The 144,179-nt window shown below is 35.3% G+C and overlaps 1 long non-coding RNA gene, 2 other non-coding genes and 2 pseudogenes across 3 annotated transcripts in view; 4 read left to right on the forward strand and 1 right to left on the reverse strand.

Annotated features, from left to right (window-relative positions):
* The first annotated feature begins 28,506 nt into the window (after positions 1-28,506).
* On the forward strand, positions 28,507-28,610 carry LOC141503761 (U6 spliceosomal RNA). Its single transcript, XR_012473078.1, has one exon. It is a non-coding gene; the product is annotated as a U6 spliceosomal RNA (small nuclear RNA).
* An 11,866-nt stretch (positions 28,611-40,476) lies between these two features.
* On the forward strand, positions 40,477-43,508 carry LOC141498807 (palmitoyltransferase ZDHHC3-like; annotated as a pseudogene).
* An 8,675-nt stretch (positions 43,509-52,183) lies between these two features.
* On the forward strand, positions 52,184-64,089 carry LOC141498808 (heat shock protein HSP 90-alpha pseudogene; annotated as a pseudogene).
* LOC141503611 (U6 spliceosomal RNA) lies at positions 63,268-63,374 on the forward strand. Its single transcript, XR_012472957.1, has one exon. It is a non-coding gene; the product is annotated as a U6 spliceosomal RNA (small nuclear RNA).
* Positions 64,090-135,198: 71,109 nt separating the features above from the next.
* Positions 135,199-144,179, reverse strand: part of LOC141497626 (uncharacterized) — a 13,166-nt gene continuing 4,185 nt past the window's right edge. Inside the window, exons 2-3 of the long non-coding RNA XR_012471388.1 lie at positions 136,280-136,464; positions 135,199-135,440 (exon numbers count right to left, since the gene is read on the reverse strand). This is a non-coding gene — a long non-coding RNA (uncharacterized LOC141497626). The remainder of the gene's footprint in view (positions 135,441-136,279; positions 136,465-144,179) is intronic.

A 144,179-nucleotide genomic window follows, 5' to 3' on the forward strand; every position in this document is an offset into this window, starting at 1 on the left:
AGAGGTATAGTCATATGATACTTAAGTTGTGATTATCCCTTTAGGTAATTGAGATAAAATGAGGCAATGAGAAGGTTGATTAACTGGGAAGCCAGGGTAGTAGAAGAGCCAATTAAGTAAATATTATCGTCTCTGAGGATAGAAGAACAGGTCAAGGCAGAATGGAAAATCATGAGCCAGATGCTACAGACTTCTGAGCTTGGAAGGAGGAAAAACCTCGATATTTGGACATGATATAAAGAGGTATATAGGATATAGAGAGATAAAGTAACCACATGGTGTGGAGTTTAAATGAGAAGTTGCATTAAAAAAAGTAGCAGAAGAGGCGGCTAGGTGGCATAGTGGATAAATCACCAGCCTTGGAGTCAGGAGTACCTGGGTTCAAATCCAGGCTCAGACGCTTAATAATTACCTAGCTGTGTGGCCTTGGGCAAGCCACTTAACCCCGTTTGCCTTGCAAAAGAAAAACTAAAAAAAAAATAGCAGAGAGTCTGAAAGTAGCAATGGGGAAATTCCCCACTGTTGGAGGCATGGTCTGTCATCTGGAAAAAGCTATATTTCAGAAGATGGAAGAAACCGGAAGAAAAGGGTCAAGAATGAAAGAGCAGAAGATTATGAACAATGAAATGAGTATTCCATTGGGCATAATGAACAATGCAGAAAGAAGATAAGGAGGAGTAGAGCAGAGATGGGTAAGTCTGAGAGTTCGAACTTAGGTCTTGTTTCATAGGCATTGTAATAGAGCAAAAAGCAGGCAGCATAAAGGATAAAGAACATCAAGCAGTGAGAAGTTTGAAAACTAAATCAGCCCCAAGGTACTAATTAGTGATGGAAGACAATGCTTCCACCAATGATTTCTCTTAGGAAGATACCTGCCCTTTGGGAGTGAGAGAAGGTCAAGGTTTATAGTAGCAAAGAAGGTACTAGATTAACCCTCTCCCTAAAAAATTGGAATTATCTTCAATCTTTTTCCTTACTTCTTACCAAAAATAGTCTCTCCCATCCTTAAGAAAAAAAAAAATCTCACTCGATCCTACTATCCATGATAGTTAACATTTTATATTTATCTTCCTCTTTGTGTCTAATATCCTTGTAAAGGTGCCAGCATTTCCTCTTCTCTCTCTTCCAAACCATCTTCAATCTGCTTTCATGCTAATCATTCAATTAAAATTGACTTCACTAGATTTTGTGACAAATTCTTTCTCCACTGTGCCACCTAGCCACCCCTACTGCTTCTATCTTCATAAGATTACTTGTATAATTACTCTTTACTCTATTTAAAAAACCACAACTCTAACTTAGATCTTCATCACCTCTTGCCTAGATAGTTCAATAATTTTCCAAATGATATCTGCACCCCACCTAAGTCTCCTGATTCTAGTCCTAATTCAAATCAATTGCCAAGGAGTTTTCTAAAGCTAGATTTGACCAAGCCAACCCCACCTCCCCTCCAAATGAACTTTAGTGATTCCCTATTACCATCAAGATCAAACATAAATTTATTTCTTTGTCATTTAAAGTTCTTCAGCATCATAACTGATGCTGAGTGAGATGAGCAGAACCAGAAAAACACTGTACACCCTAACAACATGGGGGTGATGATCAACCTTGATGGACACGCTTATTTCATCAGTGCAACAATCGAGGACAATTTGGGGCTGTCTGCAATGGAGAATACCATTTGTATCCAGATAAAAAACTGCAGAGTTTGAACAAAGTTCAAGGACTATTCCCTTTAATTCATAAAAAAAACTGATATCTTATTGTCTGATCTTGTTATCTCTTAGACTTTATGTTTCCTCCTTAAGGATATGATTTCTCTCTCATCACACTCAATTTGGATTAATGTACAACACAGAAACAATGTAAAGACTGATAAATCGCTTTCTGTGGGGGTGTGGGGGGGAGGTAAGTAAGATTGAGGGAAAAATTGTAAAATTCAAAATAAATAAAATCTTTAATTAATTAAAAAAATAAAGTTCTTCATAAACCAGCCCTTTCCTATCCCACCCAATCACTTCTTAAGTTTCTCTGATTTCCATCAAGACTCTACCCAACCCAATAGGATTTTCCCTGTCTCTTTTCAACTAGTAGTTCCTTCCCTCTAAAATTTTCCTCCACCTACTATTTTATATATTCCTGTATTTTTATATTTTTACATTGCCTTTTCCATTAGAAAGGAAGTTATTTGAGGGAAGGAATAATCCTTTTTTTAACTTTCTTTATATAGTTAGAGTATAGCACAGTACTTGGCATATAGTAATCATTTAATAAATTCTTATTCAATAAAACCAGAATTTTTATGAATAATTAAAGTAAATGAAATGTACTAGGTTATAGTCATTTAAATATAAAATGATTGAAATACTTTTTAAATCCTTAAGCCAGGAGAATGTGGAGAGATGAGGAAAAAAATTTATTTCCTCTTGACTATCACTGAAATATTAGCAGGCTTTCATTATAAAACACACAAATTAGAATCTGTGAATTAATTGTTTTAGAGTATTTCTTTGGTTAAAAGGGTTTTTTAAAATATTAAATATCTCAATCTTCTCAGTCCTAGAAAGTTCAAAATTAGTCAAACTGAAAGTCCAATGCATTCATTCATCTTAGAATTTGGTCATTCCCCTTAAAATTTATGGTATCATATTTCCTGCCTTCTCAATGGGTGGGATAGGGGATGAAGGGAAAGAGAGAATTTGAAGTTGAAAATAAAAGTTAAAAATAAAAAAAATTTATGATCCTAAATCACAAAAGACAAACATTAACAAACAAACAAATTAAAACATTAATAAAAACATACATTAAAATAAAAACATATTAAAAATAAACATTTGCTGAATGAAGTAGAAAAAATAGACTTCTCTTCACTATTCTTTTTAATATACAATTCTTGCCAAAGAAACTTTAATGGCAATTGCCTTCAAGACTTGTATATTTTCAAAATATACCCATAACTATGATATCCTTTGAGTTGTTTATCCAACCATTGGACACATAGCTTGTCATCATCATCATCCAACAACATTAATCACTACATTGGTTTTTATGGGGAAATATCAACAGAAGATCTCTCTATCTTCAATTGTTTTACAGACAAGTAGTTGACACATAGGCCAAATACTAGAAAGATGAAGGAACATTAGCCAAGCAAAAATAGTAATCATAAATCATTAAGTTGCAAATGTAATATTTTGTTTCTCAGGATTCCCAGAAATAAAAGAAAACATGCAAACAAAACAAGTAAAACTTTCATGCAAAATTATTTCAACAAATGTTTATTAGACACCTACTATGTACAAGGTGTTGTGCATATACATATATATATATATATATATATATATACACAGAATGAATGAGTCTTTCCATACATAAATCAATAAAATATAGTATTGGGACCTTCCTGAAAAACACCTAGCAAATAAAATAGAAATGAGTGAAAAACATTTATTATTAAAAGTTTACTATGTGTCATGCACTAAGCTAAGTACTGGGGATATAAGTATAAAAGAGAAAATCATTCTTGTCCTCAAAGAACTTGTACTCTAATTGAAGGGAAGAAGACTTTTAGGGGAGTAGTGTCAGGCATATGGTGGGTGGGTTGGCACATTCTTTTCCTGAGTGATGGTAGATGTGGTAAAATGTTCAGGCAGTGAATGAACTGTGTAGTGTCTGGGCCTGGGTGCCATGCAAGACTGAAGCAAACAAAATCAACAGACCCTCAAGACCAATATGGTCTTGAATCAATAATTCTAGGACTTTGTTTCTGGACCCGACAGCAAGATGGCAGAAGGTAAATAATAGAATTTTTTTAATATTCAACAAAATATCCTGTATTAGGCTTTCTCTGGAACTTCCATCTCAACTAGTCTTTAAAGATGGAATTTCAGGCTTCTATCCAAGATGACAGAGAGAAGACAGGCACTGTGCTAAGGTCTCCTGGTTCCCCCTCAAAAACAACATGAAAGAAACCTCTTAACAGAAATTCAATTGACAATACCCAGAAAGAGAAACTAGAACACCTACCAAAAGTTCTGTCTCAAGGGACTGCGGATGAACCAGGAGGGGAGAGCAGAGAGCCACCGAGGGCAGGATGAAGCCAGAGGATTGACCTTAGCCATGGAGGCTTTACTGAGTGCAGGTCCGAGGACCAACATTAACACTGGAATCTTTGGCTGGGGGAGCAGAGGTCTGGGGAATCCAAGCCAGGCTGGAGGTCAAATTACAGCACAGAGAGTTGCAGAATAAAACTGAACATTGACCTGCTGAGTTGGGGGCCTGACGTCCATACTTTTAGGGCCTGGAATGAGATATTCTAAAGAGCAAGGGATCTTGGAAAGCAGCCAAACATCTACTGTCTGGCAAAACTGAGCCTTCTCTTCCAGGGGAAAAGATGGACATTTAATGAAATAGGAAACTTTCAACATTTCCTGATGATAAGACCAGAGCTAAATAGAAAATTTGGACATCAAACAGGAGACTCAAGAGACACATGAAAAGGTTTAAAAAGAGCAAAGAAAAAAAACTGTTATCCAATAAAATGAAACTGGCTATATCCCCACCTGGGAGAGAGTCTCATAACTGTTGAGAATTGTAACTCTGTTAGAGAGATTATACTTATCCAGAAGTGATAGACATTCATGACTTTTCTGTGACACAACTAGAATGATTTTAAAAAAATAACTCCTTAAAAGGGGAGACAGTAAGGAGACAGGAGGAAGGAGGAGAATGGATGGGGAAAATCTCATTAAATTAAGAGGTACAAAGGACCTATTGCAATAGGGGGGAAGAAGTGAAGAGGTGAGAACCGCCTGAATCTTGCTTTCATCAGATTTGGCTTAAAGTTAACATACATACATATACTCAATTAAGAAATTTATCTTGCCTTTCAAGTATTAAAAGGGGGAAATTGGAGGAGGGGAGAAAGGGAAGGAAGAAGGGCAAAGGGAAAGGGGAAAGGGGAAAGGGGAGGGAGGGTTGGATATAGGAGGGCAAACAAACTGAAGAAGTTGGTATTCAGAAAAAAATACTGGGGAATATGGATAAAGTGAAAAAGGGGGGAAAATACAAACAGAGGGAAGATAGCATGGAGGGCAATAAAGAGTTAGTAATTATAACGATGAATGTGAATGGGATGAACTCTCCCTTAAAAAATAAGCAAATAGCAGAATGGAATAAAAAGCAAAATCCTACAATATGTTTCTTACAAGAAAATCATTTGAAGCAAAGAGATACATATAGAGTAAAGGTAAAAGGTTGGAAGTGAAAAAATGAAAAAAGCATGAGTAACAATCCTTATCTCAGACAAAGTAGTTGCAAAAGTAGATATTGTTAAAAGAGATAAGGAAGGAAACTATATCCTCCTAAAATATACCATAGAAAATAAAGTAATTTCAATACTAAATATGTATGCATCAATGGTATAGCATCCAAATTGTTAGAGAAGTTGAAGGAGTTACAGGAAGACATAGACAGCAAAACTTTACTAGTGGGAGACCTCAACCTCCCACTCTCAGATTTAGATAAATCTATCCATAAAATAAACAAGAAGGGAGTTAAGGAGATAAATAGATTGTTAGAAAACCTAGACATGATAGACTTATGGAGAAAATTGAATGGGGACAGAAAGGAATATACTTTTTTTCAGCAGTATATATGGCACTTACACAAAACTTGGCCATGTACTATGGCATAAAAACTTAATGAACAATTGCAGAAAGGCAGAAATAGTGAATATATCTTTCTTAGATCATAAAGGAAAAAATACATGCAATATTGGGCCGGGGAGATATAGACCCAAAACTAATTGAAAACTAAATAACCTCATTTTAAAAATTATAGAAAGAATTAATTATTTCTTCCTAGATAATGACAATAATGAAACACATAAGAAAACCTATGGGATACACTCAAAGTAGTTTTCAAGGAATTTATTATAATCTTTAAATACTTATATGAATAAATTAGAGAAAGTGGAAATCAATGATATAAATATGCAACTAAAAAGTTAGAGAAAGAACAAATTAAAAACCCTAATTAAATACCAAATTAGAAATACTAAAAATTAAAGGAGAAATTAATAAAATTGAAAGCAAGAAAACTATTGAGCTAATAAATAAAACCAAAAGCTGGTTTTATGAAAAAAAATAAAATTGATAAACCTCTAGTCAATTTGATTAAAAAAAAGAAAGAAGAAAACCAAATTGCTAATAACATAAGTGAAAAAGATGAACTCATCACCAATGAGGAGGAAATTAAAGTAATAATTCAGGATTATTTTGCCCAACTCTATGCCAATAAATTTGACAATTTAAGTGAAATGGATGAATATTTACAAAAATATAAGTTGTCCAGTTTAAATGAAGAGGAAATTAAAAGCCTAAATAACCCTATCTCAGAAAAAGAAATTCAGCAAACCATTATTGTATTCCCTAAGAAAAAAAATCTCCAGGACCAGATGGATTCACAAGTGAATTCTATCAAACATTTAAGGAACAACTGAATCCAATTCCATATAAACTCTTTGGAAAAATAGATGAATATGGAACTCTGCCTAACTCTTTGTATGAAACCAATATGGTGCTGATACCTAAACCAGGTAGAGTTAATGCAGAGAAAGAAAATTATAGCCCTATCTTGCTGATGAATTATAGATGGAAAAATCTTGAATAAAATCTTAGCAAAATGATTACAGCCACTTATCACTGGGATAATACACTATGATCGAGTAGGAATTATCCCAGGAATGCATGGTTGGTTCAATATTAGGAAAACTGTTAGTACAATTAATTATATCAGTAACAAACCTATCAGAAATCATATGATTATATCAATAGATGCTGAAAAAGCTTTTGACAAAATACAGCACCCATTCCTACTTAAAACACTAGAGAGTGTAGGAATAAGTGGACTGTTCCTTAGAATAATAAGCAGTATCTATGTGAAACCACCAACAACCATTATATGCAATGGGGATAGGCCAGAGGCATTCCCAATAAGATCAGGAGTAAAACAAGGATGCCCATTCTCACCAATAAGACAAGAAAAAGAAATTGAAGGAATTAGAATTAGGAAAGACAAAACTCACTCTTTTCAGATGACATGATGATATACCTAGAGAACCCCAAAAAATCATTTTAAAATCTACTAGAAATAATTAGCAACTTTAGTAAAGTCATATGATATAAAATAAACACTCATAAATCCTCAATATTTCTATATATATGACTAGCAAGATGCAGTAGAAAGAGCTAGAAAGAGAAATCCCATTCAAAGTAATTTCAAACAAAATAAAATACCTGGAAGTCTACATGCCAAGGCAGACTCAGAAACTTTTGAAAACAATTACAAAACACTATTCACACAAATAAAATCAGATTTAAATAACTGGATAAGTATCAACTACTCAAGGATAACCCAAGCTGATATAATAAAAATGACAATTCTACCAAAATTAAACTACTTGATTAGTGTCCTACCAAACAAAATGCCAAAAAATTACTTTAATGACTTAGAAAAAATTGTAAGGAAAATTCATATGGTGAAATAAAAAGTCACGAATTTCCAGGGATTTAATTTTAAAAAGTACAAAAGGTGGCTAAGCCCTACCAGATCTCAAATTATATTATAAAGCCATCAGTCTTCAAAACTGTCTGATATTGGTTAAAAAATAGAGTGGTGGATCAGTGGAATAGACTAGGTGCAATAGCAGGAAATGATTATAATAATCTGCTGTTTGATAAACCCAAAGAGTCCAGCTAGTGGGATAAAAACTCTCTCTTCAATAAAAACTGTTGGGGGAAATTGGAAGTTAGTATGGTAGAAACCTGGATTAGACCTCACACCCTATACCAAGATAAGATCAAAATGGATACAGGATTTAGACATAAAAGGCAATATTATAAGCAAACTAGGAGATCAAGGAATAGTTTATCTGTCAGATCTATGAAAAGGGAAGCAGTTTATGATCAAAGAAGACATGGAGAACATCATTAAAAACAAACCGGAGGGGCGGCTAGGTGGCATAGTGGCCGGCCTTGGAGTCAGGAGTACCTGGGTTCAAATCCAGTCTCAGACACTTAATAATTACCTAGCTGTGTGGCCTTGGGCAAGCCACTTAACCCCGTTTGCCTTGCAAAAAAAAAACGGACAGTTTTGATTACATTAAATTAAAAAACTTTTGCACAGACAAAACCACTGTAAACAAAATCAAAAGATGTAGTAAACTGAGAAAAAAGTTTTACGAGTATTTCTGACAAAGGAATCATTTCTAAAACATATAGAGAACTGAGTCAATTTTTTTTAAACAATCAAACCATTCCTCAATTCACAAATGGTCAAAAGGATATGCAAAGGCAATATACAGATGAGGAAATCAAAGTGATCCATAATCATATGAAAAATTGTTCTAAATCACAACTTATTAGAGAAATGCAAATTAAAGCATCTCTGAAGTAACACCTCATACCTCTCAGACTGTCCAATATGACCAGAAAGGAAAATAATCAATGATGGAAGGGATGTGGGAAATCTTGGACACTAATGCATTATTGGTGGAGCTGTAAACTCATCCAACCTTTCTGGAGAACAATTTGGAATTATGTCCAAAAGGCAACAAAAATATGGATACCCTTTGATCCAGCAATACCACTACCGTGTCTGTTCCCTGAAGAGATTATGTAAAAGGGTAAAAACATCATTTGTACAAAAATATTCATAGCAGCCCTGTTTGTGGTGGCAAAGAATTGGAAATTGAGTGAATATCCATAAACTGGTGAATGGTTTAGTAAACTGTGGTATATGTATGTGATGTAAAACACTATTGTGCTATTAGAAACCAGGAGGGATAGGAATTCAGGGAAGCCTAAACTGATGTTGAATGAGATGAGTAGAACCAGAAGAACATCATATACCCTAATAGCAACATGGGGGTAATGATCAACCTTAATGATCTTGCTCATTCCATCAGTACAACAATCAGGCCCAATTTAAGGGTATCTGCAATGGAAAATACCATCTGCATCCAGAGAAAGAATTGTGCAGTTTGAACAAAGACCAAAAAACCTTTAATTAAGGGGGGGGGACCATTATCTTATTATGTAATTTTGCTACCTCTTATACTTTATTTTTCTTCCTTAAAGATATGATTTCTCTCTTATGCCATTCAACTTAGATCAATGTATACCATAGGAACAATGTAAAGACTAACAGACTGCCTTCTGTGGGGGGTGGAGGGGAGAGAAGCAAGATTAGTGGAAAAATTGTAAAATTCAAATTAAATAAAATCTTTCTAAAAAAAAAAAGAGGCAATGTGAGTTTTCAGGTAAATTGTGTCATGCAAAGATAATGTTCTCCAGAAGGTAATCCAAAGTGTTCAAAGCTATCTCTTTTTTTTTGAGACAACAACCAGGCAGAATGTTTCATTTGATTAAAACTATAGGAAGGCTTAGATAAAAACCCACCTAGGAATACTCAAGAGCAAACTGAGAAAGTACATTAAAGAAGGCAATACAAGTTACAAAGAGTATTTATATCAGGGACAGGTGAAGTACAGATTAAAAAAACAGGGATCCCTGGAAATGGAGATTTAAATTCATTGCCTCATAGTGTATTTGTATAATATCTGATTTGGGAATAAGGATAATGACTAGACCTGGGAATTCACTCTACCCATGTCCCTTGTCATTTTTTCCCTATAATTTATAGTTGAGAGAGTTGCCTACAGCAGCAGTGTCAAACTCAAGTCGAAAGTGGAGCCACCAATCTATACAGATATGGCTATAGATGTAGATATATTTGATATAATGAAATCTTTGGGTCATATATTTAGCTTTTTAAATGAAATATTATATATGTTTTATTGTATTTTTATTCATTTTGTTAAATATTTCCAGTTACATTTTTAATCTGGTTCCTGGCTGTCTATGGAATTTGTGAGCTGTATGGAATCAGGTCACATTGTTGACATCTCTGGCCTTTGGAAGAAAAATTGTGTTCAAGTCTTGTGTTTAATGAATGCTGACAATATGAAAATGGACAGGTAACTAAATGTCTCAGTGCTTCTCTATGACTTTTAAGTTCCAGACAATTTTACAATCTGTATTGGTGGAGGGAATTACTAAATGAGGATTTCTACCTTCTAATAAAAAAAAAAGTTAGGAAAAGAGTATGGTGTCCTGGAATCATGAAAACAAGGATTTGAAGTCATCTTTAAAACAAATCAGAAGCCTCCAAAACCTAGTAGAAAAGTCTTTGAGATCTTCCTAACACTTGAAGTAAAAGATAGTCCCTATGTTCTAGGAGTGACATCAACAATTTTGTTGTTATGTGAATGAGATAGTCTTATTTATTGGTTCCAGAAACTTTTTCCTCATGTCTGGAATACTTTCCTTCCTCATCTCTGCCTACTGACTTCCTTCAAGTCTCTTCTTCTATAAGAAACCTTCGCTAGCCCCTCTTAATTCCAGCGCCTCCTTTCTGTTAATTATTTACTAGTCACTGTAGTGGCAGCTAGGTGGTACAGTGGTTAGAACACTGGCCTTGGAGTCAGGAGGAAGGGAGTTTGAAGCTAGACTCAGACACTTATTAGTTGTATGATCTTGGGCAAGTCACCTAACACTGACTGCCTCACATTCAGAGCCATCTCCAATCATCCTGATTCATAAATTGTCTTCCCCATTAGTTTTTGAGTTTCTTGAAGGCAGGAACTGTCTTTTGCCTCAAGTCTTAACCTGAAACCCTGTGAGAGAATCTGGCTACAAATCTTATCTCAGGCACCTGCTAGCTTTGTAACCCTTTAAGAAAGTCACTTAATCTCTCTGGATCTCAGTTTCCTCATTGTAAAATTAGTGAGTTGTAATTGCTAATCTGAGGTTTCTCTCTAGGTCCCTTCTAGAACTTAGTCTATAAACTCATCTGAACTCCCTGAAGAGTTCAGCAATTTTTGGTATCATTGTCACCAACTGTTTCTGGAGGCAACTATTAGGTGGCATGAGGAAGGGAAGTAGGTGGGAGTAACTACTTTTTAATAAAATCTGCTAAGATCCAGTCTTCTCAGATACTGCATTTGGGAGCTCCCTGCCAAGTTTCTTTTGAATTCCGTTAGCATTTCTTCAACCATTTTACATTAAATGAATCATCCAAAATCTATGGCATTTAATACACCCACTTCTCAGGGATATGAAATTCTTTTGCAATTTATTCTATGGTGCCAGATAATGTCAAAAATGTACTGATTAATAGATGTTACTGTTTTGATAGGGATGACTAAAATAAAAGCCAACTACATTCGAAGGCAAACCTTTTAGTGGAAGAACCAAATTATGCTTTAATGTAAATGTTTTAGGCCTACCTGCTTAGAATACCTATACAGTGAGGCAAGTAGGGGTAGGGTCATCAAAACTTTTTCTCTGGATACTGACAACATTGCCTAGAATACATTCCTATAAAAACAAGTCTTCTTTTATCTGGTCTTTTCCTGGTAGCAGTCTCGAACCAGAGCATCCAAGAGATCCAGGATACAATCCCCTTTCTCTAGTACCTGTACTTCAATAGCAGAGAAAATTCAAGGTGTGATGGCCTACCTAGTAGTTATATACTGGGTAAGTCTGTATCCTAAACCTCACTTGATCCTTCCATCCTTCATATCATTTTTCATCTCTTTTCCTCTATGTGACTAAACCCTTTTAAAAGGTTACCTTTAAAAGTTGCTCCCACTTTCACTGCTCTAATTCACTTCTTATAATTTAGCTTCCAACCTCATTATTCCACTGAAACTGATCTCTCCAAAATTACCAATGACCCCTTAAACACAAGGTCCAGGGGCCTTTTCTTAATCCTCATTCCTTTTCACTCTTTAATACTGTTGATCACCTCTTCACCTTGATAATTTCTTGTCTCTAGGTTTTGGTTTGATTCAAGTCCCAGCTGATATATTTTCTTTTATAGGAAATCTTTCCCAACCCCTTTTAATTCTAATGCCTCTCTCTCTTAATTATTTCCTATTCAAACAGTATACATTTGTCTGTATGTGGTCATCATTTTTTGGACTCCTTGAGGGCAGATAATGTATTTTTTCTCAGCACTTAAGTGCCTAATATATGACAGACACAATAAATATTTACTGTCCAATTGGATGGCTCCTTCCAGGTAGAAAAATTGCTGTTGCTTTGTATCAATAGATTTCAGATAGTAAAATGTAGCTTTATAAATGACTCCAAAGAACACACACACACACACACACACACACACACACACACACGGAGTGCTCACGTATAATAAGGGTCCCCCATGTGAAAGACTATGTTTAATAACAATACTGTTCCCAGAAATAATGATGATGATATAGTTTCAGTGGTTTCTCTTTACTAGTTAAGGGAATGATTTCCATTTATATGCTTGCTAACTCTCTTCTATGAATGAAGGGGGCCTCTAGGTAGCTCCTCAACCTCTACCTTACTCCTGTTTGCACTGAGGGTCTTTCATTTCTTTTTTTTAAGGTTTTTGCAAGGCAATTGGGGTTAAGTAGCTGGCCCAAGGCCATACAGCTAGGTAATTATTAAGTGTCTGAGACCGGATTTGAACACAGATACTCCTGACTCCAAGGCCAGTGCTTTTTCCATTACGCCACCTAGCCGCCCCAAGTCTTTCATTTCTTTAAAGGCAAAAACTCTTTCCAAATCTCTTCCTATTACAATAATCCAGGATTTGGATAGTCTCTACCTTTTTTAGTGAGAGGGAAAAAAAAGAGAGATGTTCAAAAATGTGAATGTATATGATACAAATTATAAAGAAAATTGTCTCATTGAATGAGAGGATATAATTAAGAAAAGTGAGAGAGAGAAGAAAGAGGGAGAGACAGGGATAGATAGAGAGACAGATATCTGTTCCTCCTGGCTTGCCTACCTGAAGTGCATTTTTATTGAAAGTAACCTTTAAAAAAGGAAAGTAACCTTTACATTCAATAGTTTCAATTTTTGTTATACATTTATATATGTATATAATATATATTACCCACATATAAACATTTTACTTCTCTCTTCCCTCTGTCTTCTCCCTTTTCTCACTCTTTCTGTTTCTCTCTTTCTGTCTGTCTCTCCCTTTACTCTCCCTTCCCCATACACACACATCCAAAGCACCAGTACATAAACAAATAATGTAAAATAGAATTTGAGGCACATATGACATTGGTAAATATTGTCATTTGGCCTCATTTGTAATCACTTATCTAGTTTAATCTGTAACACTATAAATTAGTCTGGCCATAAAGCAAATAGACCTATGTCTCCTAAGATCTGCTGACCTTTCTGAACCTATACCTAAACTAGTTGATGATATGGGCTGATTATATCTGTGTTAGATATATAAATTTGCATTCCTACAACTGAACTTGTTGAAAATCCTGGCCAAGTATTAGCATCTCTAAGCTCTACAAATTATCTCTGCAACCTAATGAGTCTCTAAGGCTGAATTTCAATTAAAGTTCTGCCTTTCTGTTTAATCTTCTCCTCTAGCCTGAACTGAGATTCAAATCTAATGTCAATGGAAATGTCACTTTCTAGGTAATTTTCCTATGGATATTAAGTTACAGTAATCCAAGATTTGGGTTGTGGTGAATGCTAGTGGTTGTGGTGAATTGCCTTTACAGATTCCCCAATCATCTCTGTAGTGTTTTTTTTAAAAAAAACAGACAAGTTTCCTTACTACAAAAAGGAGTAGCTTTCTCCTAATATGTTTGTGCCTTTAATACCAAGATTTCTTTGCAGAATGTGTTCTCCTTATTGAAGGTATTAATGATGAAATTAGTATTAGGGCCATTATTTGCTTTGAATAGGACTCATCTGAGCTAAAAACCATGGTTATTACTGGCTTTTCTATTACTGCCTGTCAGATGAAAAATATGCAGGCCATGAATCAATTTTCTAAATCTTCTCAGCCTGCACAAGTACATAGACACATTGAAATATCAGTAAGGTTTAAAGCAAGTTGCATTACATTAGTGGAACTATACATGTTGACACCAATGAGATTTTTGTTCTTGTCTTAGTATCTCTTAATATGTTTAATACTGTACAATTGAAATTCTCAGGTGGTGAGTGTGTGTGTGTGTGTGTGTGTGTGTGTGTGTGTGTGTGTGTGTGTGTGTGTGTGTGAAAGGTAAGATGCAGTTTGAGACTTCCTGATACCTGAGAGTGCTAGAATTCCATTAAGTAGTTCCATCTCAAATCTTGGTCTTGTGTAGAAAAGATCCTGGCAAGTAATTCATCTACAACACTTCAGCAACTGTGGAAGCTTCTTATCTCTTGTTGTATACCATGCTTATAAATGATAAATTATCACTGAGATATAATTTGATATGACTATTTCCTTCCAGAAATAAAAAAAGTGAAAGCATGCATGTTCCAAAGTTTAGTTAAGGTTATATTTTCCAAATATATCCCTTATGTATTTTTTTCATCATCTCTTCAGGGTGTAGACCCAGTAGTGGTATTGCTGGGTCAAAGGGTATACTCATTTTTGTTGCCCTTTGGGCATAGTTCCAAATTTCTCTCCAGAAAGGTTGGATGAGTTCACAGCTCCACCAACAGTGTAATAGAGACCCAGATTTCCCACAACCTTTCCAACAATGATCATTATCCTTTCTGGTCATATTGGCCAGTCTGAAAGTTGTGAAGTGGTACCTCAGAGAAGCTTTAATTTGCATTTCTCTAATAATTAATAATTTAGAACAATTTTTCATATGATTATGGATTGCTTTGATCTCATCTGTCAATTGCCTTTGCATATATCCTTTGACCATTTGTCAATTGGGGAGTGGCTTTTTGTTTTAAAAATATGACTTAATTGTCTATTTATTTTAGAAATGAGTCCTTTGTCAGACATTAGTTAGAAAGATTGTTTCCCAATTTACTACATTTCTTTTGATCTTGGTTACAGTGGTTTTATCTGTGCAAAAGCTTTTTAATTTAATGTAATCGAAATCATCTAGTTGGTTTTTGGTGATGTTCTCCATCTCTTCCTTAGTCATAAACTGTTCCCCTTTCCATAGATCTGACAGGTAAACTAGTTCTTGATTTTCTAATTTGCTTAAAGTATTGTTTTTTTATGTCTAAATCCTGTATCCATTTGGATCTTATCTTGGTAAAGGGTATGAGGTGTTGGTCTAATCCAAGTTTCTTCCATACTAACTTCCAATTTCCCCAGCAGTTTATATCAAAGACAGAGTTTTTATCCCAATAGCTGGACTCTTTGGGTTTATCAAACAACAGATTACTATAATTGTTTCCTGCTATTGCACCTAGTCTATTCCACTGGTCCACTACTTTATTTCTTAGTCAGTACCAAACAGTTTTAATAACTGATGCTTTATAATATAATTTTAGATTTGGTAGGGCTAAGCCCCCTTCTTTTGCACTTTTTTTTTACTAAATCCCTGGAAATTATTGACTTTCATTTCTCCATATAAATTTACTTACAATTTTTTCTAACTCATTAAAGTAATTTTTTTGGACTTTTGATTGCAAGGGCACTAAACAGGTAATTTTGGTAGAATTGTCATTTTTATTATATTAGCTCTAACTATCCATGAGCAGTTGAAATTTGCCCAGTTATTTAAATCTGATTTAATTTGTGTGAGAATTGTTTTATAATTGTTTTCAAAAAGGTTCTGAGTTTGCCTTGGCAAATAGACTCCCAGGTATTTTATATTGTCTGAGGTTACTTTGACTGTGATTTCTCTTTCTAGCTCTTCCTGCTGTATCTTGCTAGACATATATAGAAAGTTGAGGTTTTATGAGGGTGTATTTTATATCCTGCAACTCTGCTGAAATTGCTAATTGTTTCCAGTAGTTTTTTGGATGATTTCTTGGGATTCTCTAGGTAGACCATCATGTCATCTGCAAAGAGTGAGAGTTTTGTCTTTCCTAATTCTAATTCCTTCAATTTCTTTTTCTTCTCTAATTGCTGAAGCAAATGTTTCTAATACAATATTGAATAGTAGTGGTAATAGTGGGTATCCTTGTTTCACCCCTGATCTTATTGGGGAATGCCTGTAGCCTCTCCCCATTGAATATAATGCATGTTGATGGTTTCAGATAGATACTGCTGATTATTCTAAGGAACAGTCCATTTATAACTACACTCTCTAGTGTTTTTAGTAGGAATGGATGCTGTATTTAGTAAAAAGCTTTTTCAGCATATATTTATATGATTATACAATTTCTGATAGGTTTGTTTTGATATAATTGATTATAATAATAGTTTCCCTCATATTGAACCAGTCCTGCATTCCTGGGATAAATACTATTTGATCATAAAGTATTATCCCACTGATAACTTGTTGTAATTGTTTTGCTAAGATTTTATTTAAGATTTTTGCATCTATATTCATCAGGGAGATAGGTCTATAATTTTCTTTCTCTGTTTTAACTATTCCTGATTTAAGTATCAGCACCATATTAGTTTCCTAGAAGAGTTAGGCAGAGTTTCATCTTCTCCTATTTCTCCAAAGAGTTTATATAGAATTGGAACCAATTGTTCCTTAAATGTTTGGTAGAATTCACTTGTGTATCCATGAGGCCCTGCAGATTTTTTTCTTACAGAGTTCAATGATGGATTGTTGAATTCCTTTTTCTGAGATAGGATTGTTTAGGTATTTAATCTTCTCTTCATTTAACCTGGGCAACTTATATTTTTGTAAATATTCATCCATTAAATTTAGATTGTCAAATTTTTTTGGCATAGAGTTGAGCAAAACAATTTTGAATTATTACTTTAATTTCCTCCTCAATGGTGGTGAGTTCACCTTTTTCATTTATGATACTAGCGATTTGATTTTCTTCTTTCTTTTGTTTAATCAAATTGACCAGTTTTATCAATTTTATTGGTCATTTCATAAAACCACCTTTTGCTTTTATTTATTAATTCTATAGTTATTTTGCTTTTGATTTAATTAATTTCTCCTTTAAATTTTAGAATTTCTAATTTGGTATTTAATTGGGGATTTTTAATTTGTTCTTTCTCTAATTTTTAGTTGCATATTTAGTTGTTTTCCTTTTTCTCTAACTTATTCATGTAAGCATTTAAAGATATAACATATCCCCTGACAGATGATTTGAGTGAATCTCATAGGTTAAGGTATGTTGATTCATTATTGTCATTATCTAGGATAAAATGATTCTTTCTATAATTTGTTTAATGGTCCACTCATTCTGTAAAATGAGGTTATTCAGTTTCCAATTGGTTCTGGGTCTATATCTACTTGGTCCAATATTGCATATGACTTTTATTGCATTGGGATCTGAAAAAGATGTATTCACTATTTCTACCTTTCTGTGGTTGATCATTAGGTTTTTATGTCCTAGTACATTGTCAATTTTTGTATAAGTGCCATGTACTGCAGAGAAAAAGGTATATTCCTTTCTATCCCCATTCAATTGCCTCCATTAGTCTACCATACCTAGTTTTTCTAATTTACCTCCTTAACTTCTTTCTTGTTTATTTTATGATTTGATTTATCTAGAGCTGAGAGAAGGAGGTTGAGGTCTCCCACTGGTAGAGTTTTGCTGTCTATGTCTTCCTGTAATTCTTTCAGATTCTCCTCTAAGAATTTGGATGCTATCCCATTGGGTGCATACACACACACATATATATATATATATATATATATATATATATACATATATTCAGTATTGAAATCACTTTATTATCTATGGTACCTTTTAGGAGGATATAGTTTCCTTCCTTATCTCTTTTAATGCTCTATGTTTGCAGCTATGTCTGAGATAAGGATTGCTACCCCTGCTTTTTTCACTTCAGCTGAAGCAAAATATATTTTGCTCCAACATTTTACCCTTACTCTATATGTATCTCTCTGCTTTAAATGAGTTTCTTGTAAGCAGCATATTGTAGGATTCTGGCTTTTAATGCACTCTGCTATTCACTTACATTTTAAAGGAGATTTCATCACATTCAAGATTATGATTACTAAATCTTTATTGCCTTCCTTGCTATCTTCCCTCTGTCTATATTTTTCCCCTTGCTCCCCTGCTTTATCTGTATTCCCCAGTATTTTGTTTCTGAATACCATCCCCTTCAGTCTGTTTGCCCTCCTATATCCACCCCTCCCCTTTATTCCCCCTTTCCTTTTTCCCTTTTCCCTTCCTTCTTTTTGTTAGTTCCCCTTTCCCCTCCCCCTCCCTTTCTCCATCCCCCATCCCCTTTTTCCCTTTTAATACTTTTAAGGTTAGATGTTTTTTCAGTTAACTGAGTATGTGTGTATAAATTGACTTTAAGCCAAGTCTGATGAGAAAAATATTCAGGTGTTTCTCATCTCCTCCCTTCTTCCCCTCTATTACCATAGGTATTTTGTACCTCTTAGTGTAATGAGATTTACCCCCTTCAATCCCCTCCCTCCTCCTGTCTCCTTCCTGTCCCTCCTTTTAAGGAGGTAGTGTTTTTTAGATCATTCTATCTGAGTCATAGAAAATTCTGAGTATCCGTTACTTCTAGCTAAGTACATTCTATCTACTAGAGTTACAATTCTTGAGAGTATTAGAGTCCCAAGTGGGGGTTATAGCCAGGTTCATCCCATTGGATAGCAGTCTCATGGATAAGTCATGAATTTCCATCACTTCTGGCTAGATATACTCTCTCTCTTAGAGTTACAGTTCTCAAGAGTTATAAGACTCTTTTTCCCCATGCTGGGATATAGCCAATTTCAACTTATTGGATAGCAGGGTTTTTTTTCCTTTACCTCCCTTTTTTTTTACTTTTTCATATGGCTCTTGAACCTCCTGTTTGATGTCCAAATTTTCATTTAACTCTGGTCTTTTCATCAGGAATTTTTGGAATTCTTCCATTTCATTAAATGTCCATCTTTTCTCTTGAAAAAGAAAGCTCAGCTCTGTGGGATAGTGGATTTTTGGCTGCATTCCAATCTCCCTTGCTCTTCAGAATATCTTATTCCAGGCCCTTAGGTCCCTTAATGTTGATGCAGCTTGGCCTGCATAATCCTTACTGTGGTTCCTTTGTATTTAAATTGTTTATTTCTGGCTGCTTGAAGGATTTCCCCTTTTATCTGATAGTTCTGGAATTTGGCCACAACATTCCTTGGTGTTTTCACTTTAGGATTTCTTTTTGGAGGGGATCAATGTATTCTTTCAATCACTATTTTTCCCTCTGGCTCCATGATATCAAGGTAATTTTCCATCACTAGATCCTGTATTATTAAGTCCAGACTGTTTTCTCTTCACTGTTTTCAGGAAGTCCAATAATTCTCAAGTTGCCCTCTGCAATCTATTCTCGAGGTAAATGGTTTTGCTAATGAGGCATTTTACATTTCCTTCTATTTTTTTCTGTTTTTTTTTTATTTTTGTTTAACAGGCTCTTGCTGTCTCATGAAGTCATTAGTTTCCACAGACTCCATTCTTTTTTTTAGGGAGTTTTCTTCATTTACCTTTTGCAACTCCTTTTCCACTGGGTCAATTCTACTTTTGAAAGAGCTTTCCATTTGACCAATTGAGGTTTTGAGAGAATGATTTTCTATTTGCATTTGTCCATTTGAGGATCTGAGAGATTTATTCTCATTTTGTATTTGTCCAATTGAAGATCTGAGAGATTTAGTCTCATTTTTTATTTGACCAATTGTATTTTCCAATGATTTATTTTCTTGTTGCAAGGTGCTAATTGTCTCTCCCATATTTTCCAATTGACTTTTAAATTCCTTCCTGATTTCTTCAAGGAAGCCTTCCTGTGCTGGAGACCAGATCATATTCTCCTCAGAGGTTCTAGGTCTCTCTGAGTTAGGGTCTTTTACTTCTAGGAATTTTTCTATGGATTCACCTTTCCACTGACCTTTCTTCATTTTGCTAAGACTTTGATTTGGGGAGGGGCTGGTTCACAGAGGTTTGGTGTTGGTTATCCCTAGAGGCTTTACTCACTGAGTGCAATTTCTCTGATTGGCCAGTAGGAGGTGCTGGTTGCTTTCTCTGGAGTTTCTGTAACCTTGATTGAGCCCTTCTCCCTTAGCCTGAAGGGATCAATTGAAACTGTTAAATACTTTTGTCTTCAATCAGTGGTGGGCTTTACCCTGGGGTGAGGTCATCCCTCTCCTTATTGTCAGCTGGGATGGTTCTTCTGCTCACACACCTGTGCCTGGAGCAAAAGTAGTCTGTAATTGTGTTTGTTCTGGGTAGAGGCCTCAGCTTCTATGGAGGCCTAGTTCCTCAGACCCAAGGAGCCCAGGGATGGTACAGCTTTCCTGCACTGTATCTCTACCCACCCCCCAGCCCTGTCGGCAAGCTCCAGAATGTCAGCGCCACCACCACTGCCTCTCCTCCCTAGTAGACCCAAGCCCCGTAGGTCTAGCCCCACAGCTGATCGAGCAGGTCCTGCACTGAGGGCTCCAATCCAGCCCCTAATCAGGCTGATCCATGTCTGATCTGCCCTCTGTGCCCAGACTCACCCACAACTGCATAAGCTAAATCCTGAGGTAGATGTTCTTTCTCCTGGCTGTTCTTTCTGGGTTCTGTGGGTAGGATTTCTGTTAAGGGGTTTGTTTCACATCATAGATGGGGAAAGATCAGGAGACTTTAGAACTGTGCCTGCCTTCTCCACCATCTTGGCCAGAAGTCTAATCTGTCCCAAACATTCTGACAGCAATCTCATTCAAGTGGCTTTAGAATTATAAAGGTCAGACTCTAAGATAAGTCTACCACAGAAACTCCTAAGGATAGAATAGCAGTGACCCAGAGCAAACTGTCACATATCTTAAGAATGAGCACAATCAATGCCTTCAGTCATATCTGATCAGGTTATATAGTCTAATTAACCTCTTGTTAATTAAAATAGCTAATGCTGAAAATCAGCAAAGATATTTTGCCACCATATTTATATATGCCAAGCTGAAGTCATATTCTTGTTAATAATTTAATAAGTCATCCCTCACTAACTCCACCCAGTTCCCATTATTCTGTTTTTCCTACTTCTCTTCAGTATTTACTACTTGGATCCTTAGCTATATTATTTTTTACTTGTTTGTATAACCCTTTTTGTGTGGATTCCTGCTGTATGCAAGATTATTTTTTTATTAATTCACTGATAACCTTTGTGATGGCAAGATTAACTTGTGGCAAGGATAGAATCCTTGAGGAGTTCCAAAGTGGTTATGGTTAGCAGTGGTTAACAGTGAGCTCTTGACTCTTAGGAATACATATTCTACTTCATTAAGAGTTTGGCTTTCCTGAAAGCACTAATAATGATTGGACTTTTTGTAGAAAATATTTTCTAAAAGCTGTACAAAAACATAAATTTGTAGATCCATATAGAATAATCTTTTTTTTCTTTCTGATACACACATGTAGAAATTTCATTTGGAGACTATTAATTACCTGCAGAATTTTCAAATCAAATTTTGAAAGGAAAGAAAATGTATGATTTCCACAAATAAATAAAATTGGTCGAAAATTTGGAATGAATTAAGTTTGCAGTTTGACAAAATTCTTTTTGATGGTTCATTAAATCCTCTTGTCCACAATGTAGGATGAGTGTCAGGAAGAAATTATGCTATCTAATTTCCATTTCCTTAGTCTTTCCTTTGCTTAGCAGACATTGTATGAACTCCTTTAAGCTCCTTGAGTACTTTAGAGACTCTTCAATGAGAGCTACAACCACAGCCTAACAAATATTCACAAAATAAAACAAATGGATAAATAATGCCAGCTGTCTAGAATGAGGCTTGGAGTGGGATGGGCAGTCCATTGAGTTAATCTGTTAATATCTACATGTTGAGGAGGTACTGCAGACAAACCACAGTCAGTCTCTAGATCCAAACTTGCATAAGAAAGATTTGCTTCCATTAGAAAAATCAAACAGAATTTTCAATGATTCCAAACTGTCCCTGAAATAAAAAGCCATATGGGGATACTAAAATTCCTCCACAGACACTACATAGGTGTAAGATCATGAACATCAAAAGCTCCAAGACATTCAAATTATAAGGAACAATGGAAAGTCACAAGGTAGATGTGAGTAAGCAAAAGCACTCTATAAATAATGGTTTTCATACCAGAAATGATGTGGAAAATATATCTAGAGAATTTGTGATCCTGTAACAGTAGTGAGAGAAAGGAGATAGCAAACTCAAATAGTATACTGCTAAATACAAAATTCTAAAAGATCCAGAGGAAGGTCTCCAGTGTCTTCCAAATTATTAACAGCTAGCTGACATCATGGTTCCACATTTGTAAAGTATTCTACCTATAATACTTCTTTTGATCCTTATAGCAAACCTATTTGTATATCTCTCAGGATAAGTGTGAAGATCAAAAGAAACAATCATACAGTCTATAAGTTATTTTAGCCCCATTTCTCAGGTGCAGATATTGAGTTTGAGGAATTTAATTGATTTACCCAGGGTGACACAAGTTAGTTAAGCATTTATTATATGACACGCATTGAAATTCTGTTGATAGCCAGAACCAGTCTCAAGACTCCTTAGAGACCTCAGAGGAGGCAATCTGTAAATAAGACAAAGAAATACAAGATGTATGAATGAATGGCAATGTGGCATAGTGATTAGAGAGAAGATCTCACTTCAAGTATTTTTTCTGACACATGCTCTTATTTTCCTGGGGAAGTCACTTAACTTCTCAGTGCTCTTCTAAGAAACTCTTGTATATTATAAGCTGAAGGGAAGATGCCAAACTACACTTGTAGTGGAAGCTTCCACATTCGGGATTTCTCTTTACAGAAAAGAAAACAAACAAAAAAATATATATATATAAGTCTGGATCCTATACCCACTTGTATACAATAATATATAATAAAATGGCTATAATAATATAGCTGTTTACCTAGCTCTTTCTATATGCCAGGCACTTTGCTAAACACTTTACAGTTATTAGCTCATTTTTTTTTCTCCACAACAACTCTGGGAGGTAGGGGTTATTATCTTCCCCATTTTACAGATGATAAAACAGAAGTATACAGAGGTTAAATGAATTGCCCTGAGACATAGCTAGTGAGTGTATAAGACTGGATTTTAACTCAGGTCTTCCTGACTCTATGCCACCTAAAAACTTCCTCAACAGAGCAGAAAGAAAATAAAGTTATGAGGTGAATTATCTAAGGAGGGATTTAAACTCATGTTTTCTAGACTCCATCTCTAATTCTGAACTAATCATGTTAAGATGCCTTTATAAATGACTAACATGACTAAGAATCACATAGGGATGAAAAATTGTTGATGGATTGTGTGTGATGTGAAAATTTATTGGAAAAAGAAGCCACATAAAGAGATAAACAAGTTCATTCCAGTCCTAGAGACTGAAATTAGTACATTGCATCAAGCATGAGAAGATTTGGTTTGAACTGATGAGGAGCAAAGGAATAGTAGAAGCAAGAGATTAAAATAGATGGTGACTAAAACAGCATAAAAGGAAAAAAAAGGAATAAGGAAGACAAATAAATTAATTGTCATTACCAACCAATTATTCTAGAGAACAATTGGTGAAATACATTTCATTCTTTCTTTCAAGAGGCAGGATATGGCTGTACTGTGGAACCAGCAGAGCAATGTATGCAGTAATTACAGCATTGTAATTAATAGACATAAGATCTCTGATCAATCCAGTGATCAGCCATGATTCCAAAGTACTAATGATCAAGCATACTATGCCTCTCCTGATATATAAGTGACGAATTAAAGATGCAAAATAAGACATATGTTTTTGGTCATGGAGGCATTTGTTTTACTTGAATATGTGTATTTGTAAGAAGGGATTTAAATTTTTTTCTTTTTAAATTTGAACAGGAAAAGAAAATCAGTGCACAACAGTTAAAAAGTAGAATAAAAAAGATAAAATGTGGTTGTTTTGTCATTAATTTGCTTAACTATTTTTCTTCATTACATGAAAGAATTCAGGGGAAGAAGCATAACAGGAAATTGAAGTGGGAAAACAAATGAAAACCAGAAGATGAAAGAAAATATACAGATGAGTTTAAGTTAAGAATTTAGATAATTTGTCATGGGGAAAAAGAGATACTTAACTGGGGTAGGAATTCCCAACTCATGTTCTTCCAGAAAAAACATGTATGCTCTATAAGTAAACAAGCAAAGGATAAGTAATCTTTTTACCAGAATTATATTGTGGTGGGAGATAAAATACCCTAAGAAGAAATTGCTAGAATACAAAAGGATAAAATTAACCGAGTCCTCTAGCATGCCCATATTTTTTTTTCTTATTCACTCTAGGCTCATTAAAACGAATATTTTAAATTACTTAATAATTTTCAAAATCACTTCACTTTTTTTCAATGATAGACAAAGGGCATAGAGGAGATGCATTAAATTAAAATGTTTGTATCTAAGGACCCAAAAGAAAGAATATCAAGAAACTTCTAGACTTTATAATGCACACAAGAGAAAGCTTGACCAAGTGGCTAGAAAGGTGGACTTGGAACCAGAAAGCTCTGAGATCACATCCCACCTCTGACACTTACTAACTATTTGAATGTAGAACATAGATAAAATTGGAAAGAATGATAGCCAGTTCAATTAGTCTTATTTTGCAGATGAGGAATCTGAGATCCAGGGAGACTGAGTGACTTATCTTAGGTCGCACCACTACTAAGCATCAAAAATGGGATTTGAAACTAGGTTTTTTTTTTTCCTTTAACCTTTCCAAGATTTGCATGCATCTCTAACACTTATTATGTTCTAGTCTTATTAATTAGATGGCATTCTCATTCTCATACCATCACATAGATCCTTGACAAGCTGACTATACATGATAACTAAGTCATATATGCCTTTAAGGAAATAAAGGCTACCACTCCATCTAAAGACTTGGATCCATTCTAGTTCTCAATAAGAATGCTACCATATTCTTTCCCTTTATTTCTGATTCTTCTTTCATAACGTGACTAATACAGAAATATGTTAAATATAATTGTGCATGCATAACCTATATCAGATTACTCACTGTTAAGGGGAAGAGTGAGGTGAAGAAGGGAAGTAGAAAAACATGAAACTTAAAAGCTTCCAAAAAGATGGATATTAAATACTATCTCTACATGTAATTTAAAAAATATAACATTAAAAAAGGAATGATAGCATTTAGTTTGGGAACTATGAACATATTCTAAATATACTATATTCCATAGATAGAATGGATACATATAGTATATTGCAAGCAATAATTATGATAAAAATTTAAAGATTATAAAACATAAAGTTACATCTTTGCAGACAAAAGAGACCTGGACGGTTATATAATTAGAATCTTTTATTTCACAGATTAGGAAACAAAACAATAGAGTATATGGTTTATGGGATGTCACACAGATAAGCAGTACAAGCAAGATTTGTACCCAAGTCATTTGACTCAAAAAATTAGACTTTCTTCTGTACTGTTAATTTTTCAGTCACTTGCTTTTTTGATATTAAGATCTAAGAAGTTTTTTCACACCTTTGTAATTTTTTCTTCCTTCATATATCTTGTTAAATGATTCCCAAAACACCTCAAAACTATGTGACCTCTGTTTATACTTGCTCTAAATCAGCTGTTTTCTCCATATTCAATGCTAGTTCTATCTCCTTTAAAACATATTCAGAGGGCCAGCTAGGTAGTATAGTGGATAATGTGCCAGCCCTGGAGTCAGGAGTACCTGGGTTCAAATCCTGTCTCAGACACTTAATAATTACCTAGCTGTGTGGCCTTGGGCAAGCTACTTAACACCATTTGCCTTGCAAAAAAAAAGCCTAAAAACGTATTCAGGACTGTGATATTAAAGTACGATAACTGAACTGTCCTTTTTGGTGAAAATAAAAATTTTGTTCAAGAAATCTTTGAGATCTTTTCAATTTTTTCTCTATCCACTCTCATTTTTATCATTTTTTAAGGTTTTTATTTTTACAAGGCAATGGGGTTAAGTGGCTTGTCCAAGACCACACAGCTAGGTAATTATTAAGTGTCTGAGGTCGGATTTGAACCCAGGTACTCCTGACTCCAGGGCCAGTGCTCTATCCATTGTGTCACCTAGCTGCCCCCCTTTTTATCTTTAAATGCTCTCAGGATGACTTCATTTAATTGGCTCTCTAACCAAGCTTCCCTTGGAAATAGTTTTATTTTCATTTTTATAAAGGTATTTGTATTTCTTACCAAAATAGTGAATACTTTACTATACTTTACTAACATTTAATAATTAAAGGAACAAGACCTTCAACTAAGAACAAAGGATTTCAGTGGAGCTGTATTATAATTTTATTGTAAATATTTGATCATCAATTATTGAGATAGCATTCCAAAATAAGAATAAATAAGAGTTTAATCACTGGTTTGTTGTGGTTCAACAATATGGAATATTTATGGGACTTTTAGTTTCCACTAAACTGGTGATCTTATTTTTTGTTATCATTCATTAAAATAAGAATTATTGACCATTAAAAAGAGGGGGAGGTCATTTTCCCTTCCTCTTTTGGGCAAGTTTAGCATTTGCCACTTTGATAACTGCAAAGTCTAATATTGGAAAAGAAAAAGCAAGGAATATTTTGACATTTAAATGTTATTGCTATCCAGAACTGATTTCTATTGTTGAATTAAGTAAGAAAGACAGCATCTATCGGAAAAAAATATTTATCTATGGTAGTCCATTACTTAAAGCTTATATTTAAAAGTGGTTGAAATGCACAAGATACCATCCTTCTTAGGCAAGTCAAGAAATATGCAATATATAACTAAAGACACAGTTCACACATCCATCTCTGCAATCTGTGAAGTACTGGGAAGGGAAGTGTTTATGAGAACTGAAAGACAAAGAAAACTCAGTCATGCCACACAGAACCACATTTTTTTAACAGAGTCATAGAATCTAATCCCAACCCCAAACAATTTCCTTTACAACATATCTGACAAATGATCCTCCCATCTCTGCTTTGAGAACATCTAAGGAAGGAAAATCTGCTACCTCTACTATTGACCCATTTCAACTTGGGACAGTTCTAATTGTTAGAAAATTTTTTGTGACATCATCCTAAATTAGTCTCTTTACACATTCCACTCATTGCTCTACCACTGGGATGTAGACTTTCTTATATAATTGAAAGTTTTTCATTAAAAAATGATAATTCCTAGAATAGTCAGGTATGTCAAAGTGATCCTATGGAAAAACTAGATATCTTATTTTTCCATTTGAAAATAAACTATTCCACATGTCTTCATTGACATCAAGAACTTGTGAATAGACTGGAACATTGTGAAGTAGCATATAAATTGACATTATTATTTATTTCAAAATGCAAAAGGACTTCAAAACTGGTAGCAATGATATTCCAACAGTAGCACAGTACCTGTACATTGAGAGTTCTTAATAAAAAAAAATAGTGATTAATGATATGTACATCATCTTATCCTACTTTTAGCTATTTATTAAAGGAATTTAAAAATCTTTTCACTATGTGCTTCTAGATTACCTTTCCAAGGTATATTCTAGAAAAACTGATTCACCTACATCGGTGCCTTTACAAAGATTGTTACTCATACTTAAAATACACTCCTTTCTCATCTTTTATATTCTAAAATCCCTAGGTTAGTTCCAGGTTTAGCTATGGTGACAACTCCTAAGAGAAGTTTCTTTTATTGATCTCCCTCTCTTGTCAACCCTCTCTCCTCACCCTCAAATTATTTATTTTCTTTGTGTGTTTGTGTGTGTGTGAGTGTGTATGTCTATATGTGTCTATATACTCATACAGACAATACATATACTGTATGTATATATAGTTACTTATATATCATATCCCTTCTTGACTCATTCCCCCAAAAGTGTTGTCATTAACAATAAGACAATAGACTCATTTAGCTCTTAATAAAATCATATAGTATAAGAAGAGTAGTTAACAAAGTATCTTCTCTCCACTCTCCTTCCCCTTCCCCCCCTCAATGAACATATTCTTCCATAAATACTCATAGATTCCATAGGGGGAAGAGTGGACAAGTACTACTTACATTACAATGGCAGTGGAGCATAAATATAGAGAATATATATATATATATATATATATATATACATATATATATATATATATATAGCCAATGTGAATCACAACTCTAGAACTCATTAGCATTTCTGTTTTCAGATAGTCCTCAACAAGATTGCTGTGGGGAGTATCATCAGTAATATTTGAGTTGTTCTGGTTCCTTTCAGATAATGGCCATCTCTGTTGGACAAGTGATCCTCTAATGAGCTGAGACTGGGAGTTCTCTCAGCTCCTTCTCCAGTTCTCAGCTACCAGGCACAGCTACTACCAGAACTGGCAAGAGAGGTCCCTCAGAATCTGCACTGATGGTTTTTTACAGGACATGGAATCTCTACTGGTTGATTTTCTAAGCTCCCTCCAACTTAGTCTCTTAGCTGGGTTCTACTATATGGAGTCTTTTCATTGCTTTATAAATTCATTACAATACACCAGTTGGAATTCTATTGTCCTCTTTCACATTTGCAGATTATTGTTGTTGCTTTGGCAACACAATACTAAAATTGGTATGCTACAGAGAAGATTAATATAACTGATGAACAAGGATAAAACACAAATTCATGAAGAGTTGCATATAGCCTAAGTTGGCAAAGGCCTCAGCCCTAGGATTTGTCACCTCTTAAGAGAGATAGAGCTTTCCCTATTTCACAATGGGTTCAGTGAGGGATTTCATCCTTATTTATGATGACTATACAGTTCTATTTCCCAGATTCCATTTGGATTCTTTAAGTAAAAGAGTAACAATTATATTAGTGAAGTCAGCAGGTTCATTGTCTTTGTTGGCCTTTTTCACATGCATTTGAGCTTAGACCATTTCCAAGGTATGGAATGCTTCATGTATACCCGAAAGAGTCTGACCTTAATCTTTCATTGTCTGTCTGTATTTCTCATAAGCTTAAATGTTGCTAAAGCCTAAATGAAGGACACCTATACTTAAAAGTATATATGTTGGAAGCAGCTAGATGGCACAATGTTGTCAGGCAGACCTGAGTTCAAATTCAGCATCAGATAATAATTACCTAGCTGGGTAACCTTGAGCAAATTACTTAACCCCATAGCCTTGCAAAAGTCAAAAAAAAATGTATATGTATTGTTTCTCCTTAATAAAATATAAAACTGTTTGAGGTCAATGACTTTTTGTTTCATATTTGAACTTAAGAATCATCAAATCATATGTTTTAAGTTGAAAAGGTTCTTTGGGACATCCCATCCAAACCCTTAAATTGTATAGTGTAAGAAACTAGAGGCAAGAGAGTTGAAGTAACTTATACAAAGTCATAAACACTAGCAAATGGTAATATATGAACCTAGATCCTTTCATTCCAAATCTAGTATAATATTGGATGTGGTAGAGCTAGGCCACCTTCCTTTATATTTTTTCCATCAGTTCCTTTGATATTTTAATCTTTTGTTGATCCAGATGAAATTTTGTTACTATTTTTTCCTAGCTAGGTAAAAAGATTTTGGTTGCTTAACTGGTATGGCCCTGAATAAGTAACTTAATTTGTGTAGAATTGTCATTTTTTTTCATATTACCTTGATATAACCATGAGCAAGCAATTGACATTTTTCCAGTTATTTAGATCTGACTATTTGGGTGAGAAATGCTTTAAAATTTTATTAATACAGTTTCTAGATTTGTCTTGGGAAGTTGATTCCCAAGCATTTAATGTTGTCTATTGATCCTTTAAATAGAATTTCTCTTTTCTATCTCTTGCTCTTATACAAAAATGCTGATGATTTATGTGGGTTTATTTTATATCCTGTTTCTTTGATGAATTTGTTAATTCTTTCAAGTAGTTATCATCTCCAAAGAGTGAAAGCATTCCAATTCTGATTCTTCCAATTTCTTTTTGCTAAAGCTAACATTTCTAATACTATATTGAATAGTTGTGTTGATAATGGGCATCCTTGTTTCACTTCTGATCTTACTAGAAATGTTCCTAGTTTATCCCTATTACATCTAATATTTGTTCATGATTTTAGATAGATACTGCTTATTATTTTAAGGAAAACTCGATTTATTCCTACTTTCTGGTGTTTTTAATAGGAATAGATGTGTTTTATCAAAAGTTTTTTCAGCATCTATTGAACTAATCATATGATTACTGTTGGTTTTGCTATTGATATGTTCAATTATGTTGAGTGTTTTCCTAATATTAAAGTATCCCTGCCTACCTAGTAGAAATCCTCCCTGATCATGGAAAATTATCCTAGTAATAACTTGCTGTAATCTCAATACTGAAATTTTATTTAAGATTTTTGTATCATTAGGGAGATTGGTTTATAATTTTCTTTGTCTATTTTGTTTCTTCCAGGTTTAGGTATCAGCACCATATTGGTTCAATAAAAAGGAATTTGGCAGAACTCCATCTTCTATTTTTTAAAATAATTTATGTAGAATAGTAATTAATTGTCCCTTAAATGTTTGGTAGAATTTACTTGTAAAACTATCTGGACCTGGAGATCTTTTCTTAGGGAGTTTATTGATGATTTCTTCAATTTCTTTTTTTCTGCAATAGAGTTGTTTCAGTATTTTATTTCCTGTTCTGGTAATCTGTAAATATTTATCCATTTCACTCAGGTTATCAAATTTATTGGCATACAGTTCAGCAAAGTACCAAACAAATCATCTCTTTAATTTTATCCTCATTGATGGTTAGTTTACCCTTTTCATTTTTGATATTGGGAATTTGGTTATCGTCCTTCTTTGGTTTAATCAGATTAACCAAAAGTTTATCTATTTTATTGACTTTTTCATAAAACCAACTTTTAGTTATATTTATTAGACAGTGGTTTTCTTGCATTCAATTTTATTAAGCTCTCCCTTGAGTTTCAGAATTTCTAATTTGATATTTAATTGGGGATCTTTACTTTGTTCTTTTTCTAGCTTTGTTAGTTGCATATACATTTCATTGATCTCCTATTTTATTCATATGAGCATTTAGAGATAGAAAGTTTCCCCTCAAAACTGCCTTGGCTGTATCTCATAAATTTTGGTAGGATGCTTCATTGTTATAAGTTTTTTGGATATAATTATTGATTATTTCTATTATTTTCTGTTGGATCTACTTATTATTTAAAATTAAGTTATTTCAATTAATGTGGGGGTTATCTTTCCATGGCTCCGTATTATATGTAATTTTAATGCATCATGATCTGAGAAGCATGCATTTATTATTTCTGCCTTTTTGCATTTGATTATAAGGTTACTGGTAGACTTACACTAGAGGGAAAGATTGTATGTAACATGGTTTTGTTAGTAAATTTGAATTTTTCAGTCTATTATGTCTGAATCCTTTCCTATTTATTCTTTTTTCATATTTTGAATAATTATAGGTTTTTAAAGGATGATTCATATATTAAATCCTTTAGGATAAGGGATAGAGAATGAACCTTATCATTATAATGATCCTCCATATGAGGAAACTCCCTTCAATGCATGTTTGCCAACTTCTGTTCAACTTGTAATACTAGAAAGTTGCCTTAAACACTGAGGTTAAGTGATCACAGGATCACACAGACAGTCTTCAAAGATAACTCTGTCTTCTACAAAATGCAACTTCTTTGGTATTTTCTTTAATGAGTAACATGTATTAATAAAGAATTAAAATGTGTTAATATCAAGTTGTTCTGAATTTCAAAAAGTAAGTGATAGTGTTGCTGGAGTGATTTGTGTCAACATTTAAGATTAAGAGTTGGTGAAATTGAATGAATTCACATTTAGCTCTCGAGTTAAAACAGCTCAGGATTTATTATACAAACCTGCCAAGTTTACATATTTAAAATTTTTCTCTTGGACAGACAGTATAAGCTACTTGAGGACAGGAGTGAACTAAAAGCTTGCAAGTGTAAGCCTAAGTGAGGTACCTGAGGCAAAAGAGAGAAAGGAAGGCAGCCAGAAGACCCAACTGGGCTTAGACTCAAGCAAGTCTGTGCCATGAGGGGAGTTTAGGCCAGACTTCATAGACTTAGTCACTTCCTGGGCAGAATTTTGGCAAAGGGGGAAATCCCTCTCCAAGTGATTGAGGTCAGGTAAAGACTGGAAGCTGGAAGCTGGAAGCTGCAGGGGAATTGAGGGGAGGAGTTGAGCTAAGGTTGCTTATTTGGGAAAATTTACATTTAACAAAGGAATTACATTGAACAATAGATCAATTTACATCTAATTAGTGTCTATGCACCTGGGGGAGCCCTCAGATAGGCACACATAATATTTTAAACATACAGATATTTCTCCTTCTACATGTTGCCCACTCAGAGAGTTTTGGAAGTTGTCCAAGTCATGCACTGGAGAGTTTGCCTTTTGGGAGAGGTCAGGGATCTTGTATTGGAGAGTTTGCTTCTGGTCAGGGTGGTCTAAAGATGATTGTCTGCCTATGTAAGCTTGAACCATCAATGACAGCAGGGCCAACATCAGACTGAATTTCAGTACAGACAGAACTTTAATAGTGTAAAAAGTTTACACAATTTGTTTCCAATCACATCTCCTATAATTCCCTGCATCCCTAGTAGTTATAATTGCTATAAATTAAATTAACCCATGTTATTCTGCTATATTTTCATACTTGTCTTTATCTGTGTTCTTACTAGTGTGGGCACTAGTTGCATGGGTTCTGATCATAGTACATTCAACACAATCCTGTATGATTCTTGCCCACATCTTACCAAAATCCTACTAAAGGATGCATTTAACCTTAAGGAAGTTTCTTTTAATCTTCTAATATTTAAGCTTTGAAAAGATCTTACTTTAGAAAGTATTCATCTTAATTGTGGCAATACAACTTTTCCATTCAGGCTGAATATTTCTTTTTCTTTTTTTTTTTGTTTCACATTTATTATTATTTTATTGGGGGGGGGTTGCAGGGCAAATGGGGTTGGGTGCCTTGCCCAGGACTGCACAGCTGGGTGATTGTTGGGTGTCTTGAGGCCAGATTTGGACCCAGATGCCCCTGGCTCCAGGGCCGATGCTCTGTCCACTGCACCAACTGGTCACCCCTATTATTATTATTATTATTTTGGTTTGGTGTTTTTTGGTTTTTGAGGGGCAATAGGGTTTGGGTAACTTGCCTAGGGTCACACGACTGGGGATTGTTGGGTGTCTGGGGTCGGATTTTGGCTTGGGTGCTCCTGGCTCCAGGGTCAGTGCTCTGTCCACTGTGCCACCTGACTGCCCTTATTATTATTTTTATTTTAATTTTAATTTTTTTCTCTTTATTGCTCATGAGGGTCTATATTGGGGTGGGCATTATGTTTACTCTTAAACAAGAATATTTTAGTAATGTATAATAAAACATCATTTATACAAAAATAAAAAGAAAGAAAAAATAAAAGTTAGAAAGAGGCTTTTTTTGACAAGACAAATGGGGTTAAGTGACTTGCCCAAGGTCACACAGCTAGGTAATCATTAAGCATCTGAGGTCGGATTTGAACTCAGGTCCTCCTGACTCCAGAGCCATGCTCTATCCACTGCCACCTTGTCACCCTAGAAAGAATTTTAAGAGAAGACCAGGAAGATTGCTGATTAAATTTTGGCCAGGCCAGCTGGCCAGGATTCCACAGGAGATTGCAAGGTCAAAGAGGTCACCACCCCTCTGCTCCCCCAGAATCCATCAGAGGGGGTGGTGACCTGAGCATGACTCAAGTCCCTCATTGAAAATTGTGCCTCTTGGGGAGGGGTCTCTTTTGGGTGGTCTTCCACAGGACCTGTGAGAATACAATACAAACCAGGTTGAAGGTCAGGCCCTCAGGTGTGTTAATTAGATGATAAAGGAAGATTCCCTTTACAATGTGAACAAAAGATTTACCAAGTTGAACAAAAGATTTGCAAAGCTGGTCTCCAACTGATCTCATCACTCCCATGCCCAGTTTTCTCTGCATCATATCCCCTCTCTCGAATTATTAAGGACCCAGATTCTTCTGGGGAATTGGGATGAAGGTCTGTGTTCTGTAACTTCTTCAAAGCTGAGGAGGGGTGTAGCAGTCTCCCTACCTAACCTAACCTAACCTAGCCTAGCCTATTAGGGGCCCATTTGGAGAAGGAATATTCTACAGATTAAACTTGATTGAAGTGGCATCCAAGGGATGTAGACAATCAAGATCAGACAGAGACTGATGTTTGGCTGAGATCATTAGTTGTAAACCTGTTGATTGAATCCTAGAGAAGACAATAAGTACGAAAGGGCCAAAAAGAAGTAGAAGAACAATTATTATAAGTAGAACAATCAAGGGACTCAGAAAGGAGAGGAACCGGGAGCCCCAAGAAAATCTAGAGAAAGGGGAGCTCATGGTGTAATGTTGATCTTGCATCCAAGATTTGCAGTATTTCCTTGGTATGGAGTTCCAGTTATGAAGAATTTGACTTAACCTTAAGCCAGGAGAAATAGGAACAAAAAGACAAAAGATAATAGTAATAACATAATGTGTTTGGTTTAATGACAGTGAGGATAAGGATAAGAATATGCCCAGTTATACGGAGTGCAAAGTATCCACAGACACTTATCTCCAAGTTTCCTCAGGATGTCTTCCTAAACAGGTACTTCAAGTCTTCCAGTGGTTCTTAAAAATTTGTGGTGTCACCTGGAGGAGAAGCTGGGGGAGGGACAAGCTTAATCATAGAAAGGAGAGTTCAGCTGAGGAGACCTTCCAGTTTCACTGCTATGGAGCTGGATCCAATTTCCCAGTCTAGGCAGAGAGAATCCCTTTGTTGGTCACCAAAATGTAGCTGTTGGCTACTTAGATTCGGTTCTGCCTATGAGGAATCCTTATTCAGACTCAGTAAAGCATGGGTCAAAACTTTATTTAAAAGGATACTACACATAGCAAGGGCTAGTGAGAGAGAGAGAGAGAGAGAGAGAGTGTCAGAGATTAAAGAACAGCCAAGCAGCCTTGGCTGGACCCTGGTCAGAGAAGACTACAGCCTATTTCTTTTTCTTAAGTCTAGGCATATGATTGTTATTTCTTTCCTTTGCCATAAGAGTCCTTGATGGTATCTTGATTGGTCATTGTTGCTAACATTATGCAGTCTACTTATCCCCTCCATGTATCTTTGTGTTGTCCTTTGGGTCACTCACAAATTTTGTTCTGAGGTCATGTGTTCTTTACCTTACTACAATTACCAGGAGAATAATATTAAAAAGAGGGGCATTGGTGGAAGCAAGCAGCTTAGGATCATTAAAAGTGTTGAGATTTTCATACGCTTATTCAGTATCTTTCCTCTTTTTCCATAATAAACTTATGTTTATGTCCTCTGGAATACCTAGAGAGTGAGTGTTTGCTGGATAAAGAAAGTTCATAACTCAGTCTCTTCTTTGTGATGACTGTTTTACATCAATTAAAATATCTCTAATGAATAGTCACAGAACAAATATCCTTACTTTTATTCACAGTCCTCTTCTTCCATTCCCCCAACCCTTTTTTTGGAGTCAGTTACTTAATCAAGGATATTGGAAAAAGTTGCTGTAATATTATGCAGAGTCTTCTCATCTTTCTCTTTACTTCTAATTTTCCATTAATTTTGAATTTTGCTTTAACCCTTCAATGATCTAATTGCATATAGCAACTGACTCTGGAATGAAATGCTTTCTAAGTGTCACTTTTTTCCCTTGTGAGTATATATTATTTTTCAACATTCACAATGCACAGTGAATTCCAACTATTTAGATGAAGACAATATTCATGTTGTAGTGTCAATGAGTATGATTTTCTGATTTGTCTTTAAAGTTCCATTCCCAATCTGTTTATTGCTTCCAAGCCATATTTTGTATCATTCTTTTTTGTACATTTCAATTCCATCATAATAAAGTGATTCATTTTCAGAAATGGAAAGGAACTTTGGGGACCAAGACCTGTTTCATTATTCAAAATAGTCAAAATAGGAAATACGTGCTGTTGAACAATTCCCTGGTTGTCTCTGTACTTAGAGAGTCAGTTCTTGATCAGCAATCATAGAGTATTACCAGGTTCATACTTAAAGCCTTTCCAACTGGGTAGGATCTGACAGAACTTATGTTTCACTGGCATAGTAAACCAAAAATAGGAGGACTAAAAATAATTGTTTAAAAAATCTAATCAAGCCAACTTGTCTTCCATGTTAACAAAATGGCATAAAGAAACAATCTCTCTGTGGGCACAACTTTATTTCCATGATTTTATCAAAGTTAGTTTTTCATGGACATTAAAATCCCACATAATATGTCTGACATTTACCTCAGAAAATTTTTTAATTAATTTTTCAGGATAACATTCTGACTCTCTAGAACCTAATGAATGAATAAATTCTTTATTGACTTTGGCTCAAATGGCAAGACCATGTGACTAGGAAAATAACCAAATGTTGGCAGAAAAAAGTGAAAAAATCAATAGAGATTGATCATTTAAATTCAGAATTTCAGGGTACTCAGGCAGGATTTATACTAAATCAAGCTTCAGTAGAAGCACTCTTTGAAGCTACTTAAATTGTAAATTTTCCTCAATATTTAATCCTACGTAGTTCTCTTGCAATTAGAATTGTTATTTTAAGTGATAAAATCAAATCAGTTGATAAGACTTTATGCTTCATTTGAATTAGAGCTCTCTCTCGTTCTCTCTCTCTCTCTCTCTCTCTCTCTCTCTCTCTCTCTCTCTCCCTCCTTTCTCTCTCTCTCTCCCTCCCCCCACTCTGTTATACTGTCTTTCCCTTGATAGCTTTGTGAGAGTCTGCTTGCTTCCTGTGAATCCATCCTTTTTCTAATAATGTGTGTCCTTTTCAGATGTTTCTTCAAAGCATTGTTTTGATTTCAGGGACTGCTAGAAAACCCTTCAGGACTCCAGTACCCCTGTGGTGTTGTGATATTGAATGAATAGGGGTGAGGGAACCACCCAGCTGATCTCAGTCAAATTGGGCAGTACCATCATTAAATTGAAAGCCAGAAGGGACAAGATTGGAAAGGCATAGCACCACACATCTTGCATACTTGTCTCTTGGGGTCATGCTAAAAGTGGCAGCATTTTCAGGAAGAGAAAGCTGGCAGATGTGAATGGTGATTAAAAGGATGATTAAAAACTGGCATATTCTCTTCATAAGGGTTCATCTATTGCTTATTCTATTGTATTTGGAACCTGACAGATCTTATAGATTTGGCTACACTGTAAGAACCCTACAATAGTATCACTGTTGGATGTAAGGATTGCCCTTTTCTCTTCTATATTGGATTCAAATATTAAGTTAGCATTGTTGCAACAAAATAAAACAAGATCTCTACATAGCATCAGAGATTCTATTTTCAGAGCACAAATGCATAATAACAGAGACAGAGAGAGACAGACAGGAACAGAGAGGCAGAGAGGTTACTGTTTGCTCTCTTCCTTCTCAGAATATCTGGTATTTATCTCTTTATATATTATATCCTCAATAATCCTCAACTGAGGATTCTCCTTGAGAATAGGGATAGTTTTGGCTTGACCTTTTTGTTTTTGTATCTCCAAGACCTCTGATAATTTACTAGCTACAATAAGTGACCTTGGGTAAATCACAACTTCTAGGTGCCTCAGACAATGCCCAAAGATTTACCTCCGAAATTCTAGATTAGTAGAAATTGATGTTGGTGGAGGGAATTCCCATACTGTAAATTCTCCCTACATCAAATCACAGTCCCTAGCAGAGTCACAGATTTAGAATTGAAAGGAAATTTACAGGTCCTCTAGTCCATACTCAGTAAGGAAACTGAGCCTCAGGGAGGCTGAGTGACTTGTATAAAATCAAACCAATTTACATGGTATTTAGGTATTTCCAACTTGAATCACAAAATATTATACATATTAGAAACTTATTAATAAAGATTTGTGGGATTGATTTGTTCAAATGATTCAATTCAATTTGTTAAACATGAATTAAGGGCCTGGTTGATGGCACTGTGTCAGTTACAAGGAACTTGAAAGGACAGAAGGAGTAAGTCTTTTTCCTCAAGGAAGTCAAATTCTAATGAGGGATTATAAAGATAACCAAAATATATGTGAAAAGTAAATGCAAAGTAATTTTAGGATGTAGAGAGAGTACTAGGAACTGGATGAAAGAAGAGAGATTCCATTTAGAAGGTCTCAAGAGAGATTTTAAAATATGGAAGATGCAGAGGAAAAGCATTCTAGGTAGGACAAATACATAGTCTATGCTAAGACACAAAGTAAAAGAAGGAAAGTATTCACTGCTAGATGAGTGTATAAAGTACTGAACCTGGAGTCAGACCTGAATTCAAATCCAGCCTCAGACATGAACTGTATGACCTTGGGCAAGTCACTTAACCATGTTTTCCTCAGTTTCCTCATCTGTAAAATGAGCTGAAGAAGGAAATGGCAAATCATTCTGGTATCTTTGCCAAGAAAATCCCAAATGAGGTCACACGCAATCCAACACAACTGAAACAACTGAACAAAATTTCTGTACATGAAACAGCAGGTAGGCCAGCTCATCTGAAATGGATTGCGTAGTGAGAAGTGAAAATGGAAAGGGTAAAATAAGCTATAGACGCAAAACAGTTTTTCCTTTGGACAATAGGGAGATATCAAAGTTTCTTGAGCAAATCGGGAACACAGTCAGGCTTGTCCTTCAGGAAGATATTAATGCCAGCTCTAGCTAGAAGATAGATGGAAGAAGATCAAAGCAAGGAGACTAAATAGGAAGTGCCTTCAATAGTATAGGTGAAAGGTTGGTGGTCATAGGAGTGAAGAGAAGACAATAGGAAGGATATGGAGTTACAATCAGAAGAACTAGTTTAGGGATGACTTAGGTACTGAACATGTTGAACACGTGAATTAGGATGTCTTATATATGGCTTAAATACCACAAGTACTTTTGATGTAAGTTTCTTTTACTGGTGCATGTTATTTCAGTCATATTGATTGAAACCTTTTCTGATTTTGAAAAGCATCTCTACTTTTCCCCCGCAATCCTTCTCCTATCTCTCTGACCAAAAAATACATAACTTTATTAAATCACTCAGTGCATTTTTAAGTGTAGATGTTTTTGCCAAGAAGCAAAAAAAAAAAAATCCAAAGACTGACTTGTCTGTTCTACCTCAATCTCATACACATGCATGTGCACCAGGGACATGTGGTAAAAGGTAGGCAGTGAGGCAGAGTTGAACCTCAAACTCTGACTGGGAAGAATCAAGTGCATACAGAGGCCAGGTATTTGAATTGCTCAAACATGCACTTGCACACACACAGACACACAAATCCACTACAATTAAAAGGAATATTGCCACAGTGTTTAGCAATGCCAAAAAAAAGTTGCATCAACTTTCCACTTATAATCATACATACAAGTCAAATTTGTTTAATTCTAATAAAATTGTGAATTATGAAACAAGCAATATAAGGAGTGATTATTCATTTTACAAAAGATAAGAATGTGAGGTCCTTGAGGTCATGTACTTCTGTGTTTGTTTTAGAACTCAACATTCAATAATGTTAGACTCAGAGAATCATAGAAACTTAGAAAGCAGCTTGGAAGTCAACTAGTCTGATGTCTTTGTAATGCATGAATCCCATCCATATCCCAAAAAGGAACTCATTATTTTGGTAAGGTAGCTTGTTGCATTTTTGACAATTGTAATAATCATAAAGTTCTGCTTCCAGTGAGTCAAAATCCATTTTTCTATGACTATTACCCATTCATCCTAGTCCTGTTATCTCAAGCTACATAGAATACCATTACTTCCTTTTCTATAAAGCATATTTTGAGCTTATTAATAGAAATTTTCACTTTCTCATTAAATATTCTGTTCTCCCACCTAATTATGCCTGCTTTCTTTAACCTGTTTTTACCATGACATGGTTTTTTAAAAGCTGTAGTTCAAATTTTTTTTTGGTCACAATCTGCTCATAGAATACATGCCTAGATATTTTGTGTGTTTGTGTGTGTGTGTGTGTGTGTGTGTGTGTGTGTGTGTGTGTGTGTGTGTGTGTGTTGGAGAAGGTCCTTAGCTCCTTAATCCTTTCCAGGAAAAATTGACTCCATGCTTAACCCACAGATTCTCAGAATTACAAAGTTTTAGCGATAGAAGGGACTTCAGCGACCTCTAGCTCAATTCATAGCCCAAAAGAATCTCCATTATAATCATACTACAAAAGTAGTCACCCAAATTCTACTTGAAGACCTCCAGGGAAAGGGAACGTATAATCTCTGAGGGAATTCATTCCACTTTAAGGCAGCTCTCATTAAGAAATTTTTTCAGTTGATAGAAAAACTAAATTGTTGCAACTTCTCCTCATTGTTCCTAGTTTTACTCTTTGAGACCAGGCAGAGCAAATTTTATTCTTCTTCCTCATGACAGCACCTCAAATTCTTGAAAATAGCTTTAATAAGTCCCCTCTATTCCTCCCCATCACTGCTAGGCAGGAAAGTTTGAAAAACCAGGGAAGATAAAACTTTAAGGATAACAAAATGTCCTCAGGAAGGAGAAGATGTCACCATGAAAATGTGAGCCTCCATCAGATGCTGAGGCTTTATCGCCTTTCCCCAACCTTCTCTATCTGAAAGTGTTCTCTTCTCTCCAACCTTCATCTTTACCCCTAGGCAGACTGCAAAGAGAGGTGGCTAAAAACTCCTAGGTCTCAAGAGAGATCTTTTCCTTCCTGGGGCAACCTGTCCCTTGGTCACTACAGGCTTCTTGACTCCTCCTGACTTTTGGGTTTTGAACAAGTTTGTGAAACCCAGAAGATCAATATTTTGAAGGAAAGAAATGTATTCCAAAATGGAGTTAAACATAGATGTCCACAGTTCCTTTTCTGGCCTTATCCCCTTAGTCATTTATGGGTGGGTGGGTCACTGTTTCTAAATTGTTTATTTGATTTCTTTTGCATAATATACTTCAAGGTGACCCTTTTAAGTCCTGCATATGTTGGCATTGATAGGACTAACTATCTGTAGTTGGACATGGAGCTGGATCAGAGCTACAAACTACCTGTCAGACTAACCTTTTACATTCTTGTCTCACAAATTCAAGAAATGGATCTAAAGAGAGTGGCACAACTGAGACAAACTCCCAGCCTAGTCCTACCAAAAATTTGTCCTATCACCAGCTCAACATTGATGAAGTTCCTTCCTACATTTTTGCCTTCTTCTGTAAAGCAGTACAAGTTCTGTTGACAGTCCTTTAAATTTTTTACACTGTGTTTTGAAGTTTCCATATCCCTCTTCATTTTGAATTTCTTTGATTTGCCAACATAATTCTAAGCATACTCTCCATTAAAGCAACTTAACATGAGCCTTTTTTACAGTTCTATAATTATGTTGACTCTCTGAGTTGAGTGTGGTCAATTGAAAACTTTGAAATCATCATATGAATTTTGGTTCAGTAAGGTCTTACATAATCTTATGCAATTGTTTGAGTAGATAGAGAGTTAGATGTAGTCATAAGACCCATGTCTCGAATCATTTACAAGTTGTATGATTATGGGCAAATCAGTTAATTTTTCATAGCCTCAGTTCCCTGATCTATAAAAATAAGGGTTCTTGCACTTCCTCAGAATTGTTTTGTTGAAATCTCTTTGCAAACATCAGAGCACTATAACCATATAATTTATTAATATTCTCATAAAGTAACAGCTTGTTGGATTTGGACTTTTATCCTGACCTATTAACAACTTTTTGAAACTTGAATCTATTATCTAGCCTATTAGCGATTCCTCCTGGCTTTGTGTCATCCACAAATTTCATATATACATATATATATATATATACGTATATATATATATACGTACATATATATACATACATACATATGTATATGTATGTATGTATATATATGTGCGTATATATATATATATATATATATATACGTATATATATATATATATATACTTCCTAGGTCTTTAACAAATCCTTTGATAAAGGGGTTTAAACAGGACAGGTCCAAGTCAACTTTTCTATATTTGTGTTGACATCTGTACCATTAATCAAAACTCTTTGGGAATATTTGTTCAGACAGTTATTAATCTAACTTTAGTATCATATAGCTTGCATTTTTATTTTATTCATGTGATTATTCAATTCACTTTAGTGTAATTTGTTTCAACACACATTTATTAAGCACTAATTATGTGTTAGAAATTGGGGAAACCAAGATAAGACCATTTGTCTAGTAAATCCTCTTCATTTACCAGTCTGGTGGTATTAAATATTATATTTATTATATTTTATATTATAGTATATTAATTATATTACATTATATTATATCATATTAAAAAGGAAATGAAGAATCATTTGTCACCACTTTATTAGTGAGGTCATTCTGGTTCCTTGTGATTACTATACTGTTGTCTTCCTGTTCACAAACTCATCTGTCTAATAATTTAATCAAGAATTTTTTTCTAGATCAGAGACTTGCCATGTTTAATGGCTTGAGATGACCTCTTTTACTAGTATCTCTTCTCTCTTGGAATTCAATTATGTTTTGTTGTGTTTTTGCAGAGCAATGTGGTTAAAGTAACTTGCCCAAGGTCACACAGTTAAGTATTAAGTATTTGAGCTGGGTTTGAACTCAGATCTTCCTGACTCCAGAATTGGTGCTCTATCCACTGATCCACTTAACTGCCCACAATTACTTTTTTAAAAGGTAATTTTGTGGCTCTTGCCTGGGAGCCCAATTAACTGTTTCAATATGCTACACCAGAGTCTGTATGAAAGCATGAATATACTGTAGTCCACTGATTCACAAACACTAAGAGGAAAGCAATATTTCCACTGAGGGAAGTGACAGTTGTTCCCTCAGAACCATCTGGTTTATCTGCATTATCTGTTGGCATTGCATTTGCTCTTCTTACCTTGCTCCTAGGGTCCTCTATGAAGAGTTTTGTGGTTCTCTTTATTATATCAATTCCATCAAAAACTATATTTATAGTATTTTTATGGGACTGTATTCAATATACTTGCTTTCTTTACTCTGTCTTCCCCTTTCTGGACTATGCTGACAATTTCAAATGCTATGCCTAAAGGAAATGCCACCAAAAAATTTACTGAAAGTTTATAGATAAAGAAGATAGAGCAAGTGGTATACAAGTGTCCAAAGTGCTGTAGCATCAAATATGACAGAGCTCATCAATGCACTGTTTGTAAGAGAAGCATTCAAAACATGAATCACCATTTTCCTTGGCTAGTTAAGATTTATGGGAAAATTTTTAGACTGTTTGCAATGTAGATAACACCCATTTCCCTGAATGATTTCATTTCCTGTTTTGCTTTGAAGAAGACTGGATGGAATAAATCTCCTTTGTCCTACCCACCATCTATCCTCCCTATCCTATTGTATTTTAAAGACTTCTACTTTCATATATTTACATCAGTGGTGGTGGGAGATCAGATACTCTTTCTGAACTGATGAAGTGGCAATAGTACATAGAAAAGGAAGAAAGAAGACGGAGTAAAGAAACAAAATGGACAAACATGTAAACAGTCTTTGGCCATCCATTCTTATATATAACTTTACCCATTTTCTATAGATAAAATAGGGAAAAGCAGTACTACTAAGTGGTCTAAAAAATTCTTGAATGGAATATCCACTAAAACAGAAATCATATGACAAAAGTAACTTTCAGTAAATTTTATATGAATATTTGAATAAAAAAGAAAAGAAAAATTTCTTTTTAAATGTAAAGTAAAATCATTGAGCATGGTATAGAAAACAGCCTCCATATTTTACAGTTTCATTTTTGAAGATCATCTGATATATTTTTGGCTGGGGCTCCTATTCCTTTTTGTTTCCCCTTTTTCTTATTTGTTCAAATCATCTTTAATGACCTTTTGTTTCCTCTCTGCTTTCTTGGTGACATAACTAATATGCAAGTCGTACCTATGTTTACTGTGTGAGTAGTGATAGAACCTAGACTGTAGGAAATAGGCCTAGACACAAGGAAATATGAAAAGAGGCATTTTCCTTCCAACACCTCTAGGGGTCAAGGAAATAGGACTATTCCAAAGAGTAGTAGGAGGTCTCCTAAAATGGCAAACATAATCACTGAATTGAAAAATCTTAAAGATCAGGGAATAGAGATAATCTAAAGGGTACTTGTTGCAGTGACTTCATAGGAAAATGGAATCATCTTTAAGTATTCCTGGAATTTTCTCTTTACTCTTTGTAAGGCTAATTCATTTCTATCTTGGTACCTTTTTGATGGGGATGAGTGAGGAAGGTGTGGAGTGAATGGAGTATTTCCTCAGAATGGAGTAATTATGCCTTTTGTTACTCTACAGAATGATTTTGACAATTTTTATCTTAGTTCAAAATGCTTTATGGTACAAAAAGAATGAAAAATCATATTTTTAGAATTGAGATGCCAATTAAACAGTATTTTTATAGGTATGTATAGCTGTCAAACTCATCAATATCAGAAAACGAGCCACTGCAGTAGGCTGTCATAGACACCCACTCCCCATAATGATTAATTTCAGGTATTAGCATTATTTTCCTCTTCTGAGCTTCATAAACAAATGGGAAAAAAATGATCCTCTGGTTTTTATACACATAAATACACACATACACACATAAATTTTTAAAAATGAAGTTTTCAGTGCTCAGAAATAGGAATGCTCTGTAATAATTGATATGGAGAGAATGTGTGACACTATATCAGTTGTAGTTTTGCAAAGGTAAGACAAAGGGCATGTATTCTATACCCAGAACAAGAATGCAAATTATAATGAATACTGAAATGAACATTTTATGTTTGATTTTTAAATTTTTTTAATTTTAGTAAAAAACCTATTTTAGTTTTACTTTGAAAGAAGCAGAGAATGTAATTATGAGGGAAAATGGGAGGACTGAAGATTACTCTTCAAACATAGATCTAGAGGACATTTTGAATATTGACTTCTTACAGCTTAATTTTTAAAATTATTTTTAAAGCTTTGGGGGCATGCATAAGATGAATCAATCAAATCCAAATCTTGGAATGAAGGAAGTTAATCATCTGTATCACGTTTTAGAAAGTAATGTGAGTATACCACATCTTTGTAATTCTGTCAGTGGCTCCAGAGAGAAAACACTGGCAATAATAATTTTGGCAAACCTAAATTTATTATGAACACAGCAAAAACCATATCTTTTAATACTTGAGTAAGTTTTTTGTAGTGGATAATGGATTTGAAGTCAGGAGAATTGGGTTCCAATTCATCCTCTTAAATATATTACATGTGTGACCAGAGACAGTCATTTACTATTTTAAGCATCAATGTATTCATTTTGTAAAATAAGGATAACAGTACAAATCTCTCCCTGGATATATTGAATGTTCCTAGCAAGACCACAAATTCAGTTTCTGCAGACATTTCTTTCACTGCAGAGATGGGCAGAACTATGGTCTCACTATGACTTTTTTTCTGAATTTCCCTGTCAAAATTCGGTCCAGTGCATTTTTTTTTTCTAGATCTGCATGGAGAAGTTTGTAGAGGAGTACTCACTGTTCCTGTTTCCTTCTGTCATCTTGACTCCACCTTTAAGTAGTCAAAACTTTAAGAACAGTTCAGGAAACCTAAATTCAGAACTAGTTTAGAATGATGAAAACTGTTAGAATCAACAAAAAAGTGTTTTGTTTTGCAAACTTGTTTGGAAAATGAAGATGACAAAGAAAACAACTTTATATTGTCTTTTATATTGTCTCGGTAGTTTTGTACTGAGATGAGACAATATAAAGTTTTTTAAAATTATAGAAATAAAAAAATTACTTAACTACCATTTTACTTCTATCTTTTGTAAAAATGTAAAAAATCTTGAAACTGGAAATAAAAAAGGGAAATTGTTAAGAAAGAATTGATTGGTTTTGCAGAATTTGAGAATTTTTTCCTCTCTTAATTCATGAATTTCTTTCTTGATCAAGCTGCTGAATCTTTTGTCAAATAAACTAGCCCTATGTTTTGAGATGTATGAATTTACCACAAAATTAATTTAAATAACAAATTTTCTTTATTTCACTATTTCAAGATAGCAATCACTTATTAGTGTTCAAATTTTTCTCCATTTGTTCAGATGGTTATGCATACCTTACCATTCTCTGTGATATTATTTGAAACTCTCCATAAATCCTAGAGTGGAGACCTTTCTCTAATACTTAAATATTTTGTGGAAAAATTAGGTTATTCATGATTCTTGATATGTGATCTGTGAGCCTTCTTTTCCAGTCATATATGTCCTTATATTTTTAAAAATAATATTTAATATCTTCTTTTTATATCATCAATTATATTTCCAAACTTTTTTAAAGAATATCTCTACTTCTTTGTCCTCTGGAATTGAGGTTGACATATAAGATGCAATTTTCTTCATGATAGAGTCTATTTGCTTATGCTCATTTTGAAAAATATGTGAGGTATCAGTTATTTGAAATGATGCTTCTTATTCTAATTAGTGTTTAATGAAACCAATTTTTTAATTTCATCATTCATCTTTCTAGGAAGTTCTATGAGTCATACTTGTACTTAGATATAACTCCTTTATTTCCTACGGTCCTTTCTTCCTCTTTCTTTCTTCCTTCCTTCCTTTCTCTTTCTTTCTTTCATTCTTTCTCTCTCTCTCTCTCTCTCTCTCACTCTCTCTCTCTCTCTCTCTCTCTCTCTCTCTCTCTCTCTCTCTCGCCATTTCATCAAAACTATCTGGTACTGGTTAAGAAATACAGTAATTCAGACAAAGAAGTTCAACAAGCCATCATTGAACTCCCTAAGAAAAAATCTCCAGAACCATATGAATTCACAAGTGAATTGTACCAAACATTTAAGGAACAATTGGTTCCAATTCTATATAAACTCTTTGGAAAAATAGGAGAAGATGGAACTCTGCCTAACTCTTTCTATGAAACCAATATGGTGCTGATACCTAAACCAGGAAGAGTTAAAACAGAGAAAGAAAATTATAGAACTATCTCCCTAATGAATATAGATGCAAAAATCTTAAATAAAATCTTAGCAAATGATTACAAGTTATCACTGGGATAATACATTATGATCAAGTAGGATTTATCCCAGTAATGCAGGGCTGGTTCAATATTAGGAAACTGTTAGTATAATCAATTATATCAAAAACAAACCTATCAGAAATTGTATAATCATATAAATAGATGCTGAAAAAGCTTTTGACAAAATACAGCATCCATTTGTACTAAAAAACACTAGAGAGTGTAGGAATAAATGGACTGTTCCTTACAACAATTAGCAGTATCTATCTGAAACCATCAACAAGCATTATATTCAATGGGGAGAGGCTAGAGGCATTCCCAATAAGATCGGGCTGAAACAAGGATGCCCACTATCACCACTACTATTCAATATCATATTAGAAATGTTAGCTTCGGCAATTAGAGAAGAAAAAGAAATTGAAGGAATTAGAATTGGGAAGGAAGAGACAAAACTCTCACTCTTTGCAGATAACATGATGGCCCACCTAGAGAATCCCAAGAAATCATCCAAAAAATTACTGGAAACAATTAGCAATTTTAGCAAAGTTGCAGGTTATAAAATAAACCCTCATAAGTCCTCAACTAGCAAGATACAGCAGGAAGAGCTAGAAAGAGAAATCCCATTCAAAGTAATCTCAGACAATATAAAATACCTGGCTATTTGCCATGACAGGCTCAGAAACTTTTTGAAAACAATTATAAAACAATTCTCACACAAATTAAATCAGATTTAAATAACTGGGCAAATATCAACTGCTCATGGATAGGTAGAGCTAATATAATAAAAATGACAATTCTACCAAAACTAAACTACCTGTTTAGTGCCCTTACCAATCAAAATTCCAAAAAATTACTTTAATGAATTATAAAAAATTGTAAGTAAAGTCATATGGAGAAATAAAAAGTCAAGAATTTCCAGGAAATTAATGAAAAAAGTGCAAAAGAAAGGGGCTTAGCCCTACCTGATCTAAAATTATATTATAAAGCATCAGTTATCAAAACTGTTTGGTATTGGCTAAGAAATAGAGTGGTGGACCAGTGGAACAGACTAGGTGCAAAAGCAGGAGGCGATTATAGTAATCTGCTGTTTGATTAATGCAAAGAGTCCAGCTATTGGGATAAAAACTCTCTTTGATAAAAACTGCTGGGAAAATTGGAAGTTAGTATGGAAGTAACTTAGATTAGACCAAATACCTAACACCCTTTAACAAAATAAGATACAAATGGTTACAGGATTTAGACATAAAAAAACAATACTATAAGCAAATTAGAAGATCAAGGACTAGTTTACCTGTCAGATCTATGAAAAGGGGAGCAGTTTATGACTAAGGAAGAGATGGAGAACATCACCAAAAGCAATCTAGATGATTTTGATTACATTAAATTAAAAGGCTTTTGCACAGATAAAACCACTGTAACCAAGATCAAAAGAAATGTAGTAAACTGGGAAATAATCTTTACAACTAATGATTCTGACAAAGGACTCATTTCTAAAATATACAGAGAACTGAGTCAAATTTTAAAAAAAAAGCCATTTCCCAATTGACAAATGATCAAAGGATATGCAAAAGCAATTTACAGATGAGATCAAAGCAATCCAGAGCCATATGAAAAATTCCTCTAAATCATTAATTATTAGAGAAATGCAAAGCAAAGCCTCTCTGAGGTACTACCTCACTCACACCTTTCAGACTGACCAATATGACCAGAAAGGATAATGATCATTGTTGGAAGGGTTGTGGGAAATCTGGGACACTATTACACTGTTGGTGGAGCTGTGAACTCATCCAAACTTTCTGGAGAGAAATTTGGAACTACACCCAAAGGGCAACAAAAATGAGCAAACCCTTTGATCCAGCAATACCACTACTAGGTCTATACCCTGAAGGGATGAGGAAAAAGGGTAAAAACATCACTTATACAAAAATATTCATAGCAACCCTGTTTGTGGTGGCAAAGAATTGGAAATCAAGTAAATTTCCTTCAGAGCAAATTGTGGTATATGTATGTCATGGACCACTGTTGTTCTATTAGAAACCAGGAACGATGAGATTTCAGGGAAGCCTGCAGGGATTTGCATGAACTGATACTGAGTGAGATGAGCAGAACCAGAAAAACACTGTACACCCTATCAGCAACATGGGAGTGATATTCAACCTTGATGGATTTGCTTGTTCCATCAGTGCAACAAACAGGAACAATTTTGGGCTGTCTGAAATAGAGAATACCATCTGTATCCAGTTAAAGAGCCATGGAGTTTGAACAAATTTCAAGGACTACTCTCTTTAATTTAGGAAAAAAACAGATATCTTATTGTCCGATCTTATTATCTCTTATACTTTTTGTTTCTCCCTTAAGGATGTGATTTCTCTCTCATAACACTCAATTTGGATCAATGTACAACATGGAAACAAAATAAAGACTGACAGGGGCGGCTAGGTGGCGTAGTGGATAAAGCACCGGCCTTGGAGTCAGGCGTACCTGGGTTCAAATCTGGTCTCAGACACTTATTAATTACCTAGCTGTGTGGCCTTGGGCAAGCCACTTAACCCCGTTTGCCTTGCAAAAAAATCTAAAAAATAAAAAATTAATAAATAAAAATAAAGACTGACAGATTGCTTTCCATGGTGGGGGCGGGGGAGAGGGAAGTAAGATTGAGAGAAAAATTGTAAAACTCAAAACTCCAATAAAATCTTTAAAAAGCAATAGAGTAATGGATCAGTGGATTAGGATAGGTTCAAAAGAAACAGCAGTAAATCACTACAGTAATCTATTGTTTGACAATCCCAAAGACATTAGCTTCTGGAATATGAACTCACTATTTGACAAAAAATTGTTGGGAAAACTGGAAAATAGTATGGCAAAAACTAAGCAAGATTCACATCTCACACCCTATACCAAAATAAGGTCAAAATGGCAGGATTTAGACATAAAGTGCAACACCATAGATAAATTAATAGACCAACAGAAATACTTCATCTACCAGATCTATGTAAATGGGACAAATTTATGACCAGGCAAGAAATAAAGTACATTATAAATTGCAAAATGAATGATTTTGACTTTATTAAATTAAAAAGGGTTTGCAATAATAAAACCAATGCTGCCAAAATTAGAAGGAAAGCAAAAAGCTAGGAAACAATCTTCACAACCAGGAGTTTCTGATAAAGGTCTCATTTCTAAAGTATATAGAGAATTCAACAAATTTATATGGTTACAATTGATAAGTGGTCAGAGGATATGAATAGCCAGTTTTCAAATAAAGAAATTAAAGCTATATATAATTGTATGAAAAAATGCTCCAAATCATTACTGATTAGCAAAATGCAAATTAAAATAACTATGAGCTACCACTTCATCAATTTGGCTAAGGTGACAGTGTTGGAGAGGTTGTGGGAGGTTGAGTCATTAATACATTGTTAGTAGAGTTGTGTTGTGATCCAATTATTCTGGAGAGTAATATAGAACTATGCCCAAAGAGCAATAAAACTGTTCTTACCCTTTGACCAGCAATTTCAATTCTAGGCCTATATCCAGAAGAAATCATAAAAAATGGGAAAAGTCCCACATGTTCCAAAATATTCATAGCACCTCTTTTTGTAGTGGCAAAGATTTGAAAAGTGAGAGGGATGCGCATCAATTGGGGAATGGCTAAACAAGTTATGGCATATGAATATTATATAATACTATTGTTCTATAAGAAACCATAAATGGTTGGACTCTAGAGAAGCATGGAATGAATTACAGGATCTGATGTTGAGCAAAGGGAGTAGAACCAAGAGATCTATATATTAACAACATTGTGAGTTGATCAACCTTAATGGATGCAGCTCCTTTCAATAAAGAGCTAGGACAACCCTATTAGATCAGCTATGGACAATGCTATCCCCATCCAAAGGAAGAAAAACAAAACAAGGAAAACCCTTCAGAATTCAATTTTTTAAAAATATCTCTTATATGCTTCTTTCCCTAAATCCTAATTCTTCATACCAAAAATGACTATTCTGTAAACATGTTTAACACAAATGTGTATATTCATTATTAACTTGATTGTTTGGCACTGAGGAGAAGGGGGTGGGAAGGGAGGGTGGAAGAATAATTTGTAATTTAAAATGTACATATGCATATGGATGAATGTTGAAAAACTTTCAAAACATGCATTTGGAAAAATAAAGTCTCAATTAAAAATAAATAAATAAAATGTGTGTTTATGAGTTCTGATGACTTCCTTAATGAAAGCATTAAGAGGGTATAATAAGAGTTTCATAAAAGATATTTATTCTATATTAGATCACCTCCCATCACAGTATTTTCTAACATTTTGAAGAATACAACCTCCCACTATATCTGTTGACCATTAAAATACATTTTACTCCATAAGTGGTAGCAAAATGCCATTTTCAAAACTCTTTTTCAACAGGATGGTTTCTATTCGTATGTCAGAATTATATAAGATATTTGAAAGATAAAACAGAGATAGCTTTATTCAATGGCACTAGGACCATTGATCACATTGATAACAGGTGAGTTATAAAACAGGGAAATATGTACTTGCCAACAATTTTTGCCACAATCATGAAGTAGATCCAATTAAAAAGAAATTCCTGCTAGCTGATAAGGTCCTACAGATGATGGCTGTAGCAAATTACATCTTGTTAATTATATCATACACCCTGAGCCTTATAAATGATATTCACAATTCATAATGAGAGTTTCAGCTAGCTAATGACCTAGGAAAATCAAGTGACTAAAGAATACTTGTGTTGATGGCAATATAGTTGGATGAAAAAGTATGTGTGCAAACATGTACACATACAGGCAGAATAGAGAGAATATATATTCGTTTATATATGTTGGATAAATTCTGCAACTACACAGATCAAGTATATATGCATGTATATTTATATATATATTCATTCATTCAGCTATGTGATGGAATATAACTGGATGATGAACCGGATATAGAGAAATGTCAGATGACTTTTGAGAAAGTGCACAATTTTTAAAATGCTTTTTCCTGAAGAAAAACCCATTTTTTTAATCACTAATATTTTTTCTAGTAATATGGTTCAAGTCATAGAATACTCCAGTTTCTTTGTTTTTAATTGGAAGCTATCATCCAAAAAGCAATTAAAAGATGCATTGTGCATGTGAACAGGCATATAAAAAAGAACAATTTTGCCAGAGGAGCAGCACAAATGATATCATCAAAACTATATAGCATCAAATATCAAGATGGGTGGTTACATGGTGAGAGCAAGGTATTGCTTCTGTGCTTCATCTCCTCATGAAGTTAGGATATGAGGCAGATCCTAAGGCTTCTCTTTGGATACATCTCCTCTGGTGAACCCATACAAGGACACAGAGACAAAAGTCAGAGATTGGAATGTTTGAATAATTCAAGATCTGCATCATTGTAAGCTAGTCACTTCAATGAGATCTCAGATAAACTGAAATACTGAAGTATAGAATCACAAGTTCTTTTTCATCATATTCATATAAGGATCTATATTTCCAGTGAATATTGGAACTATTTTCTTTCATATTATCACAAAAACATCTTCCATTTTATTAGGTCCAATATATAGCTGAAAAATAAAATCCTGTTTCTGAATTATCTGGCTTCATTCATTTCTACTTTTCAGATTTGTTTTAGCAACATCTTTTTATATTTATGCAAACTAGATCTTTTTCATTGCTTCTTCTATACAGAACAGACCTATCAATAAACTTTTCTTGTTGTTTATGTCAAACTGCCAGTATTTGGCAGTTTTATCAGTTGGAATTCCTTGGTCCATTATTATGGCTCTCTCCTAAAACATTTCATAAGCATTATTTTCTAAACTCATCTTATATTAGAATCATAGTACTTTGTCAATCACTCATTAACACACCTTTGAAATTAATTTTAGCATGTCAGGCTGATTGACACGTACTACCAACTCTTCATCCAACAATGTTTTCCTTTTTTTTAGACCTTAACTGACACAAAGTCTAACAGAAAGTCAATATACCTTTATTAAGCATTTACTTTGAGTGAGGTGTCAGATACACAAGAATATGACAAATACATGGTTACTGACCTCAAGGAACTCATATTTTTTTTTGTTTGTTTGTTTTGGGTTTTTTTTAGTTTTTAGTTTTTTTATTTTATTTTTTAATTCTCATTTTGTAAAATTTTTTTTACATTAATAAAATATTATGGTTTAAGAATAAACAGAATATCCCTCCCCCATGAATATAGAGGTGCTTGGGTGATAAAGTAAAGGGGAGAGAAAAAAAATTAAAATTAAAAAAAATAATAGTAATAATTATAGGCATGGCCAGGTGGCGCAATGGACGAAGCACCAGCCCTGGAGCCATGAGCAATCGAGCCCACATCCAGCCCCGTAGACCCAACAATCACCCAGCCATGTGACATGCAAGCCACCTGATCCCCACTGCCCTGCAAAAACCAAAAAGAAGGGAAAAATAAGACCCAAAGTAAAATAAAATAGTAATAATAGTAGGGGGAGCTGGGTGGCAGACAGCATTGGCCCTTGAGCCAGGAGCACCCGGGTCCAAATCCAGCCTCAGACACCCAAAGATCATCCTGCTATGTGTCCCCAGGCAGGCCACCCAGCCCCATTTGCCCTGCACCCTCCGCTAAATAATAATAATAAAAAATATGCTTCAGTCTTTGTTCCAACACCAACAATTCTGTCATGGGGGGGATCACATTCTTTATGGTTAAGTCCATCGCAAAAGTTACTTCCATATCTTTCTAATGTTGCCATTGCTGATCGCAACGCCCTCCTTTCTTATTTCTCCACTACCATGTACTATATTTTCTCTCTCCTTTCACTCTGACTCTGCTGTAGGGTAGCTGAGTGGCGCAGCAGACAGATCCCTGGTCCTGGGGCCAAGAAGCCCTGAGCCCCCATACCACCCCTTAGGCCCAGAATCCACCTGGCCCTAGGGTCCTGTACAGGCCTTCCAATCCCAGCCCCTTGCAAGAAGTAAAAAAAGAAAATATGTTATATCTGACCACTCTTCCCCCATGGTCCATCCTCTCCTCCTTTATTCACATCCCCCCTTCCCCCTGCTCCCCCCCTTCTTACTCCAGATGCCTATACCCCATTGAGTATATATGCTGTTTCCTCTCCTAGCCACCTCTGATGAGAGCAAAGGTTCCCTCATTCCCCCTTGCCTCCCCCCTTCCATATCATTGCAATAGCTCGTTGTAATAAAAAAAATCTTATTATATGAAATATCTTGGCCTATTCCCCCTCTCCTTTTTCTTTCTCCCACTACATTTCCCTTTTTTTCTATTGACTCCATTTTTACACCATATTTTATGTTCAAATTCAGCTTTCTCCTGTGCTTCAACTATAAAAGCTCCCTCTACCTGCTCTATTAACTGAGAAGGTTCATATGAGTATTATCAGTGTCATTTTTCTATGCAGGAATACATGCAGTTCATCCTCATTAAGTCCCTCATATTTTCCCCCTCTCCTCCAATCTCCATGCTTCACCTGAGTCCTGTATCTGAAGATCAAACCTTCTGTTCAGCTCTGGCCATTCTGAAAGGAACATTTGAAATTCCCCGGTTCATTGAAAGTCCATCTTTTTCCCTGGAAGAGGACATTCATTTTTGCTGGGTAGTTCATTCTTGGCTGCATTCTAAGCTCTTTTGCCTTCTGGTATATTATATTCCAAGCCCTACGAGCTTCCAATGTAGTTGCTGCTAAGTCCTGTGTGATCCTGACTGCAGCTCCATGATATTTGAATTGTGTCCTTCTGGCTGCTTGTAATATTTTCTCTTTGACTTGGGAGTTCTGGAACTTGGTTATAATATTCCTGGGTTTTGTTTTGTTTTTTTGGATCTCTTTCTCGTGGAGATCGGTGGATTATATTTTGCCCTCTGCTTCTAGAATATCAGGGCAATTTTCCTGTAATAATTCTTTGAAAATGATGTCAAGGTTCTTTTCCTGACCATGCCTTTCAGGTATTCCAGTCATTTTTAAATTATGTTTCCTAAGTCTGTTTTCCATATATCAGTTGTTTTTTCAATGAGATATTTCACATTTTCTTCTAATTTTTCATTCTTTTGGTTTTGAAGTATTGATTCCTGATTTCTGGTAAATTCATCAATCTCCCTGAATTCTATTCTTTGTCTGAAGGATTTGTTTTCCTCACAGAGTTTTCTTATCTCTTTTTCCATCTGGCCAATTTTGCTTTTTAACACATTCTTCTCCTCAATAACTTTTTGAACTGTTTTATCCATTTGACCTCAGCATTTTTTTGGATTTCCTTGACTAAGCTGCTGACTTCATTTTCATGTTTTTCCTGCATCTCTCTCCTTTCTTTTTCCCAGTTTTTCTTCCAACTCTCTCATTTGATTTTCAAAGTCTTTTTTGAGCTTTGTTATAACCTGAACCCAATTTCTGTTTTTCTTGGAGTCTTTAGATGCAGGAGCTTGTGCTTCCTCATCTTCAGACTGAGTATTTTGATCCTTCTTGGACTCATATGCAAATATTTCTCAATGGTCTTCCTCTTGTTTCTCTGCTTGCTCATTTTCTCAGCCTGGGCCTGGTTTTGGGGGTGCTTCCTGAGCTTTTGGGACATTCCCACAAGGGTCTCACTGTGTGAGGTTCTGTCCTCCCTCCTGGTCTGTGAATGACCATAAGCACCCCCCTCTGCCATGGGACTGAGGTGGGGGGCCCCTGCTGTTCTATGGGGGGGCTAGACTGCTATCAGGATCTGAATGTGGTCAGAACCCCAGAGTCCTGTTCCAGGGGCAGAGGACAGCTCTGCAGTCTCTCTTCACTCCCCTCCCTCAGCTCAATGGGCTCATGCCCTGGGGGCTCCTGCTTATCAGCTCCGCCTGCTTCTGTTTCCGGATCTGGGCTGCTGAAGGACCACACTGCTTGCTATGTGCCCTGGGGGCTGGGCTCCTCATGCTTGCTCTGGCAGAGGTCCCCTGCTGTTCCCCCACTCTGTGCCCTATGCTCCCCAGGGTGCAGCTCAGGAGACTACCCCACTGCTGTGAGCTGCAGCTCCCAGCGCCCTGGGTCTGCCTCCTGGAGGCTGAAGTTCTTTCGCTCTGGCAGGCCACCCCTCTGGTGGGCCGCCCCTCCAACCCCGGGGAGCAGAGCCTTTCTGCTCTTTTCCAGGTTACCTTGAGTAGAAGAATTGCCTCACTGGGTCCTTTTATGGGTTCTGTCTCTCAAAAGTTTAGTTAGAGTCCTTAGTTTCAAGTTTTATCAGAGAGCGCCTAAGACTTGATACCTTCTTGTCGCCATCTCGGCTCTGCCCCAAACTCACATTTTTTAATGGGAGAAATAGTATGAAAAATACAATGTACATACCAGGGAAAGTGAAGGGCAGGCACAGTGGTTGAAGGGACTGGGAAAGACCTCTTGCAGAAAGCAGAATTTGAGCTGAGTCGTGAAGCAAAGGAGGAAGGCCAAGAGGTGAAGATGAACAAGGAGGGCATTTATGGTGTGGGGACACTCATTAAAAATTCATGGCACTGGGATATGGAATGCCATGTTTGAGAACAGCTGGAGTCACTGGAGTACAGAGTATTAGGAGGGGAGGAAAATGTTGAACTGGAAGTAGAGAGGGACCATGTTGTATTTTGCTCCAACCTTTTACCTTTACTTTATATGTATCTCTGCTTCAAATGAGTTTCTTGTAAGCAGCATTTTGTAGGATTCTGGGTTTTAAACCCCTCTACTTTTCAATTACATTTTAAGGGAGAGTTCATCCCATTTACATTCAAAGTTATAATTACTAATTCTTTATTGCCCTCCATGCTATGTTCCCTGTTTGTATTTTCCCCCTTTTGCTCCACTTTATCCATATTCCCCAGTATTTTGTTTCTGAATACCACTCCCTTCAGTGTGCCCTCCCCTTTCTTTCCCCTTTCCCTTTTTCCCCTTTTCCCTTCCCTTCCTTTTGTTAGTTCCCGTTTTTCCCCTCCCCCTCCCTTTCTCCTCCCCACCTCTCCTTTTCCCCTTTAAATACTTGAAAGGTTAGATGTTTTTTAAGTTAACTGAGTATGTGTATGTAAATTGACTTTAAGCCAAGTCTGATGAGTAAAAGATTCAGGTGTTTCTCATCTCCTCCCTTCTTCCCCTCTATTACCATAGGTATTTTGTACCTCTTTTCGTAATGAGATTTACCCCATTCAGTCCCCTCCCTCTTCCTGTCTCCTTCCTGTTCTGCTTTTTAAGGAAGTAGTATTTTTAAAATCATTCTGAGTCATAGAAAATTCCAAGTATCTATCACTTCTAGCTAAGTACTTTCTATATAGCAGAGTTACAGTTCTTCAGAGTATGAGAGTCCCAAGTGGGGGTTATAGCCAGTTTCATTGGATAGCAGTCTCATGGATAAGTCATGAATGTCCATCACTTCTGGCTAGGTATATTCTCTCTGTTAGAGTTACAGTGCTCGGGGCGGCTAGGTGGCACAGTGGATAGAGCACTGGCCCTGGAGTCAGGAGTACCTGAGTTCAAATGCGGCCTCAGACACTTAATAGTTACCTAGTTGTGTGGCCTTGGACAAGCCACTTAACCCCATTTCCTTGCAAAAAAAAACCTAAAAAAAATGGAGTTACAATTCTCAAGAGTTATGAGAATCTTTTTCCTCATGCTGGGCTATAGCCAGTTTCAACTTACTGGATAGCAGTTTTTTTTTCTTTAACCCCTTTTTTTTTATACTTTTTCACACGGTTCTTGAAGCTCCTTTTTTGATGTCCAAATTTTCTATTTAGCTGTGGTCTTTTCATCAGGAATTTTTGGAATTCTTCCATTTCATTAAATGTTCATCTTTTCCCCTGAAAAAGAAGGCTCAGCTTTGTGGGATAGTAGATTCTTGGCTTCATTCAAAGTTCCCTTGTTCTTCAGAATATCTCGTTCCAGGCCCTTCCATCCCTTAAAGTTGATGCAGCCAGGTCCTGCAAAATCCTTACTATGGCTCCTTGTTATTTAAATTGTTTCTTTCTGGCTGCTTTCAGGATTTTCTCTTTTATCTGGAATTTGGCCACAACATTCCTTGGTGTTTTCATTTTAAGATCTCTTTCTGGAGGGGATCGATGTATTCTTTCAATAAATATTTTGCCCTCTGATTCCATGATATCAGGGCAATTTTCCATCACTAGATCCTGTAATATTAAGTCCAGGCTTTTTTTTTCTCTTCAATGTTTTCAGGAAGTCCAATAATTCTCATGTTGCCCCTCCTTGATCTATGCACAAGGTCAGTGGTTTTGCTGATGAAGTATTTTATATTTTCTACTATTTTTTTCTATTTTTTTGGTTTTGTTTAACAGGCTCTTGCTGTCTCATGAAGTCATTAGTTTCCACAGACTCCATTCGTTTTTTTATAGAGAGGAGTTTTCTTCATTTACCTTTTGCAACTGCTTTTCCAATTGGTCAATTCTATTTTTGAAAGAGCTTTCCATTTGACCAGTTGAGGTTTTGAGAGAATTCTTTTTCTTTGCATTTCCCCAATTGAGAATCTGAGAGGATTTTTCTCATTTTGTATTTGTCCAATTGTATTTTTTCCAATGACTTGTTTTCTTGTTGCAAGGTGTTAATTGACTCTCCCAAATTTTCCAAATGATTTTTTAAACTCCTTCCTTATTTCTTCAAGGAAGTCTTTCTGTGCTGGAGACCAGATCATATTCTTCTCAGAGGTTCCAGGTATCTCTAAGTTAGGGTCTTTTCCTTCCAAGAATTTTTCTTTGGATCCACATTTTCACTGACCTTTCTTCATTTTGCTAATACCTTGAGTTGGGGAGGGGCTGGTTCACAGGGGTTTGGTGTTGGGATCCTTAGAGGCTTTACTCACTGAGTGTAATATCTCCATCTGGACAGTAGTGGGTGCTGGTTGCTTTCTCTGGAGTGTCTGTGACCTTAATTGAGGCCTTCTCCCTTGGCCTGGAGGGAGTGATTGAAGCTGTTAAATATGTTTGTTTTCAATCAATGATGGACTTTACAATGGAGAGAGTTCATCCCTCTCCCTACTGTCAGCTGAGGTGGTTCTTCTGCTCACACACCTGTGCCTGGGGCAGACTTAGTCTGTAATTGTGTTTGTTCTGGGAAGAGACTTCAACTGAAATGGAGGTGTGGGCTCGGAGTTCCTCCTGACCCAAGGAGCCCAGGGATGGTGTCTGCAGCATTCCTGCACCACCAGAACTCTCCCCCCAGCCCTTTCTCCTTGCTTTTCCCCCTGGGTTCTATAGATTGGATTTCTTTCAAGAGGTTTGTTTCATATCATATATGGGGGAAGATCTGGAGATTTTATAATTGTTCCTGTCTTCTCTCCGCCATCTTGGCCGATGTCCCACAACATTTCTCACAGAACTGCTTCTTCTCTATTCTCACCTGCCACGCATGCTAGGTCTTCATTATTATTTCAATTGATTATCTAAATAGATTTCTATATGACTTTCTTACCTCGTATCTCTCACTTCTATAATCCCTAATCCACATATCCTCAAAAAGGATATTCTTATGACACAAATCCAGCCAAATCAGCCCAGAGACAGTCAAGGGAAGCAGACATCACAAAAAGAAAAATAATTAATAACAAAAAAATACTAATATTTGCTAATATTGTTATATATGTGTAATTTCTGTTTGATTCTAGTCATTTTCATAGGCAAAAATAGCTGAATTTTCTTTTTTAACTTCAAATACAGGGAAAGACATGGGGTGAGGCATCAGTGAGCTGTGCCTCATCTCAGATAGCACAATCCCTCACAAAGTGGCATAAGCAGGTATACTAAACTCGTGGCTGTTGCTATTTTGTAAAATCTTTTATTATATATGTTCATTTCCCATTGTCCAGATGATACATTTCATGTATAAAATGTATATAAGATATTTAATATTACTGATCTTGATTTTAACCACCCAAAAAACACCAGGTGAGGCAGTCAGTACATCTACTTCACTGAAAGGGGCATGCATGGACCCACATCAGGATTATGCCTGCTCTGCTGTTATTTTTTTCTACAAAAGATGGCAAGTGGCAAGCCCAAACCAAAGAGTTAAGTACACTATAGCTGTTCTTGCGATCATCATCACCATGGAAACCAAGAGACTTGTAAAACAAAAAAGAGACAAGGAGGACTTCTACAACAAAATCAGATTGTTGTCCAAAAGGATAGGTGAATGACTTCAATTATAAATAAATTGCATGCACATTATATTTTCATTTTTCTCTGTCTCTCTCCCTCTCCCTCTCCCTCTGCCTCTCTCTCTCCATCTCTTCCCCTCCCTCCCTGTCTCTCCCCCTCCCTCTCTATCTCTCTCATTTCAAGTCTCTATATATTTAACGTCCTATCTTTTGCCTCTGCAATAAAATACAAACTCCTCAGTCTGGTATTTAAGACCCTTCACAAACTGACTCCAACCTACTTTTCCAGTCTTATTTATATCACTTAATTTCAACAACCAAACTGTAGTTACAAGCTGTTCTGGAAAGAAAGTTATCATCACCCACTTCAGAGTAGTGTTTTAGGCCTGGGGTGTACTCTCACCTCTCTCTGCTTTTCCAAATCATCATCTTCAGTTTTCCTCAGATATTATTTCCTAAATGAAGCCTTTCCTGATTACTATCAACCCACATATACACATACCACTTTTAACATTTACACCTCAAATAATGCCAGAATTGTTCTAATCTTTCCTTTGTCCACATCATTCCATGCATATAGAATCTTCATTTGTGTATATACATATCTCAGCCCATTCTACTCAATGAAAAGTAGGGCAAGGATCATTTCATCTTTGTCTTAATATTATCAGTACATAGCACAGTACCTTGAATATAGTAAATGCTTACTAAAATATTCATGAAATTTTGTTAGATTAATTTTACAGCTCTTTTTGTAGACCTATGAAACTTTAAAATAATTTTATAAATTCTCCTTTGTTTCTCTATCAGTTAGAATGGTACTTTGTAAATGCAATCATTTGTCTAATATTTATATATTATTTCAAGGGACAGAACACTAGATCAAGGGAGAGGAACATCTGAGTACAAATCCAGCTGCAGACATTACTTGTATGATACTAGATAATTCACTTAACCTCTGTCTGCCTTAGATTCCTTAATGTAAAATAGGCATAAAATAAGTTTTGCCTCCTATTTATTGGGAAGCTCAAATGAGATAATACTTGTAAAGCACTTTACAAACATTAAAGAGAGAGGTATATATAAATGTTTGCTATTATTGTTGTTATTATTTAAAACTCAATTAAATAGCATAAAATAGAGAAAATAGTAAGAAATAAACTATACCTTTCATTTTCTTTCATGATTAACAATTATAAATCAAGTGCAAATTTTCAAATTCAACACATATTATGTCCCATTCTCCTTGGTATATCTTTAAAAAAAAGATTATTTTGTCCTAATTTATACCAAGCAATTTATTTCTATATTAAGACTGACATTTTGAATCATGAGATTACAAGATATTTTTACTAGATAAAAAATTTAAATGATTGACTATCTCAACATTTTCATTTCATAAATATAAATTCAGATTTTACAGATAGACTCAACAATGCTTTTTGTAATTCTAAATGCTATTTTCTTTCTGCTTTTTCAAAACAGGCAAAAAAATTAAGTGAGGGTTTGTGTGGCACACAAGTGAACACAATTAAGGAAACCCTTATTGTTGTCTACTGAATAGACTTGTCACATTACTATTCACAGCTTTGTCTAGTGACAGTAGAATATCAAAAAGATACTGAATAGTATAGCAAAAATCTATTGTGCCACTGAGATCTAATCTTTGTCTGAATGTAATTGCCTTATTAAAAGATTTGCAAGCTTTCTCTTTATGTGATTCTAAAATAAACTAAAAAAGGTACATATACCAACCCCATGCTGTAAAATTGCAACCATATCCCCCATAATATGACAACAGCATGTAAGTCAAACTGAAAATTAAAACTCCAGCCCTCTGTTTCTCTAGCAATGGCATAGATGCTTCCAGTCTTACAATTATCCCCGATGGTATGAATGGCATTTGGAAGACTTTTTTTTCCCTCTGAATTTAGCTTGGAGTACCTGAGGAACTGCTTATGCAAATATTAATATACCATTTAGATTATAATTTGTTTCTGTAGTATCACATCTAGTGTCTACTTCTTGTACCTGTTCGTTATAGCTAACAGATTCCAGATCAGCAACTTTGTCTTTTCTTCCCCTCCACCCCGCAACTACTTAGCTCTAAGGTTTCCTACAGGGAGAACAGTTCTACAACTCAGTGGAAGCAAAGCTGTAATTGCCCAACACTTGTGCCAATGCCTATTACAAATTGTGGGTTTAGTAAACAGAATGAGTGGATGAAATTTTTTTTTGCCTTTCAGCCATTGTCTTTTTTTCATATTGTAATTACTTGCTTTTTATTTTCCTTTTTATCATAACAAAGGCATTAGTTTGCTGGTCCTAGGAACTAAAACATTGTGGTGTAGTTGCTTTTGTTTGTTTGTTTTAGGCTTTGGGGGACAGTGAACTTATAGGTAAGGTAGAAGTCCCACTTTTCCTGATCCATATCTGTCTACTAGATCCAGATAACTGCAGAGGAGAAAGTGAGACTGATGACTTTGCACAGCACCTATCACTTAAATCCAATACAGGGCATCACCTCCCTGATGTCATGGTGAAGGACAAACAACAACTAAAACAAGGTATACAGTATACAGGTATAAAGTATACAGTATAAACAAGGTATAAAGTATACAGTAAAGGGCCTTCCTCATATCAGTGTTAATTCACTTTAATCCTTGCCCAAAGACACTATACATTTCAAAGGAAGGTGCAAAAATCAATTTCATTGTTCTCTTATTTCTAGTTATCCTTTAGGAAACAGTGGCCCTGTTAACTTGTTCCCTTCCTTATAGATTCACATTGGGGTTTTTTTGTTTGTTTTTGTTTTTTTGCAAGGCAAATGGAGTTAAGTGGCTTGCCCAAGGCCACACAGCTAGGTAATTATTAAGTGTCTGAGACCTGATTTGAACCCAGGTACACCTGACTCCAGGGCTGGTGCTTTATCCACTGTGCCACCTAGCTGCCCCTATATAATTCCATTGTATAATAATTTTATTTTTCTCGGAGACAATTGTGGGAAACTAGATATAGCATACCCTTTGCAATTAAATCATATAAATGTAATTTAGTCACTTTAAGCATAAAGTTATAATCACAAATATGCCCACACTGTGAGTTTAAAATTAAATCTGTACAGAAACCTATGATTTACATTATTGTAATCACTGAGAAGCACAAATGAGCATCAACAATGGCCTTTAGTTGTGCTCCCTTTGGCAGCACATATAGTAAAATTGGAACGATACAGAGAAGATTAGTGTGGCCACTGCGCAAGGACGACAAGCAAATTCGTGAAGCATTCCATATTTTTTCTATTTTATTACTGGTGAAACCAAGGACCAAGTGGTTAATTCAGCTTTTGTTGAGTATCTTTGGAAGCATGGTTTAAAAGTAATATATATGATTGAACCTATTGACGAGTTGAAGGAATTTGAAGGCAAGACTTTAGTGTCTGTAGCCAAAGAGGGGTTGGAACTCCCAGAGAATGAAGATGAGAAAAAGAAACAGGAGGAGAAAAAAGCAAAGTTTGAAAACCTTTGCAAAATAATGAAAGACATCCTAGAAAAGAAAATTGAAAAGGTAGTTGTATCAAACCGATTGGTTACTTCCCCATGCTGCATTGTCACAAGTACATACAGTTGGACTGCAAACATGGGAGAGAATAACGAAGGCTCAGGCACTAAGAGACAACTCAACAATGGGTTATATGGCAGCAAAGAAACACTTGGAAATAAACCCTGACCATTCCATTATTGAAACACTATGGCAAAAGGCAGAGGCTGAAAAGAATGATAAGTCTGTGAAAGATCTGATCATCTTTTTATATGAACCTGCACTGCTGTCTTCTGGGTTCAGCTTGGAAAATTCCCCAGACACATGCCAATCACATCTACAGGATGATCAAATTTGGCCTTGGAATTGATGAAGATGATTCAACTACTGAAGGAACCAGTACAGTTATAACTGAGGAAATGCCACCTCTTGAAAGAGAAGATGGCACATCTTGTATGGAAGAAGTGGATTAAAGCATTCCAGTACATGGAACCATAGCATGTTTCCTAGACTAGTCTGAATAAGTTATTTTGTATAAGGTACTGAGAAAATACTTGATGTCTTCATTCCCTCTTATGTATATTTTCAGATATGTTCTCTTTATTTTTGTTAAATCACTTTTTAAAAAAAATATGTAAGGCATGAACATGCTGTTAAGGGGAAAAGGGGAAGTTTAGGATTCTTTTCCCTTTTAAGTATAATCAGTACTGTGATACCTTAGACATTCAAGTAAGAAATAGTAATCATTATAGCTTACTTTTAGAGAGGGAGAAATAATATCCTTAATATATGTTCAAAAATTGTAATCTAATGTTAGTTCACTAACACTCTTGTGGTCTGATGACAGTATGTAGTTATCAGAAAGCTGAATAATGATGTCAAATTGCTCCTTGGTCTCTAAAACACACTGTTTTGATGTATCTTAATTGTTTATAAAATGTCTTTCTTTTATATACTTAAAAGAATTGAGTTCCATTCTATTCCATCCATTTTTTGCATGTATAAGCCCTGAAGTCTAGAAGAATAAAAGTGTTAACAACAACAAAAAAAAGAAGAAAAAGAAAAAAACAATGGCCTTTAGGCTCACAATCAAAAATTTTGCAACTCTTTTGCACAGCAGTCAAAAATGATGGAATACATTTTCTCAGTGTTAAGAAGCATGCTAAGAATGAAAATTTGAGGTTTTTTCATTACATGAGAGAAACATTATCAAAAAAGAAAATTCTTGTTACAAAATTTAAATCTCTTAATTTCATTTGATGACCACAGAATATAGGTGAGTGAAATAAGTTAACATATTGCCCATATCTAAAAATATTTACTTCATTCCAAAATGATCCATCTACCTGCTAAAAAACAGGATTGAAAGTTCGGTCAGTCCTTTGAAGTCATTTCTCATTATTGCATTGACTAGAGTTCTGAAGTATTCATGTTGTTTTTATTTATATTATTATAAACAACACATAAATTATACTGGTTCTATATATTTCACTTTGCAACACTTCATACAAGTCTTACCAACTCAGAATCTCCTTACTCCAGGACCAGAGCTCAATCCACTGTGTCACCATCTGCCCCTACCAACTTTCTTTGAATTCTTCTTAATGATCATTTAATTCTTCTTAATGATCATTTCTTATGACACAATAGTATGTCATAATGCTCCAAAACATGATTTATTCAACAATTCCCTAGTTATTTGGATCACACTTTCCTTTCATATCTTTACTAATATAAAAGTATTACTATAAATATATATGTGTATATATGTATACATACATATATATATATATATATATATATATATATATATATATATATATATATACACACACACACACTCATAAAGGGGAGAACAATAAAGAGACGGGAAGATGGAGGAGATTGGATGGGAGAAATCACATTACATGAAGAGGTACAAAGGACCTTTTGCAATAGAAGGGAAGAAGGGAGGAGGTGAAAACCACCTGAATCTTTCTCCGATCAGAGTTGGCTCAAAGAAGGATTACACAATTAGTTGAGTTAAAAAAACTTATTAACTTTTCAAATATGAAAAGGGAAAGTAGAAGAGGGAGGAAAGATAAATTAACAGAAGGAAGGGAAGGAAGATAGGGCAAAGGGAAAGGGTAAAGACAGGGGAGAGGGATAGATATAAGGAGGCAAACACACTGAAGGAGGTGATGTTCAGAAGTAAAATAATGGGGAATATGGATAAAGTTTTAAAAGGGGGGAAAATACAAACAGAAAGAAGATAACATGGAGGATAATAAAGAGTTAGTAATTATAACTTTGAATGTGAATGGGATGAACTCTCCCATAAAATGTTAGTGAATAGCAGAGTGGAATAAAAAGCAGAATCCTACAATATGCTGCTTATAGGAAACTCATTTGAAGCAGAGAGATATATATAGAAAGTAAAGGTAAAACGTTGGAGCAGAATATATTTTGCTTCAGTTGAAGTGAAAAGGGCAGGGGTAGCAATCCTTATCTCAACCAAAGGAACTGCTGAAATAGATCTCATTAAAAGAGAAAAGAAGGGAAACTATAACCTCTTTAAAAGTAGCATAGACAATGAAGCAGTTTCCATACTAAATATGTATGCACCAAGTGATATAGCATCCAAATTCTCAGAGGAGAAGCTGAATGAGCTACAGGAAGACATAAACAGCAAAACTCTACTGGGGGGAGAACTCAACCTCCTCACAGATTTAGATAAATCTAACTATAAAATAAACAAGGAGGAAGTTAAGCGGGTAAATAGAATGTTAGAAAACCTACACAGGATACAGCTTTGGAGAAGAGTGAATAAGGATATAAAGGAATATACTTTTTTTTCTGCAATACATGGCACTTACACAAAAATTGACCATGTACTAGGGTGTAAAAACCTTATAATCAAATGCAGAAAGGCAGAAATAGTGAATACTTCCTTCTCAGATCATAATGCAATAAAAATATGTACAATAATGGGCCATGGACAAAGACAGACTTACAACTAATTGGAAACTAATTTTAAAGAATGAATGGATCAAACAGCAAATTATGGAGAGAATTAATGATTTCATCCTTGATAATGACAAGAATGAGACAACAGACCAAAACTTATGGGATGCACACAATGCAATTATTAGGGCATACATATCTTTAACTGCTTATATGATGAAAATAGAGAAAGGTGAAATGAATGAATTAAGTATACAACTAAAAAAATTAGATAAAGGACAAATCAAAAAAACCCCAATTAAATACCAAATTAGAAATTCTAAAAATTAAAGTAGAAATTAATAAAATTGAAAGCAAGAAAACTATTGAACCAATAAATAAAGCCAGGAGTTGGTTTTATGAAAAAAACAATAAAATTGATAAACCTTGGTTAATTTGATTTAAAAAATGAAAGAAAACCATATAACTACTATCATAAATGAAAAAAAAGGTGAACTCACCAGCAATTAAGAGGAAATTAAAATGATAATTTGAAATTATTTGGACCAGTTATATGCCACTAAATTTGATAATCTATGTGAAATGGATGAATATTTAGGAAAATATAAGTTGCTGAGGTTAAATGAGGAGGAAATTAAATCCATAATAACCCTATCTCAGAAAAAGAAATTCAACAAGCTATCATTGAATTCTCTAAGAAAAAAATCTCCAGGGGTCAGATGAATTCACAAGTGAATTCTATCAAACATTTAAGGAACAATTGATTCCAATTCTATATAAACGCTTCAGAAAAATAGGTGAAGATGGAATTCTGCCTAATTCCTTCTATGACACTATTATGATGTTGATACCTAAAGCAGGAAGAGTCAAAACAATGAAAGAAAATTAAAAACCAATTTCCCTAATGACTATGGATGCAAAAATCTTAAATAAAATGTTAGCAAAATGATTACAGCCAATTATCACTAGGATAATACACTATGACGAAGCAGGATTTATCCCAGGAATGCACGGTTGGTTCAATATTAGTAAAACTGTTAGAATAATTAACTATATCAATAACAAGCCTAACAGAAATCATATAATTATCTCAATAGATGATAAAAAGGCCATTGACAAAATATAGCACCCATTCCCTACTAAAATCACAAAAGAGTATAGGAATAAATGGATTTTACCTTAGAATGACTAGTAGTATCTATCTGAAACCATCAACAAGCATTATATGCAATGAGGATAAGCTAGAGGCATTCCCCATAAGATCAGGGGTGATACAAGAATGCCTGTTATCACTACTACTATTCAATATCATATTAGAAATGTTAGCTTCAGCAATAAGAGAAGAAAAAGAAATTGGAAGTAGAACTGGGAAGGAAGAAACAAAACTTTCACTCTTTGCAGAGGACATGATGGTATACCTAGAGAATCCCAAAAAATCGTCTAAAAAACTCCTAGAAACAATTAGCAAAGTCATAGGATATAAAATAAACCCTCATTTCTATATATTAATAGCAATACACAGCAGCGAGAGCTAGGAAAAGAAATCCCATTCAAAAGAAATTCAGATAGTATAAAATACTTGGGAGTCTATCTGCCAAGGCAGACTCAGAAACTCTATGAAAAAACTATAAAACACTTTTCATACACATGAAATCAGATTTAAATAACTGGGCAAATATCAACTGATCATGGATAGATTGAACTAATATAATAAAAATGACAATTCTACCTAAATTAATCTATTTATTTAGTGCTTTCCAAATTCCAAAAATTACTTTAATGAACTAGAAAAAAATGTAATTTAATTCATATGGAGAAATAAAAAGTCAAGAATATCCAGGGACTTAATGAAAAAAATGCAAAAGAAAGTGATCTAAAAATTATACTATAAAGTACCAGTCATTAAAACTGTCTGGTATTGACTAAGAAATAGAGAGAGTGGTGTATCAGTGGAATAGATTAGGTACAAAAGAGACAGCAGGAAATGATTATACTAATCTGCTGTTTGATAAACCCAAAGAGTTCAGCTATTGGGATAAAAACTCTCTCTTCAATAAAAACTGTTGGGAAAATTGGAAGTTAGTATGGTAGAAACTTGAATTAGACCAGCATTTCATTCCCTATGCTAAGATAAGATCAAAATGTGTACAGGATTTAGACATAAAAGACAATATTATAAGTAAACTAGGATATCAAGGAATAGTTTACTTGTCAGATGTATGGAAAGGGAAGCAGTTCATAACCAAGGAGGAGATGGAGAACATAATTAAAAACAAATTAGATAATTTTGAATACATAAAATTAAAAATCTTTTACACAAACAAAACTACTGAAACTAAGACCAAAAGAAATGTAGTGAATTGGGAAACAATTTTTACAACTAGTATTTCTGACAAAGGATTCATTTCTACAATATATAGAGAACTGATTCAAATTTATTTTAAAAAAAACCTGAAAACTAACAACAAGCTATTCCCCAATTGACAAATGGTCAAAGGATATGCAAAGGCAATTTACAGATGAGGAAATTAAAACTATACATAGTCATATGAAAAATTGCTCTAAACCATGACTTATTAGAGAAATACAAATTAAAGCATCTCTGAGGCACTCAACATCTCTCAGATAGGCCAATAAGACCAGAAAGGACAATGTTTAATGTTGGAAGGGATGTGTTGTTGATGGAGCTGCAAACTCATCCAACCTTTTTTGAGAGCAATCTGGAATTATGCCCAAAATGCAATAAAACTGTCTATACCCTGAAGAGATCATGCAAAAGGGTAAAAACACCACTTGTACAAAAATATTCATAGCAGCTCTGTTTGTGGTGGCAAAGAATTGGAAATCAAGTTATTGTCCATCAATTGGGTAATGGCTAAACAAATTATGGTATATGTATGTTATGGAACACTTGTTCTATTAGAAACCAAGAGGTGTGGGATTTCAGAGAAGCCTGGAAAGACTTGCAAGAACTGATGTTGAGTGAGATGAGCAGAACCAGAAGAACGTTGTTACACCCTAACAGCACCCTGAGGGTGATGATCAACCTTAATGGACTTGTTCATTCCATCAATGCAATAATCAGGGACAATTTTAGAGCACCTGTGAAGGAGAATACCATCTGTACCCAGAGAAAGAACTGTAGTGCTTAAACAAAAACCAAATAATGATGGATTGAAAATCAAAGAGCAATTGAAATTTCTATGTCCACAAAGATGTTCAGCATGAGACAAGAAAAACTGCTGATAAAAAAGAAGTGACTGATTTCAAAGAAGGACACAATTGGTGCTTCAGGTTCATGAAATGGAATGGACTAAGCATTTGTACATGTACCAGAGTTGCCCAAAAGATGCCTGAAGGCTGTGAGTAGAAGGTCCTTGAATTTCATGATGAATAAAACTTGAGTTCAATAATTTTATGTAATGCATTTTTGTATTAAGCAATATGTGATACTTTTCTCAAATTTGGGGCCCCCAAATTAAGGTGCATCATATACATTTGGAACTACAGTAATTACAGCACCCCTGCTTTGGCTTCCAATCTTTATTACTGGTCAAGCATCACACCCAAGTTTAGTTCCTCACCATGTTTTGTAGAGTGGAATCAGGAAAATCTGAGTTAAATCCAGCTTCAGACACTTGTGTGACACTTGGGCTTATCTCAAACTCTATAGGACTCAGTTTACTCATCTGTCAGAGATCATAATATTACCTATATCCTACAGTTTTATGTGAGTTATAATAATATAATATTGTAAATGCTTTACAAACTTAAATTCCTATATAAATATTAGTTATTTTCATTCTAATATCATTATTGTTGTTATTATTATCATCAGTACTCTAAACCTTATTTCCTGAATTTCAAGAACATGATGAACCCTTTTTAAGGAAAATATAATCTAACCTACATGAAAAGAGGCTCTAAGACATTGCTCCCAAGATATAGGATGAAACTCTCTGAATAGGGGAGAGGGAAGGAATACAAATATGAAAAGGTGACATGAAAATAAAAGATATGAATTAAGAAAATTAAGAAAAAAGTATGCAATTATAACAAAAAACTTTCATATACTTGACTTTTTTAACCAAGAAACTTATTTGAATTATATATTCATGCTGACTGCCTTAACTTTTTCATCAAAATATAGAATTCAGTTGAGAAAATCTACTAATTAAGTTAAGTTTACATTTATTTCAAGTTTAAATTTGTTACATTTAAGTTAACTTTAAGTTAAGTTTAAGTTTACTAGAGTATCATATGCTCACTCATTGTCTTTATAATGTATTTTGGCATTACAATAAAATCTGGCTTATAGAGAGCATTTTATTAACCAAAAATCTCTTCTATGAAGAACTACTATGTTTACCTAGACTACAATAACTGATGCTCAAAATAATGATTCTGTGATCCTAAAAAATCCTGAATCATCAAAGAAAGTATAAATTTTATTCATTACAGCATGTCTATTTTACTATATTCTAAATCTTATAAAATTATTCATTTACATTCAAAGCTATATAATAACACCATCTCACATTTCACAAAGTCTCAATTCACATTTCACAAAGTCTCAAAGTTATAACAAACCTCAAAGGTCATTTGGTCCAAAACTTACCTAAATTAACACCATTTACTATAGCAACTAGAATGCAAACTCCTTGGGATTAAGAAATTTTGAAAAATGAGAACCAATAAATTGTTCCTACCCATTTAAATTCCTTCATGAAGTAACAAACACCTCTCAAAAATGAGTGATTATATGATAACATAAATTAGGGTTCTAGGGAGAGAAAAAGGAAAACCATGCAAAAGACATACATGTTCAAAAGAATATAATTAAAGGATATTCCTTATTGCTGGTTAGAGATAGGTGTGGGGTGCTACATCCCCACAATTTGCATAGGTCAGAAAGATGATATAGCAATTCCCTTGATTAAGGTGATACAGTGAATCCAAAAGTACTTTCCTAGTTTTCAAATCTTTTATACAGATCAAGTTCTATCACTAACGTATGCTAGAAATGTTTCTTTCATTTTGGACATGATCATTTGAGAGAATATAATATTTCAGGTAAAATAGACAAAGTAAACTGAGCAATATATTTTTTTAAAGTGGTGAGATTAATGAAAAAATAATTAAATGTAGATAGCTAAAGAAAAAACTAACTACTGTCAAATGTATATGACATTCATTAGAGTTTCCTGGTGAATGATCAGTTCCAAAAAACAGAAAGAAGAAAATAAAGGAAAAGGCAAACTACCATATTTCCCCATGTATAATATGTGCCTTAATTTTGAGGCCTAAAATTTAAAAACAAAAATATATTACATGAAATTAGTGAACTCAAGTTTTATTCATCATGAAATTCCAGGACCTTTTGCTCATAGCTTTCCAGCATCTTCTGGTCAAGTCTGGTGCATGAACACATGTTTAGTACATTACTGTTTCATGAACCCAAAGCACTAGCTCTGTCCTCCTTTGAAATCAGTCACTTCTTTTTCATCAGCAGTTCTTGCCTCATGCTGAACCATCTTTGTGAATGCAAGAATTCCAATGGCTCTTTGCTCTTCAATTCATCTCTTTAATTCCCTCTCTTACTCAGGTCATTTGGCTGACTTGCTTCTCATGGCCTTCTTCTGCCATGGTGTTTTCATTAAGTTTTCTTCTTCCCATAGCTAGTCTTTGATTGTTTTCTCAGTTGGAGGAGGACCAAACTGACATTAAGCCGAATGATTCCCATTCACTTTTGCAAACTTGATTACTTTGAACTTGAATTCAGCACTATGTGAAAATCTTTTCTGAGCCATTTCTGGGCAGAATGTAGCAAAATGCAACCTATTATACTTGTAACAACTGTGAAACAATGAGCACAAAGACAAGTGCAAAAAAGCAGGAAATGCAGTAAAAAAATCTACAACTATTGAATAAGATGCCCCCAGTTTTTAGACCCTAAATTTTTTGAAAATGAGTGCATCTTATACATGGGGAAATATGGTTAAAATTATGCAATAATATCAACAAATGGTTGAGAGAACAGAAATTAATTTAAGATATTTTAAATATATTGAAAATATATCTGATTCTAGCAGGAAACACTAGTGAGTCCAAGAGTTTCTATTATAAAATGAAAGGAAACTTACATAGGTACATGACTGAAAATAGTTAAGGAAATGATCAAAAGGAAGTTAAAGAGAATAGCAAGTTCTCTTGTAGTTTGTCCACCCACATTCAGATTAGTAGATTGGATCCCTAGGGAAAGCTAGTTACTTCTATTTTTAAACCTGAAGATCTACTATCTGACACTATACTTCATAAGTCATCTTCCAATTTGCTCTTCCCAAAATCAGTCACCAGGATAGTATGTCTAGCTTTTCCACAGTCCCTTGAAGTAATGTCTGTCTCTCTGATGCCACAACAAAATAAGAGAGTCCTGGTATCCTAAGTCCATGTAATCAAATTTTAAATTTCATTCATAAGTCCATATACTAGTTTTTAGGGTGAACCAAAAGTCTAAAAATGGAGGTTTATTGCAGTATGAGGTATATGTGATAGCATTTCTCCATTTTTATAATTGTTAAAACCAGATCTTATACCAATGATTAAAAGTAATCATACATTTAACTTATTGTAACAAATTGCATCAGAATATGTATTGTAGTGCTTTTGCCATAAAAATATTTCCAAACTATCCTGAATAATGGTGAAAAGCATTGGGTTATTTAAAGTTTAATAATTTGTGACCAGTAATTTTTGCCCATTTTTATTTTCCTACAAAGGAGTTGAATACTGATAATGGTATTACAAATCCTGTATTGATATTCAATTCTTTTTTCTCTATAGGAAAAATGGATTTTAATAGAATTAATTATTTTCAATAATTTATTTTAAGATAACCAAAGTTAAACAGAATTTTTAAAAAGCCAAAAGAGTGGACAAAAGAATCTTAAAGTACAAATAGCACAAATAACTAAAAACTGAAATTGCTTTCACACTGCAAGGGAGAAACAAAGTTATTGTCCCCTGGGAATCCCACACTTGCCTATAGGTCATTCTGAGTTAAAGATTGAGATTAGCTATGATATGAATTATTGACATCTAAAATTTTAATTGAAATATTTTTAATCTGTTCTGATTTTAGCCAAATTTATTTTGTTTGTCAAAAAAGTTTTTAAAAGTTTATGTAATTTAAATAAATCCCTACTCCTATTGTCATATTAACACATTTTGCATTTTTATGATCTCTTCTATCCCATCACTGGTTAATGAATTCTTCCTCAATTCATAGCTTTCCAAGAGGTAAACTTTCAGGTTAATGAAAAAAATCCTGAAGATACAGGAGGAATTATATCAACTGAACATGAGACTATAGGGCAAACCACCCATTTCTCATCAGTGATGAGAAATAAATCCAAAGACACCATACCTCATAAATGTCATTCTCAAATGATAGACTGTCTATCTATCAATGAAGTCTTATATAAGACATCTGAAGTGTTGAATAATTAAATATGTACTCTGCATTCCTTGTTCAGACAAGACATTTTTATTACTTGCTGCTTCCCATTTATTACAGCATTCTATACATATTCTATATTTAAGTCAAATTGATCAAGACTCTAGCTTCCATTTATGTTCTGTCTTGGGGCATCACTTCAGCATTGATGACAACTTCTTGCATGAATGAAATTTGACACTTTTCTTCTATATTCTACTTCTATTATTACCCTTTCACCAATCAATCAGGCAATAAACATGTATTAAGGACCTATGTGTCAAGCATTCTGTTAAGGACTGGAGATATAAAAATAAAAATAAAAAATTGTCCCTGCCCTTAAAGAGTTTACAATCTAATGTGGGTAGACTACATGCAAACAAATACTTACATATGGGTGTGTGTTTGTATAACAAGCTAAAACTAGGATACTTAGGATATAACTAGGAAATAATGGACAAAGGGAAGGTACTGGAATTAAAAGTTATAGGGGAAGGCTTCCCTTCTTGTATGCCAAATGTACAGTTTATTTGCTCTCTGAAGTCTTCCTTGAACTATCAGAAAAAATAAACTATAATACCTTACACTTCTTATAACACTCAAGTATCTCTGTGACTTAAGCCTTAAAAAAATTAGATTAAATATGTGTTTGCCTTCAGAGTTTGTCCTAATAAGGGACAAATATTAACCTCAAAAGTTTGGCTTTAAGAAAGAGCAAAACAGAATTAGGTTAAACATACATATTTATTAATATTTCTTTAAGTATGACATGCATGGCATGCAAGACAATATAGCTTTGAAAAGAAATTTTTATGTAATTTCACTCTCAGAAGATGGGATCAGAAATGTTACTTTTGACTTGTCCATCAAAAGTGGAGTGGGGGCAATTCAGGACAGGGTGGAGGAGCTATACATCAGACATTCTATTAAAAAGAATGCTTTAAGCTAAATACCTCCACAAAAGCAATGTGAATCATTCCCCTCCAAGATGTTGACATATCCAGTGACAAAATAGGATTTGTTATTAGGGATCTACATACTTTGTCTACATTTCTCTCTCTAAATATGAAATCCTTACCCAATGGCCAATAAATGAGGCCTATTATTGAAGGAGCTGGATTATATGAATCTTTAAATTCTTATTATGAATTCAACCAAAAGAAAAAAAAGTTGAATGTTAGGAGAAAGATGGCTCATCTATGTCCCTTGGGTAAGAAAATACATGACTTGATAGAGTGGATTTTATCATATACCCAAAGACAATAAAAAAAACCCTTTCTTGAGATATATTGACCATATATTGCAGTACTAATTTAAATCCAAAATATTGTCTAAGCCAAAATTCCTTTCCTTGACTACCACTCCCTGTTCTCTCCATTGGACTATGTCAGCATCATCATTCCACTGTCTCCATGCCACTTGGTCCTACCTTCCACTGCACCCTCTCAAACTCCTGTTCTATTGCTAACAAATTACACTGCATTCCTTCTCCTGGAAATTACTTTGCATATATGTCATTTTTAATATATTTTAATTTCTTCAATAAATTATAAATTCTATATTTACAGGGAATAGTCCATTTTGTTGTCTATGCCCATATCATGAAATATAAATTTAGAGCTGGGAGGGTCTCAGATGAAGGATCAGCCTATTGAGGAGGATTCTGGCAAGATTCTTACCTTCTAAAAGAAAAACACCCCTATGATTGTCATAGAATAATCGATTCTCTTTACCTTAATAGAAGTGCACAATGAAGGCATCTTTGAATTCCTAGAGAAAATCTTTTTGTCACATAAGCTGGAAAATTTCAGTCAGCTTTAAAGAGCGATGGACCCCCCACCCCCACCTTGTAGGTCTCAGCTGGAATATTATCAACACCAGGTCCTTTGCCACTTAAAAAGAGCCTAATGGCATCCAAAACCTCTTCTTCAGTTGGAACTTCAGCTAGAGATTGATTGATTTCAACTTGAGGTAAATGGTCAATGGCTTCTGCATTGATTGATGATGGTCTGTAAGAATACTATGGAAGTGTTCAGCTCAACTCTCTAGGATTATGTTCCTCTCACTAGTCAACATAGCTCCATCAGCACTGAGTAGTTGAGATGTACTTTAAGTCTTTAGCCTGGAAATAGCCTTAGAGCATCATAAAAGCACTTCAGATTGTTACTGTCTGAATAAAACTGAATTTCATCTGCCTTTTTCACTGAATCAAGAAACCTGAATCACTGTAAGCTTCCCTTGTACTTTACCTTCAATGGAGTTAAATGATGCCTTTTTAAAATTTCATGAGATATCTTGCTTGTAAACCCTGTGGAGTTTTGTATTTAGCAGCTTCTGTATTTCCCCAGAATTTTCATCAAGTCAGTCTTGATGTTTAGCAAGCACATGCAGTACTGTACACCAGATCTCTGAAAGCTGCCACCTCCTTTTCTGCTCCACGGATGCCAATTGTATGTTGGCTCAACTTTCCCTCCAAGTAAGCAAAAAATTAATACTGCTCAGAGACATTTTCTAATCCAATGATACTAATTCTTCTGTTAGTCATTTTGCCTTGGGGTTGTCACTTCAGCTGATTGTGAATATTTAGCTTGAAAAGGATGAGTCTGTGATCAGTCCAGCATTCAGCACCACACATTGCCTTCATCACTGGCATCCTGTCTGTTTTTCCTCCTTACAATCACATAGCCAATGCTTGCTGTGAGAGGGCATTCAGGAAGTTTTACTGAATTGGGTAAATGGAAGACAGGATTTGTGATGAGGTCATGAGATGAACAAGTCTTCTGTAGAAGGTAACCACTGCTAATGCTGTTTCCAGTTCCATTCCTCCCATGGACTCCCTGCCTTGCCTGGTAGTCTGAGTCTACCCTAGCAACAGTCAGCCAGAATTATAAGCTTGTCCTCTTTTAGTACATTGATGAAATGGTTTTCAAGTCTTCATTAAATTTTTCTTTGACTCCATCAGGGTTCATCATGGTAGGAGTATATACACTAATGATAATGGCATGGAATTTTTCTGCAAGGGGCAACATTGTCATGAAGCTGTTATCACTCCTTTTGGTAGGTAAACAAGCTTGTTGACTAGATTTTGATTGCAAAACCTACCCATTTCATGGCTTTCCCCTTCACTGTGACCATTCCAGAAAAATGTGTGTATCTAGCTCCAACTTCAGTAATCTGGCCTTCATTTGTCAGCCTGGTTTCACTCAATGCTGCTATTTGGATAGGATACCTACCAAATTCTCTTGCAACAAGAGCAGTTTGTCTTTCAAGTCTATTAGATCCTGTGTTGTTTATGAATGTGCACACATTCCATGCTCTGATGGTGAGTGAAATTTTCTTTGAAGAAGTTTGTACATTTTTTAATGTTTCAACTTCAGGATGGGATACCTTCCTGACATGGGCAAGCAGATAATTTTTAGGACTTCTTTTCTAGCCCTTTTCTCATACCAGGAGGTAAGCAGTGCAATACTTAAAAGGGCTATTCAGATACCTAGGGGGCTGCCATATACCACTGCTTTTTGGGTCATGTGTGTTTGGGTTGTGACTACAGCTCTTGGTATGTCCACATCTGCAGCTTTGTCACTTGCCTGTCATGACAGCACTTTGAGTTAGGAATGGTAAAATGGTATGAATGATATCTTTTGACTTGTGTGTAAACCTGGGCACTACTGGGTCAAAGCAGAGATACTCTCTTAACCTGGTAGGGAAAAAAAAAGTTTTAGCTAAAGTGAGGCAGAGTTGGATGAACCTATTGGCCTCATTGTCTCTTCCAAAGTCATCATTGTTCAATGGCCAGACATTGTCATGACAACTGGTGATGGCTCTTGATGCAGTGGACAATCTTTGCATTTTTGATGTCTAACTAAGCTTTAAACATTCCACAACACCTACTTTAGTTGCTTTCATGAGCATTGAAATGAATTATTCTATTTGTCCATTCCACCAGTGGATAGACAGTCCCTCCTCCCCAGCTCTCTGATGGGTTTGAGACCCCTCAGTTACCTTCAACTGGTTTAACCTGCTTGCCAAAATGGTTTACCAGGGTGTGGCCACTATTCAGGTTGCAACTTCTTGGAGCCACAGGTGAGAGTTAGGTGGCTCAGGTAGACATCAAAGGTAGAGAGGAACCCTGAAAAGGGCTTGGCAGCCCTCACACCAGAGGTACTACTCTTCCTTGAACACATTCTATATCCGTAATAGGTAGAGTTATAAGAACAGAAATAAGATTGCATAGGAAGAATGAGAGGCTGAAGATGATCCTTAGGCTACAAAGCAAAAGGCCAAAAGAATGATGATGCTTTTTTTTAAAAGTAATCAGAGATGATCTTCATTGATAAAACATTTAAAGTAACTTAAGATCCAAGAATGGAATAATAAGGGGCTTAACAATCAACCAATGTCAACAACAAAGTAATGATCAAATGGCTGACTCATGAAGATTTGTACAGAACAGAGTAAATCACTTTTGTGAACTTCATCTATAAAAAGAAGTTAATAATGTCTGTATAATCTGCTATATAAGATAGGCAGTATGAGATATTATAATTGCTATTTCTGGATTTTTTCAATAATGATATTGACAATAATATATTAATTTTTAGATTGATTACAAAATTCTAAAGGTTCTATAGTCCAGGGTGATCTGGTCTCTTTAGAAATTACTTATGCTTATGTTTCTAAATTAATACAATAGGGTTTTTTTGCTTGACAATACAAAAATAGTTTGGTTAGTGCAAGAGAATATAAGGTGGGCAGAGGTTGTACCCATGGGAGCAATATTTGAGCTGCTAATAAGGGGTAGTTTGTAGAGTCAACACAGTTCAGCCACTCAAACTGCAATAGGAAATGGGTAGCCAACTAATGTGACAGCCATAGCAATAAGATAACTACAGAAGTGTCTCACAGCTATGAACTTAGAAACCATTCATTACATCTGGCAGGTAAGCACATAAGGAAGAAAGATGATAACAAGGTGATAATCAACTCTGTGGGATATAACAGGTGGAGTAAAATTACATGGAATGAGACAAGAATATATAAGACCCTATGAGGCCAATATTGAGCCTGGGCACTACTGGTTCAAAGCAGAGATACTCTCTTAGCCTGGTAGGAAAAAAAAAGTTTTAGCTAAATTACTGTATGAGACTGACTATATTATTTCACAATCACTCCTGGTGAGTCAAAGTTTCACCAAAAAAAAACCCATTTACATACATTCTATCATTTGGGTAGAGGACTATAAATGGTTGCATAGTAGTAGTATAAGCACTAGCACTAGTAATACTAGTAGTGCTAACACTACAACATAGGTGTACCTATCGTCCAAAAGTTCTCCATGCCTCAGGGAAGCAGATAAAGGGAAGAAAAGTTGCTTCTTTTAAAATCTGAAGTAGTACAAGGAACATAAAAGTAATTTTAAATCTTTTATTAAATACTACACATGGTTAAACTTAGATTGTAGAAAATTAGTATTTTAAATAAAGCAATCTAGGAGAAAAAATAAAATGAATCATTGAAAAGCATTGACTACAAGAACATTTGGCACAAGAGTCACCGAAGAATTGTGAACTTTACAAATAATCTCTCTGTTAAAGGAAAAAGAGGACATTCTTACATAAAGTTTATGCGTCATGAATGATGTTATATACATACACATATGCATGCATGAATATATTTTATGAGCATTTATTATCCTTTTTTCCTTCTCCACCAACACCCATTAGAAGAGAAAAAGGACACCTGTATAATAAAAATATATAATCCATAAAATTATACATATTGGTCTCATCCAAAACTGTATTTCTTAGTCTTTCTTTTAAATCTATCACTTCCCTGGTAGGATGTGATTAGTGTATTTCATCTTCAGTCCTCTAGAGTCTTGGTTTATCATTGCATTGATCAGAATTCTACAATCTTACAAAGCTGTTTTTCTTTATAATATACATGTATAAATTGCTCTCCTACACCAATCTGTATAAACTTATAGAAGAAGTTCTGGTTTCTTCTGAAATGATTTTGCCATTCTTTATGGCACAATAATATTCCAAATGATAGGCATATGCTTCCTTTTCAATTACTATGTCATTACAAAAAAGTGCAGCTAAAATATTTTTGTACTTATGAGTGATTTTCCTCATTTATTTTATCTTTTTCATGTATAGACTTATTACTGGAATCAAAGGGTGCACACACTTTACTTTACCTTAGAAGCATGAAGTTCTCACTTGCTTTCCAGAAAGATAGAACAAGTCACATCGTCACCAACTATCAATGTGCCTGCTTTTCCATAGCCTTTCTAAGCATTTGTCCTTTTTCTCTTTTGTCAAACCAATGGTTGTAATGTAGAACCTCAAAATTTCTTTAATTACAAGTAATTTATAACAATTTTTCATATAATAGGGAATATATTTTCATATAGTGGTTTGACTTATTTATCTGAAAACTGCCTGTTCATATTCTTTGGTCATTTATCTATTTATTTCCTTTCCTTATTAATACCTAATTAGTTTTGTTTGTACAAAATATTTTTTCATATTATATGATCAAAACTGTCCATTTTTCTTCTACACTCCTGTCTCTTGTTTGGTCATGAACTCTTCTTCTATACATAGATCTGAGAGGTAATTTCTTCCTTGCTGCTGTAATTTGCTTATGACATCATCATTTATGTCTAATGTTGTGGTAATTTAAAAGTCAAGTGAAGATAACATTAAAAAAGAAAATTATGGCTCAATTTCTCAAACAAAAAAACTACTACTTATATTAGCCAATAAATATGCTAGCAATATATTAAGAAAATATTCATGGGACATTGATGTATTGCTGGCAGAGTTGTGAACGGATCTAATCATTCTGTCGGGCAATATGGAACTATGCCCAGAGAGCAATAAAACTGTTCATACCATTTGACCTAGCAATTAAAATTTTTAGGTCTATATTCAGAAAAAATTATAAAAAATAGGAAAAGTTCTATATTCCAAAATATTCCAAAATATTGGTAGTAGCTCTTTTTTGTAGTGGCAAAGAATTGGAAATTGAGGAGATGCCCACATCAATTGGGGGATGGTTAAACAAGTTATTGTCTGTGAACACTATGGGATATTATTGTTCTACAAGAAACCATAATTGGCTATACTCTAGAGAAGCATAGAATGACCTACAGGATCTGATGCTGATGGAAAGGAGTAGAATCAAGAGAACAATGTACACATTAACAACATTGTGAGATGATCAGCCTTAATGGAAGCAGCTCCTCTCAGCAATTCAGAGAGCTAGAACAACCCTATTAGACTGGCTATGGACAATGTTATCCCCATCCAGAGGAATAAAAACAAAGAAACAAAAAGAATCTGATGAACATTTATAAAAGTTGTCTCTTATGTATCCCTTTCCCTTAATCCCAATTCTTCATACTGAACATGACTAATATGTAATGTACAATGCTAATATGCATGTACAATGCTAAACTGACTATAAGAAATCATGATGGTGTCAATATGACCAGAAAGGATGATGGACAATATTGGAAGGGATGTGAGAAATATGCAACATTAATACATTTCTGGTGGAGCTGTTAACTCATCAAACCTCTATGGAGAGCAATTTGGAATTATTCCCAAAGGGCAACAAAAAAGTGCATACCCTTTCTTCCAGCAATACCACTACTGAGTCTATACCCTGAAGAGATTATGAAAAAGGGTAAAAACATCACTTGTACAAAAATATTCATAGAAGCCCTGTTTATGGTGGCAAAGAATTAGAAATTGAGTGAATGTCCATCAATTGGGGAATGGCTTAATAAACTGTGGTATATGTATGTGATGAAACACTATCATTCTATTAGAAACCAGGAGGGATGGGAATTCAGGGAAGCCTAGAAGGATTTGCATGAACTGATGCTGAGCAAGATGAGCAGAACCATAAGAACATTGTATACCCTAACAGCAACATAGGGTTGATGGTCAACCTTAATGGATCTGCTCATTCCATCAGTGCAATAATCAGGCGCAATTTTGGGGTATCTGCGATGGAGAATACTATCTATATCCAAAGAGAGAATTGTGGAGTTTAAACAAAGACTAAATCTTTAATTTTTAAAAAATGTAATCTTATTACGTAATTTTGCTATCTCTTTCATTTTATGTTTTCCTTAAGGATATGATTTCTCTCTCCACACATTCGATTTTGAACAATGTATAGCATGGAAACAATGTAAAGACTATCAGACTACCTTCTGTGGGGGTGGGGGAAGGGAAGTGAGATTAGGGGGAAAAATTTTAAAATTCAAAATAAATAAATTATTTTTAAAAAATAAACTTAAAAAAAACAGGGAGGAGATTCCAGAAAAGCCTAGAAAGATTTGCATGAACTTATGTTAAGTGAAATGAGAAGAACCAGAAGAACATTATATAAACCAACAACAACATAGGGTAATGATCATCCATGATGGACTTGTTCGTTTCAGTCATACAATAATCAGAGACAATTTTGAGTGACTTGTGAAGGAAAATGTCATTTGTATCCATAGAAGGAACTGTGGAGTTTAGTTTTTAAAAATTGGCATATATTATATAATTTTGTTATCTGCAATGTTTTCTGTCTTCCTTTCAGATCTGACTCTTCTCTCACAAGTTCAATGTATATTTTTTAAATTTATTTTCACATTATTTTCCCATATATTTAACAATAATCTTGCTGCAAAAGTAAAAATAATCCCCCCTTTCCCCCCAAAGATAGAGAAACCTCAAGAAAAATAAAATGAAAGAAAAGTGTGCTTTCAGTCTGTGTTCAGACACCATTGGCTCTCTCTCTCTGGGATAGGTTGCATTCTTTATCATAATTCCATTAGAGAAGTTGCATCTATAATTTTTCCCACAGGTGCTATTGTTAACTGTATTACCCTCAATTCTGCTCTCACAGATATTGCCATATTATTGTGTTCAGCAAGGCTACAAATAGTGCCAAAACAAAAGGGAGTTTACCATGAAGCAGATTAATATATTCTGTGTCATGTGTAGGGTTCCTAGCTATAGTAACAGGACAGGCAGAACAGCTTGAACTCAAGAGGTCATACCCCAGTCACACTCCTCTTACTTCTGCACATGTTTAATTAACTTCATTCCTATTAACTAACACACTCTGTGTGACAATAGAGGGTCACTAACATAACATGTGGTGTATGACTGAGTGGGGGGGAACATATCAAGTAGAATATAGAGTGAGAATACAAGGAACAGTGGTAATCCATAAGAGTCTGATTCTGGTGGGAGGATTAGGGCTTAACTAATAGGATAAATAAAACCTGCTCTCATTTCTGTATTGAATGTGGGGTCCTCCCGGGATACCACACCCACTTCTCTCCAGAAAGTGTTTTCCTTCACTTGCTCTGGTCTTAGTTTCATTTCTGAGACAGCCAAGAGTCTGATCAGGTTGTAGAAATGAGCCACAGCAGCATAATCAGGTTGACTCCCCAATCATTCTAGGGGGTTCCTGACTCAGTTTCCCACATACATAAACTATTTTCTTTTTTTTTTTTGGCAAGGCAATGGGGTTAAGTGGCTTGCCCAAGGTTACACAGTCAGGTAATTAAGTGTCTGAGGCCAGATTTGAACTCAGGTACTTCTGACTCCAGGGCCAGTGCTCTATCCACTGGGCCACCTAGCTGCCCCTATAAATAAACTATTTTTAAAAATAGGAGTAGTTTTTGATGCTTAGTGAGATGAGCAGAACCAGAAAAACAATGTACACCCTAACAGCAACATGGGGGCAATGATCAACTTTGATGAACTCACTCATTCCATCAGTGCAACAATCAGAGATAATTTGGGGCTGTCTGTGATGAAGAATACCATCTGTATCCAGAGAAACAACTGTGGAGTTTGAACAAAGACCAAGGACTATTACCTTAAATCTAGGAAAAAAATGAATATCTTATTGTCTGATCCTGCAATGTCTTATACTTTATGTTTCTTCCTTAAGGATATGATTTCTCTCTCATCATACTCAATTTGGATCAATGTATACCATGGAAACAATGTAAAGACTGACAAATTGCTTTCTGTGAGGAGTAGGGGGAGGGAAGTAAGATTAGGGGGAAAAATTGTAAAACTCAAAATAAATAAAATCTTTAAAAAAATAGGAGTAGTTCTGCTAAATTCCTTTTATGACACCAATATTGTAAAGATAACTAAACCAGGAAGGGCCCAAACAAAGAAATAAAATTATGTAACAATCTCCCTAATGAACACTGATGTAAAAATCTTAAAGTAAATCTTAGCAAAGAGATTACTACAAGTTACTAAGGTAATACACCATGATCTGGTAGGACTTATACCAGTTAACCAGGGATGGTTCAATATTAGGAAAAGACTCAACATAATTGAACATATCAGTAAAAAAACCAATAGAAATCATATGATTATCTCAAAAGATGCTGAAAAAATCTTTGACAAACTACAACATCCATTGCTATTAAAAACAATAGAAAGTATAGGAATAAATGGATTTCTCCTTAAAATAATAAGCAGTATCTTTCTAAAAATCATCCATAAATGTTATATGTATTCTGGGTTAAACCAGGAACATTTCCAATAAGATCAGGTGTGAAATAAGAATGCCCATAATCAACACTACTATTCAATATAGTATTAGAAATGTTAGCTTTAGCAATGAGAAGAAAAACAAATTTAAATGAATTAGAATTGCCATTGAGGAAGCAAAGTTTTCACTCTTTGCAAGGTATATATGATGGTATACTTAGAGGACCCAAGAAAGTCATCTATAAAACTATTTGAAACGATTAGCAAATTCAGTACAGGAGCAGGATGTAAAATAAACCCACATAAATCATCGATATTTCTGTATATGAACAACAAAACCCAAGGGCAAGAGATAGAAAGAGAAATTCCATTCAAAGTAACTGTGGACAAGATTGGCTAAGATAACTAAAAGAGGAAATGATGAATATTGGAGAAGCTGTGTGAAATTTGGAACATTGATGCATTGTTAGTGGAGTTGTGAACTAATCCGTTCTGGAGAGCAATATGAAGCCATGCCTAAAGAGCATAAAACTGATCATACCCTCTGAACCAACAATATCAATTCTAGGAGGGAAGTGGTGGTGCAGTGGATAAAACACTGGCCTTGGAGTCAGGAGGGAATTCAACTCCAGCCTCAAACACTTGCCAACTAACCCTGAGTGCCTCATATCCAGGACCATTACCTGTCATCCTGATTCATATCTGACTCTGGTCCCTGCTGACTTTGGAGAAGAAAGTGAGGCTGGTAATTTATCAATGCATTCCCATCATTCTAATCCAATTCATGTGTTTGTCATTGCATCACCTTCCCAATGTCATGGACTTCTTTGAAAATGAAGGACAGAGATTGGGGGGAATTGTAAAATTCAAAAAACAATTTAAAAAATCTTCACAAAAAAAGAAAATGAAGGACAAACATCATCATCATCATCATCAATTCTAATTCTATATCCAAAAGAAATTATAAGAAATAGAAAAAAGTCCCACATATCCAAAAATATTTATAGCAACTCTTTTTGCAATGTCAAATAATTGGAAATTGAAGGGATGCCCACTGGGGAATGGCTAAGCAAGTTATGGAATAAGAATATTATAGAATATTATTGTTGTATAAGAAATCATGAATGGGCCATCTAGGTGGTACAGTGGATAAAGTACCTGGAGTCAGGGAAGAACTCAGAAAAATCTGAGTTCAAATCTCACCTCAAACACTTAATAATTGCCTAGCTGTGTGACCTTGGGCAAGTCACTTAACTCCAAATAAAATTTTAAAAAATCATGAATGGTCACACTTTAGAGAAACATGGAAAAAATTACATAAACTGATGCTGAGTGAAGGGAGCAGAACCAAGAGAACATTATATACATTAATAAAAATATTATTGATTGATGAACTATAAATGGATGCAGCTCATCTCAGCAGTTCAGAGAACTAGGACAACCCTGGGAGACCTGTTGTGTACAATGCCATTAACATCCAGAGGAAAAAAACAAAAACAAAAACAAAAAACAAAGAATCAATTCCATATTCATTTTAAAAACTTCTCTTATGTCTTTCCTTCCCATTTCATGGTTTTCTTTGTTTTTCCTCTTAGTCCTAAATCCTCATACACAAAATTACAATATGAACCATGTTAAACACAAATGTACATGTAAAACTTTTACCAGACTCTGCTGCTGAAGGGAGAGGGGTGGAGAAGGGTAGAAAGGGAGAATGGTAGAAAAATGTGTAACATAAATATGCAAGTGGATGAATGTTGAAAAACTCTCATAACATGTAATTGAAAAAATAAAATAAAATATAAAAATCTCCATTCATAATCTAACAGCATCTATTAAAAAGAAGCTGTTTGTTCAACAGTATTGTTGATACAATGATTTCCCCAAATTTCACAATATAAGAGAATTTAGAAATATAATAATATTCACATGAATTTAAAACATATAACAAAACATATTACCAATCTGATGACATCAATTCAGTCAAATGCATTTCCCAATTATCCTGCACATAAAATCATTACTCTTATTACCTTTGGTACTGTATACTAATCACATTTTATCTCTTCAAAATCACATTTAAAATCCAGCCAAGAGTTATTAAGTATGAAGTCATTACATTCAATTAAATAAATAATATTAATAATAATAATCAACAATTATGTAATACTTACCATATGTCAAGGCCTATTTTGGGACCCATTTAGATTTTTATATATTTAGCATAATTTGAAAATTTTATCTCCCTCCACTTCTGTTTTTGTTTTTGTTTTAGGTTTTTGCAAGGCAAATGGCGTTAAATGGCTTGCCCAAGGCCACACAGCTAGGTCATCATTAAGTGTCTGAGATTGGATTTGAATCCAGGTACTCCTGACTCCAAGGCTGTTGCTTTATCCACTACATCACCTAGCCACCCCTTTCCCTCCACTTCTGTATGGGAATTTACACCTTTTTTCATGCTAATAATTCCTGATCTCATGTCAAAAGAAATTTTTCCAAGAGGGAATTCTTTGGTATTTTACTACCACAAGAACCCATAATTCTCTACCTCCTAATCCGAAATCGTCCCACTATCTGGAGTAAAGTTAAATTACTTCACTCCTTGAGAAAAATTTAATCAAAAATTAAACTACCTCAATCTCATTGAAGGATTTATTGTCAATCTGATTCTTTGTGACCCTATTTGGGGTTTTCTTGGCAAAGATACTGGAGTGGTTTGCTATTTTCTTATTCAGCTAATTTTACAGAAAAGGAATCTGAGGCAAACAGTGTTAAGTGACTTGTTCAAGGTCATATAAAATAGTAAGTTTCTGGGGCCAGATTTGAACTAAGGAGGAGAAGTATTCTGACTCCTGGCCCAGCATACTATCCTAGGTTCCTTCACTAAAGAATGGAGATCCATAAAATAGTTTTAATTTAAAATCATTTCCCCTACTCTAGCACTATGTAAGATGGCAGAGTGATATAATTCTAATCTAGAATCTTCTCTATGAGGAGAAAAGTATGATGGTTACATTTCCAGTTCCCTCCAGGCAAGAATCAAAGCTTCTCATGGAGAGGGGTGGGTGAGCCTCTCTTATAAGGCCAAACTATATTGAGCTTACCATGTAGTAATAACTTCAGATCATTTTCAGACAAATTAATATTTCATCCATCCTGCATTTATAAAATTATTTTTATCTCAAAAACTCTCCCATTATATTTCATCTTACTAGTTTTGGCCTGATGCCCAAACTTCTCAATAATTCTCTGAAACCCGATTCAGTCTTGATTTTGTGTCAACAACAAATCAGATAAGCAAACCATCTTTGTTTTTACCCAAATTGCTGATTTAAAAAAGATAAACAATATAAGGCCAAGAATACCTAGACTGATCCATTGGAGACTTAATTTCAAGATAATTTTGAACTGGGGCAGCTAGGTGTTGCAGTGGATAGAGCTGGCAGGAGGAGCGGAGTTCAAATTAAGCCTCAGACACTTAGCTGTGTGACCTTGGGCAAGTCACTTAACCCCATTATGTTGCAAAAACCAAAAAAAATAAAAAGAATGTATTGTTTGGGGGCAGGTAGGTGGCACCATGGATAGAGAGCACCTGCCCTGAAGTCGGGAGGACCTGAGGCTTCACTTAATTGCCTAGCTGGGTGACCCTGTGCAAGTCACTTAACCCCATTATCTTAAATCAATAAAATTTTAAAAAATAAAAAAGATAGTTTTAAATCATTAATAATTAAATTTTGGATCTGCCAATTTCACCAAGTCAAAATTAATCTAATTTGACTTTCATCTAGCTTAAATATCTCCATTCTTCTATATGAGTAGCATGAAACTTTTTCAAATATGTTGCTATTGCTCTACAGGTTAAGTTTTTTTTTGTCTCATCACATACTTTAAGAAACCCCTGCCCACCTTCTATAGCCCATTCAGAATGTCCTTTTTTTCTTCACATATAACATTCCTTTTCTAGAAAGCAATCTTTCACTTTCATCTATAAATGGATGAAACACTATTTTAAACATGAAACCTGCTCTAACTTCCCCAACTGCTATTGTCCTTTCCCTGAAAAATTTTCCTTGTTTTTACTTTTGTGGACTACATATATACATATATTTATGTATGTAAGCATATATTATAAAATTGCAATAATTTCATTTAGAATTTAAAAGAATGTAAATTAATTGCTATGATACGGAGAACAAAAGATTCCAGAGTATACCTCAATTAGTAAACATTTAATTTACTTGACAGATGGAGAGAAAAATGATTACACATAGACAATAAACTCATTAAAAACTTACAAAGAGAGATAGAGTCATGATAATGGTTTAGGGGTAGCAACCCAGCTGAAGTCTCCCAACATTCCCCTTCAAACAACTTTAAAATAATGCCTCAAAAAGAATCAGAAATTGAGAATTTACCCATCAATTCAGGAATGGCTGAACAAGCTTCCGTATATGAATGTAATGGAATACTTATTGTTCTTTAAGAAATGATAAGGAGGCAGATTGCAGAAAGCCTAAAAAGATTTACATGAACTGATGCAAAGTGAAATGATTAGAACCAGGAGAACATTATACACAGTAACAGCAACATTGTGCAATGATAAATTATGATAAACTTAACTCTTCTCAACAATACAGTATTCAAAGACAGTGCTAAAAGGCTTGTGATAGAAAATGCCATCCATTTCCAGAGAAAGAACTATGGAGTCTAAATGAAGATCAAAGTACATTATTTTAATTTTTTGATTTTTTATTTCTCATGATTTTCCCCTTTTGTTCTGATTCTTCTTTTACAACATAACATTATGGAAATATGCTTATATTTTATATGTATAACATATCAGATTTCTTGGTATCTTGGGTAAGAGGAAAAGAAGGGAAGGAGAGAGAAAAGATTTGTAACTCAAAATTTTCCAAAAATGAATTTTGAAAACTATTTTTATATGTAATTGGAGGAAAAATAAAATATGATTAAAAAAACTAATTAATGCCTCATCAAAGTTTGCAGTGGTAGAACCAACAAAAAGTTAGAGTGAAACATTTTTCAAGTCTAAGAAAACCTAGGAGGTCAGCAGGAGGTGTTTGAGGTGGAGGTCTGGTGGAGGTCTGTCCAGAAATCACACACAGAATGGTAGCAATAGCATCAATAGAAGCAGCAGCTTCATTAGCTCTCAGCCCACAGAATGTAAGGTGGCCGACAACTGGTCACAAAAAGATTACAGGGAACCGTATGTAGTCAAGTACAACTGGTATTGATCAGCAAGTATATTGCTTATGTATAGTTCCAAGGCCAAAAGGAGCACCAAGATGTGCAGCTGCAGTGGACCAGGATACTTCTTTGGTAAATACTAGCATATAAACCAGGAAAATAGTGACCATACCTCATCCAGTATTATATCACCAGGGAAGCATCTAAAATTTGCTGACACCCAGAAAAAACTCTGAAAATAGCAACACAACAAAAGATTGAAGTTTAGAACAGTGCATACTGTCAGGAAAGGAGAACCCAAATTTAACATGAAGTTCAGAGACAAGAAATGGGCTAGAAAATGAGCAAACTTAACAACAAAAAAATCTGATTATTATAAAACTATTATAGTAGTATTAGTGAAACTCAAGACACAAACCCAGAAGATCAATGTGAAAACAGCTTCAAAAATGATCAAAATGAGGGAAGTTAGGTTGTACAGCAGATAGAGCACTGTCTCTGAAGTCAGGAGGACCTGAGTTCAAAATCAGTCTCAGACACTTAGTAATTATTTAGTTGTGTGACAAGTCACTAAACCCCATTGTTTTGCAAAATAAAAAAATGAAAGAAAAAAAATTGAACTGAAGCTAAACAAGAGTTAAAGAAAGAGTTAAGAGTGATATGGGGAAAAGGAGAAAAAATGAGAGTGATGTAAGAAATTTACGAAAAAAGACAGTTTGGTAAAAGAGGCATGAAAAATACTTAAGAAAATAACACCTAAAAAAAATGGCCTAATGGTAAAAGAAGTAGAAAAATTCACTGAAGAAAAGAATTCCCTTAAAAAATCAGCCAAATGGAAAATGGGGTACAAACTCTCACTGAAAAAATAATAATTCCTTAAAAATTAGAATTAGGGGGTGGCTAGGTGGTGCACTGGATAGAGCACTGGTCCTGGAGTCAGGAGTACCTGGATTCAAATCCAATTTCAGACACTTAATAATTACCTAGCTGTGTGGCCTTGGGCAAGCCACCTAACCCCATTTGCCTTGCAAAAAAAACCTAAAAAGAATTAGAATTAGGCAAGTAAAAGCTAATGATTCCATGAGATATCAAGTAAAAACCAAAGAATGGGAAAAAAAGGAAATATGAAAGCGAAATATTTCAATAGAAAAAAATTAATGACCTGGAAAATAGATTGATGAAAGATAATTAAAGAATCATCAGACTAATTGAAAGTCATAATCAAAGAGAATCTAAATAACATGTTTCAAGAAATTATGAGTTCAATTTGCTCAATATCATAGAACCAGAAGATAAAATAGATATTGAGACATTCTACTTAAAAAGACATTTCTAAAATGAAAAGTCCTAGTAATATAACAAAATTTCAGAGCTCCCAGGTTAAAGAGAAATATTGACTAGAGCAGAAAGAAAACAATTCAAATATCATGAAGGTACAGTCACAATCACCCAAGATTTAGTGGCTTCTACATTAAAGGAGAGAAAAGCTTTGAAAATGATCATCCAGATGATAAAGGTACTAGGATTATAACCAAGAATACTTGCACAGCAAAACCTGAGTATTATACTTCAGCAGAAAAAAATAGATATTTAATGAAAGATAAACAAAAGACTCAAGAAAAGCATAAAAAAGTAAACATGAGAGAGCAATCACAAGCAATTCAATAAAGTTAAATTCTTTACATTCCTTTTAGAAAAGATGATATGTGTAACTCCTAATATGTTTTTCATTATTAGAACATTTAAAAGGAGTGTGCGTAGACACTGGGCAGGGGTGTGAGTTGATTATGTTATCATGATCTCAAAAAATATGAAGGAGTATGCAAAAAAGAATGAAAAGAAAGGCAGAATGAAGGGGAATTGTTCATGTAAAAGAGATATTCAAGGAAGGGTCATAAATGGGAGCTTGACATGTCAAGTGGCTTGCCCAAGGCCACACAGCTAGGTAATTATTAAGTGTCTGAGACCGGATTTGAACCCAGGTACTCCTGACTCCAGGGCTGGTGTTTTATCCACTATGTCACCTAGCCACCCCTATGTGTATATATATTGATGTGGATACACATCATTCAGCTGTGTATAGAAATGTAACTTACTCAATAGGGACATAGGAGGGAAAGAGGATATAGAAAGGAGACATAATAAAGGAGAAAACAAATTAAGGAAAGCACTGGTGAGAGAAATTTCTTGGGGAGATTTCCTTTATCACAGAGATGAAAAGGAAAATGGGACTTTTTTGTTAATTTTTTACTTTTTTATTTTTTAAATTTTTCCCCCAGCTACATGCAAAAGCAAGTTTTTACATTGACTTCCAAAACCTTAAATTCCAAATTCTCTCCCTTTCTCTCACCCCATTTCCCCCATTCAGAAAGCAAATTACTTGGTATAGATTTAAAATGTATAGGGATCATCTTCCCATGAAGGAATACAAGCAGTTCAAAATCATTAAGTCCCTCATAATTTGTTCTTCCCATCCATCCTGAGTCTTGTACATGAAGATCAAACTTTTTGTTCTGCTCTGGTTGTTTCATCAAAAATGTTTGAAGTCCCCTATTTCACTGGATGGTAATTTTTTCCCCTGAAAGAGGATGTTCAGTTTTGATGGGTAAGTTGATTCTTGGTTGTAATCCAAGCTCTTTTGCCTTCTGGAATACCATATTCTAAGTCCTACAAGCCCTTGATGTAGAAGCTGCTAAATCTTGTATTATCCTTATGGTAGCTCCATGATATTTAAATTATTCCTTTATGACTGCTTGTAATATTTTTTCCTTGACTTGGAAGTTCTGTCCTTTGGCTATAATATTTCTGGCAGTTTTCATTTTGGGATCTCTTTCAGAAGATGATTGATGAATTCTTTCAATTTCTATCTTACCCTCTACTTCTAGGAAACCAGAACAAATTATTTCTTTAAAAATGGTGTCTGGGTTCTTATTTTGGTTATGACTTTCAGGTAGTCCAATAATTTTTAAATTATCTCTTCTGGATTGGTTTTCTAGGTCATTATTTTTCCAATTAGATATTTTACATTTTCGTCTTGTTTGTCATTCTTTTTTATTTTTATTTTTTATTTTATTTTTAGGTTTTTACAAGGCAAATGGGGTTAAGTGGCTTGCCCAAGGCCACACATTTAGGTAATTATAAAGTGTCTGATACCGGATTTGAACCCAGGTACTCCTGACTCCAGGACCGGTGCTTTATCCACCTAGCCGCCCTCTGTTTGTCATTCTTTCAGTTGTTTTTATTGTTTCTTGATTTCTCACAAAGTCCTCAGCTTCCCTTAGCTCCATTCTAGATTTGAAGGAATCATTTTCTTCAGAGAGTTTTTGCATCTCCTTTTCCATCTGACCAATTTTGCTTTTAAAGGCAATTCTTCTCCTTGGTGATCTTTTGAACTGCTTTTTCTATTTGACCCAAACTGGTTTTTAAGATGATATTTTTTCCAATACTTTTTTTTATCTCCTTCACCAAGCTACTGACATAGTTTTCATGATTTTCCCACATCACTTTTTTTCCTCTTCCCAATTTTTCCTTTATCTCCCTTACTTGATTTTTAAAATCTTTATTTGAGCTCTTCCATAGCCTGATCCCATTCCTATTTTTCTTGGAAGTTTTTGAATTCAGAAGCTCTGATTTTATTATGTTCTGAGTGTGAATTTTGATCCTCCATAGATCCTCCAAAGTAATTGATTATGGTAGAATATGTTTTCCTCTGTTGTTTGCTTACTTTGTCAATTCTTTCTTAAGATGGGGTTCTACTTCCAATATTGAGGATGAATTGTCCCAAGTTTTTGAAGGTTTTTCTTGGCAACTATTTTCAGGGGCACAGGAACTTCCAAGTCAAGGAGAAACTATTACATGCAGTCATAAAGGAATAATTCCAATATCATGGAGCTACAGTAAGGATAATACAAGCTTTAGCAGCTTCTACATCAAGGCATTGTAGGACTTAGAATATGCTATTCCAGAAGGCAAAAGAGCTTGGATTTCAACCAAGAATCAACTTACCCATCAAAATTCTCCTCCCTAAACCCCCCCACTCCTGAGACCTGCATGTTCTGAATTCCTCCATGGTCTTATGACAGACTTTGATTGCTCTTCTGGTCTGTGCTCTGGTCTGTGGATGACCACAAGCACTCCCCTCAGCCCTGGACCTATGAGGATATTCCCTCCTCTGCTACAGACAGTGAGCTCTATTGTACTTCTGCTCCTTTTCACAATATTGGGACCTCAGACTGTGACCCAAGTATGTGTGAAGCAAGAGAGTTCTGCCTCAGGGTTGCAAAGAGACCTCTGCAATGTCCCCTGACCCTCTTATGGTATGTGGGTTGAACACTCTGGAAGTAGCTGCCAGGTAACTCCCTCCTGGGTAGTTCCATACCAGATAACTTTCCAGACCTGCCCCTGGTCTGCTGGGGTCAGGTCTGGCTGAGACTTGCACTAGACTGGGCTCTTCTCTCACTTTGGTGTAGCAGTTTTCCTGCTGAACTTCCCAATTTTTCTTGGAAATCCCTGGGATGAGAGGTCTGGAAAAGCCACAGCAGCCAAAGACCCAGGGGCCCTCAGGGATCAGGTGCCCTTCAGTCTATTCCTGGATGGCTGGATTCAGTTTGCTCTTGTGTGTCCCAGGCTGTGCTGTGGGTCCTTTCAAACCCCTGTGTAATAGACCTTTCTCTCAGACCTTCCAAGTTGTCTTGGGTGGGAAGATTGCTTCACTCAGTCTTTTGATGGGTTCTACCATTCTAGAATTTGGTTAGAGCCATTGTTTAAAGGTATTTGGAGTAGTTTAGGGGAGAACCCATGGGAGTCCCTGCCTTCACTCCATCATCTGGCCTCTGCTTTACAAAACAGATTTTTGAGGAGGGACAAGACAAAAAGAAGATAATGTAATGGAGGAAATTACATAACAATCAAACTGTGATTGTAAATGGGATGAGTTCACCTTTAAAATAGAAGCAGATAGTAGAATAGATGCTCTAAAACACTAGTAATTAGATAAATGTAAATTAAAACAACCATGAGGTTTCATTGTTTCACAATATTGTGAAAAATGATAAATGGATGCTAATAAACTGCTGGTGAAATAATGAACTGGTCCAACTAATTTGGAGAACAATTTGGAACTATGCCCAAAGGACTATAAAACTGTTAATACACTTTGATGCAGTAATACCACTAACTCAGTCTATATCCCAAAGACATCAAGGAAAAAGAAAAGATATCTATATGCACAAAAATACTTATAGCAGCTTTTTTGTGGTGGCAAAGAATCAGAAATCATGGTGATGTTCATCATTTGGAGAATGACTGAATACATTGTGGCATACGGTTGTGTTAGAGTACTATTGTACTATAATAAATTATAAAGTTAATGGTTTCAGAAAAACATGGGAAGACCTATATGAACTGATGCAAAGTGAAGTGAGAACCAAGAGAGATCATTGTGCACAGTAACAACAATGTTGTAAAGATGATCAACTGGGAAAGACTGAGCTATTCTGATCAATAAGATGATCTAAGATAATTTCAAAGGATACATTATAAAAAAATTATTCACCTCCAGAGAGAAAACTAATAACTCTCAGTGAAAATTTAAGTATAATTTTCCTATTTTATTTCTGTTTTTTCAAAAAATATAGCATGTAGGGGCAGCTAGGTGGTGTAGTGGATAAAGCACCGGCCTTGGAGTCAGGAGTATCTGGGTTCAAATCCGGTCTCAGACACTTAATAATTACCTAGCTGTGTGGCCTTGGGCAAGCCACTTAACCCCATTTGCCTTGCCAAAAACCTAAAAATATATATATATATAGTATGTGATTTCACATGCACAAATGATATGGTTTGCTTTCTCAGTTGTTAAGGCAAAGCATAGGAGAGAGGGGAGAATTTGGAACTCAAAATTTTAAAAAGCATGCCATTTCCTTCTCTAGTTCATTTTACAGATTGAAGCAAATAGGAGTTAAGTGACTTGCCCAAGATCACACAGCTAGTATGTGAGACCAGATTTGAATATAGGAAAATGAGACTTCTGATACTATTCATTGCAGTTCCCAGCTGTTCCACCCTTTGCCATGAGAATACTTTTAATTGACTGCTGAGCTTGAACTAGGTGGCTACACAGAAGGAGCAACATTTGTTCCTACCCACCTTGAAGTGTCAGTATGACTCTTTGAGCTCAGAAGGATGCTCTTCCCTGACCAAACTACAAGTCATTATTAGCATAGGTAAGATGAAGTCTGGGATAGAGAAATCTATTTATGTCTGTCTTCCTTTGGTAACTTTGTAAGACCATGAAAGGCAGCTCCACCATTTCCTTGGCACTCAAGCAATGAAGTACCAGTTTCTGAAACAAATGTTGCAATGTCATTGACAGAAGCAGCATCAAGCTGGTCACCAAGGCAAAAGAAAGATGCTCACTAAAAGAAAAGAAAAAACTATTTGATATTGATTGGAGAAGTGAAATGGCTAGTGAGAAGCCCTTTTCAAATACCCCCAATAAAGTTTCCATAGTCCCTTTCAATAGAGTATAATCATTATATGATTCTTTATTGCTTTATGTTTTCTTTCTTTGTGGAAATAAAATTGCCTGTTTATACTGATTTATGTTTGTACTCTGAGGATCTTACTACTTCCTCCCATTCCCTCTTCCCACCTATGGAAAGGACTTCTTGAACTAGAAACAAAAATATAATTATTGCTCCAGAATCTGGGGTGGGAGTGGAATTGAAGTATCTAATAGTCCTGTTGAGGAGAGAGAGAAACCCAAAACAATGAACTCAGGACAAACTTGAAAGGAAGGTAAAGGACAGAATAGCAGAAGTTGCAAAGCCCTTTTGGCCTTAGCCTAGCCAGGCCTGGCTAACCAGAATGATAAACATGTCTGTCTGTAGACATTGGTTTGGCTCTGGGCAAAATAATAGTAGTAATAAGTAATGTATAAAAAAACATCTTTAATGTGACTGCTTGCCAGCTCTCTCTCCCAAACACAGGCAATAAGAGTGGCTAGGTGGTGCAGTGGATACAGCACTGGCCCTGGAGTCAGGAAGACCTGAGTTCAAATCAGGCCTCAGATACTTAATACTTACCTAGCTGTGTGGCCTTGGTCAAGTCATAACTGACTTGCCTCACACCCCCCAAAGATGAATATAAATATACACACACGCACACACACGTGCACACACACACATATACACACACACACACACATACACACACATACACATATATATACAAAACACAGGCAACCTTTAGACAATGCCGAAGTGGCTTAGACCCTAGAAGTTCCAGGGAAAACAAGTTTGTGCTCATTTAGTTGACATAAGTATTCTTCCATAGAATAGATAGAAACATATGAACAATTCAAAACAATTCCAACTCATCTCATCCTTGTAGTCTTTGAATGAAGACACTTAACTCTGAACCTTTGGAGCATGATGATCTTGGCTCCTCCCCTAGCATGAAAGTGTATCATTGAGATCCAATGCACTTGGATAGACAAAAACTCCAGGGACCAATATTTGAAGAGAAGGATAAATAGATTCAAGAGCTGGCCCTGTCGTTTCACCCTAGAATTCTTCTTTCATCTTGACTGTTAGATTCCTCTCATTAAAGGTGTGTTTAATCATACTTTCTATGACAATTTTTTTCTCTTGCCACACTCTTATTGCCCCATGGCACCTTGAATTACAAGAAACACTTCCCACAGAAAGGTGATACATTTATATACTAGGACCTTATCCATAGTAGGCACTTAAATGTCTATTGAATTTTAAAGTTTCTTATGAAACTGAACTCAGTGTAGCAAAAATTAACATTTTGGAACAAAGGTAATTGATGAAACATTCCCTATAATGAATCTAGTTTCTTTGTTAAGAAACTAATGCTTAAAATTAATCCCTGCCCCAAACCTACTGGCAATCAAACAGACTTCCAGGGATCCATTACCAGAAAAAAAGTAATTCTTAAATGAGAATTAAATTTTTTGGATGCCAATGACTGATACTAATGTGAATAATAATAATAATTGATATTTATGTAGCACTTTAATTCTTGTCATATGCTCCTTATTTGATACTATCCTACAAGATAGATACTACTAAAATTATTATCTCCATTTTTCAGAGGAAAAATAAGACTCAGAAAAATTAAATGATTTGGTCAAAGTACCAGAGACAAGGTTTGCTTTAATCTCTACTGACCTCAATCCCAAAACTCTTTAAAAATTCTAAACAATTATATCACCCAAACTCATTTAAAAAGAATTTTAAGTTTATAACATTTCTCCTAAAGAGTTAAAGAGTCTTTGATGAGCATTTGTAATGGAAGGAATATTAAGCAGCCCAACACCCCTATGAGGGAGGTAAAATGGGATTACTTACTTGAAAACTTCATTTAAAATTTATTGCTAGTTAACATAAATACACCATAGAGTTCATGATTTTATTTGCTACTGGCTTTCTTTAGAGTGTGAAGTATATAATCAGGATAAAGAAAAAAGTTTTCTGTTGGAACTAAATTACTTTTCTTTGTATCAAGGGATTCTAGAGACTGTTTATCAAAATGAGGGTTAGTGATCAAAAGATAATGCAGGAGAGTGAACAAGGGAGTTCCTGGACTATCTTGGTGAGTTTATAGGGTAGTAAGAATGTAGTGGGATCTTTAATAGTATTTCATCCATTGGGGATGAATTGAATTAGTTGCTTGGTCTGTTATGGACCAGAGCCAACTCCCTGTGTTGGATCTATAAAATGGCATTACTGTAGACTCTTATTTTAATGTCAGTTGTTAGGATTTTCAAATTAAAAGTAGGAGAATTAAATTTTTTGTGGTACAGTTCCTACATTTTACAGCTAGTAAAACTAAGGCTCAAGAGGTAAGTTCACTTGTCTTAGGTTTCAAAGATAGCCTAGGTAAAAGTTAATAATAAGCAGAACTCCCCTAATAAAGTACTGCATTAGGAACATGAAAAATAGAATGGGAGTGGAGAAGTTAAAATAGAAGAGATAATACAGTCCATATATAGATAATACACAGAGTGAGGTAATATTTCCCCAGACTTACTAATGGAAGTCCCTTAAAAATCCATTAAGGATTGAAATTCATATGGACTTCAGCTCCATCTTTACAAGTTTCTTCACTTTTCACAAATTATCATTTAACTTTGTTTCCAAATGATCATATTCTGTCCATCAAAATGAAGACACATAAATGGTTTCATCTGTATGCTCAGATACGTCAAATTCATGAAAAATAAGTAGTAGTCTACCAACAACAACCCAGCCTAGATAAGAAACCCAAAAAACACACATAAAGAGTTATTTAATAGAAATTAGATTAAATCTGATATAGTCAGTCTCAGAGGGTAGAACTGGGAACAGTGTCTAAAAGGTTCAGAGATTCAGGTTTGATATATAGACAACTCTCATAACAATTAAAGCTCTCCCATAAAGAAATATCAGGAGATACTGAATATCAATATAAGAGATACTGAATTCCCAAGCAGTGAAAGTCCCCAAGAAGAAATTGGAAAAACTATTTATATAAGCATTTATTTTTATGACTTCTGAGCTCTAACCCAATTACGCCATAATTCACATCAGAAAAGTTCCTCAAGATAAGAAAAATGAGGGGAAGAGGAGGAGGAGGTGAAGAAGGTGGAAAGTTTGGGAGGAAAGGGAGAAGGAGAAGAAGTGGCAAGGAGAGGTAGATTTAAAGAAAAATATATTGCCATTATCCAGGGATGGGACAACCTGATAGTAATAATCAAAGAAAAAGTATACAAAGCTATATAAGTCTATTTGACTGTCGTAATTGGTGATAATCAAATTGACAGAGTAAAAATATTCTTGATTCTTTTTAATAATTTTAATCAAGTTGAAATAAAATAGTGGGATTATTAGTAGAAAACAGGAAGTTCTGCATCTTTGTATTTCTAGCATTTTATATACTATCTCATGCATAGTGTGTGGTTAACAAATGATTTCTGAGTAATGAAAGTCAGAGTTTATTAAACTATATACAATGCTGCCTTCCCTTAGTTAGCAATGGTTGTGATTTCAAAAATTCCTGGAACTCTAGTGCTTATGCCCCAGACTTTACAGATCTATTGCACTGCCCTTGAGTGGTCTACCTAAAATCCAAGTCCCAGTCATCCTAAATCAGGTTCAGCCCTTTGTCTGAGCTCCTGTTATGGCAACAATCTTGAGAAAACTACAGCCCTAAGAAATATGATGGAGTAAAAATGGAAAAGGAAAGTAATAATGTGATTGGTCTCTTCAGGCTTTCTCCCAAAAAATGACTTCAAACGTAGAAGCAAACAGAGTTGGAACCAAACGTCATTAGGCTACTGATTTGAGGAGGTAAAGAAAAATCTAGCCTACAAGAAATAGTACAGTATTTCATTATGTTAGATGAACATGAAACATCAAGACTTTACTGAGTAGGATCTATTGTATATTCATGCCAGGCACATTGTTTTTCCAATTAAGTCATTTTTATGATCCATTGTAAAGAGTACCCTTTCTGAGTGTACTCTCAGTTAAGCTTTTGAGCTTAGGAAGGTATTCTCATGGTATATAGAGAAATAATTGATTTCTCCATTTTCTTTGTTTTATGATTGTGAATATGATTTTTGCATTATATATATATATAACCAGAAACAATGTCTGAGAAGTTGGAAAGTATTTATTCTATTTTGAAACCATTTTATTAATCATTCCCACTACTTTTGTCTGACTTGAATATATAATATTCTACTGTAGTCAGTTACCAGAAAAGTTATTTTTTAAAGAATCAGTCTCGGGAGCCAAGATAGCAGTGTGAAGGCAGAAATGCCCTAAAACTCATTCCCCAAAAAACTCCAAAAGCTGTCAAATTATGACTAGCAAAAATTTAGAAGGGCAAAACCCACAGAAAGACAGAGCAATACAATTTCCTAGTCCAAGACAACTTAGAAGTTCCACAGGAAAGGTCTGCTTCACAAGGACCAGGGGCTGAAAAGAGCCATAGTGCAGCTGTAGTGCAGCCAGGCCAGAGAAAACCAGCTTCAGCCTTCCAGGAGCAGCCTGTGGGACACCTGGGTCTGTGGTAGAGTGGATGGTTTCCAGAACTCTTAACCCAGAGATCACCAGGGACAGCTTGAAGGGGTGGAGAGAGAACTCTGCCACACCAGAGTGAGCACAGAGCAGAGCACTAGCCTTAGAGCAGTTCTGTGGTGAGAACCTGCAGCGGGAATCAGCAAAGCCACCCAGCACTTCCAGAGCACCCAGTCCACAGACAGGAAGGGGGTTTGGGGAGACTGCAGAGGTCTCTGTGCTCTCCCAGGGGCAGGACTCTGCTGTTTGCCCACATTCAGATCCAGGTAAGGCCTCTAAACTACCATAGCTGAGCAGGGTCCCTCCTCACAGCTCCAGGGTAGAGGGGAGGGCCTGTTGTCATTCATATACCAGAGCATAGACAAGAGAACAGTCAAAGCCCCTCATAAGAACTTGGAGGAATTAAGGTCCCTGTGGGTTGTTCCAACCCTGCCCCCAAAGCCTTGGAAGTGTGGTAAATAAGTCATAGGCTTAGGAAATCAGTAAACAACAGAAAAAAAAAAGAATCTGACCATAGAAAATTGCTTTAAAGGATCAAAATACACACTCAGAAGATGGCAAACCTGAAGCTTCTTTATCCAAAGTCTCCAAGAGAAATAGAAAATGGGCTCAGACAATAGAAGAGTTTAAAAGACTTTGAAAAGCAGTTAAGCAAGGTAGAGGAAAAATTGGAAAGAGAAATGAGAGCAATGCAGATAAAACATGAAAACCAAATCAACAGCTTGGTGAAAGAAATACAAAAAAAACTGAAGAAAATAGCATGTTATAAACCAGTTTAGGTCAAATGGAAAGAACAACCCAAAAGACAAATGAGGATAAGAATGCCTTAAAAAGCATAACTGGCTAACTGGAAAAGGAGATAAAAAAGCTTTATGAAGAAAATAATTCATTCAAATTGAGAATGGAACTATGACTTTGCAAGAATTCAGAAGAAAATGTGAAATATCTCATTGGAAAAGCAACTGACCTCAAAAATAGATCCAGAAGACATAATTTAAAAATTATTGGGCTACATGAAAATCATGAACAGGAAAAGAGCCTAGATTTCATTTTTCAAGAAATAATACAGCAAAATTGTCCTAAGATCCTAGAAGCAGAAAGTAAAATAGAAATGAAGGGAATTCACCTCCTGAAAGAGATCCCAAAAGAAAAATTTCCAGGAATATTATAGGCAAATTCCAAAATTTCCAAGTCAAAGAGAAAATACTAAAAGCTGTCAGAAACAAACAATTCAACTATCATAGCTCTATAGTCAGGATTACATAGGATCTGGCAGTGTCTATATTAAGGGCTTGTAGGGCTTGGGATATGATATTTCAGAAGGCAAAGGAGCTTGGATTACAACCAAGAATCAGCTACCAAGCAAAACTGAACATCATCTTTCAAGGGAAAAGATGGACTTTCAATGAAATGGGAATTTCAGACTTTGCTATTGAAACAACCAGAGCTGAACAGAAAGTTTGATCTCCAAGTATAGGATTCAGGTGAAACATAGAGGGGGTGTCAAGAAGGATTAATAATAAGGAATTTAATGATGTTGAACTGTTTTTATTCCCATGTACTGATAACTCATATTAAACTTCTCATTTATAAGAGTAGTTAGAAGGAGAATATATATATATATATATATATATATATATATAATATATATATATATAGACAAGGCACAGGAAGAAGTTAAATATAATGATATAATATGGTATAAAGATGGAGTCAATGGATGATAAAGGAAGGTACTAGGAGGAAGGGAAAGGAGAGGAAGAAGAGGCTAAAATATTTCACATAAAAGAGTCAAGAAAAAGCTTTTTTTCAATGGAGTGGAATGCGAGAAGGCAAGGGGGAATGAATGAGTCTTCATATTCATCAGAAATGGCTCAGAGAGGAAATAACATACACACTTAATAGGATGTAGAAATCTATCTTACCATAGAGAAAAATGAGAGGAAAGAGATGGGATAAGGGGGAATAGGGGAAGGGGAGGGGAAGTAGTTGATAGCAGAGAGGGAAGATCTTGGGAGAGGGTACTCAGATGCAACACACTTCTGAGCAGGGACAGGGTGAAATGGGAGAACGAATAGAATAAATGAGAGTGGGGAGGAATAGAGGGGAGGGAAATAAAGCTAGTGATAGCAACTGTGGGAAAAATATTGAAGTAACTTCTCTGGTGGACTTATGATAAAGAAGGCAACTTATCCCAGAGACAGAGCTGTTGAAATATGAATACAGACTGAAGTACACTTTTTTCCTCTCTCATGATTCTTGAGATTTCTCTTTTTTGGGGGGGAGAGGGGATTATGTTTACTGGCATAACAATTTTATTGTAAAAATATAAAATAAATAAAACAAATTGTCACTCAGGAAAAAATAAATATCAATATAACTAAAAAGACTGTAAAAAGGAGAGATTATTCTGGTTTTTTGCTTTTTTCTATTTTTTTAAACTAGAGTTCATTGAGGATTCATACCTAGTCGCAGTATGTGCATTTTAATTCATTAACTATTATGATCTCTAGATACAGTAGCTCTTGTTACTATTACATCCTACTGAATTAAGTTTTTAAAATTTCTCTCCATACAGTATAAGCAAAATTGGATCAGTAATAATTAATGATCATTTTGATATTTTTACTAGAATTTCACAATAACCATTGAGAGAATTTTGCATTTTATTAAGGAACAATTATTTTAAAATTAACTAATATACACGACTATATTAAAGTCAGAACCTTACATTTAATGTCATTAATAAACAATGTATTTTTGACAGTCTCACATTCTAAAGCATATTAGCATATTATCATCTCTCCTTATCTCTCCCTAAATAGTGATGCAAATCAAGAAAAACAAATTGCACTATAAAATGAAAGGAAAATGCAATATTGAACTAAGATAGAGGTTGACTACTATCTAGAGTCTTCAGAACCCTGTCAAAAAATAGCTTTGCTTTGATGAAACTACTTTTTGGTAACTTTCTGTAATTTAAGGCCATTTATTTCTATAACTGAAATCATATCACAGAATTCTTAGGAAATTCACTTTAATCCATATAATTTAGTATTGCTACATAAGTAGCTAAAAAGTTGAGAGGCTAAAAATAATGAAAATTTTGATAATATTTAAAATAGAAAACGTTGAACTACAAGAAATTTCAAAAGCATGTACAACACCAATGGCATGGAATTAGACCAAAGTTGTTTTGCCAGTGAAATACAGTAGTTTACCACTAATTTTTCCCTCCCTCCGAAGAGAGGGTTGACCATATGGTTGACCATACAACAGGTTAGTATAGCAACCTAGATAGGATGAAGTTAAATCCATGAAATGATTTAAATGAAGGGGAAGTGCCTATTATATAGTGCCTACTGCCAGCTATTGTACTAAGTGACTTAAAATTATCTCATTTGATCCTTACAACAAGCCTGCAGGGTAGGTGCTATTTTTATTTTTATTTTTATTTCATATTTATATTTTATTTTCTGTTTCTATTTTATCTTTTATGTTGAGGTAACAACAGAAGTTGGATGATTTGCCAAGGACCCCACAGTGGCAAATTTCTGAGGTCATATGTGAATTCAAGACTTCCTGATTTCAGTCCAAGTGTACTGTCCATTCTGTGTCCAACTGCCTTTGAGCTGAATCTAATTTTTTTTCCTCAGAATCAGGTTGGACTTAAAAAAACTATGAAAATCAGACATAGCAAAATGAAATAAGTATCAAGAAGAATGCCCCTTTTCCTTCCACACATTAGGTTTTATGATCCTTAAAGAAGATAATAAAATGCTCTGTGATAATCTTTTTTAGGCAAGTATTTACCAGATATGATAGAAATGTTTATAAAGGCTCCCTTTTGAAGAAAGTTAACTGACTCTTACTTAAGGTTCAATACTGTAATAAAATGAATCACTGTAAATCATTCATCAATTAGCAAAAGAGGGTTTACTAAGCAATAACATATAAAGTATATTTCACAAAATATGTAACATTTAGCTAGGGTAGCTGTGACCTCTTTGGTCTCAGTATGAAAATAAATATAGTGACTTGAATGGTCTTAGCACATCCATAAAGTCAAAATAAAGTGTCAGGGATGGTTTTTCATATTTCAGGGAAAAATTAATCCAACTCATGTTGTTGGTGAGAGAAAAGAACACTGGGCCTATCACAACATCTAAATCAGAAAGAAAAAAAAGTTAGATCATGACATAAAAGGAAAATAGCAAATGTTAGAGAGGATGTGGAAAAACTGGTGGAGTTGTAGTCCAAGTATTCAGGAGAATAATATGGAAGTATGTCCAAAGGGTGATAAAACTATTCATACCCTTTGAACCAGCAATGCCAGTATCTATATCCCAAGGAAATCCTAAAAATGCTTGTGGCAACTATTTTTATTGTGGCAAAGAATTGGGGTATCAAGGGGATGCCCATCAATTGAGTAATGACTGAACAACTTGTGGTCTATGGTTCTGATTGAATTTTATTGTGCAATAAGAAATGATGAGCAGGATGGTTTCAAAAATTCTTGGAAGACTTATATAAACTGATGCAAAGTGAAGTGAGCAAAATCCAAAACATGGTATACAGTAATAACAATAGTATAAGGGTGATCAACTATAAAAGACATCTATTCTGAACAAGAAAATGATCTAAGACAATTCCAAAGGACATATCATGAAAAATGCTATCTACTTCCAGAAAGAGAACTGATGAATTTTGAATATAAAGCATACTTTTTCATTTTCTCTATTTTTATTGTTTTATTTTTCATGTATTTTCTTTCACAATATGGCTAATATGGACATATGTTTTTCATGACTTAAAAAATGCAAACGGGGGTGGAGCCAAGATGGCAACATGAAGGGATCGAGTCTTAGGAGCTCTCTGATAAAAAACTCATAAACTAAGGGCTCTAACTAAACTTTTGAGAGACAGAACCCACAAAGGGACCCAGTGAGGCAGTTCTCCTACTCAAGGTAACCTGGAAAAGAGCAGAAAGGCTCTGCTCCCCCAGCCGCAGGGGTGGCCCACCAGAGCCAAGGAACTTCAGCCTCCTGGAGGCAGCCCCAGGGCGCTGGGGGCCGCAGCTCCCAGCAGCAGGGGAGTGTCCTGAGCTTCACCCCGGGGAGCACCTGCACGGAGTGGGGGAGCAGCTGGGGGACCTCTGCCAGAGCGAGCACATGGAGCCCAGCCCTCAGGGCACACAGCCAGCAGCCTGGTCTTTCAGCAGCCTAGACCAGGAAACAGAAGCAGGTGGAGCTGGTAAACAGGAGCCCCCAGGGCATGAGCCCATTGAGCCGAGGGAGGGGAGTGAAGAGAGACTGCAGAGCTCTGTCCTCTGCCCCTGGAACAGGACTCTGGAGCTCTGACCACATTCAGATCCTGATAAAAGTCTAGGCCCCCCCATAGAACAACAGGGCCCCACCACCACAGCCCCGTGGCAGAGGGGGGCACATATGGTCATTCACAGACCAGAAAGGAGGACAGAACCTCACACACTGAGACCCTTGTGGGAGTGTCCCAAAAGCTCAGGAAGCACCCCCCAAAAAACAGGCTTAGGCTGGGAAAATGAACAAAGAAACAACAGGAAGACCATTCAGAAATATTTTGCAAATGAGCCCAAGAAGGATCAAAATACTCAGTCTGAAGATGAGGAAGCACAAGCTCCTGCATCTAAAGATTCCAAGAAAAACAGAAATTGGGCTCAGGCTATGACAGAGCTCAAAAAAGACTTTGAAAATCAAGTGAGGGAGTTAGAAGAAAAACTGGGAAAAGAAAGGAGAGAGATGCAGGAAAAACATGAAAATGAAGTCAGCAGCTTAGTCAAGGAAATCCAAAAAAATGCTGAAGAAAATAGCATGCTAAAAAACAGCTTAGGTCAAATGGATAAAACAGTTCAAAAAGTTATTGAGGAGAAGAATGCTTTAAAAAGCAAAATTGGCCAGATGGAAAAAGAGATAAGAAAACTCTCTGAGGAGAACAAATCCTTCAGACAAAGAATAGAATTCAGGGAGATCGATGAATTTACCAGAAATCAGGAATCAATACTTCAAAACCAAAAAAATGAAAAATTAGAAGAAAATGTGAAATATCTCATTGAAAAAACAACTGATATGGAAAACAGACTTAGGAAAGATAATTTGAAAATTATTGGAATACCTGAAAGTCATGATCAGGAAAAGAGCCTTGACATCATTTTCAAAGAATTACTACAGGAAAATTGCCCTGATATTCTAGAAGCAGTGAGCAAAATAGAAATGAAGAGAATCCACCAATCCCCCCAAGAAAGAGATCCCAAAAAACCAACCCCCAAGAATATTATAGCCAAGTTCCAGAACTCCCAAGTCAAAGAGAAAATATTACAAGCAGCCAGAAGGACACAGCTCAAATATCGTGGAGCGGCAGTCAGGATCACACCAGACTTAGCAGCAGCTACATTGGAAGCTCGTAGGGCTTGGAATACAATATACCGGAAGGCAAAAGAGCTTAGAATGCAGCCAAAAATGAACTACCCAGCAAGGATGAATGTCCTCTTCCAGGGAAAAAGATGGACTTTCAATGAACCAGGGGAATTTCAAAGGTTCCTTTTGGAATGGCCAGAGCTGAACAGAAGGTTTGATCTTCAGATACAGGACTCAGGTGAAGCATGGAGATTGGAGGAGAGGGGGAAATATGAGGGACTTAATGAGGATGAACTGCATGGATAGAAAAATGATACTGATAATACTCATATGAACCATCTCAGTTAATAGAGCAGGTAGAGGGAGCTTTTATAGTTGAAGCACAGGAGAAAGCTGAATTCGAAGATAAAATATAGTGTAAAAATGGAGTCAATAAGAAAAAAAGGGAAATGTAGTGGGAGAAAGAAAAAGGAGAGGGGGAATAGTCCAAGCTATTTCACATAATAAGATTTTTTTTATTACAATGAGCTATTGCAATGATATAGGAGGGAGGCAAGGGGGAATGAGGGAACCTTTGCTCTCATCAGAGATGGCTAGGAGAGGAAACAGCAAATATACTCAATGGGGTATAGACAACTGGAGTAAGAAGGAGGGGGGGAACAGGGGGAAGGGGTGGGGATGTAAATAAAGGAGAAGAGGATGGACAATGGGGGGAGAGTGGTCAGATATAACACATTTTCTTTTTTTACTTCTTGCAAGGGGCTGGGATTGGAAGGCCTGCCCAGGACCATAGGGCCAGGTGGATTCTGGGCCTAAGGGGTGGTATGGGGGCTCAGGGCTTCTTGGCCCCAGGACCAGGGATCTGTCTGCTGCGCCACTCAGCGACCCTACAGCAGAGTCAGAGTGAAAGGAGAGAGAAAATATAGTACATGGTAGTGGAGAAATAAGAAAGGAGGGAGTTGCGATCAGCAATGGCAATGTTGGAAAAATATGGAAGTAACTTTTGTGATGGACTTATCATAAAGAATGTGATCCACTCACGACAGAGTTGATGGTGCTGGAACAAAGACTGAAAGATATTTTTTGTTATTATTATTTGGGGGAGGGTGCAGGGCAAGTGGGCTGGGTGGCCTGCTTGGGGCCACATAGCAGGGTGATCATTGGGTGTCTGGGGCCGGATTCGGATCCGGGTGCTCCTGGCTCAAGGGTCAATGCTCTGTCTGCCAACCAGCCACCCCTACTATTATTACTATTTTATTTTATTTTGGGTCTTTTTTTTTTTCTTCTTTTTGGTTTTTGCAGGGCAGTGGGGATCGGGTGGCTTGCATGTCACATGGCAGGGTGATTATTGGGTTTACGAGGCTGGATAAGGACTCGGGTGCTAGTGGCTCCAGGGCTGGTGCTTCATCCATTGCGCCACCTGGCCATAGCTACAATTATTATTATTATTATTATTATTTTTTAATTTTAATTTTTTTCTCCCCCCTTTACTTTTTTGCCCAAGCAAGTCTATCTATATTCATGGGGGGAGGGGTATTTTGTTTACTTGTAAACAAGTATATTTTATTAATGTAAAGAAAAACATTTGTACAAAATGAGAATAAAAAATAAATTAAAAAATGCAAACAATAACAAATACCTTGTTTTACACACACACACACACACACACACACACACACACACACACACACGATGTTAAGCAAATAATACTTCTAAGGTATCCTTTTCTGTCCAATGAATTCACTCTGTAGAATTCAACATGCATCTCCTGCCTCTAAGCAGGATGGAGCTCCTCCTTATCTCCTTCTTTCTTTTTTTTCTTTTTTTTTGCAGGGCAAATGGGGTTAAGTGGCTTGCCCAAGGCCACACAGCTAGGTAATTATTAAGTGTCTGAAACCGGCTTAGAACCCAGGTACTCCTGACTCCAGGGCCGGTGCTTTATCCACTGCACCACCTAGCCACCCATCTCCTTCTTTCAATATCCTTAACTCCCTTAATGATTCAGCTTGAGTGATAGTTTCTTTCTGAACCTTTTCTTGAGAGTTTTAGCAAGAAAAGAAAATATGTAATAGAAATGGCCATAGAGCACAGAAAATGAAATACCAATTGAAAAAAAATTCCTTGATTGCCTAAACAAACAATAAATCAACCAAAAAGTTTCAAGGCTACAAACTCCAAGATACATAGTAGTTAAATTTAACACTTCAATTAAGAAACAACACATTCTTCAAGTCAACTGGAGAAAGATCTACAAAAACAAAGGAAAGGAATATTAAATTACTTAAGATTATTCTGGAGGGGGAGGAGCCAAGATGGCAGAGTAAAGACAGAAAATCCCTGCAGCTCTTCCCTAGACAACTCCAAATACCTCTAAATGATTCTAACCAAATTCTAGAGTGGTGGAACCCACAGAAAGATTGAGTGAAACAATTTTCCAGCTCAAGACCACCTGGATGATCTGTGGGAAGGGTCTGTTACACTGGGCTTAGAAAGGTCAAAGTGCAGCCCAGAGCTGCCAGAATAAACCGGCTCCAGATATTCAGGAACAGCCCATGGGGCACCTGGGTCCCTGAGGGGCACCTGAATCCATGGCAGTAGAGGTAGTTTCCATTCCTCTCCCAGAGACTGCCTAGGATAACTTGGAAAGTCAGCAGGAAAACTCTGTCACACCAGAGTGAGTGTGGAGCCCAGTCCAGAGCAGGCCTTGGAACAGACTGAGTCCCAGGAACCCAAAGCAGGTCTGTGGAGCCACCAAACAGGAAGCCATTTGGCTGTTCCTTCTAAAGTGCTCAGCCCACAGACAGCTAGGGAGTCAGGGGATACTGCAGAGGTCTCTTTGCCATATTTCTCTGAGGCAGGACTCTGTTGCTTTGCCCATACTCAGATCCAGATCACAGTGCAGGGCAGAGGGGAGGGCTTGTGGTCATCCACAGACCACAGGCCAAGAGAACAGCCAGAGTCTCTTATAAGACCTTGAAGAAAATGAGGTTCCTTGTTGGGGGGGTGTCCCTGAAAACAGAAGCAAAAGTTTGGGAAAGTATGTCCTCCACCCTGGAGACAGAGCACCACCTTAACAAAGAATTAAGATCAAGTCATAGGTTGGGGAAATGGACAATAATAGAAGGAAAAAAAATCCAACCATAGACAATTAATTTGGTCACATGGATGATCAAAATATACACTCAGAAGATAACAAAGTAAAAGCTTCTATATCCAAAGCCTCCAAGAAATGTATGAATTAGGCTCAGGTTATAGAAGAGCTCAAAAAAGATTTTGAAAATCAATTAAGGGAGATAGAAGAAAAATTGGGAGGAGAAATGAAAGCAATGTAGGAAAATCATGAAAACAAAGTCAAAGTCAAATAGCTTGGTGAAGTAATTACAAAAAAAAGCCATAGAAAAAAATCTTAAAAACCAGTTTATGTCAACTGGGAAAAGGAGAAGAATACCTTAAAAAGCAGAATTGGACAGATGGAAAAGGAGATACAAAAGTTCTCTGAAGAAAATCATTCCTTCAAATGTAGAATGGATCTAAGGGAAGCTGATGACTTTGTGAAAAATCAAGAAACAAAACGAAACCAAAAGAATGACAAACTAGAAGAAAATGTGAAATATTTCATTGAATAAAACAATTGGCTTAGAAAACAGATCTAGAAGAGATAATTTTAAAATTATTGGGCTATCTCAAAGTCACGACCAGAAAAAGAATCTAAATTTCATTTTTCAAGAAATTCTCCAGTAAAGTTGTCCTGATATCCTAGAAGCAGAGGGTAAAGTAGAAATTGAGGGAAATCATCAATCACCTCCTGAAAGAGATCCCCAAATAAAAACTCTCAGGAATATCAGAGTCAAATTCCAGAACTCCCAAGTCTAGGAGAAAATACCTCAAGCAACCAGAAAGAAACAATTCAAATATTGTGGAGCAACAGTCGGGATAACACAAGATTTAGCAGCTTCTACATTAAGGGCTCATGGGGCTTGGAATATAATATTCCAGAAGGTAAAAGAGCTTAGATTATAACTGAGAATCAACTACCTAGCAAAACTGAACATCCTTTTTCAAGGGAAAAGAGGGACATTCGGTGAAAAAAGGGACTTTCAAACTTTCCTGATGAAATGACCAGAGCTGAACAGAAAATTTGAACTTCAACTTCAGCACTCAGATGAAGCATTGAGAGGGTGAATGGGAAAAGCAAATTATGAGGGATTTAATGATGCTGAACTGCTTATATTCCTACATGGGAAGAGGATAGATAACTATTATGAACCTTCTCATTTATTAGGGTAGTTAGAAGTATCTATCTATAGTATCTATCTATCTATATCTATCTATAGACAAGGCACAGTAAGGAGTTGAATATGAAGATATAATATAAAGATGGGGTTAATGAGAAGAAATGAATGTACTGGGAGAAAGGGAAAGGAGAGGTAGAATGGGGCTAAGTTATTTTACATAAAAGAGTCAAGAAAAGCTTTTGCAATGGAGTGAACAGGGGAAGATGAGGAGACTAGTGAGCCTTCACTCTCATGGGGAGTGGCTCTGAGAGGAAATAACAGACCCACTCAATTGGGTATAGAAATCTATCTTACCCTAGAGGAAAATAGGAGAGGAAAGGGATAGGAGAAAGGGCATGGGAGAAAGAAAGGGGCTGTGGATGGTAGAAGAGAGGGAAGATCATGGAAGAGGGTAGTCAGCTACAATACACTTTTGAGGAGGAACAGGGAAAAAGGAGAGAGAGAGAGAGAGAGAGAAAGAGAGAGAGAGAGACGGAGAGAAGAATAAATGGGTATGGGAAAGAAAAGAAGAATAGAATGGAGGGAAATACAGCTAGCAATAGCAACTGTGGGAAAAAATAATGGAGCAATTTTTTTATTGTTTTTGCAAGGCAATGGAGTTAAGTGACTTGCCCAAGGTCACACAGCTAGGTAATTATTAAGTGTATAAACTCAAATTTGAACTCGGGTCCTGCTGACTCCAAGGCCAGCACTGTATCCATTGAACCACCTAGCTACCCCCTGAAGCAATTTCTCTGATAGACATGATAAAGAATGCTATCCATCCCAAAGTTAGAGCTGAGGGTATAAGAACACGTTTTTTCCCCTTTCAATTTAGCTTTCTTGAGGTTCCTCTTGCTTTTGGGGGGAAGGGGATTAAGTTTACTTTTATATCATGACTACTGTAGAATTGTGAAAAAAAATTATTTTCCTTAAAAAAAATTTTTAAAAGAGACTATTCTGCATGGAACGGAAAAACATAGAAGGGAATGGAATATTGTGTTCCAAATGGCAATGGATCTTAGATTATGTAACCCAGGGTAACATTCCCTGTAAATTTATACTGAATCATACGTGGAAAATAACATGCATGTTCAAAAATCAAGAGGCATTTGAAACATTTTTTAGAAAGAAAACCAGAACAAAAATATTTTCTCAAACACCCCATACAACAGAAATATATGAAAAGTAAGTAAATGCAGAGCAGATAAACTAGTAAAAGACTTTTTTCCTAAATGTCCATAAGAAGACAGGAGTAAAGATGGAAATCCTATAGCCATAGAAATAAAAAGGTAGATAAGAGGTGTTAGGGACCTAGACACACCCTGTCTACAAGTCAATCAATGCTCTTTTGTGGGACTACGTTATAATATGAGAAAGTACATGAAAGGGCATCAAAGGAATAAAGAGGAAACATAAAATCCTAGGGTCAAATCAAGGATTAGCAGTTAGGGGAAGTTGACTTTTATGGTTTAAAAAAGGGGAAAACCCACAGGAGAGAGAGGGTAAGAAGGAAAGAAGAATTAAAAAGATTGGGGGGAGGAGGTGAAAAAGAAGACCTTATGGAAGTAGGAGGGGGATCTACTGATAATGCTTCTATGGGTAAAGATAGAAGAACTGTGAAGGGAGACAGTGTTCTTACTCAGGTGGGCCCTGGGGAATTTGGTACTTGAAAAACCTATTCAAACTTGGGGAGAAGGGGAGAAAGCTGCTAAGGGCAACTGGCACCTGGGAGAATGAGAAAACATAGACCAAGGGAAATTTTGAAGCAAATGTGGAGGAAAAATAAGAACAAAGGAAGATATAGAAAAGTGGTGGGCTGTATATTTAAGGACATGGTAGGGAAGAGCCCCTCCAAAGGACAGTTTCCTCTTTGACACCTGTAGTAATATGCATTATTCCGGAAATGTTCAGAAGAGAGAAGAAAGATACATGCGATAAACTCTACAAGACAGTGGCAGAATCTGCCTGGACTTTGGAAGTTTGACTGCATGAGGAATATAGAGAAAAGAGAGAGACCAGAGTTACAAGCAGACTAATATAATAGTCACAGGAGTCATCAATACCCCTCTCTCAGTTTTGGATAAATCTAACAGAAAGACAAACAAAAATGAAAAAAGAGAATTGAAAATTTTCTGGAGAAACTAGAATAAAAAGACTTATGGCATCTTCTAAATAGGACAGCAAAAGAAAAAATAGAAATATTTTTCAGTATCACATAGAACAATAAAGACCACAATATTTTAAGTTCTCCAATGACCTGAATGAAAAAGACAAATAAAAATGAACATCCATTTGGAAAAAAAGATTAACATGGGTTGAGAAGGAATGTGTGAACTGTTATCTCATCATCATCAACAAAGATTTTTAATTTTTTTTTAAATAAGGGCTGTGGTACAAAGAAGACTCCTTAAAGGAGCTCATATTCTAATAGAAAATGTAATATGCAAGTAGCTATATATACACACATATATATGTATGTATATACATATATATATGTATATTTATATATAAGATTTGTACATTATAAGTGATAAACTTAAAGGGAAGTAGTATGGTGTGGCTAGGTGGTGCAATGGATAGAACACCAGCCCTGGAGTCAGGAATACCTGAGTTCAAATCTGGCCTCAGACACTTAATAATTACCTAGCTGTGTGGCCTTGGGCAAGCCACTTAACCCCATTTGCCTTGTAAAAACCTAAAAAAAACAGAAAAGGGGAAAAAAAGCAAGAAAAAGGGGAAAAAAGCAATCTTTTTAAGGGAAGTAATAATTTTAAAGAGAAGGCATTAATAGAGAGCTTGGGGATGGGAGAGGGAGAGGATGATGACCTCAAAAGGTCTATTTTGTCACTGAAAAGGTCAATTCTTTTTTTCCTATTCAGAATAATGATCATAAGTCTTTTTCCCCCCTGTGTATTTTTCTAGTATTTTTCTCTCAAGTTTTGAAGGCATAACTAATTGCACAGGCAAAGAATAGGGAGAGACATTACTATAGTCCTATAATGCAACCGGAGGTTCAGTTTGGATAAATTAAAGAGACTGATGCAATTGTCTTCAAGCAATTCTAGATCTGCATCTCCTTTAATTTTCCCTCTTCATGGCTTCCTTTCTAACCAACACTGAAATTAGAGTTGCCTCTCACTCCAATGTACTAATGGACTCAAGAAATTAAGCATATCTGTGTTATCCATTATAGAAAACCTAGCTTTCCACATACTTACACACCACCATGGTATAAAGAAAGGAATTATTCAATGGCCACTAATTATCTTAGACTGGGTTACAACACTCAAAAGACTTCCATGATCTGATATATAGAGCATACATGTAATTGATTTACATAATCTCTCCATAGGTTTTATTTAAGATGTATGGAAGTGGAGAATTTAGCCATCTTAAGATGGCCCTGAGTAATCCCAGCTATTCTACTCATTTTAGCAACTTTCCAAATCAGCAATAGTGGGATTATCATCAGGAACTTGCCCAGCATAAATCTAGACATCTGTTAATCTAAGGAATCATTCTCTGAGGTGTTTGGGTTGGTGGCTAAATAAATAATCAAGTCCAATTTTGTATGATCCCAAGCTAAGAATTTTTTTTACATTTTCAAATAAAGTTTTATTGTAATAAAAATTTTAAAAACATTCTTAGTTCAAGGATCAAAAAGAATAAGTGGCAGGCTGGTCACAGTGTGCCTCAACAGATATGAACCAACAATCATGTGCTAAAGGTCCTTGGCTAGAGATCAATCCAGACTAGATTAATTTTCACTACCCTGAAGCCAACTGCCAAATATATTCCCTATTTTGGGTGATAAGTGTAGTCTAGGAGTAACTACAATGGCTTCTGCCTGTATATATTTCCACAGCACCCTTCAAGAAATTAAAATGAAATGAACTGATCCACAGGCATTTTATTGGTACCAGACAGACAAGCTTTGGGAAATTTAGGAAAATAGCTTCCTAATTATATTTGACTTTTCCCACTCTTTTACCAAGCCACATCCAATCAGGTGCCAAATATTTGCTGATTCTACCTTCAAAATATTTCTCATATTACCTTCTTCCCTTCACAAATGTCACTACTACCTTCATTTAGGTTCTTATTTCCTTTTATATGGACTATTGCAAAAATAATCTAATTTCTCACTTTCTAATTGCTCATCCCAATTTCTATTTTTCCAATCTATTCTTTCTTACAACCAAAATAAAATTCTCTAAGTGCATGTCTAACCATTGAGTTGTACTCTTCAATGGATTCACAGATACTTGAGAATAAAATACAAATCTCTCAGTCTAGTATGTAAAGCCCTGTATGATCTGACTCAAACCAACTTTTCCAGCTTCATCTCTTACCACTCTCTTTGAAAAACTTAATGTAACATTCTTTTCCCTACCTTCTCCGTTTTCTCCTTCCCTCTCTCTAACTGCCTTCCCTTCAGTCTCCCTTTGCTCATTATTGGATGGTTTCCAGAAGGGATGGTGATTAAAACCTACCTCCACAGTTCCAGAGATAATTTTGGTGGACAGAATACACTAATAAACTTTTCACTTTAGTTTGTTGGTCTCAACTTAAATGATAAGTACTTTCTTTTTAAAAATACAGTCAAGTAAAGTGCATTAATTTTGGGGGAGGGGGATTTCTGATTTTTAAATTTTTTTTATTTTTAAATTTATTTTATAAATACAATCTAAGAAAGAAGAAGCTTGCCATATGAGAGGGATTCAATATAAAATAATAAATTTCCATTTCAAGTATATATAATAAACATTATACATTGTTTTCAAAGCTGACTAGTTTTTCTTTGCTTCCTAGTAGATTTTCTTTTGTTCTTTGTTGTGAACTTTTTGCTTTTTTCCCCCTCCCCCCAAAAGAAGGCTAAAATTAAGCATGAAAATGTGTACACATGCACACAAAATATACATATGCATAGATATCTATATACACATACTCATACACTTGCCATCTCTTTCTCTGAAGGTAGATAGCATCTTCCTTCCTAAGTCCAAGTTTCTCTTGTTTTTCTAAATAATTAACTCATCATTTACTACACCATTGCAATATTCTAGTCCAATTATATTCTATCTGAGATTGTCTATGAAAGTCCCCCCCCCCCCCAATTTTCTGTATTTCTTCTTTGCTTAGCTGCATAAGTTCTATTTTATTTTTATTTGGGGAAGAATGGAAGAAACTAGTTCTTTTGTATTTTTTCCCAAATACATGTAAAAACATCTTAAAATTTTGAGTTCCAAATTCTGTTCCTTCCTTCCTCTCCTCCACTCCTACCCCATCGAGAAGAAAAATAATTTAATATTGGCTATACAAGTATAGTCTTGCAAAACATTTCCATAACATTAATATTGTGGAAAAAATAAATAGACAAAAAAACCCTCAAAAATAAAGTTAAAAGTTAAGTACGCTTCCATCTGTATTAAGGCATCATTAATTCTTTCTTTGAGGATAGATGGAATTTTTTCATCATAAATTCTTCAGAGTTTTTTTGGATAATTATATTGCTGAGAATAGCTAAATCATTCATAGTTGTTCAGCTCACAGTAAATACTTTGTTACACTGAACATTTCACTGTGCATCATGTATGTATTTCCAGGTTTTTCTAAGAGTATCCTGTTCATTGTTTATTATAGCACAATGGTATTCCATAATAATCACAAACCACAATTTCTGCAATTATTTCCCAATTAGGCAGCTCCTTAATTTCCAATTTTTTGCCACCAGAAAAGAGCTTCTATAAATATCTTTTTACATATAGATCTTTTTCCTTTTTGTGTTTCATCTCTTTTGAGATACAGACCTAACAGTGGTATTGCTAGATCAAATGATATGCACAGTTTTATAGCCCTTTAGGGTATAGTTCCAAATTGATCTAAGAATGGTTGAATCAGTTCACAACTCCGCCAGCAATGCAGTAATATCTCGTTTTCCCCATGTTCCCTCCAACATTTATCAATTTTCTTTTCTGTCTTATTAGCAAATCTAATAGGTATGAGGTAGTATATCAGAATTATTTTAATCTGCATTTCTCGGGGAGGCTAGGTGGCATAGTGGATAAAGCACCGGCCTTGGAGTCAGGAGTACCTGGGTTCAAATCCAGTCTCAGACATCTAATAATTACCTAGCTATGTGGCCTTGGGCAAGCCACTTAACCCCATTTGCCTTATCAAAAAAAAAAAAAACCTAATCTCCATTTCTCCAATCAATATTAAGTTAGAGCATTTTTTCACAAGGCTTTGGATAGCTTTGATTATTTCATCTAAAAACTGTTTATATCTTGTGATCATTTATCAATACTCTTAATTTTACAAATTTGACTCAGGTCTATATCTTTGACAAATGAGGTCTTCAAAATTTGCTTCAAAATTTTTTTTACAAATTTCTTTTAACTATTTTTTAGTGTTTTTGTGTATACATTTTTTCACAACCTGATTGACCTGTTTTATATGAATATATATATGAGAAATTCACATAATTTTCCCTCCATCCTATTTCTCCCCATTTATTCAATTCTATTCTCTCTCTCCCTATCTTTGCCCTGATATTCTAGAAGCGGAGGGCAAAATAGAATCCACCGATCTCCCCAAGAAAGAGATCCAAAAAAAAACAAACCCAGGAATATTATAACCAAGTTCCAGAACTCCCAAATCAAAGAGAAAATATTACAAGCAGCCAGGAGGACATAATTCAAATACCCTGGAGCTGCAATCATGATCTCACAGGACTTAGCAGCAACTACATGAAAAGCTTGTAGGGCTTGGAATATAATGTTCCAGAAGGCAAAAGTGCTTAGAATGCAACCAAGAATCAACTACCCAGCAAAACTGAATGTCCTCTTCCAGGGAAAAAGATGGACTTTCAATGAACCAGAGGAATTTCAAATGTTCCTGTTGGAATGGCCAGAGCTGAACAGAAGGTTTGATCTTCAAATACAGGACTCAGGTGTAGAATAGAGAGTGGAAGAGAGGGGGTAAATATGAGGGACTTAATGATGATGAACTGCATGTATTCCTGTATAGAAAAATGACACTGATAATACTCATATGAACCTTCTCAGTTAATAGAGCAGGTAGAGAGAGCTTTTATAGTTGAAGCACAGGAGAAAGCTGAATTTGAACATAAAATATGGTGTAAAAATGGAGTCAATAGAAAAAAAGGGAAATGGAATGGGAGAAAGAAAAAGGAGAGGTGGGAATAGTCCAAGATATTTCACATAAGATTTTTTTTTATTACAACGAGCTATTGCAATGATATGGAAGGGGGGAGGCAAGGGGGAATAAGGGAAACTTTGCTCTCATCAGAGATGGCTAGGAGAGGAAACAGCAAATATACTCAATGGGGTACAGACTTCAGGAGTAAGAAGGAGGCAGGGGAACAGGGGGAAGGGGGGGGATGTGAATGATGGAGGAGAGGATGGATCATTGGGGGAGAGTGGTCAGATATAACACATTCTCTTTTTTATTTCTTACAAGGGGCTGGGATTGGATGGCCTGTCCGGGACCATAGGGCCAGGTGGATGCTGGGCCTAAGGGGTGGTATGGGGGCTCAGGGCTTCTTGGCCCCAGGGCCAGGGATCTGTCTGCTGCACCACTCAAATACCCTATAACAGAGTCAGAGTGAAAGGAGAGAGAAAATATAGTATATGGCAGTGGAGAAATAAGAAAGGAGGGAGTTATGATCAGCAATGGCAATGGTGGAAAAATATGGAAGTAACTTTTATGATGGACTTATCATAAAGAATGTGATCCACCTGCGACAGAGTTGGTGGTGTTGGAACACAGACTGAAACATATTTTTTATTATTACTATTTGGGGGGGTGGTGCAGGGCAAATGGAGCTGGGTGGCCTGCCTGGGGCCGCATACCAGGGTGATTGTTGGGTGTCTGATTTGGACCGGGTGCTCCTGGCTCAAGGGCCAGTGCTCTGTCCACCACCCAGCCACCCCTACTATTATTACTATTTTATTTTATTGTGGGTCTTTTTTCCCTTTTTTTTTGGTTTTTGTGGGACAGTGGGGTTGGGGTGGCTTGCAAGTCACACAGCTGGGTGATTGTTGGGTATAAGGGGCTGGATTTGGGTGCAGGTGCTCCTGGCTGCAGGGCTGGTGCTCCGTCCACTGCACCATCTGACCATACCTACAATTACTACTATTTTTTATTTTAATTTTAATTTTTTCTCTCCCCTTTACTTTATCACTCAAGTGAGTCTATATTTTTTGTGGGGAGGGGGTCCTTTGTTTGCTCTAAAACAAGAATATTTCATTAACGTATAAAAAACAATATTTATACAAAATGAGAATAAATATTTTTTAAAAATGATTTATGTTTATGTTCAGATAGTTCCTATGTCTGTTTTTGACAGGTATCCTCTTAGGTATTTAATATTGTCTAGTTATTTCAGATGGTGTAAAATATTATTAAATAATATGATTGACACATAGTGCATTTTCCCTTTTTTTGCTTTTGATTTAATCTATTTTTAACTTTAACTTTTACTGAGATCATGACTACTACCCCTGCTTTTTTACCTAATAAATTCTACTCCTGACTTTTATTTTATGTTTGTATGTATCTGTCATTTTTATCTCATTTCCTGAAAGAAATAATTTGAATTCAAAATTTTAATCTATCAGTTTCCATTTTAGGGGTTAAATTCATTCCATTCACATTCTAAGCTATAATTACTTGTTGTATGTTTTCCTCCTTCCTATTTTTCCTCACTATTCTTCTTACCTTACTCCTATCCCTCCTAATTCCTCTGCATGACTGCTACCTGCTATCTTGTCCTATTCTTTAAGCTACCCACCCCTCCCCTTATCCTCTTTCCTTTTGCCCTCTTTTTTTCTGTATTTAGAAGACTTTTATATCCTCTATGTATATATGTATGTGTATATTATATATATATATATAATATATATATGTAGTTTCTTTTTTAATTCATTCCCAATGAGAATAAGGTTTCAGCATTACCCTCTCCCCTATTAGCTTCTTCTGTACTAATTTCCCTTTTTTGCCTCATTTGTATGAGGTAATTGCTCCATTTTATCTCTCCCTATAGTACCTGCAGTTTTTTTTTAAGAATCTCCCTTCAGGAGTTGCGATCAGCAATGGCAACTGTGGAAAATTACGGAAGTAGCTTTTGTGATGGACTTAACCTTAAGAATGTGATCCACCCACGACAGAGTTGGAACACAGACTGAAACACATTTTTTATTTTTATTATTGTTATTTTGGGGGAGGTTTGCGGACCAGATGGGTTTGGGTGGCTTGCCTGGGGTCACACAGCTGGGTGATTGTTGGGTGTCTGAGGCTGGATTTAGACCTGGGTGCTCCTGACTCCAGGGCCGGTTCTCTGTCCACTGCACCACCTGGCCGCCACTACTACTACTACTACCACCACCACCACCACCACCACTACTACTACTATCATTATTGTTATTATTATTATTATTATTATTATTTTATTGGGGGGGTTGTTTTTGCAGGGCAGTGTGGTTGGGGTGACTTGCCCAGGGTTCCACAGCTGGGTGATTGTTGGGTGTCTGGGTCGGATTTGGGCTCAGGTGCTTCTGACTCCAGGGCTGGTGCTCTGTCCAATGTGCCACTTAGCTGCCCCTACTATTATTATTATTATTATCATTAAATTTTAATATTTTTCTCTTCATCATTCATGAGGGTCTATATTTTTGGGAGGAGGGGTATTATGTTTACTCTTAAACAAGAATATTTGAATAATGTATAAAAAAAAGCACCATTTACACAAAAATAAAATAAATATAAATTAAAAAAATTTTTTAAATTAAAAAAAATCTCCCTTCATACTCAACTCAGCCCAAGTTTTTCTTTCAAACTATCCAAATATAATTGACAGTCATAAAAGAATTTATAATTTTTCCATATATAAGAAAATGATTGACCTTATTGATCCTTTTTTAATTGGTCCTTAATGCTTACTTTATATTTCTCCTGGATATTAAATGTCAAATTTTCCCTGAAATTCTGCTGTTTTTGTCACAAATATCTTAAAGTATTTCAGTTCTTTAAATGTTCTTTTTTTTTTCATTTTTCATTTCATTTTCATTCATGTCACTTTGCTGGGTAAATTATTCTTTGTAGAGCTCTTTTGCCCAATAAAAGACAGTATCCCAAGACCTATGATTCTTCACCATAGAAGCTACTAGATTTTGTGAATTCTTTATTGTAGCTCCACCATATATATATATATATATATATATATATATATATATATATATATATATATATCTTTATGTTTTGCTTGCAAGGCAAGTGGGGTTAAGTGGCTTGGCCAAGGCCACACAGCTAGGTAATTATTACTAAGCATCTGAGGCCTGATTTGAACTCAGGTATTCCTGACTCCAAGGCCGGTGCTCTATCCACTGCGCTACCTAGCGGCCCCACTCCACAATATTTCAATTGGTTTTTCTTTTTTTAATCTTTTCTTATTAACCTGGGAGTTTTGAAATTTGGCTATATTCCTGTAAGTTTTTCTCCTAGAATCTCTTTCAGGTGGTGATCAGTGGGTTTTTTTTTTTCTATTTCTGCTGTCTAGTTCTAGATAACTTCAGGGTAATTTTTCTTGATAATTTCTTGCAATATTTTATCAGGATTTTTTAATAATAATTTTCAGGTAGTACAACTTATATATTTCTCCTCAATTTGTTCTCCAGATATGTTGCTTTTCTGATGAGATGTTTCACATTCTCTTCTATTTTTTCATTCATTTGATTTTTTTTTGTATTTATTCGTGTCTTAGTATATACCATTAACTTCCCTTTGCTGAATTCTAGTTTTCAAGGAATTATTTTCTTCCTTGTTAGTTTTTCATGGATTGCTTCTATTTTTTTTTCTTATTTTTCCTCCATCCCTATTATTTGATTTTTTAAATTTCTTTTTAAGTTCTCCCAAAACTGTTTTTGAGCCTGGGACATTTGACATTTCTCATTTTTAAAAAAGAGTGGCTTTTGTAGCTCCATTATCTTCCTCTGAATATGATCCCATATCTTCTCTTTCCCTATAGTTGCAATCTATGGTTGTATTCTCTTTCCTGTGCATGCTCATTTTTATTTTATTTTTTAATAGACATTAATGTGATGAAGTTCTAGTCCCAAAAGTATGGGGCAATAAAGAAAGCTTCAAATCACAGGTCCTTCTTACTGTTATTTTCTGAGGTTTGTATTGGGGCCCAACCTTGAGTTCTCCTCTCCTTTCCTCTTCAGTCCTGAGACATAGCTAATAGCCACAGTCATGCAATCTCACAAATGAACTTACTCCCTGTCATCCCTCCAGCGACTGCAAACAGCTGTTCTCTGCCCTGGAACTAAAATCAGGGACAATGCTCTTTTCCAAGAGTCTATAGCTAGCTGGGTTCCCACTGGAGATGTGATAACTCCTTCTCCCACATGATGGCTATCCAGCCAGGAACACTTGTGGTCAGTACTATGCTTGGAGTCCTTAGACAGATGAAGGTCTCCAAACTCAGCAGAGGCTAACAGGGTCAGTGAGATTAAAGTTTCAAAGGCTGAGGTTGATTCCCAACCCCAGCTGCCCCAGGGCTTGCTGTTTGTTGATTCTGCAAAATTGAGCTGGAGGAATTTGCACTTCTCTTAGGCCAAACCTTTGCAGCTGGGGTCCTTTAGGTTTTTTAATGAGAACAACTTCTTCACCCTGATTTTAGTTTGCTTGGAAGTTGGACATTCTGCCAGCTTTTCTCTGAATTAATGTTTTTTTTTTTTTTCCCTGTCAGGCTTCCTTTTTCCAGGGTTTCTTTTACAAATGTTTCTATTCTTCACCCTCTCACCTCCTCTTAACAATCAGCTAAACTGTCCACACCTGAAAAGGACATCAACTTTCTAGCTAAACTGGAGTCCTAGTTATTCCCCTGACTCAAGACAAGATTCATCTACTTTCTATCAGCATTAGTGTAAAAAGTACCATACAGTGTATTCCTTTCTTTTCTTTTTCAGAAGCCTCGACTTCCTTGAGCTCAACTCAGATGTTACTTCTTCAGTAAAGGCTAGCCTGATCCTCCAAGTTAATTTTATCTCCATCAACTTCCTTTGTCATTAATTTATGCAAATGCTATATTCCCTTACCTACTCACTGCATCCCATAAAAAAATGTAAGTTCTTTGAGGTCTGTGTTTTATTTTTGTCATGGTATGCAGTCATTCTATAATCTATTATCTTTTGCTTCTAGGATTGCTTTGAACCTTTGGATTTAATTTAACCAGAATTGAAAACCATTATTATTCACATCCCAACATAGGATCATAGATTGAAAACTGAAAGACAACAAAGAGATCATTTTATAGATGAGGAAACTAAGGTACAGGAAAGTTCATTGGTTTACTCAAAGTCACACAAGTAGAAATAATAAGAGGTTAGATCAAACTCAGATCCTCTGACTTAAAATCCAATGCTTTATCCCTACTACATGGATAGTCAGCCAGTGGTAACACATTTCATTTCACATATCATGTAAATAAAAGACAGGAAAAAGAGATAGCAGGGAGGTCTTCTAAGACAAGAAAAGATGACAAAGTATTTGCAGGAAGAGGTCATGGTAGTCTCTCTCTCAGAGAATAAATCATTGAAAGTATGTCAGTAAGCATTCCTAACTTTAATTGGCAATAACAAAACTGAAATTGAGCATTTAAGCAAAGGAAGCAAAATTGCTGACCTCAATATGCCTATCAAGTTTTGTTTGACTGAGGAAACATACGAAGAGTTGATGATATAAAATGAATTAATGTTTAGCCAATAAGAAATTGTGTATAAGATCAGAAGCTATTCCTGTATTATTCTTTTTCCGAATCTTAAACTAGGCTAACTGGAAATTATATTAGGAAACAATTTAGAATTGATTTTCCTTTTCTATGGAAATAATCATTTATTTTTATGAGACATAAGTCTGGATTAATACATTTTAAAGTGATATTGTACCCACAAATCCAAGCTCCTGATATTCTAAAAGCAGACATCAGACACAATTCATAGAATTATCACATTTTTTGCTGGACTCTGACATTTGTCACTGTAATTTTACTTACTTTGGGTTTGAAGATGCAACTTTCAAGAGCCTTTCATTTGTTTATTGAATTAAACCTGCCATTAGAGTAAACTGATCAAGGACCTAGGTAGGAGTTATGTCTTGGCCAAGACCATGAAGATGATTGATAAATTTCTGTTATTAGCATGGTGTCTCTGGGTTATAGATAAGACTTTTCTCCCCTGGATGAGAAAGAAACTTAAGTCCATTGATGAAACAACTGAATTATAAATAAATATTACTGAACAACAGCTGTACATAACATTTATACAATTCAATATGCTTGGAATGTTCTTTCCTTTCCACCTTTCTTCCTGCTTTCCTTTTTAAGTTATATTTTCTTTATACTTCATGAACCATGTAAACCTTCTAGCAATGTTCTAGTCTTCATTGATGGTTCTCTGTCCTCAGAACTAACAATTTTAGTTGTCTTTAAATATAACTCATAGGAAGCTAACTAGAGGCCCTCCATCCTTATTTTTATCTTGTTATGTTGCCCAAGCCCACATGGCAGACATGATTCAATGACAAGGAAAGTGTCCCAACTTATTTTTGTTCATCTGGGCCACTCTCTCATGTCCAATATGAGAGGTGAACATCTTATGACTATTTAAATGGTCGGTGGAGATGGCTCATGCTTTGCCCAAAATAAGACTCTCCTACTGACACCATTTCTATCTAATACATCATTTTTGGGCCTGTGAAGCAAGGTCTATCAACCAAGGTCTATCAACCAAGGTCTATCAACCAACAGAATTCTATACTTTGTATAACCTCTTTAGAATGTTCAGTTATCAATTATGGTATAAAGTCTTATAAAAATAAGGTTCTTGAAGAAAGAGGCATCTCAAATTGTGAGAAGATTTGATGTTTATTTAATTATAGGAGAACATGAACCCTTTAACAAAGTGTCATTGGGTCAGAGCTCTGCCTCATTCTCTTTTATTGTAGGTTGGACAAGTTTAATCCCTACAATACTCTCCTACTTTTTTTTAGAAATATATAATTCAGAGGCACCTAGGTGGCACAGTGAATAGAGCATCAGCCCTGGAGTCAGGAGTACCTGAGTTCAAATCTGGCCTCATACACTTAATAATTACCTAGCTATGTGGCCTTGGGCAAACCACTTAACCCCATTGCCTTGCAATATATATATATATATATATATATATATATATGTATGTATATTTCAGAAGTGGAAGGAATTCAGAACTCCCAATATTTTCATTGATGAGAAAAATGAATAGAATGGAGTCACAAGATCACAAAACAGCAGAATCATGTCTAAAACTCATGTTTACTATCTTCTAAAATAATACAGCTTCTCAAGACTGTGGAATTCCTGAGTTTCTACTGAAGGGATCTTTTCGATGCCCTGTTTTGTAGTTTGTTTGAGTCATTTCAGACTTTCTTGTATGTCAGATATTGACCCTATTTGCTGATTGATGGGCATCCCTTCAATTTCCAATTCTTTGCCATTAAAAAAGCTGCCAAGAATATTTTGGAACATGTGGGACTTTTCCCATTTTTTAATGTTTTCTTATGAATATAGGCCTAGAATGGAAGTGTATGAAGTTTTATTGCTCTCCAGAATAGTTGGACCCATTCACAACTCCACTAATGTCTCAGTTCTCCCACACCCTCTTCAATATTGATCATTTTCCCTTTTTCTCATCTTGGTCAATCTGAGAGATATGAGGTGATATCTCATTGTTGTTTTAATTTGCATTTCTCTAATCAATAATGATTTGGAGCATTTTTTCAAATGATTGTATATAGCTTTAATTTCTTCATTTGAAAACTAGCCATATCCTTTGACCATTGGGGGAATGACTTGTAACTTTATAAATTTGATACAATTCTCTCTATATTTTAGAAATGAGACCTTTATCAGAACTCCCAGTTGTGAAGATTGTTTCCCAACTTTCTACTTTCCTTCTAATTTTGGCAACATTGATTTTATTAGTGCAAACCCTTTAAAATTTAATGTAGTCGGGCAGCTAGGTGGCGCAGTGGATAGAGCCCTGGAGTCCAGAGTACCTGAGTTCAATTCCTGCCTCAGGCACTTAAAAATAACCTAGCTGTGAGGCCTTGGGCAAGCTACTTAACCCTACTGCCTTGCAAAAAAAAAAAACACCCTAAAATTTAATGTAGTTAAAAATAATTCATTTTGCAATTTATAATGTACTCTAATTATTGTTTGGTCATAAATTTATCTCCTTTCCATTGATCTGATGTATAAAGTATTCCTTGGTCTATTAATTTATCTATAGTGTTGCCCTTTATGTCTAAATCCTATACTCATTTTGACCTTATTTTGGTATAGAGTGTGAGATGTGGATCTATGCCTAGTTTTTTCCCCATACTATTTTCCAGTTTTCCCAACAAGTTTTGTCAAATAGTGAGTTCTTATCCCAGAAGTTAATGTCTTTGTGGTTTGTCAAACAGTAAAACTATCCGAATCCACTGATCCATTACTCTATTTCTTAGTCAGTACCAGGCAGTTTTGATGACTGCTGCTTTAATAGTATAGTTTTAGATCTGGTAGAACTAGGCCACCTTTCTTTATACTTTTTTATTAGTTCCTTTGCCATTCTTGACCTTTTGTTACTATTTTTTTCTAACCTGGTAGAACAGTTATTTGGTAATTTGGTTGGTGTGGCACTGAATTTAATTTTGGTAGAATTGTGTTATTATATTAGCTCGATATGAGCAACTGACATTTTTTCAGTTATTTAGATGTGACTTTATTTGGGTGAGCTTTATAATTGTGTTCATTCAATTTCTGGGTATGGCTTGGGAGATAGGTTCCCAAGTATTTAATGTTGTCTATAGTTACTTTAAATGGAATTTCTCTTTCTATCTCTTACACTTGGCCTTTGCTATTTCTATATTGAAATGCTGGTGATTTATGTGGATTTATTTTATATCCTGCTACTTTGCTGAATTTGTTAATTGTTTCAAGGAGTTTTTCAAATGATTTTCTTGGGTTCTCTAAGTATACCATAATATCAACTGCAGAGTGAAAGCCTTGCATCTTCATTGTCAGTTCTGAGTCCTTTAATTTCTTTTTCTTTTCTAATTACTAAAGCTAGCATTTCTAATACTATATTGAGTAGAAATGGTGATAATGTGCATCCTTGTTTCACACCGATTTTATTGAAATGTTCCAAGTTTATTCCCATTATATGTAATATTTGTTGATGATTTTAGATATATATTATTTATTAGTTTAAGGAAAATTCCATTTATTCCTAAACTTTCTAGTGTTTTTAATAGGAATGGATATTATATTTATCAAAAATTTTTTCAGCATCTATTGAGATAGTCATTTGATTATTTTGGTTTTGCTCTTGATATGTTCAAATATGTTGAGTATGTTTCCTAATATTGAACCATCCCTGCCTAGCTGGTATAAATCCTACCTGATCATAGTGTATTATACTAGTAATAACTGGCTGTAGTCACACTGCTAACCTTAAACTCTTAAATCATGGTTAAAAATTTATAATACCTTAGTCGAAAGACTCAGTTTTACTGTTAGGGACTTTGTTAACAGCATTCTTAAGGAATTTATGATATATATAATGGTCTGGTGACATAATTTGGAGACACTAGTTTAAATAGGATAATATAGCAGACTAGTACAGTCAACATGGGGAAGGTTTAACAGTTTCAAAAGTTTAACTGTTTTAACGGAATGTCTGCTTACCAGGTACATTGCTTACTTACAGGGGTTTGCTTTGGAAGGATAGTATTAAAGCAATACAGAAAAATAAAAGTATAATGTACAGAAAAAAGGAAAAGATTACAATATTTCTCTCTGCGCAGGGTTCCTCTGCTTCATTGGGGACTAAAATTCAAGGGAGAAGTTAGTTCTAGAGAGAGAAAAAAACTCTCTAACAGGGTATGTTGGAATCACAAAAAGAGATAATTCTGATGTGAAGGAAGTAAGGGAGTTATCTAAAGAGAACAATGCAAATGACAAAAGAAGTAAAAATTCATCTTGAATTTGAAAAAAGAAGTGAACAACTGATATAAATATATAGAATTTAAGATTAAGCAAAAAAGGGGGCAGCTAGGTGGCACAGTGGATATAGCAGTGGCCCTGGAGTAAGGAGTCCCTGAGTTCAAATCTGGCCTCAGATACTTAATAATTACCATTTTAACCCCATTTGCCTTGCAAAAAACCTAAAAAAAAATTAAGCAAAAATCTTAGTTCCATTTTAAGTTTTTGGTGATATCAGTTTTGAGTTATTAAAAACTTAAACTGCCTTTAGAAATAACCTGTATAAAAACCAGGGCAATTTATTTATCAATAAGAGAGCAATAGATCTAAACAGGCAATTCTCAAATGAACCAAAAAAAAAAAGGAAGCTATCAACAAATATGAATAAATCATTATTTAAAGACATTCAAATCAAAGAAACCCTGAGGGTCTATCTCATACCTATCAGATTAACAGAGAAGACAAAAGAGGAAAATGGCAATTGTTAAACTGGAAGAACAGCACGCTAATGAATTGTTGGCGTAGCAGAGAATTCATCCATCAGTTCTAGAAAGCACATTGCAGTTATACCCAAAAGTTACTAAATGAACCAGCTAGGCATATGACCCAAGAAGCCTGAAAAGGGGGGAGGTATTCATCTACCAACATGAACTGATGCAGAATGAAATGAACAGAATTAGAAGAAAAATTTTCATAGTAGCCTTTATCTAAAGGATAAAAGCAGTGACTATTCACAACCTCTGTGAGAGGATACACACCCCCTCTGCAACATGGTTATTTAAGGTTGGGGAGTCACTCTTCAGTGGTGGTAGTAGTAGCGTAGCTAATCCTGAGGTTTGATTCCTCCCCTCAAACATATTAGGAGATTACAATTTAGTAAAATATCCATAAATGTGCTGTTAATCTAATTCTGTTTTTGCTCCTCCTTAAGGACAAAATCTTTGGTAATGTTTGTCCCTAATTGGGACAAAATTGGAAAGTTAAATATATTTATTCCAATAAGCCAAAACTGCCAGTGAAGATCCCTCTTATTTAAGGGATATTTTGTATATCCTAGCTATGGTAGAACTAAATCAATTTCCTTCTGTTAACAGTTAAATAACTTATGAATGGTGTATTTCATACAACATTAAACCTGAATTCATGGATACTCAGTGTCAGGCCTGCTCCCACTGTGGAGACTGATGATGGGAGGGATAGATAACACACAGGACAGAAGGGTCAGGATTCAAAATGATTTTAATAGTAATTTACATAAAAAGAAGTAGGGTTTTTTGGTGGACTTCAATTTCAGTATGTCAACAATGTTCTAAAGCAGCCTACCCTAATGAAAAATTAATCTGCCTTGAAAGCCTTAGTATTCAGAAATAGGGAAGTCATAGTTGCTCTTTCCTCTGCTCTGGTTAGACAGTATCTGCCATATTGTTTTCAGTTCTGGACACCACATTTTAGAAAGGTCATCATAACCTGGAGAGCTAAAGAACAGGCAATATGGTAATGATATTTGTACCATATGAGTCTAATAATTGTGCTTGAGCGGGCAAGAAGGCAGGCAGGGCTGTTGGGCACTTTTCTTCATCCCTTTGCTTTTCAGCCATTTTAGTCCTATATGATTCTGTGACCCCATTTGGGGTTTTCTTGGCAAAGATAATAGTCATTTGCATTTCCTTCTCTAGGACATATGCTAATCCTCCCCTTTTTAGATGTAACTTTATTTCCTTATTGATTTCTCCTTAAGGAAATAGCTTTGCTTTCAAAACAAATGCAAGGGGCAGCTAGGTTTCACAGTAGATAGAGCATTGGTCCTGGAGTCAGAAGTAACTGAATTCAAATCCTGCCTCGGATACTTATTACCTAGCTGTGTGGCCTTGGGCAAACCACTTAACCCCATTGAAATAAGGAAATAATGCAGGATGCCACCTCCCAATGTCCACAGCCAATCACTGTCCCAAATGTTGACTCATTTGCCTAGAGAAATCCTAGTAAAAATATTTCTTATGTCTTTGAAAGTTGTAATTGTGAGTAGATAATTGTCTTCTGTAGCTGGAGACTGTATTCTGGTAACAATACCCATAATTTTAAATTATTCTCTCTTCTCCCTGGGATGCTCCACAATAGTTTCTTCTAAACTATATTTGAATAATAACAAAGATTAGTATTAAAAGTAGCTAATTGCTTTTATCACAATTTTTAGCTTAACATACAAATACTTAAACATAGAAAGGTAATTAGCTTCTTAATATTACCTCCTAGTAAATATCAGTCATCTTTTTGTGAAAGGAAAAGGGGTTGTAGAGAGGAAGAAATGAAAAAAACACCAGGTTCCATCCAAATGGATTTTTAGCAGCAATTAATCAAGCTTGATATATCTTGTGAATAATATGCTAACACAACCTTGGTACTGGAATGCACAAAATCTTATGATAGCTGACCTCTGCAGTTTTCTCTCTGGTTCTCATAGGGCCAAAAACTCTGTTGTTGTTCCACTGACAATTCTGAATGACTCTCTAGGTTTCCTTTCATAATTCTACCCTAGCATTGGAAGGGTTTGTTTCTGAGTTACATCAGCCCCCTCCACCAGTCCCAAGGTCAAAAGCAAAACTCCATGAGAGTTGAAGAAAGAAGAATGAAGTGAGATTTCCAACTGACCAGCCTACATTCGTCTCCAGTATCCTAGTTTCCTTGGTGTTAGGCATGGTCAAGCCATTATTACGGGAAGTTTATTTAAGGAACAGGAAAGTTTGGTCTGGAGGAGAAAGGACTTAAGGGAAAATAAGTATTTGGAGGGCTGTCAAAGGAAGAAGGTATAATTGGGGGGGGGGGACTGCTTCAGGAGGTAGTATGTTTTCCTTTACTAAAAGTCATCAACAAACACTTGTAGAATGTGATATCAAAAGCATTCTTGTCTTTTTTAACTCTGATATTGTTGAAGGAGAAATATGTCTAGTTTTTTAATATTAAGAAAATATTACTTTTGCCTGTCAAATATTTTATGAGAGCTTGCAGATTGTTCAGCATACGACCCTTGTTAAATGTTAAATTTGCCAAGAGTGACTGACCTTTAGGCCATCCCTCTGCATCTCCTCCAGCTTCCCACCTCTCAGTCTTCCAAAGTAGGTGTCTGACCTTGGTTACATAGAAGGGTGGGTCATCCTTTAACCATCTTTTTTTCCTGACTCTTCCCTGCACAGGAAGTGGGCAAGATTATAACTTTGGCCCACATTCCCCTCAGGCTGGAATCACTCATTCAAGACTAAATCCAGTCATTTCTTATTGATGTAGAGAATTATGAATGTAGCAGAAACAAAATTTTATAATCTGTTAATGTTAAAATTTGTAAATCTTGTTAAAGGTGTAGAAAGGTCTTTGCTCTTGAGAAGTAAAATTGTTTCACTGTCTAATGTAAAATTTGTATCTTGTCTCATTTACAAAACCCAGTCTTCAACCCTCTACCTGGTTCTGGTCATGTAAGAGGGGAAGGCATTTCCCCTTTTGCCCTCAGTGCCCAGATAAGGAGCAAGGCTATAAAACTTGAGTTGGACCTCCACTCAAGGCTGGCCCCCTCTCTCTGGCCCAGTCATCTCTCTCTCTCTCTCTATCTTTCCTTATCTCCCTCTTTGTCTTGGTCTCTACCAATCAACTTCACCTAGCCTTTTGTTATTCATTCTGTCTAAAGTGTTTGTTGAGCCTTTAGGTGGAAAAGTTTCTTTAACCTGTTTACTTTGCTATATTTCATAATAAAATCCTGAGCAGTTTTAACATCCCAGAGAAAGCTTGCTAATTCACTGTCTTTCAGTGTCGCCCAAATTCCTATGCTTACCTGGTTAACCCAGATCTCAGAGGCAACATTATGGCTGTTTTCCTTTCTCTCATTTCCCTCAGGTATTTTTCTCATTCCCTCAGGTATTTTTTTTTAGGTTTTTGCAAGCAAATGGAGTTAAGTGGCTTGCCCAAGGCCACACAGCTAAGTAATTATTAAATGTCTGAGACCAGGTACTCCTGACTCCAGGGCTGGTGCTTTATCCACTATGCCACCTAGCCGCCCCCAACATTGGATTTGAACTTCATCCCCTCCGACACCTAGCTGCCCCTCCCCTCACTCAGGTATTCTTGCCTAGGCCTTTGTTATTTAGCCTGTCATTAAGTAACTTACTGACTCTCCAGAAAAGTTTAATCTGTGAATTTTGCAAGCTTGTGAGTTGTGAGTTTTTCATTAAGAATCCTGATTTTGGGACTCTTTCTGTGATGGCACTTCAAGGTTTAAAAAAGAGTTGTTTTTTTTTTTTTAATGTCAGGAACCAGTATGGGATTGTGGAAAGTGCTGTTTAATATTCCTAGTACAGTTTTACTCCTTTTACCTTTCCATTCTGGACCCAGATTAAAGGCTATTTAATGAGTATATACTGATAGACTGAATTAATGAACTGTTCCTCTAGTGCATAACATACTCTGAAAAATACATATTCCTCATCTGTTTTTTTGTTTTTCTTTATGGACTGTGTGATCAATTGTTTGAGTTGAGATCATAAATTTCATTGAGAAAGCACTGCAGAATTCTAGAGCTTGATGCTGTTAGCACAAGATCTGAAAGACCATCATCCATAGTCATTTCTCCTTCTGGTAGGATATCCATCATAAAACTAGATCTCTTGGTTTTATGACTTACTTTTGGGATCACGAGGATCCCAAAATATGTAGTATAATTTTCTCATTTTACAGATACATTTTACAAAGAATAGAACACTAGACCTGGAGTCAGGAAGACCTGAGATTTAAATCCTGCCTCAGATACTTCCTATCTTGTGTGACACTATACAAGTTACTTAACCTCTGATGGCCTGGTCATGTTTCCTCAACTGTAAAAATGAAAATAATAATAATAACCCCTATCTTGCAAGGTGGTTATGAGGATCAAATAAGATAATATTTGTAAAAAATGTTTAGTGAAAAGTTTGGCACATAGTAAGCATTATGTAAATGCATATTTCCTTTTCAGTGCCATTCTTCCTTTCAATAATTGGAAAATTCTGTTAGAAATTTTGGCCTGGACCTTGAGAATTATCAGGTAGATGATTCAAAAAAGACTTTGGTCAGTCATTTTCAAATTATGTTTAAGAGTCATAAGCTTTCCAGCGGCTAGGTAGTGTAGTAGATAAAGCACCAGCCTTGGAGTCAGGAGTACCTGGGTTCAAATCCGGGTCTCAGACAATTAATAATTACCTAGCTGTGTGGCCTTGGGCAAGCTACTTAACTCCATTTGCCTTGCAAAAACCTAAAATAAACCTTAAAAAAGAATTATACACTTTCATTCAAGAGGTGAAATAGAAACACAATTCTATAGCATTTTACAAACTGTTTTCCAAACAAAAATCTCCTGGGGGTAGATAGTGCAAATGTTACAATTATCATTACTGGGAGAGAAAACAAAGGTAATATCAAAGAGATAAAATGATCTGTCCGTCTTGGAGCCAAAACTCAGATTTCAGTATCCTAAGTCCAACAATCTTTTTTTCCTAGGATCTTACAGACTATTTAGTTATAGGATTTCTAATTAAAAGAGACTTTAGAGATCATCTTCCTTTAACAACATCACTATCATCATCATCATCATCATCATCATCATCATCATCATCATCATGGGAGAGTAAAAAGAATACCAGACTTAGAGTTAGGAAGTTCCTGAGATCAAATCTGGCTTCAGAATTTTACTAGTTGTATGACCCTGAGATAGTCACTTAACCCTACTTGCCTCAGTTTACTCACCTATAAAATGAGCTAGCAAGGGAAATGGCAAATTACTTCAGTATGTTTGCCAAGAAAACTCAAATGGGGTCATGTAGAGTGGGATATGACTGAAAAAAAAAAGACTAAACAAACAGACCAATGATAGTTTAAACAAATAGCACCTGAAGTTGACAAATTGTTTTACATGTTAAATCATTTAATCTTCTTTTCTGGTAGAGTCAAACTCAAATAGAAATGGATCATTGCTGATGTATAGTGATTTAGAAAATTACAAATTTGCATTATCTATGCTAGTTTGACTCTAGTCCATCACCATTTTTCTAGTTATTTCCATTATACCATTATTGCTTTATAAATGTGAAAAGCCTCAGCTTTCCAGCTTTAAAATTTAATTCAGACTTCAAGTTTAAGGGTTCCATTTTAGAAAAACAATAATAACTTTCAGGAAGTTAAAAGTATAATCTTGTTTTTATGATTGCATTTTGAATTAGAAAAAAAGGGTTTTATAGGAAGACAAAGAAAAATAAGGGAAAGAATAGACGAACAACTGCAGAAAAATTTAGAAAGAGGTAAAGTACTCGAAAGAGTGAAAAGTAAAGAAAAGAAGAAAAGAAGTTGAAAACAGAAGTTGGGAGGAGAGAAAAGAAAAAAATTTAAAGTTGGCATCTTTTCAAGGTATTTGAGAATGAATAATAACCTGACCTTTTATAGCATTTTTAAAGTTTAAAATTTTAATGTCTGAAAATATTTCAAATGTTTTTACTATAAATCTTTTATTTAATCCATTCTACAGAGAAGGAAATTGAGGTTCAGAAAGGTTAAATAATGCCCATGGTCACTCAACTAATATATGTCAGAGATAGGATTTGAACTCAAATTTTTCTTATCTACCAGTGTCCATTATGTTATGCCATATGGTTTCTTCTGCTCCAGAAGGACATAAAAAGCATTATAAATATCTTAAAGTCAGATTAGTTCTTGTTATCAACAGTGAGAACTTCATCTTCTGGATAATATATCTTCAGGCTATATATGTAGAAACGAGTAGATCTGTAGAAAGACAGAGGAAAGTTTGATCAAAGACTAAAAATTTTGTTTTAAAAAAAGAGAGCACTTAAAAATAAGTTGACTTTGTAGTTAATAGAGTTAAAAATGAAATATATAGGATATGGAGTCAAAACAAGACACACTTATTTTTCAACTCAGTCCAATATACTTTCATATTTTCAATTTCCCTTAGAAAACTCTGAAATTGGGCAATCACTATTTCTTCATTTGTAGATAGACTGGACAATTTCAAAATAAGTTGATTTCTGCCTATAGAAATCTACAAAGATTTCTTGCTTTGTCTTTAAAATGGCCAGAGGTTGCAACAAGGGAAAATTGCTGAGTCTCTGATCTTGGATGACTCGGAGAAGATTGAGAAGTGTTTAGGGTGTGAAATAAAGATTTATGAAATGATATATTGACCTCACAAAAATTTTTCTCTAATGCATCTGCTACTTACATCTATAATATATTTCATCTGATCTCTAGTTTTCTGAAGTCAGTCTAACTCTGTTCACTTTTCTCCCTATGAATATAGATTGAAAGCTTCTAGATAAGATACAGAGATTACAGATGCAGAAATTCTGTTAAGTATTCGGAAATATTTCTGCACATAACAAATTTTCTCCTCAAGTTTATGAATTTATGCAGGAAATTCTAAGGTCAAATAATTGGGTGTATATTTTAAAGATTAGAATCTGATCAACACAATTTGTTTGTAGGAATCATTTCCTTATGTGCATAGTCTATTTCCTCTTCCATATGAAAATAATAATAATAATAATAATGATGATGATAATAATAATAATAATAATGATAAAAATTTGTAAAATTTGGCATACCTTATTCCTTAAGAACAGATTCCTCAATATTGGCAAGACAAAGCATGGCTGCAAAGCAAGCAAAATTTGTTTTTTGTAGCCTTCCTTTTCCAGCCTTCCTTTCAGTGCTTCCTTGTTTCTTTAGGTAGATTCTTATATTCTTCGGATTACTCCTTGGCTAGCCAAGAACTTTTATTGCAATGGCTCTAAAAGAACAGAGAAGATATTTCTTCTTTTATCATAACTTGAACTCACATTTCAGAAAAATAAGTCAACACAGGGAAGACCAAGAAAACATTAAAGAAAGCATTTAAGTTTTAAGTTTTTAAAGCACAATGTTTGTATATATAAATATATATGCATATGTATATATGCATGTTTTTGTATATGAATATATCTAGATATAAATACATACATATACAGGTAGGTGTTTTTATTATTTACATTTTACAAATGAGGAGATAAGCATATAATAGAGATGAAGTCACTCATTTTTGCTGATGTCATTCAGTTATTTCAGTTGTGCCTGACTCTTTGTGATCCTATTTCTGGTTTTATTGGCATAGATATTAGAGTGGTTTGCCATTTCCTTTTCCAGTTCATTTTACAGATAGGGAAACTGAGGCAAACAGGGTTAAGTGACTTGCCCAGGGTAATAGAGCTAATAAGTGTCAGAGGTCAAATTTGAACTCATGAAAATGAATCTTTCTGACTTTAGGTCTGGCATGCTATCCACTGTGCCATTTGGCTGCCCTGCCTGGATCAGAAAGCTAAGTAATGGAATGAGGTAGAATTTGAATTCACAACCCCTTAACTTCAGATCCAGAAGTCTAGCTACCATGCAAACCAAACATACCTTAGGGTCTAGTGAAGGTCAAGGATATGAAAGAAAAGAAAGGAATGAGCCAAGGCAGTTTTCTGAGAATAGACATCTGGGGATTGAATCCGAAAGAAGGGCTAAATCCACAATTTAGAAACCAACTCAGATGTAGAAGAGACAGGCAGGGATTATATACTGTAGCAAAAAGGTCCAAATTCAGTCCCAGTACCAGGGAGTCTAGACAAACAGAGTCAAGTGATGGAAATTGTCAGATTTAGGTAACCAAGTCATTAGTGGAAATCCAATAGGACTCCATTTACTAGGAAACTTATCAGAGAAATGCCAATGACAAAACAGATTCAAAACTAAACTAAGACTTCTCACACTTGCTCTTTCTAAGAACAAGAATTTGGGGTGGGCCTGAATGGGGGTGGGGTGGGAGGAAGAGTATAATAAACATTTCTAATTCTCAAGGCTGAAGGAATGAAGGGAAAGGAACCAAATATAGCCCATCAGTTAAAACATTCCTATTCTGTGTACAATTTCTATAAAGTTCCTTCTTTTGTTCAATGTGTCTGTGTGTGTGTGTGTGTGTGTGAGGCGCAATGTGTTTAATAACATAAATCAATCTCTACTAATGTTAATTAGTCAGTGTATTAACTATAATTTGATGATTTGACTTAGTTAAACTCTATACCTCTTTAAGATTTCTTTTTTAGGAGGGATTCTATTAGTGAATATTTATATTTACTATGATAGCTGGTAAAAATGGAGGTTTTATTTCTGTTCAGAAAGGGCCTTTTTAGCACCTGCCAAGAACCACCAAAAAGACTAAAGCTATGAGTGTGTACATACCTTCTTAAACAAACCAACCTGTGACTAAATAATGGAATTTGATCAATTAGGTACTTTTAAATTGTTTAATTATAATTCTCTCTTTTGTCAGATAGATATATATATATATACATATATATACATATTTTTTTCTTCTACTTAGGTGTAGGTTTTGAAATGGACTTCCAATTTTAAATGATGTCTGTCTTATATGAAAAAGGATATTTTGAGATTTAAAATTTTTCCATCTCTAGTATTTGGGGGAGACAAAGAACAGAGTGATTATTCCTTGGTGGGTACTCATGTATTTCAAGAAGCTAGTTTATTTGATTTTTTTTTTATCTAAAACTCTATCACTTAAAGAGCAGAACAAGGACCAATGATTACAAATTACAAGAAGGCAGATTTCAACTCCATCCAAATAAGATCTACCTAACAATTACATTAACCCAAAAACAAAAAGTATGGTCTTAAAAAACAATGATTTCCCATAGCTAGAAATCCCAGTGCACTATCCCACTGTGCCACCAGCACAAAAAATGGAGTAAGAACTCCTGCTATAGAGGGAGATCTTAAATTCGATAATGTTTTCAAGGTGAGACTAGAACAAGACCTTAAGGAAGTAGCTTATTATATTAAGAAGGAGAGGGAGGGAGGAGAGACAGAAATAGAGACAGAGACACAGAGATACAGAAAGACAGAGAAGACAAGAAAAAAGAAAAGAGAAGAGGAGAGAATGCAACTGCTATGCAAGTTCTGACACACTGGAATATTCACATATTATTTATTCATCATAATAAATAGTGATGTTGGCCCAGAAACTCCAGAGTCTCAGAATCTTTGAATTGGAAGGGTACATTCAAGGTCATCTAGTTCAACCTGTATCTAACAAGAATCTCTTCCAAACTGTCCCATACCTGCCATTATCCAGCCATCCTCGTGTTCTGAGGCAGCTCATTTCACTTTTGGATAGATCTAATGTAGGAATTCTTAAATTTTTTTTCTCTTCATCATGGATCCCTTTGACAATCTTGTGAAACCTATGGATCCCTTCACAGAATCTTTTTTTTAATTAATAAAAGAAATTATTTTTCAGTTAAAAAATTAATAAAAATAAAATATGTCTTTTTTCCTTTCAAGTTCCTAGACATTCTAAAATATCTCCATGGGCTCCTTAGGTGTTTGTTGTTCAACCAAGAAAATAAGGGCAGTTTCAGTAAAATGTGGGCATAAATTTTATTTTCCCAATCTTGTAAAGTTACACTTGATCCAAATTTTTCATTTTTCACTGTTTTTATGACAAAGAGGATATATGCTGACAAAAATTCTCATTGATTTTCCCAAAAAACCAAATCAACCTAATAGAAGGTTTGTTTGTTTTTCAATAAATGCTAAATAGAAAAAAAGGCATTTTCCCCCGATATTGATCCAAAATCTTCATCTCTGCAAGTCCCAGACAGTCAACAATATTTATTAAACATTTACTATGGACCAGGAACTCTGGGTATAGAAAGATAAAAGTAGTACCTCTACTCAAAAATGGGGAAGACAACATGTAAATAACTAGATGTCTATAAGATATATTACAAAGTATGTGGAAAACAAACTCGGAGAGAAAGATACTAGCAAGTGGAAAGACTTGCAAAGGCTTTTGGAGGATGGAAGTTGAGCTGCATCTTGGACAAAGTTATGGAAACAAAGAGGGGGAGGTGATGATGAAGAAAATTAGAGGCATGGGTATAAAGATATAGACACAAATGGAATAAGCAAGTACATAGAGGGAAGTAAAGTGTAACAAAAGTAGAAAGGTGTCAAGTTAGAAAGAATTTTAAATGATAAAAAAGAATAAAAGCAGTGTATAAGCATTTATGTTGCGACAGGTACTGTGTGCTAATTGCTTTTTATAAATATTATACTGAAGCAGTGTGGGGCTCAGGTGATAAGCTAGGGTTTGAACAGTGAAAGAATTTCACAACTCAGGGTGATAAGGGATAGATATGTTTTATTTTGCAGATGTAATGTTATTGTAGACGGGCTATCCCTAGCAGATGAGCAGTTAATAGAGAAAAAAGCTAGGATTTTTATAGGGATACAGGGAATGACCTACATGCTAGGAAAGGTTTAAGAGCCCCTATCTCACAGACAGAAACAGAGTACATAAGTGGCTGTTATCAATTCAAAGTCTGGTATAAAGGAGGGTTTTCCCAGGACTGTTAACAAGTTCCAATGGGTTAACATCATTTTGCTATAATCTACTTTGCACAAGGTCAGCACAGAGGAGAGAGTACCAGACCTGGAGTCAGAAGTACCTGAGTTCAAATCTGTCCTCAGGCACTTGATAATTACCTAGCTATGTGGCCTTGGGCAAGCCACTTAACCCCACTGCCTTGCAAAAAAAAAAAAAAAAAAGAAAGGCACAGAATTTAACTGTTTATTTTCTGGCTAATGTTTTCAAAACAACAAAATTATTTGATTTGAATTTCATAATCCTTGGAGACAGTGCTTTTATCATCCTCATTTTACAGTTGAGGAACTGAGGTAAAGAAGTTAAATGTCCTGGTCACAACTAGGAAGAGTCTGAGGCCAGATTAACATGGTGCTCTATCTACATTATCTATCATATGACTTTATAATTGATCTTCGAAGTAATAAGTAATAAGGATCTACTGCTTTATTAAATACGCAAGTCACAAGATCAGACCTATTCTTTGACAGTTCAATGGAAGATGAATTGAAGTGAGGAGAGAGTAGAGGTGGAGAGAACAATTAGAAGCCTAAAGAATAGTCCAGGAAAGTGGTAATAAGGACTTGAACTGGGGTGGTGGTGAAGACAATGTAGAGAAGTGGATATGTGAGTGGTATTAGAGAGAAAGAAATGATTTAGCAAAAGATAGTGTGAGTGGGGATGAGTCGGTTGAGAATTACACTGAACTTTTGAGCCAGAGTTACTGTAAAGATAGTGGTATCTTTGATAATAATAAGGAAATTTAAAAGAGGTGGGTTATCTGAGAGAAAATAATGAATTTGTCTATGGACTTGTTGATTTTGAGATAGCTCTGGGACATGGTTTTAAACATCTCACAGAGAAGTCATGCTACAGGACTATAGCTCAGAAGAGAGACAAAGGCTGGATAAATAGATGTGGGTATCATCTTCAGAGAGACTATAATTAAACCCAAGGGAGCTGCTGAGACCTCTGAGTGATACAGGAGAATACAAAGAGAAGGAGGTCCAAGCAAGAAATTTGGAGGATAATATAGATAAAGACTCCCCAAAGGAGACTAAGGAGTGATCAGATAAATTCAAATAGAATTAGGAGAGAACAGTGTCATTGAAAACCCAAAGAGAAGAAATGTGGGACAAAAAAAAAAGACAAAAGTTGCAGAGAAGTCAAGAAGAATGAGGATTGATGAGTGATCATCAGAATTGGCAAGTGTGTTTTTTGCTCTCTAGGGCCAAGAATAGCAGTCTCATTTCTTTTTTTCTTTTTTTGATTCTGTAAGTGACTTGTCCAAGGTCATAGTTAGATAAGTATTAAGTATCCAAGGCTAGATTTGAACTCAGATTCTCCTGACTCTAGGGCCAGTGCTACTCTATCCACTGCACCGCCTAACTGCCCTTATTTCTTTTCTACAAGACATACTTTACAATACTATGTATTCCTCCTGAATTCTCTACAAGCTAAGCAAAACCTCCATTCCTATTTTATTACCCTAGACACAGATCCTCCTCTGGATGCTAACTTATTGATTTATTTTCTCCAAACCCTATTTCTTTATCATTATGTTATTTTTTTGGACTTGATAGTGTGATATCTTTTATTTTAAAAAATTATTTATTTTTTCCAACTACATGCAAAGACAGTTTTCTACATTCATTTTTTGGTAAGATTTTGAGTTCTATATTTTTCTCTCTCTCCCTCTTTTCCCATCCTTTCACACTTTCCCTACCCCGAGATAGCAAGTAATCTAATATAGCCTAACCCTAATTTTTTGGAAACTAAACCTATTGTATTGTTGAAGTCCTTAGCAGCCAGTAAATGATCTAAGTAATTGTAAGGTCTTGGTATTCATTATTACTATTACATTAACTGAAATGGCAGTGTTGCACAGATTCATGTGGGATGGTCTAAGAAAACAGTTTAAGGTAATAAACATTTTGCAGGTTAATATTATTATTATTATTATTATTATTCTGTTGGCTGAATTGTCACCAATGCACAGATTCATGTGGGATGGTCTAGAAAAGCAGGTTACACATTTTACAGGCTAATATATATTGGGGGGGGGTTCTTAGCAATTTTATTTATTTTAAATTCAGTAACCACTAAAAGAAACAACAAACTTTAAATCAAGGAGGATAATTATAGAAATTTTCCCTCTTTTTTACATAAATGACATGTAAATATTCATAGCAGCACTTTTTCTAGTATTAAAGAATAGCAAATCAATGATATTTATTAATTAGGGTATGACTAAACAAATTGTGATATATGAATGTAATTGAATATTTCTGAATTTGAACTTGGAGAAGCAATGGGAAGATGTGAACTGACAGAGTGAATGAGAATATGAAAAACAATATTTATAAATACTACAACAATGTAAGGGGAAAGAGCAAAAAATGAAATGGAGTGCTGTGTAGTTATAATTATTAAAGAAAAACATTTTATTTCGATCCATTTTTAGCCAAATTTTTCACAATTACACTTCAATATGGTATCCTACTTGGAGAGAGAGATTTCTGATAGAGGTCCTGCTAATAAGGAAAATCTTTCTACCCCAAGCAATTTTCAACTCTATTTTATAGTGACTGTGAAAAGAGATAAAATTTTGGAGCAAAAAGAACAAACTTATAAGGTTTTCATTAGAGATATCAAATTATTAAACAAAAAAATTCAATGTTAATGTTGGTCCAAATCTTTGAGGAATATCTGTCTTCCTGAAAAACCAAATAAAAGGGAAACTCTTTATTTGGTCCATGATAGAGATAACTTTTCTCTTAGATGCAAACATTGATTCTGACTTCTAGGAGGGGATAAGTTTTGATTAAGTCCTAAATTCAAGAAAAACTAGGGAGATTAAGAATTCCAGATCAAAAACACTCCTAAAACATTAATTATCAATTTTTATAATACAATAGAGACCTTGGTACTATAGGTTTCTATTACCAAGCTCAGTCTTAGAGAAGTGTTGAAACAATAAACCTCCCTCCTTTTTTTACTGAGGTGAGGAACAAACACTTTGTACCTTCTGTTAGATAGGTAAGAGATTGCTTAGTTTTGTTGAAGTGTTTTCTCTCTTTTTAACATCTTTGTTAAAACAAAATAACAAAAACAGCAACAATAACTATCATTTATATAATACTTTCAGGTCTGCAAATTGCTTTACAAATACTTTATTCTCACAACCACCCTAAGAGATAGGTGCTATTATTATAATACTCATTTTACAGATGAGGAAACTGAGGCAAATAGAGTTTAAGTGACTTGGTCAAAGTCACATAGAAGTATTAGAGGTAATATTTGAACTCAGGTGGTCTTAACTCTAAGCTCATCCACTGGGTCACCTTGTTATCCTCAAAAGAGGCATTTCACTAAAGAGTTAATCCCTGAAGCCACAAAACCTGACGAGTTTACTAAAAAAAAGTGACAAAAAGTAGTAGACTGCTTATAAGAGAGTTCTTAAGGAAAACCAATAATTAGAGGGAGGGTCATGAGTAATGATATAACAAAAGAGACCAAGGAATAATGCAAAAGGCAGGAAGAAAACCAATAGAGGGCAATTTTATAAAAACCTTAGGAAGTAGAGACTAGAGAGATGAGATGGTTAACAGCATCAGATTCTGCATTGGGATCAAGGAGGAGGACTGAGAATAGATCAAGTTAAGCAATTAAGAAGTTACCAAAAAAAATTAAAAAAAAAAGAAATTACTAGGAATCTTGAAGAGAGCAAATTCAGCAGAGTGATGTGGTTAAAAAACATAGAATGGGTAGAGAAGTAGCTTTCAATAAGTTTTGACCTAGTGCACACTTACATGTTATTGAGTGACTAAACGATTTCTCAGGTACTAATGAAAAGGATGAGAGAGTAAAAGGGAAAAGTCAGACCTCAGAATGGATAGCCTCCATTTTTTTTTCAGGAACAGGAATTTCTCTTTTGAATTTTTCTGATTATAAGAAAGCTTGATCAACATTTCTTTGTTCAACTTGCTCACTTATTCACTGAGGAATGAAGGGATCTAAGTTAATAATTTTCAAGTGATTTG

This window comes from Macrotis lagotis, chromosome X (assembly GCF_037893015.1).
Source record: "Macrotis lagotis isolate mMagLag1 chromosome X, bilby.v1.9.chrom.fasta, whole genome shotgun sequence".
Lineage (NCBI taxonomy): Eukaryota > Metazoa > Chordata > Mammalia > Peramelemorphia > Peramelidae > Macrotis > Macrotis lagotis.